The sequence below is a fragment of the Rhinatrema bivittatum genome, chromosome 1 (assembly GCF_901001135.1).
Source record: "Rhinatrema bivittatum chromosome 1, aRhiBiv1.1, whole genome shotgun sequence".
Taxonomy (NCBI): Eukaryota; Metazoa; Chordata; class Amphibia; order Gymnophiona; family Rhinatrematidae; genus Rhinatrema; species Rhinatrema bivittatum.
In genome coordinates, this window is record NC_042615.1 from 506,327,152 (window position 1) to 506,471,330 (window position 144,179).

Genomic DNA, 144,179 nt, shown 5'->3' on the forward strand with positions numbered 1-144,179 from the left:
CCTAGGAGGCCACGGGAATGAGCATGGCGGACTAGGATGCCCATGCTGAGCTAGAGATGCTGAGGCCCTCAGCACTCGGCACCAGAGGTAGCCATCTTGCCCAAGGAGGAGGAAAAGGGAAGAAAAGAGGTGAGGCAGAGCGGTCGCAGCCGTCTGCGACCGACGGATGCAACAGGCATGTTCTTATGTTCTTAGCCAGATAAGTACTCTTTCTCCCTCTCTTGGCCATACATGTCTCAAGGGACAACCCCTTTCTGGAGTGAGAATGTATGCTGGGCCTGTGCGGAATACACTTTTTCCGGTCTTGTTATTTTAAATTCCAAGGGGCTGATGCAATACAGTGAGCTTAGCTGAGCGTACTGTTTAACCTGCAGTTGGACGCGGGTTGTGTACATGCGTCCACATCCCCTTATGCAATAAGGGGATTAGTGCCTCCACAAGGCGCGTCCAACTTGCGGCATAACTAATAGCGCTTATTACATGCCAATGCATGTCGACAAGGCTATTACCCGAAATTAAAAAAAAATGTGCATCCAATAAGAAAATTGGTTCTTTTCTGATAATTTTCGTTCCTGTAGTACCATGGATCAGTCCAGACCGAGGGTTATGCCTCCCTTCCAGCAGGAGGTGACAGAGAAAAAACTTGAAAGGCACCCTCACTTAACCTGGTGTGCCTCCTGCATCCCTTCAGTATATAGAGTATGAAAGCAGAATTAAACTAGCAATGAATCAAGCAAGAACTTTAAGAACTAACATATGAACATGTAACCGTATCATTTTTTCTCAGTATGCTGCAATAACAGAACCTGAATATGCGCACGCAGACTTTACAGATCCCCCTGTTACCCACTCCTAGTCTTTGGGCGGGCGTCTGGACTGATCCGTGGTACTACAGGAACGAAAATTATCAGGTAAGAACCAATTTTCTTTTCCCTGTATGTACCTGGATCAGTCCTGACCATGGGATGTACCAAAGCTTCCCTAAACCGAGTGGGACCTCGCGAGTCCAGCACGCAGCACGCCAGTGCCAAAATCACCGGGCGCCTGAACGTCCAAGCAGTAGTGGCGAGCAAAAGTTTGGAGCGTCTTCCAAGTAGCAGCTCTGCAAATCTCCTGAGGCAATACCAATTGGCATTCGGCCCACAAAGATGCTTGCAAGCAAATAGAATGGGCCTTCAAGCCTCAGGAACATGTCTCCCTTTACAAATGTATGCAGACGAGATGGCTTCTCTCAACCATCGTGCAATCGTCATTTTAGACACTGGTTAACTGAGCATCCGTTTCCTGAACCTGACCACTGGATATCTGGGTGGTGTTGTGTCTGTTTTCTGAACCCGTGGCTATGCGCCGGTAAGGAAAACAGACGCTGATAAATTCAGCATCTGTTTTCTTAACCAGTGGATGGCCGCGGACAGCCGGCCTCTACCGGACACACGCTATCATAGCGGCACTAGGGGCGCGCAATTGTGCCTCCTTGACAGCACGGCCACTCATTAGAATATAGCATGGCACCCCCCAGGAGAGGTACCTGCGTTTTAACTGCATCGGCCCCCAGATGCATTATCTTACTGTATGGGGAGATTTTTTTTTTTTAATTTGTGCCTTAAAAGTAAGTGCTGAAATGCAGTACAAATCAGTCTGTGAATGTGCTCTATGCTGTATTAGCTCTTTTGTGTTTACTGTTGATTTTTTGCACGGGTCACTGACCTGAAACCTTTTGGAACGAAGAAAATTGCTTCCATTGCCCCCCACCCCCCACTAGATTGGAAGAAAAAGGTGGAGGCTGCTCCTACCCAGTACTTTTCTTGTCAGAAAATCACCACGACTCATCACACATAATGTTCTTACTCAGTTATGGCCGAGTAGCAATGAAAGGAGAAACACGCACCAAGCTTGCCATTCTATTTCCTCGTGCGGTAAAAGAAAGCAAATAAGAAAACAAAAATTGTATGAAGTGTAAGATGTGATTTGCAGACATTTCGCAAGCCACAGAGGGGTGGTAGTGAGCCCAGGTCCTCCAAACCATAGAGCTGCAAGCAGCTGGCTAAAGCGCTTTGCGTGTCTGCATCTCTATCCCTCAAGAACTCGATAAGGTGCGTATTATTGCATGCCTGGGGTCCGTTCCTAGAATGATCTTGGGGCGGAAGTAAAGGGACTGATGGGTTTAGTGCAACTGTTTATGGAGGGGATAGGAAATTAGCATAAAGAGCAACAGTCCGCTAATATGTGACATATTTTGCCACTTTCTTAAACTACTGCCCTGAATTGTGCATGGTAACATCTGTAAGAACCCGGTGTTATAAGGCATGAGTAAAAAATATGTATTGATTTTCAGCGCACGCTTTCCTTACTCCTGCTTAAAAAAAAAAAAGAGGTAACTTCAGATGCAGTAAACCAATTGTATGCTTTTGCAAGGCAACGGGAGTTCGAAAAAGCATGCTAACCTGAAAACGAACACGGAAAGACAAGCTTAGAACACATAAAACATAATTTATGCACAGAAAACATTCTCTACCCATTCTCTGCTTACCCAGCTAGAATTTAGCAGGGTAAGCATTTTTAAAATGCTGCTAAGCTATTTAGACGGATAACTTTCCTGTTATCCATCTAAATGGCTTTTGAATATGTACCCCTAACATCTACCTTGTTGAACCAAATACTTACTGGCTTCTGCTCTGTACAGCCTGCTCCACCTCCGCGCTAGAGAATGGGCCGCAGTTCCAAAGACAAGCGGGATATTTACTATCGCCTTGCTAAAGAGGAGGGCTGGAGGGCGAGGAGCGCCTTCAAACTTTTGCAGCTGGATGAAGAATTCCAGCTGTTTCAGGGTAAGTGGAGGGCTCTTGTCAGCATCAGGCAACAAAACATCTCTTTGCACTGTGTTTCTTTGAAGTCCAGAAAGTAAAAATGTATTTTCATCTTAGGCAAAGGGAGATAAAGTGACACACCCCAAGGTCACAGGCAGAGCCATTCAGTGTCAGAGCCAAGCTGAGGCACAGGCAGATAGTGACCCCTTTCCCCAAGGTTTTACATAGTCAGTGACAGAACTAGGGGTTAGAACAAAGGCATGGATATAAAATGATTCAGAGTCACACAGAGTTGGTGACAGTTTGGCACCTTTTCCCCTAAGATTCAAACTATTAGCTCAGGGATTCCCAAACTTTTAGCCAATATGACCACATTTTAGCACTTGAAAATTCACTTGATCCCAGAGGATGACCAAAACAAAATAGGAAAATTAGTTTCTTACCTGATAATTTTCGTTCCTGTAGTACCAAGGATCATCCAGACACCTGGGTTGTGACTCCGCACCAGCAGATGGAGACAGAGCAAAACTTGTCGGGCCCCCTACATATAGTAAGGCGCCACCCACAGCCCGTCAGTCTTACGTAATGTCAAAGCAAATGGAAAACTCCAACTAACTAGCTATACCGCCCGAAACCAGGGCCCATTCAACGAACCCCCAGCTGGATCAGAACTCCCAGAACCAGAGGCCCCAACAACATACAAGTAAACAAAAACATAGAGTGTCAACCGAGCGGACTCTCCTCTACGTAACTCAAAACAAACAGACTACGCGGGCGGGTTCCTGGACTGATCCTTGGTACTACAGGAATGAAAATTATCAGGTAAGAAACTAATTTTCCTTTCCCTGTACATACCAGGATCAGTCCAGACACCTGGGATGTACCAGAGCTGAATTACCGAGGGTGGGAGCCAGAGAGTCCCGCTCGCAGAACTCTCTCTCCGAAACCCCCTGAATCCAGGCCATGAACATCCAACCGGTAGTGTCTAGCAAAAGTATGCAGGGACTTCCAAGTCGCCGCTCTGCAAATCTCTTGAGGTGACACCTGCGACGACTCCGCCCAAGAGGCGGCTTGTGCTCGCGTCGAGTGAGCCCGAAGACCCGCAGGAACAGGCTTCCCCTTCAGGATATACGCGGAAGCAATGGCTTCCTTGAGCCAGCGCGCAATCGTGGTACGGGAAGCTGCCCCCCCTTGTTTGGGCCCCGAGCACAAAACAAAGAGATGGTCCGAAACCCGGAAAGGATTCGTAACCTCCAGATAACGGAGCAGGACTCTGCGGACATCAAGTTTCTTCAACATTCCAGTATCAGGATCAGAACGCTCCCCCTCCGGAAAAGCGGGCAGCTCAACCGACTGGTTCAAATGAAAAGCTGACACCACCTTCGGGAGGAAGGAGGGAACCGTCCGTAACGAGACCCCTGCGTCAGAGAAGCGTAAGAAGGGCTCCCTGCAAGATAACGCCTGCAATTCCGAAACACGTCTCGCCGACGCGATTGCCACAAGAAACACCGCCTTGAGAGGTCCTTGAGCGTTGCGTGCTTAAGAGGCTCAAAAGGGGACGTACACAGAGCGGAAAGAACCCAATTGAGATTCCAAGACGGACAAGGCTGACGTAACGGTGGCCGCAAATGCTTGGCTCCCCGAAGAAAACGTGCCACATCCGGATGCTGCGCTAACAACCTACCGTGCACCTTACCTCTGAGGCAACCAAGCGCCGCCACCTGGACTTTCAGAGTACTGCAAGACAGACCCTTCGCAAGGCCAGCCTGAAGAAAAGCAAGAACATCCGGTACGGAGGGCAGCACAGGATTTACCTCACGCATTCTACACCAATCCTCAAACACCGTCCAAACCCGAACGTAGGCGAAGGACGTAGAACACTTTCTAGAACTCAGCAATGTGGCTACCACCGCATCCGAATGTCCTTTATTCTTCAAGCGTTTCCTCTCAAAAGCCAGGCCGCGAGACAGAAGTGATCCGCGTCCTCCAAACAGACGGGTCCTTGACGTAGAAGCGCCGCCTCCCCTCGGAATCGGAGAGGAGGCTCCCGTGCCAATTGCAGAAGGTCCGCGAACCAAGGACGCCGGGGCCACTCGGGCGCCACCATGATCACCTCTGCGGGATGCATCTCTATGCGTCGAAGAACTTTGCCTATCAGGGGCCAAGGAGGAAACACATACAGCAGAACGTTTGTGGGCCAGGGGAGGACCAGGGCGTCCACCCCTTCGGCCCCCCGCTCTCTCCTCCGACTGAAGAACCTCGGGGCTTTGGCGTTCTGAGCGGTGGCCATTAGATCCATGTGTGGCGTTCCCCACTTCCCGCAGAGGAGGTGGAAAGCGCCCTCCGGCAGCTCCCATTCCCCCGGGTCCAAGCGATGTCGGCTGAGAAAATCCGCTTGGACATTGTGTACTCCGGCTATAGGGGACGCCGCGATGTTGCCAAGATTCTTTTCCGCCCAGGTCATTAATTGTCGCGTCTGCTCCGCGACGGCTCGGCTCCTTGTTCCTCCTTGGCGATTGATGTACGCCACTGTGGTCGCGTTGTCCGACAAGACCCTGACCGCCTTTCCGCGAATCAACGGGAGAAAAGCCTGCAGCGCCAGCAAGACCGCTCTGGTCTCCAGGCAATTGATGGACCACTGTGACTGAGCTTTGGACCACTGTCCTTGCACCGAGTGTCCCATGCACACCGCCCCCCATCCGGAGAGACTGGCATCCGTGGTGACCACCGTCCAGGTGGGCATAACCAGGGACACTCCGCGTGACAAGTTGTCGGAGCTGAGCCACCACTGTAGGCTGGACCTTGCCTGATCCGATAGTGGAAGTGGCATGTGAAAATCCTCCGACACTGGTCGCCATGGGGAGAGCAATGAGTATTGCAACGGCCGTAGATGAGCAAAAGCCCAGGGAACCAATGCCAGCGTTGACGCCATCGATCCCAACACCATGAGATGATCGCAGACCAGCGGACACCATAGGGACATCAACCTGCACACCTGGCCCTGCAGCTTGGACACCCGCTCCTGGGACAGAGACACTCTGCCCTGCTTCGTGTCGAACAGCGCTCCCAGGTAATGTAGCGTCTGGGTGGGGACGAGGCGACTTTTGGCGAGATTGACCACCCAGCCGAGGGAGCGCAAAAGTTGTAGTACTCTTTCGACTGCTTGTCGGCATCGGCTCTCCGTTTTGGCCCGGATGAGCCAGTCGTCCAAGTAGGGATGTACCAGGAATCCCTCCTTGCGAAGCTCGGCTGCAACCACCACCATTACTTTTGTAAACGTCCGTGGAGCGGTGGCGAGGCCGAAGGGGAGAGCCTTGAATTGATAATGCCTGCCCAGGATACAGAAGCGCAGAAACCGCTGATGTTCCGGCTGAATGCCTATATGAAGGTAAGCCTCCGTGAGGTCCAAGGACGCCAGGAACTCGCCTGGCCGTACCGAGGCGATCACTGACCGAATCGTCTCCATCTTGAAGCGTGGAACGCGAAGACATCTGTTGACCCCTTTCAGGTCTAAGATGGGTCTGAAGGTACCTTCCTTCCTCTGGGCATGTCGCGATCTGCCCGCGGTCCGGAGGGACGAAGCAAAAAAAACAAAAAACATTAAGCGAGTCGGCCGGTCGGACAACAACCCCCCCCCCCCCCCCCCCCGCGATGAACAAAAAAACCGGAGCGAGAGGAGAAGCCGCACAGCCGAAACAAAAACAATTTTTATTTTTTTTTCTTTACTTTACTTGCCGCTGGCCCAGGTCCTGATTGCTCCTTTCCAGCGGGGGTGAGTGAACCGGGCTCCCCGGTGTCACCCCCGACGCTGCTGCCTACCCAGGCCGGGTCCTCAACCCCAGCAGCGGCCTCAACCAGGGGGGGATAGTCCCCTCAGGACCTTACAACCCCCCTGGGAGGCTTACAGGACTCGGGCTTCCGCTGCTTTTCTTGTTTGAAGATCTCTTCTTCTTTTACCCTTTTTTTTTTTTTTCTTTTTTCAAATTCCCCTGACTAGCTAAAATCCCTAAGCCAGGATCAATCGAGACTGTGGGTGGACCTGCCCCATCAGCTGGAGACAGAGAAAGACTGACGGGCTGTGGGTGGCGCCTTACTATATGTAGGGGTGCCTGACAAGTTTTGCTCTGTCTCCATCTGCTGGTGCGGAGTCACAACCCAGGTGTCTGGACTGATCCTGGTACGTACAGGGAATATCAGTTCCTGAACATACCCAGATCAGTCCGGAAAAGTGGGTTGTGTATCCCTACCAACAGGTGGAGTCAGAGAACAATTAGAACTTTGGGCACTGCTACATAACGAGACTGCCACCTGCAGTCCATCAGTATTTCTCTGACTCCAGCAGGTGGTAGGGTGCATCTCCTGCAGTCTTAGTTTTTTTCAGGGTCGTTAGGAAATTTATTTTATTTTTCCTTCTCGTTTGCCTCCTGAGGTGTTAGGCACCTTCGTGAGCCATCCCTCAGTGGAAGTCGGGCGTCCGGGGGGTTAGACACCCCTGACTGTGTTTCACCCGCTCCGTCCCGGGGTGTACAGGCCGGGGGCTCCTGGTCTTCCTATCCCCGAAGCTGCTCCCTTGACCCCTGTTAGTGCAGACTTCAGTAGTTTAGTTGTTTAAAGTTAAAAAAAGAAAAAAAGTCTCTTCGGTCTGAGGTAAGGAATCGGCACCGGGGGAGCCTGCTGTGCAGCAGGCTGTGGGGACAGCTTTGAGCCGTCGCAGTTTCGTTTCCTTCCTCTCCCGGGGCTCCGGGTTGATAGTGAAGGTAGGCAGTGTGTGTACCGGGTCCAGGCTGCGTTTTCAGCACCCAGGTGGCTGAACAGCGCGGTTCCTCGCAGAGGCCTTGTTTTTCTATTTTTTTTCCCACGCTGCCAGTGGCGATCGCACGGCTGCAGGTCTGGGGCCTATTTTTTTTCCCCCTTAGCTGCTCTGACCGTCTGGCTACGCGGCCCGGCATGGCGCCGCGAAAATCAGTGGTCTGCCGCTCCTGTGGGGCTCGCGGGCAGAATTTGAACTCTGCGTCGTTGTGCCCAGACTGCTCTGGTTTGGAAGGCTCGTCGGGGGTGGCCCCTCCCCCCCCCCCCCGCGGGGGGAGTGACTCGTGACATTCTGAGCAAGAAGATGATTCCCTCCCTCCCGCTTTGGTCCCCATGGCAGTAGATCTGATGTTGGGGACTGGGGAATCGGCCCCGCAGGACCCCCCAGATGGGGAGGTAGACGCGGGAGATTTTTCCCCAGAGTTTATCTTGTTGATACATCAGGCCTTCTTGGCACAGAGACAGACTTCCTTAAAGAGACCCGGGCGCGCTGGGGATCCCGCTGAGCCCCCTCTGAAGCAGGGACGTCCTGCAGCCACCCAGCAGCGCCCGGTGGTCCACTCTCATCCTGGAGAGGATGGTCGCAGGAATCCGCATGACCCAGGTTTTGGGGCAGGGGCGGCGCCTGTTCCGAGTCTGGGGGTCGGATCTGCGCAGGTACTGGGTGCAGATCCGGTCCAGAATCCTGATCCGGTGGACATGGATACGGATGATCCTGATGGGGATGACCTCCCTCCGGTGGAGGGTGATGATCCTACTATTGTCCGCCTGTTTAAGCGAGATGAGCTTCGTCCGCTTATTCCCCAGGTACTGGATGTCCTCAGTCTTAAGATTACTCAAGAGGATTCCGATAATGAAGGGGTTAATCCGGTTCTGGATGGTATTCGGGGACCATCAACAGCTTTTCCACTGCCTAAGAAAGTCCGAAAGCTGGTGACCCGCGAGGGGATACTCCGGATGCGGGCTTAAAGGTGGGTAGGGCGATGGGAAAGTTCTACCCGCTGTCATCAGAGGTGCTGGACCTGCTGAAGATTCCAAAAGTGGACGCCGTCTCGGCAGTCACAAAGAAGACCATGATACCCATGGCGGAATCTGCCGCCTTAAAGGACATGCAGGACTGAAAGCTGGAGATCCAGTTGAAGCGGGTTTTTGAAGTGGCCGCTTTGAGCCTTTGAGGGGCAGTCTGCGCTAGGTCTTATGCAACGAGTGTGCCTATGCTGGGTCCAAGAGGTGAGTACTAATGCGGCGGATGCCGACGTTGGAGCGTTGCAGCTGGCCCGTTTGGAAGCCGGAATTGCGTATGGAGCAGATGCGCTTTACGACCTCGTTCGGACCTCGGCTCGGTCCATGGTGTCTGTGGTGGCAGCTCGTCGCCTTCTCTGGTTACGGAATTGGGCAGCGGACCTCTCCTCAAAATCCCAACTTAGTAACCTTCCCTTCAAGGGCAAGCTTCCCTTTGGGGAGGAGTTGGATCAGTTGGTCAAGCTCCTCGGGGAGTCCAAGGGCCATAGGTTGCCAGAGGATAGAAGAGCAACCAAGAAAGTTTTTCCCCCTCGGGCTCGTTTTCAGGACTCTCGCCGTTTTCGATCTGGCAGATATTCTGCTCCGGCGGGTCCTAAGTTGACACCAGGGTCGCCAACAGTCCTTTCGTGGTGGCTGCAGCTCCGGGAGGGACTCTGGACACCTCGGGGTGGGTAACAGTAAACCCGCCCAATGAAGCCACGAGCACCCATTCCGTCGTAGAAGCTGTCGGAGGCAGATTATCCGGCTTTTACGCAGAATGGGCAAGAATAACCTCGGATCGCTGGGTTTTGGAGGTGATCAGGGACGGTTACGCCCTGAGGTTTGCGCGTCCAGTCTGGGAAGTGTTCGTGGAGTCCCGTGTGCTCTCTTGCGCCAAACGCGAGGCAGTACAGGATACCCTGCAGCGGCTGCTCGACCTCAGAGCCATTGTCCTGGTGCCGGAAGCACAGCAGGGACGGGGACGGTACTCAATTTACTTCTTGGTCCAAAAAAAGAGGGCACTTTTCGTCCCATCCTCGATCTGCAGAAACTCAACCGGTGTCTCAGGGTCCCTCGTTTTCGTATGGAAACCCTACAGACTGTGATGGCAAGGTGGGACATACCGCAGTTGGATCTGATGGCAACGCGGGCGAATGCGAAGACAGAACGCTTCTTCAGCCGTCGCCGAGAGCTGGGCTCGGTGGGTCTCGACGCTCTCATGTGCCCCTGGCCCACGGGAATTCTCCTTTATGCCTTCCTTCCCTGGCCCCTCATCGGTCTGCTTCTCCGTCGCATAGAGCTCCATCCAGGAAGAGTGGTACTGGTGGCGCCGGAGTGGCCGCGTCGCCCGTGGTTTGTGGATCTGGTTCGCATGGCTCTAGAGCAGTGGTCCCCAACCCTGTCCTAGGGGCCCACCAGCCAGTCGGGTTTTCAGGATATCCACAATGAATATGCATGAGAGAAAATTTGCATGCACTGCCTCCATAATATGCAAATTTTCTCTCATGCATATTCATTGTGGATATCCTGAAAACCCGACTGGCTGGTGGGCCCCCAGGACAGGGTTGGGGACCACTGCTCTAGAGGGTCCATTCCAGCTTGCTAATCTGCTACATCTGCTTCGGCAGGGACCCATATTTTTGGATCGGGAGAATCACTTCTCTCGCGCGGCTTGGCTTTTGAGAGGCGATGTTTATGCTTGAAGGGTTATTCAGAACAGGTCATTTCCACTCTTTTGCAGGCGAGGCACCCAGCCACCTCTATGGCCTATGTAAGAGTCTGGAATCTTTTTGAGACGTGGTGTCACCAGCGTGACTGCGATCCTTTGGCAGTCTATGTTCCTCGGGTACTCGATTTTCTGCAGCAGGGGCTCGCTAAGGGTTTAGTGTTCAATTCCCTTCGTGTACAAGTTGCGGCTCTGGGTGCTTTGCGGGGAAAGTTTAACGGCTGTTCGCTTGCAGCGCACCCAGATATTGCTCGATTTCTCAAGAGGGTCAAACATTTGCGGCCTCCCATCCGTTCGGTGTGTCTGGATTTGAGTTTGAATCTAGTTCTGCGAGTGCTGTGTGGTGCTCCTTTCGAGCCTCTCCACAGGGCTCCGCTGAAAGATCTGACTTTGAAAACGGTGTGTTTGGTGGCCATTTGCTTGGCTCGTCGGATCTCCGAATTACAGGCGCTGTCGTGTTGCGACCCTTTTCTTCGGATTTACGACGATAGGGTGTCATTGCGCACGGTTCCTAAGGTTGATTCGGCCTTCCACATAAATCAGACTGTGGAGCAACCGGGGTTCCCACAGTGGTCTCGGGAGTCTTCTCAGGACAGAGACCTCCATCTTTTGGACGTGTGGCGCGTCTTGTTGCGTTATCTGGAGGTTACCAATGACGTCCGATGTTCCGATCATTTGTTCATTCCCTTTGGTGGCCCAAAGAAAGGGGACAAAGCATCTAAGGTGACCATTTCGCATTGGATTAAAGAAGTCATTTGTTCGTCATACATAGCCGAAGGTCGCTAAGTTCCTTTGGGCCTCAGAGCTCATTCCACCAGGGCCCAGGCTACTTCCTGGGCAGAGTGTCAACTACTGTCGCCTCAGGAAATCTGTAGGGCGGCTATATGGTACTCTATTCACACTTTAACTAAGCATTATCTGGACGTTAAGGCTACTGACAAATCGTCCTTCGGTGAGAGGGTTCTCCGTGCAGGTCTTTCAGGTTCCCGCCCAGTGTAGGGTGGCTTGGGTACATCCCACTGGTCTGGACTGATCAGGGTATGTTCAGGAAATGAAAATTGGTTCTTACCTGCTAATTTTCGTTCCTGTAATACCACAGATCAGTCCAGAGGCCCACCCCTTGCTTCAGATACCGAAAGACTGTCGTGGTTAGACTTTGCTAGGTTTTTCACGAAGCTGCTTTTTTGCAGAGATGTTTGAGGGAGCAGTTATTAGCAGTTGGTTCGGTTATGGGTTTTCTCAGGACGAAGAGATAGTCAGTTTTTTGTTGGTTGCTACCCTTCGTTCCTTAGTTCTGTTAGCATGGGCTTGGGTACAGGACAATACTGAGGGACTGCAGGTGGCACTCTTGTATATATGGCAGTGCCCAAAGTTTTTGCTCTCTGACTCCATCTGCTGGTAGGGATACACAACCCACTGGTCTGGACTAATCTGTGGTATTTCAGGAATGAAAATTAGCAGGTAAGAACCAATTTTCATTTTTGGTTCAGTGGTGGGTGAGGATAGAGGAGCCATGGCAATCTTCACTTGCACTTGCGAGCCAACACACAATCACAGGTCCTGCAGATCAGATATTTACAGTGTTCTCTCACCCTAGATGGACAGCGCCCAAGTAGAGACTGCATCAAGCTAGGGCAAGAGTTCATTGTAGAAATCTCACCTTTGTGTACCTTTCCTTATTTCAAATTGCATCAAATCTTCACTGATGTGTACTGTGCTGTTCATACGTCTCATTTTGAATGTAAAATTGGCCCCAAAACCCTAGACCACAACCAAAAACTCACCTCGGGTTACTAGTTCACCCTCCTTCAGTGATATAAATAGTTGACTTATTTGAGAGCCTTATAAAGTCTCTCTCTCTCGACTTAGGGTTTCTGAACTGCAGGCTCTTTCTTGCTGTGAGCATTTTCTGCTTGTAATTCCAGGAGCGGTACAGCTTCTGACTGTGCCTTCTTTTTGGCAGAACTTAGTTTCAGACTTTTTTCATTTGAATCAGTTAATTTCCCTGCTCAAGTTGGACAGGGACATAGATGACAATGAGTATCATCTTTTGCATACCTTGGATGTCAAGAGGCATCTGATGCGGTACTTGGAGGTTACTAAGTCTGTCTGGAAGTCTGGTTGGTTGTTTGTGCTGCATGGTGGAGGTAAGCAAGGTGAACATTGGGTTAAGGAAGTCATTCCTTTACTGAAGCAGATTAGACCGCATTCCACGAGGGCTCAGGCAGTATTGTGGGCAGAGATTTGGTTGTTGTCACCTGTTGCGATTTGCCGAATGTTGATGTGGTCATCGTTACACACCTTTTTCAAGCATTACCGCTCGGATGTTTGGGCTCAGGAGGATGCCGCCTCTGCCCGGGCGGTGTTGATTGGACTGCGGACAGCCTCCCGCCCTGTTGAGGGTAAGCTTTGGTACATCCCACTTGTGTGGATTGGCCTGCCTGAGTGCAGAGGAAGGAGAAGTTACTACTTAGCTGATAATTTCCTTTTCTCTAATGAGGGTAAGCCAATCCCCAACCTGCCCTCGGCTGCCGATTTTTGCCTTTGGTTCACTCTTTAGTTGCGGACATTGCAGGGTATTATTCCTGCTATTCATTGGAGGACTGATATGTGCTTAACCAGTCCCTTAGTTTAGTGAATGTTAATTCTTTGTCCTGCACTCAGTGTTCTCTATTGGTTGGAAGCATGAGTGATTGATTATTAATAATAATTTTCAGGTATAATCAGTTTTTCAAAAGTTTGGCTTTTTCAGAGAATAATTGCGAGCTGATGTCGGGGCAGGGCTACATATCCGTGATGTCAGCTTTACTCCATCTCCATCTGCTGGTAGAGGTGAAGAGTCCACTTGTGGGGATTGGCCTGCCTTCCTTAGAGGAAAGGAAATTATCAGGTAAGTAGTAATTTCTCCTTTTCCCCAGAGAAATAAAACAGGGGACTTTTCCACCCCACATCTCTGTGTAGGGTTCACTGGCGATCGCTGCTACTGCTGCCATCACTTTGTATCTTCTTACAGTGATTCAGTTTTATTTTGTTTTTTATTTCTCCACAAGATGTGCAACGGGCTGTGGATCTCTGTGCTGCCCCTGGGAGCTGGAGTCAGGTTCTCAGCCGAAAACTCAAGTGAGTGCACTTCTGGACAAATTGAACTCCTTATTTATGTAAGAGGACATAGTGTGGCAAGTATCTTGTAATGTAAGAAAACCTGTCATGCATCCTGTGGGGATGCCTTAAGGCTATAATTGTGCATTTGTGAATGATTTATCATGACAGATTTTCCACTTAAAAGAATGAGAATGTGTCTTAGAAAGCTAAGACAATCTTCTGTCAAGCCTTCAGTCCCATGCACAATGAAACCTCTCTAAATAAATTACCTCAGTAATCAAGTACTCAGAATCAATAGGCAGCATTTGATCTGCTAATTTCTCAAAAGACAAGCAGGATGGTAGTCCTCACATATGGATGACATCATCAGGATGGAGCCCAATCACGGAACACTTTTGTCAAAGTTTCTAGAACTTTGACTGGCACCTACTGGGCATGCCCAGCATAGCACCAACCCTGTATCCAGCAGGGGTCCCCCTTCAGTCTTCTTTTTTCCGCGCAGTAGTAGCCACGCGGGTTAAGGAGCTCTCTAGAGATTCCTGACAGGAATTTTCCTCATGGAACTTCTTTCAAAATTTTCAAAAAATTTTACCCCATAGGGGTCCCCCTATCGATATCTGTACTTCGTGGTTGAAAGGTAAGGCTTTACCCTAATTCCGGTCAATTCCCGTCGAGATTTTCCCTTCAGGGCCTACCGGCCATCGACCGCGCCGCGGCTAAATTTTTGTCGGAGACATGGCGTCGGGTTTTCGTCGGTGCCCCGACTGTACTCGAAAAATGTCCATCACTGACCCGCATGGGGTCTGTGTTATGTGTTTGGGGTCCGATCATGATGTCCTAACTTGCACCAAATGTGCCCAAATGACACCGAAGGGTTGTAAGGCTCGTTTTGGGAAAATGGAGTTTCTCTTTCAGCCAAAAACCCCGACTCCATCGATAGCTTCGACTTCGTCCGAGCCAGTTCCATCGACCTCTCGCCAGCACCGGGAAACCGCTGCTGCCCGACCGGCGTCGTTGATTCCAAAGGTGTCGATTCCCTCCTTGCCTCCTCAAGAAAAGGACCGAGGAGATCATCGTGAAAAGCGTCGGCACCGTCATCGAAAGGCCCAGTCCGCCGATCCAGGCAAGCCCTCGGCATCGGCGTCGACAGAGCCACCAACAAAGATGCCCCATCCAGAAAAGGTCCCATCCTCTTCTGTGACCGGGTCACCGAGGCGTTCCCCACCTTCAGTGGTGCCAGGATCCGCGATTCTACCTTCACCGGTGGATCCCTTCGGCTACACCAGTACTGCCTCCTACTCCAGGGCTGGGGTTCCATGCCCCAGGCTTCCACAAGGAATTGGATCAGATGATCCAAGAGGCCATCGGTAAAGCACTTCAGGGCTTCCAGCCTCCATCGACGCCGGTACCGGTCCCCAAGCCGGTCACCAGTCCGCTTCCCGTAGCCCTCGCACCGCTACTGGGAAGACTGGATGCGTTGATCGGTGCCCTGCCATTGATGGAACCGAGAGTACCAGTAGCTCCAGTGCCTTCTACACCGATTCCATTATCATCGGATGATGAGGAATCACTGATACTCATTCCACTGTCTGGGATTTTACCACCGATTCGTCCATCGATGTCACCGGTCCCGTTGATGCCTCCTTCGATGCCATCGGTGCCTCCATGGATGCTGACGATTCCACCGATGCTTAGGCCAGGTCCTTCAGGATTAGCACCACTTCTCCCTGCTGGAGACCCGCTAAGTGCTGGAGATCAACCCTATGATCCTTGGACCGATGACACATCCCAAGATACAGACGATCTACCATCAGAACTCTCTCCCCCAGATGAAAGACGACGTTCTCCACCAGAAGATCTGTCTTTTATTAATTTCATCAAGGAAATGTCTGAAAACATTCCTTTTCAACTTCAGACAGAAGAGGACTCTAGGCACAAGATTCTGGAGGTACTCCAGTTTCTTGATGCTCCTAAGGAAATCATGTCTATCCCTATTCATGAAATCCTACTTGATCTCCTGAAGAGAAACTGGGAACACCCATGTTCGGTCCCACCTGTCAACCGCAAGACAGATGCCACCTATCTTGTGCAGTCAGCTCCTGGGTTCCAAAAGTCACAGTTGGATCATCACTCTGTGGTTGTTGAATCAGCCCAGAAGAAGGCCCGACGTTCAAAACCTCATTCATCCATACCTCCAGGAAAGGAACAAAAATCCCTGGACGCTTTTGGAAGGCATGTCTTTCATGGCTCAATGTTCATATCTCGCATTGCCTCTTACCAGTTATACATGACCCAGTATAACAGAGACCTTTTTAAGAGGATCCAGGATTTCTCTATTCTTTACCAGAGCAACTCCAGATTCAGCTTCATGCTCTGGCTCAAAAAGGCCTGGATGCTGGAAAGCACGAAGTCCGTGCTGCGTATGATATCTTCGACACGGCCTTTAGAGTGTCTGCAGTGGGGATCAGTGCAAGAAGATGGGCCTGGCTAAAATCCTCAGACTGAAGACCAGAAGTCCAAGACAGGTTAGCAGATCTACCCTGTGTCGGGGATAATCTCTTCGGGGAAAAGATCCAAGAGACCGTGGCGCAGTTGAAGGACCACCATGAGACTCTGCGCCAGCTTTCCTCTATGCCGTCTGAGTTCCCTTCCGCCCCTAAGAGAACTTTTAGACTTGACTCTAAGCGGCCGGCCTACAAGCCAAGGAAAGTTTATCCTCCGGCCTCTAGAGGACGCCCTTCCAGACCTTACCGAAAAGGTCAATCCAGGCAGACCCGGCCTCAAAAGTCTCAGCCAGCTTCTCAGCCTGGACCAGTGTCAGGATTTTGACTTCTTCCTAGAGAGTGTAAGCCAACCTTCTCTTCCATCCATACCAGTCGGCGGTTGACTCTGCCACTTCAACAGCACTTGGAAGACAGTCACCACAGATCAGTGGGTACGCGCAGTAGTCACTCAGGGTTATCACCTAAATTTCCTGACTGTTCCAGCGGACTCTCCACCTCGGCTGACATGGAAGACATCCGACCACTCTCCCTTGCTCGAACAGGAGGTCTCATCCCTCCTCACATCACGAGCAATAGAGCCAGTGCCCTTGTCTCAGCAGGGGCAGGGGTTTTATTCCTGGTATTTTCTAATAACAAAAAAGTCAGGTGGCGTACACCCGATACTGGACCTCCATGCCCTAAACAAATTTTTGCAGAGGGAAAAATTCAAATTGGTAACCTTGGGCTCTCTACTTCCTCTTCTAAGAGGAGGAGACTGGCTATGCTCTCTAGACCTCCAAGAAGCTTACACACACATCTCAATTACTCCATCTCATCGCAAGTACCTGCGATTCCTGGTCAGCCCTCATCACTTCCAGTAACATGTACTACCATTCGGCCTAGTGTCCGCTCCACGAGTATTCACCAAGTGCCTGGTGGTGGTCGCAGCCTTCCTAAGGAATCAGGGTGTGCATGTCTACCCTTATCTCGACGATTGGTTGATAAGGGCTCCGACTCAGCAGGGCGCACTAACCTCCCTGTGGCTCACTATCCATACCCTGATCTCCCTAGGGTTTCTAATCAACTATCCCAAATCCCAGATAGTTCCATCTCAAACCCTATCCTTTATAGGGGCCGACCTAAACCCTATTCAGGCGAAAGCCTTCCTCCCACGGGATCGCACTTTTACCATAGCATCTCTGGCGCATCACCTACAGACTTGAGCATCTTCAACTGCTCGTCACTTCCTCATACTGCTCGGTCACATGCCTAGCTATGAGAGTGATGCAGTGGACCTTAAAAGGCCAGTGGATTCAAACTTGTCAGCCAATGTCCAGCATTATCCAGGTTACCAAACAGCTCCTTCTGTCACTAGCCTGGTGGATGCACCACTCCAATCTCATTCAAGGCCTTCCATTTCAGGCTCCAGATCCTCAAATTACTTTAACAGATGCATCCAACCTCGGGTGGGGTGCACATGTAGGCGATCTGCAGACTCCGGTAACCTGGTCTCCAGAGGAAGCCAAAGACTAGATAAATTTCCTGGAGCTATGGGCGATCAGATATGCCCTCAAGGCCTTTCAGGATTGCCTATCGAACAAAGTCATCCTGATTCAAACCGACAATCAGGTTGCGATGTAGTATGTCAACAAGCAAGGGGGAATGGGCTCCTACCTCCTGTGTCAGGAAGCTGCTCAGATATGGGCATGGGCCCTTTCCCACTCGATGTACCTCAAAGCAACCTACTTGCCGGGAGTGGACAATCTTTTGGCGGACAAGCTGAGTCGTACTTTCCATCCGCACGAGTGGTCTCTCAACCCCACGATAGCGGACACGATATTCCAACACTGGGATTACCCTTGCATAGACCTCTTTGCGTCGGTCCACAACCACAAAGTAGGCAACTTCTGCTCTCTCATTCGCACTCACCACTCACAACCAAAAGATGCCTTCGCCCTCTCCTGGGCCAGCGGTCTCCTTTATGCGTACCCTCCACTTCCTCTCATTTCAAAGACTCTTGTGAAGCTCCGGCAGGACAAGGGATTAATGATCCTGATAGCTGGTCATGCTAGCTGTGGTTTCCAATCCTCCAGGACCTTTCAGTACACCGGCACATTCCTCTGAGGAACGATCCCCTTCTAATGTTTTTTGTAACTTTCTCACATCCAAAATATTGTTATAATATTTGTTAAGTTTCATACTATATTTGTTCTTGTATTGGGAAATGTTCTTTACTTTGTTACTCTCTGCCTTTACTCACATTGTTAATTGTAAACCGGGTTGATGTGATTCCTATCATGAAACTCGGTATAATAAAAATAACAAATAAATAAATAAATAAATAAAAATAATAACTTAGAACGAAGGGTACCTGCGTCACCCCAACCTCCAGGTTCTGTCTCTGATGGCCTGGATGTTGAAAGGTTAATACTCTAAACTTGTAACCTTCCAGAATCGGTTTCCTGAGTCCTGGTGGCTTAACGAAAGCCTTCAACGAGAAGGTCTTATCGCTCTAAATGGAAGAGGTTTACGGTCTGGTGCACTTCCATGTCCATAGACCCTTTCACTTGTTCCAGTGCAAGGTTCCTAGACTATCTCTGGCACCTGTCAGAGTTAGGCCTAAAAACTTCCTCTATCAGGGTGCATGTTAGTGCAGTGTCTGTGTACCATAAGGGTATAGGAGATGTCTCCATCTCAGCACAACCCTTAGTATCACGTTTCATGAGAGGCTTGCTCCATTTAAAACCTCCACTGCGCCTTCCTGCCCCTGCTTGGGACTTTAATGTGGTTTTGGGACGGCTCAAGAAACCTCCGTCTGAGCCTCTCCACTCCTGTGATCTACGCTATCTTACCTGGAAGGTAGTTTTTCTTCTTGCGATCACGTCCGCTTGCAGAGTTAGTGAGTTACAGGCGTTAGTTACCTACCCACCTTACACTAAAATTCTGCATGACAGGGTAGTGCTCCACACTCACCCTAAATTTTTACCGAAGATAGTGTCGGAATTTCACATTAACCAATCTATTATCCTATCTACCTTTTTTCCCAGGCCCAATACAAACCCAGGAGAACAGGCTTTGCATTCCTTAGATTGTAAGCATGCCCTAGCTTTCTATCTAGAATGCACATCAACCCACAGGAAGTCCACTCAATTGTTCGTTTCTTTTGATGCCATTAAACTTGGAAATCCTGTGGGAAAGCAAACCCTCTCCTCCTGGTTGGTGGATTGCATTTCTTTTTGCTGCGAGCAAGCAGGCATTCCGTTACAAGACCGTGTAAAAGCACACTCTATCAGGGCCATGGTGATGTCAATAGCGCACCTCCGTTCAGTGCTGCTTGCTGACATATGTAAGGCTGCGACCTGGAGTTCTCTCCACATATTCGCAGCCCATTATTGCTTAGATAAGGCTGGCAGACAAGATTCCATCTTTGGCGGGTCTGTTCTACGCAACTTGTTTTCAGTTTAATTACCCAACAGCTTTCCACCAACCCATTCAGGGTTCAGGATGCCCTCCTAACCAGGATGCCACCCCTGTTGTTGTGCCTGTTGCACGTCTTTGGGTGCATTTGGTGCACCCCTCGGGCATCCTCAGCTCGGTACTCAACCATATGTGAGGACTGCCATCCTGCTTGTCCTGTGAGAAAGCAGAGTTGCTTACCTGTAACAGGTGTTCTCACAGGACAGCAGGATGTTAGTCCTCACGAAACCCACCCGCCACCCCGCGGTGTTGGGTTCGTTTACGTTTTCTTATTTTATTTTTCGCACGTACTGTTTGCTATAATACGAGACTGAAGGGAGATCGCTGCTGGATGCTGGGTTGGTGCTATGCTGGGCATGCCCAGTAGGTGCCAGTCAAAGTTCTAGAAACTTTGACAAAAGTGTTCTGTGATTGGGCTCCATCCTGATGATGTCACCCATATGTGAGGACTAACATCCTGCTGTCCTGTGAGAACACCTGTTACAGGTAAGAAACTCTACTTTCTGTCAGAAATTGGAGGAAAACAGGATAATTATGCATTAAAACGCATAATTTCTAGTAACTTCCTCATGACATGATTGTGGATGGCATTTTTACTTGAAATTAGATGGCAAAACGTGTAAAACCAATCTGTATATTAAAACAAGTGGGTTAGCCATTGTAGGAATAAAAAGGGTGTTTACCGTGTTATCCTACCAAAAAATAAAATGTTTAAAATTAAAAAAAAAAAATTGCAGGTCTGAAGAGTTGGTTCTTTGATAGGGCTATAGAATGTAAGATGTGGTCTTTGAGGACTGCTATGGTCTCTTCTTCAGGCAATCGCTGTAACAAGTGATTGCTTCGGTCTAAAAGAAGACTCGTTTCTCCTTTCTGTAAGTCAGAATGAAACAGGGCCTCGGGAATTCCAGGATCTAAGTGTATAGCCAAGTTTTTCTGTATCAGGAAATCCAGTGGCAAGGTCAGCACTCTTAATAATAAGACTGGTGCAGAGACCTGAATCCCTTTCTCAATGTTTCGTCAAATGTTTTTCTTCTGTTTAGAGGTTCAGCTGGGAAGACTGCCGAGGTGACAATCGTGGCAGTGGATTTGCAGGCCATGGCCCCGCTCCCAGGAGTCATCCAGATCCAGGGGGATATTACCAAGGTACTGAACCTGCTAGGTGGGGAATTCCCCAACTTCAAGCTATAGAAATTGGACCCCATGTGCTGCCATGTCCTACCTATACCAGCATAGCATAATCTTGCATTCCCTGTATGTACCCAGATCAGTCCGAACTCCTGGGTTTTGCCTCCTTTCCAGCAGATGGAGGTGGAGAAATTTTCACAGCCACTGGCGCATAACCTGGTGTAGCACCTGCAGTCCTTCAGTATTTCTCTGTCTCCAGCAGATGGAGGAGTTGCAAAACTTGCAGTTCTGAACCTTAAAGAAAAAAAAAAGCATAGATTCAGGCAGAAGATTTTTGTTCTTCGCTAGGAGTTCCTCTCCCAGGAGGTTGGCAGATCCTGGTGGGACCATCCCTCCCAGTTGTAGAACGGACGAGCAGGGATTGGGGACCCCAGCTTGCTCTTGGACCAGATTAGAGGTGAAAGCTGATGGTCCAGTTCCCTCACCTCTTGGAGCTCTGGGAGAAGCCTTGGCCATTCTGCAGATAAGACTTCTCTTTTTCTGTTTTTCTTGTACTTTGTAAAGTAAGTTTACAAAAAAAAAATAAAGGAAAGGAAAGCAACCAGGGCAGAGATTGGCCTTTCTCTGTTCTCCCTAGTGCTGGCGGTGCAGAGAGGCAGCTTTGGGAGGTAGATTTGTCTTTTTTTTCTCTCTAGCTCTCCCTGTGGTCATTTTTTCCCCCGTTCGGGTGTTTGCAATGTGGGCGACACAGCATTCTCTATGCTGAGAGAGGTCCGTTGCTCCGAGTGTGGAAAAAACTCCACTCGCCTCTCCCATGTCGGCCGCTGTTCCCAATGCCTCCCTGGAGGGGAGGGCACATCGGGAGGCTGATTTTCTCAGCCGTCAGCGGTTGAACCCCTGAGGATGGGAGCTGTCGGAAGAGGTGAGGCGTCTCATTACTTGCAGATGGGGTGTTCCTCTTAAGGATCTCATGGCGACTCAGCGAAATGCCAAAGCTCTTCGTTTCTTCAGTTGCAGAAGAGCGTGAACAGCAGAAGGAGTAGATGCCCTGGTTCTTCCTTGATCAAGCAACGTCCTTCTTTACGTGTTTTCGCTGTGGCCTCTAGTAGCCAAATTACTGAGGAGAATAGAGACTCATCTGGGACAGGTGATCCTGATGGCTTTGGAGTGGCCTCAGAGGCCTTGGTTTGCGGTTTTGGTCAATCTAGTGGTAGACAGACCGTTGAGGCTGGGGCATCTTCAAAATCTGCTTCGTCAGAGGCCCATATTTTCCAATCAGGTGGCTCACTTTTGTCTAGTGGCTTGGCTTTTGAGAGGCGGCGTTTAAGAAAGAAGGTATATCTGGAGGATGTTATTACTGCCCTGTTGCAGGCTCGAAAGACTTCCACTTCTTTGACGTATATCAGAGTGTGGAGGGTTTTTGAGTCTAGGTACACTGACCAAAGGATCGATCCTTGGAGGGCATCAGTGGCACAGATTCTAACCTTTCTGCAGAAAGGACTGTCAAAAGGTTTGTAATTTAGCTCCCTGAGAGTGCAGGTCTCGGCCCTGGGTGGTTTTTGAGGCAAGGTTCATGGAAAGCCCCTAGCATTGCATCTGGATGTCATGCATTTTCTCAAAGGGGTGAAGCATTTACGCCCTCCTGATCGTCCAGTGTGTCCATCTTGGAGCCTTAATTTGGTCCTCAAGGGCATGTGTGTAGCGCCATTTGAGCCTCTTAAGAGAGCTACCATAAAGGATCTCACTTTGAAGGTGGTATTCTTGGTGGCTATTTGTTCGGCCAGAAGGGTTTTGGAACTTCAAGCCTTGTCATGCAGGGAGCCGTTCTTATGCATCAGATTCGGGTGTATCGCTAAGGATGTGTCCGTCTTTTTTGCCGAAGGTGGTTTCACTGTTCCACTAAGTCAGTCAGTGGAGCTTCTGGCTTTTCCAAATCTGGAAGTTGGTTCGCCTCATGCAAAAAAATTAAGGTGTCTGGATGTCAGAAAGGCTTTATTGCAGTATTTAGAGGTCACAAACAGTTTCAGATTTTCAGATCAACTTTTTGTGCTATGGCGTGGTGCAAAAAAGGGTCAAAAGGCTTCAAAAGCCACAATTGTGAGTTGGTTGAAGGAGGCTATTGGTTCCGTATACATCTGTCAAGGTCGTCCTATCCCAGAGGGGTTAAGGGCTCATTCTACCCAGTCCCAGATGGCCTCCTGGGCAGAATGTCAGCTAGTGTTGCTGCAAGAGATTTGCAGGGCGGTTACTTAGAAGTCTTTACATACCTTTGCCAGACATTGCAGTTTGGACGTCCAGGCAGTTTCAGTGCAAGTGTACTTGGAGTGGGGCTCTCACAGTCCCACCCCAGTTAGGGAAGCTTTGGTACATCCCAGGAGTCTGGACTGATCTGGGTGCATACAGGGAAAGGAAACTTGGTTCTTACCTGTTAATTTTCGTTCCTGTAGTACCACAGATCAGTCCAGAGTCCCGCCCATTGGGATAGGGTGAATTAGAGAGTCTGCTCGATCTGTCCTTTTTTTTGTCTTTATTGTCTGCAGAATAGCACAGGTTTCTGATCGCTGCTTGACATTTTATTACTGTCTGTTGTTGTAAGTTGTTTTTCTCTTTCCCCTGCTCATTTGGGGGATATTATTTGCTTAAATTTGTTGAAGGTATTGCTTTTTTAGCTTGGGTACATAGTAATACTGAAGGACTGCAGTTGCTACGCCAGGTTATGTGCCAGTGGCTGTGAAAATTTCTCTGTCTGCATCTGCTGGAAGGGAGTCAAAACCCAGGAGTCCAGACTGATCTGTGGTATTACTGGAACAAAAATTAGCAGGTAAGAACCAGTTTTCCTTTACTATGTGAAGCAGCAGGGATAGTGCAGTCACATCAGGGGTGAAAATTAATAAGTGATTAATTACAGTTGAGCGTTCTGAGCTGCAGGGGGGCAGGAGGGTGCGAGTGGGCGCAGAGCAGAGAGGAGCAATGTGGGACCTGACAGCTGCAGATGAGATTTATCCTGGGTCTCTGACTGACCATAGGTTTCCACGGCGCAAGAGATCATCCGGCATTTCGAGGGGCAGCCAGCGGATTTGGTGGTGTGCGATGGAGCTCCCGACGGTAAGCAAGAAGGGTTTTTGGATGTGGAATATAACCTCAGCCCTTTCAGATCCACATCAGTAGATAGTAGCCTCTTTCAAAAAATCAAATATATTTTTTTTATACATGCAAAGCATGTCATTTTATTTTTTTCATAATTGCTAGATGTAATCATGCATAGCTGACAAGTGACCCAGATTCACTTGATACTGGTTGTCTAATTGATTGTTATAAAGACTTATCCCAGTATTTATGGACTATAGTCACATCACCTCTCATACTTCTCCTTTCTAAAGGAAAATCCTCTTATTGCCCTGGCCTTTCCTCCTACATCAGAATACCATTTGTTTAAGTTTCCTCTTTCTTTCCTTTCCTCCTAGTCACTGGCCTCCATGACATTGATGAATACATCCAGGCTCAGCTGCTTCTAGCGGTGAGTGCACAACGCATGTTCTTTTCCGACCAAACCATGACTCGTATTATATTTATGTATTTAGTGTAGACCTTCAGGCATGTTTTCCAGATTAAGCTCTTTTCACATCATCTCTGTAAATAGTGGGGCTTGCCGGTATTTTGGCCTGCTCTGTTGAAGTATGTGGCAGGTTAATCAGGACTAAATAAACGGTGGTAGGGGAGGAGAAACAGAGGCAAAGGTATAAGCCCCAACTCTGGGTGACTGACAGTACACTAAATGATCTGAAAAGAAATACAACATTGAGGTAATCAAATATGCAGATGATACAAAATTATTCAGAGTAGTTAAATCACAAGCAGATTGTGATAAATTGCAGGAAAACCTTGTGAGACTGGAAAATTGGGCATCGAAATGGCAGATGAAATTTAATGTGGGTAAGTGCAAGGTGATGCATATAGGGAAAAATAACCCATGCTATAGTTCCCTGTACGTACCCAGATCAGTCCAGACCATGGGTTGAGCCTCTTGTCCAGCAGATGGAGACAGAGAAGTTTTTCAAAACAACCCTGCCATATATACCAAGGTGACACCCACAGTCCCTCAGTCTTACTCTGTCTCCAGCAGATGGCGGAGATGCAAAACCCACAGTCTTCTGATTTAAAAAAAAAAATAAAAAAAATAGGGAGTCAGGAATAGTAAGTTCCCTGTATGTACCCGGATCAGTCCAGACCATGGGTTGAGCCTCCTGTCCAGCAGATGGAGACAGACTAAAACTGAAAGGGTATCCTGTATGAGGACAGAGCTTACCCTGTAGCCCTTCAGTATTTGTCTGTCTCCAGCAGATGGGTCAGCTCACCCTGTGGTTCCCTGTCTTTCTTCTTCTCCGTCCCTCTTGGGGACTTTTTTCCTTTTTATCTAACACTGATTGGATCAAGCAAGTATTTATTCTTTATTAATCTATACACGGTCGTGATGCCTTCAGGAGCCCGAGCAAGGCCTCCCAAACTCCCAAACCGTCAAATGGCGGACATTTTGGGTTTTTCGGCTGCTTCTTTTTCAGGGCAGCAGGACTCACAGGACCCTGACTTTTTAGAGTGCCCCCCCCCCCCCCCGATTTGAGGCCCGCGCAGTCTCCTGAGGCAGGTCTTGACCCCCCCACCTCTGTTTCCCCTCTCCCCCCCCGGAGGTGCCAGACCCTGTTTTTCATCAGAATTTGTGCTCTTAATGCACAAAACCTATTTGGCAAGTTTGCAAGAGGAGTCGGACCCCCTCCCTGGCCCCCACCTAGCTAAGCTTCCTCGAGTTACCGTTCCTCCCGCTCCAGCGGCTCTGGATGCGCAGGGGTCGTTTCGGGTTTGGGTGGTCCCGGGGGCCCCCCTCCAGATCCCCCGCCCCCCTGTCTGTCCTGGACCTGTATCAGGACCCGGATTTTGTTGACACCCTTCCCCCTCTTGAGGGGGATGACACCCGGGTTCTCCGTCTCTTCAGAAGGGAGGAATTGGAGCCCCTTATCCTCTTTATCACCCAGGAATTGGGGATCGAGTGTCCCCCAGTGGACGAATTCTCGGCCGCGATGCCAGCTTCTGCGGACCCGGTCCTGGCAGGGTTCAGGGCTCTGCTGTGCACCTTTCCCTTCCACCCTATGCACAAGCTAATGCTCCTCCGAGAATGGCAGGCCCCTGTGTCGGGTCTTTGCGTCGGGAGGGCCATGGACAAGCTTTATCCTCTCCCAGAGGGAGGAGAAGGAGCTAGACAGATTGCCGCATCTAAAAAAAGATATAGTTGCCATGGAGAAGGTACAGAGAAGGGCGACCAGAATGATAAAGGGGATAGAACAGCTCCCCTATGAGGAAAGGCTGAAGAGGTTAGGGCTGTTCAGCTTGGAGAAGAGATGGCTGAGGGGGGGATATGATAGAGGTGTTTAAAATCATGAGAGGTCTAGAACGGGTAAATGTGAATCGGTTATTTACTCTTTCGGATAATAGAAGAACTAGGGAGCACTCCATGAAGTTAGCATGTGGCACATTTAAAACTAATCGGAGAAAGTTCTTTTTCACTCAACGCACAATTAAACTTTGGAATTTGTTGCCAGAGGATGTGGTTAGTGCAGTTAGTGTAGCTGTGTTTAAAAAAAGGTTTGGATACGTTCTTGGAGGAGAAGTCCATTACCTGCTATTAATATTAAGTTGAATTAGAAAATAGCCACTGCTATTAATTGCATCAGTAGCATGGGTTCTTCTTAGTGTTTGGGTACTTGCCAGGTTCTTATGACCTGGTTTGGCCTCTGTTGGAAACAGGATGCTGGGCTTGATGGACCCTTGGTCTGACCCAGTATGGCAATTTCTTATGTTCATACTTGTTTTTAATTGTTCACCTGACAGTCAAGCTTCTCTGGTGAGGCCAGAGGAGCGCCCCAGTGTCCTCTGGGCTTAATTTCTCCTGCATTAAGTGTAACAGCACAGCACTCTGTAACTAATATAATGTTGTTATGAATCTGTGGACATTGTAGTTTGCTGAGGCAAAGTCATTTTCTCTTGGTTTTTCCTCAGGCCCTGAATATCACCACTCACGTGTTGAAAAAAGGAGGCACCTTCGTGGCCAAGGTGGGTATTACCCAGCCTCCTCTGCCTTTCAGATTTGTTATGTTGCTCCATTACCCTCATTTGCATTTGAATTATAAACCTTATTCAGTGAACTCTGCCTGCTAGTCGGTTTGCTGGTTGTTGGCCAGCGGAATGATCAGGGCCCACCCATTTGGCTTTTATTTTCTTAAAGGGGAGGAGAATTGGAAAGTTGTGTCTTTTGGGGTCTGAACTGCCAGGTAAAAGGACTTTTAAAGTGCAGTGTGGGAGTTTCCACTTGGGCGTCTCAGGTGAGGGAAGGAGGAGGACCCTGTGCAGCGACTCAGACGATATTCATCCCGAGGGCTGCGAAAACTGCTACCACAGCAAAAGGAGTCTCCAGACAGGAAGTAATGTCATGGCTGGCTCCAGTGGGGACAGTCTGGAGTGCAAGCACCAGTAAGATAGCTCCCACTTTCTGACAGATGACTGAGGGAATGAGGGAGGACCCAGGGAGTGCAAATAAAGCATTTGCTATATGAATTTCTCTCCAGCAGAGGTACTATATATAATGACATGATTATCAATTAGCATTCTGCATTTCTGCATCAGCCCTCTGGCATTTCGGCTTTCACCTTCCTCAGAGAGCAGATGGAAATGTTCACAACTGGCTTTCTTAAATAATGAAACTGGAAATTAATATCTAAAAAAAAAAAAGAGTATTTACCAGAGCAAATTCATATGTTTTAGGGACATGATATTATATAACAGCATGTAAAAATGTAAAAAGAGTGGTCGTCCCTTTTGCTCTCAATAAAATGGAAGTTGGCATTGCTTCTTTCAGTTCCTGCTTGTAACACCCCCCTCTTATTGGTAAAATGTGCCCCTGCATGGTAATGCTGAGTCTCAGATTTATTCTGCACCCTCTCTGCTTCCTCCCGCCTTCTCCTCGCCACGGATGCCTCTCTCAGATATTCCGAGGGAAGGATGTGACACTGCTGTACTCCCAGCTGAAGATCTTCTTCTCGGATGTGACCTGTGCGAAGCCCCGGAGCAGCCGCAACTCCAGTATTGGTGAGGACAGAGAGAACCTGTGGAGGAGGGGCTAGACAGATTTAGCTTGGGACAGTATGGGATGAATGGGCTGACTGATGTCTGGATCCCTGTATCTGTAGGGTATTTATTTATTTTCAAGCATTTGATATTCCGCCTTTTTTCCAAAAATGGCCCCATCATGAATTTCAATCAAATTAGAATAAACTAACAAATGTATTAGCAATAACATTAGTTTGAAGGGTTGTATGCAGTCATCATTAAATCAATATCTAGGCATAGCTGATCTTTCTTCTTTTCTAATGAACCATCTAGGGGAAGGCCTGACTGACATCCATGCCTTTGCTTTTTTCTGGAAAGTAAGGTAGCACAGTTCAAGGTGAAAAGATAGTGTTTCAGATTTTGAATGCATAGCAGCTGAAAGCCCGAAGTCTTGTGCAGGCCATTTTCACAGACGTCAGGGCGAGGGGGGGGGGAGGGAAGAGAGAAGGGTCTTTTGGGAGGATTGGAGTTCTCTGATGAGGGTGTAGGCTAGGGCATCCCAAACCTTTAACCAATGTGATCCTGTTTTAGCACTAGAAAATTCACATCACCCTAGAGAATTAGTAGGGATGTGGTCCCCCTCCAACAGTCACTCCACTTTCAACCTCCCCACACTCCAGCTGATCCCATTTCTCAACCTTCATCCTTTCCAGTCGATCCTCTCTCTCAGCCTCCATTCCTGTCAGGGGACCTCCTTTCTTAACCTCCTCCCCTCCAGTGGACTCACTCTGTCAACCTTTGTCCCTCTAGCTGATTCCATCTTACATCCCCCAATGCCTTTCATCTCCCCAACTCATCCCCCCTCTCTCACCCCTTCCAGCTCTTTTCATGTCCCCCAGCTGATCCTTTTTCACTCTCATGTCCTTCTTATAACCCTCACTGATCCTGTCAACCTCCTTTCAACCTATCAATTATTCCCTCTTCTGTCTGATCCCCATTCCCTCTCTTTCATCTTCCACTCTTCTTTCACATTCCCCCCGCTGATTCCCTTTCCTCCGCAGATCCTCTTTTACATCCCTGAGCCAATCTTCTGGAATTTCCCCTCTCTCATCCTCTGTAGCCAATCCCTCTCCAGCTGATCCTACCATCAAACCTCTACTGCATCTGATCCTTCCCTAACATCCCCATCTCCAAACATTCCATGGCCAGGGTCAGCAGCAACATTTTCCTTTGGACCCTGGGCCACAGTTGGATGACAACTGGTCGAAAGAGAGGACAGGCTGATGAGAAGGGCAACATTTTCTTTTGAATAGGTTCAGTGGTGGGTGAGGAGAGTGGAGCAGTGGCAACATCCACTGGCCTGTGCACTCTCAGCCTTCCCCTGCCCCATTGCTGGTCCCAAGCCTGACAGTGATCTGCAAGCAGCAGCAGTATTAGTAATGAAATTCAGCACTGGACCTGTGAGCCAGTGCAGACTTACAGGTCCTGCAGCAGCCCTGATCCCTCATCATGCAGGACTTCCGGTGACCACAGACACTCATGCAAAGGTGGGACCACTGCAGGGCCTATGAGTGCGTGCTAGCTCACAGGCCCCATGCTGACTTCCACTAGTAATGCTGCTGGCTCCTAAAGAGTGCTGCCAGTTGAGGCACTTGTGACCCCAGCTGAAGATTTTGGGATCCCCATATGGGATCCCAACCCACAGTTTGGGAGACTCTGGTGAGGAGGCAGAAAGAAGGGAGAGATCCTCTAGGGCCTCTTTATTCACACATTTGAAGATGAAGCAAAGGGTCTCGAATTTTATCCTGGTTTCTACTGGGAGCCAGTGCAGTTTATGTAAAATGGGCCTTATGTGGTCCATTGTTTTAGCTTCTACCAAAATTCTAGCCACAGTATTTTACAAGAGTTGGAGAAGTTTCATAGTGTACTGAGAAGTGCCATTTCAGTAGAGAATTACAATAATCAATTTGGCTGATGATGAGTGCATGAATTACGGTAGCTAGGCTATGTAAGCAAGGTAATTGAACAGTTGGCAAATCTGGCATAGATACTTAAAGGAGACTCTTACAACCTTTGAGATGTGGGATTCTATCATGGGATTTTGGTTGAGTTGAACCCTGAAGCTTTGTTCTGATTCCTTGGGATGAAGGTGGTTCCTGACAGGGAAGGTAGAGATAGCAGGGGTGACCTCCGTGGTTTAGCCAGAGGTTTCCAATTTGGAAGGATTTAGTTTGAGTTGGTGGTTACTGCTGCAGTAAGGCAGTTATTGATTAGCGAGGGAAGAGGCTTGGTTGAATTCTGTTTTGATGCAAAGCTGGATGCCATCCGCAAATAGGTGGCAATCAGTGTTGAAGGACTGAATAAGGTTGCAGACTGGATGCATGTAGAGAACAGAGGAGAGAGCCGAGCCCTGTGGCACTCCACAAGTAAGGTCCTTAGAAGTGAATGGTTTGTTGGCCTATGAGACAGACTGTGTTCTGTTGGATATAAAAGATTCAAACTGTTAAGAGCAGTGCCTTCAATGCCACTGTTTCCTAGGTGTTGGATCGATCATGTCAAAGGCAGTAAAAAGATCTAAATAGGAGTAGGATGGCGTCATCTCCTTGGTCTGCATTCTGGTGAATACAGTTGGTAATGACCAATAGAATGGATTCAGTTTTGTGGCCTTTCTTGAAGCCAGATTGGTGAGAGAGCAAGTTCCCTGTACGTACCCGGATCAGTCCAGGACAGCTGGGTTTTGCCTCCCCTCCAGCAGATGGAGACAGAAAAAGACTTTTCTGTCTCCATCTGCTGGAGGGGAGGCAAAACCCACCTAGTGCCACCTAGTGTCTGTCAGTATTTTTCTGTCTCCAGCAGATGGCGGAGGTGCAAAACCTAGTGTCTGAGAGAGGTGCTGAGTTTAGGGTTGGATTTGGTCTAACTTTAGTTTTCTTAGCGCTTGATTTTACAAGGGAAGCTTAGTTTAAGGGTCCCTTTAAATAAATTAAAAAAAAAAAAAAGTTTTGTTAGCATAGTGAACGGACAGTTGCGAGTAGCCTCCCAGGGGGTTGGCAGGTCCTGGTGGGACCATCCCCTCTGGTATTCAAGGCTGGAGAGCAGAGGGTTGGGAACCCTGAAACTGCCGCGGCGAGAGGTGATACCGGGGGTCCAGGCTCACCCACCCTCAGCCAGCCTGTCTTCAGCCAGGTAAAAAAAAAAAATATATATATATATATTTATATATTAAATTGTGTGTTTGGTGTTTGGGGCTCTCCGGCCATGCGTCCGCTCCGTTTTTGCCTCGTTTTCGTTGATTTTTGCTGCTTTCCCAGCCCGTTTTTTGACCGGGAAATCCATCCGTTTGTCGCGGTTCTTTTTTCAGGGAGAGCCAAAATCAAGGCCGGGGATATGCCTCGTGGTGTGGCCTGCTTGGCCTGTGGCAGTGCGCGTGTGCGTGCCGGGATTTCCTGCGCTGGGGTCTGTACAGCCTGTTTGTCAGGCGGAGAAGGTTCATCGCAGGAGAATCAGCACAAGGCTGATAAAGACAGGGCCAGACCGTGTCAGGAACCTGGGAGGCCCGATCGGAGGCGGCAGGACTCTGATCCATTTCTCCTCAGTGCAGGATCGGAGGCTTTATTAAAAACAATGAGGGATCAAGAGAGAGCAGCGCTGGCGGTGTTGGGAGAGGGGTCCTCTCCTCCACCGCTTTCCCCGAGGCCGGCTGCCCTTGGGAGGGGGCACAGTTCTGGATGCCCGGGATGATTTCTCGGAGGAGGAGCAGGAACATGATTTGGATGGGTCTTCTTCTTCATTCTCCTCTGACTTTGTCAGGATGCTGCACAAGTTCTTCAGGGCATGCAGGACGGATAAGAGATCTCGCTCCAAGGTGCCCCGGACGTCCCCTGCATCCACGGGAGCAGGGAAAGGATCCACTTCGCGAAAACGCTCCAGGACAGGAGGCAGAGATGATCCCAAGGTGAAGCGCCCTTTCCGGTCTCTGTCCCGGCCAGCGGAGTCTTTGCAAACGGACACGTCGGATGAGGATCAGTCGCCTCCATCAGCCCCGGGGGAGGGGCAGGATGAAGATCCGGATCAGAACCCGCAGCCCACCAAACCGGGTGGTGTCCCGGTGGTGGAGGGCGATGATCCAAAGGTGGTGCGGCTGTTCCGGAGGGATGAGCTGAGTCCACTGATACCAGTCATTCTGGAGGAGCTATCTATTGAAGTCCCGCCTGAGGATTCCAGATTCGGGACTATGGATCCGGTCATGGTGGGCCTCCGGGGTCCAGCCCGATCCTTTCCTTTTCATATGTCTGTAACGGACCTCTTGTTTAAGGAATGGGACAATCCAGATCTTGTCTTGAAGGTGGGCCGAGCTATGGACATATTGTACCCGCTTCTGGAGGATACCTTGGATTTCCCAAGGTGGATGCCGCGGTCTCGGCGGTCACTAAACGGACCACCATTTCTGTCACAGGGGGCACTGCGTTGAAGGACTTGCAGGATCGTAAACTGGAGCTGCAACTAAAGAAGATTTTCAAGGTTTTGGCCCTGGGAGTCAGGGCGGCTATATGCAGTAGTTTTGCGCAGAGGGCTTGCCTCCGTTGGATTCAGGATTGGCAGGAAGAGGCTTCCCTTTCCGGCGCTGCAGAGATGTAGGCTAGCCGTCTAGAAGTGGCAGTGGCGTACAGCGCTGATGCCCTGTATGATCTTCTGAGAATGTTGAGCAGTTCAATGGTCTTCGCAGTGTCCGCCCGCAGGCTCCTCTGGCTCAGGAACTAGTCTGCGGATACTTCCTCTAAAGTGCAGCTGAGTTCTTTACCATTCAAGGGGAAGCTCCTTTTTGGGCAACAGCTGGAGGACCTGATCATGTCTCTGGGAGAGACTAAGGTCCACAGGTTGCCGGAAGATAGGCCTCGATCCAGAGGTTCTTTTCATCAGAGGGCAAGATTCCGGGGGAATCGTCATTTCCGCGCTTCACGGTCCACCGGGTCATCTTTTCGCCAGGGCACCGGCCGTCAAGCTTCTTGGAACCAGTCCTTTCAAGACCGCCAACCTGCCAGAGATGGAGCTCTGCAGTCCCATGGGGGCTCCAAGACCGTGCAATGAAGTGAGGCGGGTCCACCCTTCTGTTCCAAGGATCGGGGGAAGGTTGTCCCTTTTCCGGTAGGCGTGAGCCACATTGACCTCCAACCAATGGGTCCTAAGCATCATAGAACACGGCTACGCATTAGATTTTGCTTGACCAATCAAGAGCATTACATAGTGTCCCCTTGCGCATACCTCCTAAAGCACAGGGCGGTGCGAGACACTCTGCAATGCCTGCAAGATCTAGGTGCCATAGTTCCAGTGCCCGAAGGGCAGCTAAGGCGTGGGTGCTATTCCATCTACTTCGGGGAACCAAAGAAGGAGGGTACCTTCCGTCCCATCCTCGATCTGAAGAGGGTGAATCGCGCCCTGAAGATTCCCCGGTTCCAAATGGAAACTCTTCTCTCCGTCATAGCGTCGGTGCACAAGGGGGAGTTTTTGGCATCGCTGGACCTGACGGAAGCGTACCTGCACATACCGATACACGCGGACCATCAGAAATATCTGCAGGTTGCGATCCTCGGACGCCATTATTAATTCTGTGCCCTCTCTTTTGGGCTGGTGACGGCACCCAGGGTCTTCACCAAGGTGATGGTTGTGGTCGCAGCCGCCTTACGATGGGAAGGGATACTGGTACATCCCTACCTGGACGATTGGCTGATTCCAGCAAAGTCAGAAAGCCTATGCAAAGCCGCAGTGGTGCAGGTGCTCTGGATGTTGGACTCATTGGGATGGGTGGTCAACCCCGAGAAGAGTCATCTGGTTCCCTCCCAGACTTTGGAGTTTCTGGGGGCTCGCTTCGACACGGTCTTGGGAAAGGTTTTTCTAACCAAAGAGAGAATTTCCAAGCTCACGTCACAAGTGGAGTCCTTGTGCTGTCTTCCTCGACCCAGGGTCTGGGATTACTTGCAGGACCTGGGTTCAATGGCTTCTACGATAAATCTCGTGCCATGGGCCTTTGCGCATATGAGGCCTCTTCAATTTGCCTTGCTTTCCTGATGGAACCCTCTTTCGCAGCGTTTCCATCTTGTTCTGCCCTTGATGGAGGTTGCATGTTCCAATCTGCTGTGGTGGCTTTCACGGCACAATTTTCGCCAGGGGGTAGATTTGGAGATTCCCTGTTGGGTCGTAGTGACCATGCATACCAGTCTCTCCAGGTGGGGAGCAGTTTGTCGAGATATGGCGGTCCAGGGTCAATGGACCAGGACGGAGACCTCTTGGTCGATCAATCGCTTGGAAACCAAGGCGGTTCGGTTGGTGCTTCAAGCCCTCCTTCCGCTGGTGGAGGGCAGGTCGGTGAGGGTGCTCTCCAATAATGCGACAACGGTGGCCTACATCAGTCGTCAGGGCGGAACCAGGAGCTGTCGTGTGGCATCGGAGGCTCAGCTCTTGTTCCATCTTTACCGGATAGCGGCCTCTCACATAGCCAGAGTGGATAATGTCCAGGTGGATTTTCTCAGCCGTCACCAGTTGGATCCGGGGCAGTGGGAACTCTCCGACGCCTTTCATCTCCTGTGCAACCGGTGGTCCAGGCCGGCCATGGATCTCATGGCGACATTCAACAGTGCCAAGGCTCTCCGGTTCGTCAGCAGGCGGCGGGAACCGGGGGCAGAAAGGGCATACACGCTGGTTCTTCCCTGGCCAAAGGACATCCTGTTGTATGTGTTCCCACCGTGGCCGTTGGTCAGAAAGGTTCTGCGCCGCATCGAGGGGCATGCAGGCAGGGTGATTCTCGTGGCTCCAGAGTGGCCGAGGCGCCCGTGGTTTGCGGACCTCTTGAATCTGGAAGTAGACGGGCCACTGAAGTTTCGTCCGTCTCCGACTCTATTGCGTCAGGGCCCCATTTATCTCGCAGAGGCAGATCGCTTTTGTCTAGCGGCATGGCTTATGAAAGGCATAGGTTGAGGAGTAAGGGTGACTCGAATGCGGTGGTGACCACACTCTTGCATTCCCGTAAAACCTCTACCTCTGTGGCGTACGTTAGAGTTTGGGGAGTGTTTGAATCCTGGTGCTTAGACCACCACTTTCAGCTGTCCGGGGCGTCAATTCCGGAGGTCCTAGATTTCTTACAAGCAGGCTTGGCCAAAGGATTGGCCTTCAATTCTCTGCGGGTGCAGGTGGCGGCCCTTGGCTGTTTTCGAGGAAAGGTGCAAGGGATTGCTTTAGCCTCTCATCCGGACGTGGCACGTTTTTTAAGAGGAGCTAAGCATTTATGTCCTCCGGTTAAGAGCCCTTGTCCCTCGTGGAAGTTGAATTTGATACTGAGGACACTTTGTACTACCCCTTTTGAGCCTTTGAAGCGAGTGACCCTGAAGGATCTGACCTTGAAGACAGTTTTTCTGGTGGCTATTTCATCCGCGAGGCGGGTGTTCGAGCTACAGGCCTTGTCCTGCAGGGAGCCTTTCTTGAGGATTTCTGAGGCAGGAGTTTCCTTGAGAACAGTTTCCTCCTTTCTTCCAAAGATCGTATCCTCTTTTCATTTGAACCAGTCCATAGAGCTCCCTTCCTTCGCAGGTTTAAATTCTTCCTCTGCAGAGTCTAAGGATTTGCGGAAGTTGGACGTGAAGAGAGTGTTGTGCGTTACTTGGAAGTGACCAAGTTTCCGGCTCTCGGATCATCTTTTCGTGCTGTGGAGTGGACCTAGAAAGGGGCAGAAGGCTTCCAGGGCCACAATCGCATGCTGGTTGAAGGAGACTATAGTGTCGGCTTACCTGGTTCAGGGTCACCTGATTCTGTCTGGTCTTAAGGCTCACTCTACTCGGTCACAGGCGGCTTCTTGGGCTGAATGTCAGCAGGTGTCGCCACAGGAAATTTGCAGGGCGGCTACCTGGAAGTCTCCGCATACCTTTGCCAGATATTATCGACTGGATGTGCGGGCCCCAGAGCCCGGTTCTTTTGGAGCCAGTGCACTCCGAGCGGAACTCTCTCAGTCCCAACCTGGTTAGGAAGGCTTTGGTACATCCCAGCTGTCCTGGACTGATCCGGGTACATACAGGGAAAGGAAAATTGGTTCTTACCTGCTAATTTTCGTTCCTATAGTACCACGGATCAGTCCAGATGCCCACCCGGGGGGAAAATGGAGAGTCCGCTCGGCCGGTAGCTGAACACTTTTTCTGCAAGTTTTACTAATTGTCCCCGTTTTTAGGGAAAGGATTTGGGTATGTTTTTCATTCATTCATGAAGTTTCAGGCGTTTTCATTTCCTATGCTCTTCAGGTGGAAGTGGTGTTATGGTTGTCGTTATGGTTTATCTAATTTGTGCTTGGGTACAGTATAATACTGGCAGACACTAGGTGGCACCTCAGGGATATAGGACAGAGTCCGCGAAGACTTTTTCTGTCTCCATCTGCTGGAGGGGAAGCAAAACCCAGCTGTCCTGGACCGATCTGTGGTACCACAAGAACGAAAATTAGCAGGTAAGAACCAATTTTCCTATATTACCCTTTTCAAGGAAGTCAAGGAGTTGGAAGTAAACCGTTTTCTCTACTAATTTGGATATAAAGGGGAGGCTGAAGACTGGACGTTAGTGATCATTATATTTTGATCAGAGCCTGGTTTCTTCGGGATAAGTTTGATAATCAACCTGCCCCTCTTAAGCATGCTTAGGGAGGGATAGGTTGATTATCAAACTTTTATTAGCATACAAAGTGAGCCTGATTTTGGGGAGCAAGCATATGAAATTCCTAATTGTCTTTCCCTCTTCTTAACAGAAGCGTTTGCCGTGTGCCGAGGTTACGCTCCTCCAGATGGCTACACCCCAAACATGTCCAACCCTCTCCTTGATCACTGCTACGGTAAGGTGTGGAATGCAGGCCTGTCCCAGGCAAAGCAAAGAGCTGGTGATTAATCTGCAGCAAAAGAAAAAACTAAATTATTGATGTGGAGGGGTGCTAGCAAGCCATTAACAATAACACTTGGCTTTCCAGAATGAAGAAACAACAGGAAGCTTGGGAAGAGCTATGCTTGCATGTTTTCATTCATTTCAGGATAAACAAGACCCTGTTCCTGTACGTATGGTTCCTGGCTGTAGTAACTGCCTGCTGCTTGGCTAAATAAGCCTCTTGTAGCAGCAGTACAAAGTCTGCTGAAAAAAGGCCTGAAAGAACTAGCGTTCTCAGGCAAAGGACCCGAAAGCAGCAGCCCGGTGGCCTCCATGTCACTTCAGTTCCCCCGATCATGGGCGGAGATGGATCAGGCCGATGCCAAGCGAAGAGGAGCTTCCCCTTCCCCCTCCAACAGCGCGGGAACGGCCGAATGCAAATCCAAGATGGCCACCGTTCCCGCACTGATCGGTTAGGGATCAGCACCCCGGTCAGCAACTACATGCGAGTCCGGGATGGGAGTGGAGGACCCCTGGTGCTGTTTCACAGTACTCGGGCGGTTGAAGGGCCCCCCCCCCTCGGAACATGCGGCACAAAGGCCGATGGGGCTGAGCCACGATCGAGTTGTGCCGCATGCACAGCATGCTGACCCCCGGTCCATCACTGCATGGTGCCGGTGAGCTCCAGGAACACAGCTGGCAGAAAAAGAAACAAAAAACAAACCCTACCGCCATGCAAGTAAAGGAGGAAGGGTCTGCCGCTAAGCCAGAATCAAACACTAACAGCCAGAAGCAAAAACTCAAGGGATCGATGCCCTGTTCCCTGTAGTACCACGGATCAATTCAGACCGTGGGTTGAGCCTCCTGTCCAGCAGATGGAGACAGACTAAAACTGAAAGGGTATCCTATATCAGGACAGAGCCTGCCCTGCAGCCCTTCAGTATTTGTCTGTCTCCAGCAGATGTGACAGCTCACCCTGCGGTTCCCTGATTTTGGCTAGTTAGCTCTTTCTTGGTGGGGTACTTTCTCCCCTCTTTCCAGGATCAAGCAAGTACTGTTCATTTGATCATAGTTTAAAAAAAATACAGAATTAACTGGTTTTTTTCTCTCAGGAGACAGCGCTGTCTCCTCGCTCTTGTGGGGCTTAGGGGGGCTTGCCCCTTGTATTCAATAGCCTAAGCCCCTTTCCCGGTGATACTATTGTGGGGTGAAACTGGTGGTCCAGTCACTCCCCCCTTACCTGGCTGCCTTTTGCTCCGGGACGCTTCTTCCCCAGCAGTGCCCTCAGGGATGTGACATTCCCCTGTGTGAAGTAAAAAAAAAATAATAAGAAAGGGAGGTCTGTTTTTTACTTCTAGGGCATTTTTTCTTTGTTTCCACTGACAGCCAAGGTCTTGTTCAGAGAGGAGCACACAGGGTTCGTTCTTCTGCCTCTGCTCCTCCCAGCAGCTCAATTAGTAGAATCAGTTGATTTTTTTCTGCAGCTCACGGCTCCTCTTCACTGAGTATGCCGCGCTCCCACTGCTGCCTCGCTTGTGGAGAGCCCTCGACGTGTCTCTCGCGTTAGGGACTCTGTTCCACATGTTTGCCGGGTGGGGAAGGTCCCTCCCCAGCAGCGATCACAAAGCAAGCCTGGGGTCGCTCCTCACAGTGCATGGCCAGGCTGTTCCCGGGTCGTCAAACCGCGGACATTTTGGGAGTTTCAGCAGCTCCTGATTCTGGGCTGCTGGGGGCAGAGGAGTCGCGTTTATTGGAGTCTCCCCCGATTTAAGCCCCGTGCGGCCCCAGGACATGGTCCCTGACCCCCCCTCCCCTCCAGCAAGTCCAGGCCACATTTTTCGTCGGAGCTTGTGCTTCTCATGTACAAATCCTATCTGGCCAGCTGGCAGGAGGAGGAGGACCACCACCCTCCACAGCAGCCGAAAACTACTTATGTTTGCCGCAGCCTCTCTCCCTGTCTTTGGCCCAAGTGGCTTCACTTGCAGAAGCAGCACTAATGCCAGCGATGCATAATACAACTAATCAATGGTGGCTTTGCACTGGCATGCCCTGCCCATGCTGCTCTGACAGGCTGCACTTCTGAGCTGCACCACAAATGCAGGCCAGGTCCAGCTCCTCCTGTCACTGCTGCTGTGGGCTGGATCATGCTCCTGCTCATACTGCCAGGAGCTGCATCTGGCCCTTGGGCCATGATTTGAGGATCCCTGCAGTAAACGTTGGTTAGAGGCAGCACTTTTGACCATTGACCGCAATGTTTTATTCACGAGACATTTGCTACAGTTGGCGATTTCCCTTTTTCTTTGAATATTTAGATCAGCTCAAGAAAGATACTCAAGTAAATTTTAAGAATATAAGAACATGCCATACTGGGTCAGACCAAAGGTCCATCAAGCCCAGCATCCTGTCTCCAACAGTGGCCAATCCAGGCCATAAGAACCTGGCAAGTACCCAAAAACTAAGTCTATCCCATGCTACTGATGCCAGTAATAGCAGTGGCTAGTTTCTAAGTCAACTTGATTAATAGCAGTTAATGGACTTCTCCTCCAAGAACTTATACAAACCTTTTTTGAACCCAGCTACACTAACTGCACTAACCACATCCTCTGGCAACAAATTCCAGAGTTTAATTGTGCATTGAGTGGAAAAGAACTTTCTCCGATTAGTTTTAAATGTGCTACATGCTAACTTCATGGAGTGCCCCCTAGTCTTTCTATTATCAGAAAGAATAAATAACCGATTCACATTTACCCATTCTAGACCTCTCATGATTTTAAACACCTCTATCATATCCCCCCTCAGCCATCTCTTCTCCAAGCTGAACAGTCCTAACCTCTTCAGCCTTTCCTCATAGGGGAGATGTTCCATCCCCTTTATCATTTTGGTTGCCCTTCTTTGTACCTTCTCCATCGCAACTATATCTTTTTTGAGATGCGGCGACCAGAATTGTACACAATATTCAAGGTGCGGTCTCAAAATGGAGCGATACAGAGGCATTATGACATTTTCCGTTTTATTCACTATTCCCTTTCTAATAATTCCCAACATTCTGTTAGATTTTTTTGACTGTGGCAGCACACTGAACCGACGATTTCAATGTGTTATCCACTATGACACCTAGATCTCTTTCTTGGGTGGTAGCACCTAATATGGAACCTAACATTGTGTAACTATAGCAAGGGTTATTTTTCCCTATATGCATCACCTTGCAGTTATCCACATTAAATTTCATATGCCATTTGGATGCCAAATTTTCCAGTCTCACAAGGTCCTCCTGCAATTTATCACAATCCACTTGTGATTTAACTACTCTGAATAATTTTGTATCATCTGCAAATCTGATTACCTCACTTGTCGTATTTCTTTCGAAATCTTTTATAAATATATTGAAAAGTACGGGTCCCAATACAGATCCCTGAGGCACTCCACTGCCCACACTGAGAAAATTGTCCATTTAATTCTACTCTTTTTCCTGTCTTTTAGCCAGTTTGTAATCCACGAAAGGACATCACCACCTATCCCATGACTTTTTACTTTTCCTAGAAGCCTCTCATGAGGAACTTTGTCAAACGCCTTCTGAAAATCCAAATACACTACATCTACCCGTTCACCTTTATCCAAGTTTATTAACTCCTTCAAAAAAGTGAAGCAGATTTGTGAGGCAAGACTTGCCTTGGGTAAAGCCATGCTGACTTTGTTCCATTAAACCATATCTTTCTATATGTTCTGTGATTTTGATATTTAGAACACTTTCCACTCTTTTTCCTGGCACTGAAGTCAGGCTAACTGGTCTGTAGTTTTCTGAATCGCCCCTGGGGCTACATTGGGGTTACATTAGCCACCCTCCAGTCTTCAGGTACAATGGATGATTTTAATGATAGGTTACAAATTTTTGCTAATAGGTCCGAAATTTCATTTTTTAGTTCCTTCCAAACTCTGGGGTGTATACCATCCGGTCCAGGTGATTTACTACTCTTCAGTTTGTCAGTCAGGCCTACCACATCTTCTATATTCACCATGATTTGGTTCAGTCCATCTGAATCATTACCCATGAAAACCTTCTCCGGTACTGGTATCTTCCCAGCATCCTCTTCATGGTGCAGCACGTAATTGTATTGTCGCAGCAGCTTTAGGAAAACTCACTGAAGGCTGTAGGTTTGGTCCTTAAGGACACAGCTTGGCTAAAGCAAGGGGTAGCCTGCTGTAAAATCTGCGTAATACCAAGCTAAGCAGATTTTACAGCAGAAGAAAAGAGAGAGGTTCTTCCAGAATCAATGCGTTAGTCCAGCCTTGGCACACATCTTTATGTCTTTCCCCCATGGCTGTTGGTAAGCAGAGTGGTTCAATGATTTCCAGGCATCGGTTGGGTGATCCTGGTGGTGCCCAACTGGCCAAGACATCCTTGGTATGTGGATCTAGTCAGAGTGTTGGATGAAGTTCCGCTATGGTTTTCCCAGGTCAAGGGATTATTATCCCAGGAACCGTTGGATCACAAAGATCTGGCTCAATTTTGTCCTTGAGAGAAATCATTTAGTGAAGAAAGGCTATTCTCAGGCAGTGGTTTGCACCTTCCTGAATTCCATAAAGTGTTCTACGTCCTTAGCTTCTGTGAGAGTATGGAAGGTTTTTGAAGGCTAATGCATAGACAGGAAGTTGTTGGCAAAAAAGATTTCAGTGCCGATAATCTTTTAAGGGTCAGATCATGAGTAGACCTACCTCCTCCCAAACGGATGTATTCCATTTCCTCAGAGGAGTGATGCACATCAGACCCCAAGTAAGGGATCCAGTTTCATCTTGGAGTTTGAATCTTGTTCTCAGCTACCTGGCGGATTTTCCCTTCGAGCCTCTGAAGTTTTCCAGTAAGCTTCTGTACAAGACTGCATTCTTGGTGGCTATATGTTCAGTGAGACAAATTTCAGAATTACAAGTGCTGTCATGTAGAGAGCCATTTCTGGCGTTTTCCAACGAGATGGTTAGGATTCAAATGGTATCTTTCCTTCCAAAAGTGGTTTAATGGTTTCATTTTAGTTTGGTGGTTACCCTTCCTACTTTCCATGGATAGTTGGGATGTAAAAAAATGCTTTTATGGTATTTAAAGGTCATGAATGATTTCAAAAGGTCGGATCATCTCTTTGTCCTTTAAGCAGGTTCAAGAAAAGAAGAGGTGGCTTCAAAGGCTACTTTGGCATCCTGGATTAAGGAAGTTATTACAGCAGCTTCGGTGAAACTCCAGGGGAGAAGATTCAGAACCAACATCAGGAAATATTTCTTCACAGAGAGGATGGTAGATGCATGGAATGCCCTCCCGGAAGAGGTGATGAAGACGAGAACAGTGATGGAATTTAATTTAAAAGGCCATGGGATTAACACTACGGATCCTTGGAGGCTAGAAGATGGAAATGAAAAAATGGGGTAACCTATGAGAGGCTTCTAGGAAAAGTAAAAAGTCATGGGATAGGTGGTGATGTTCTTTCATGGATTGCAAACTGGCTAAAAGACAGGAAACAGAGAGTAGGATTAAATGGACAATTTTCTCAGTGGAAGGGAGTGGACAGTGGAGTGCCTCAGGAATCTGTATTGGGACCCTTACTTTTCAATATATTTATAAATGGTCTGGAAAGAAATACGACGAGTGAGATAATCAAATTTGCAGATGACACAAAATTGTTCAGAGTAGTTAAATCACAAGCAGATTGTGATAAATTGCAGGAAGACCTTATGAGACTTGAAAATTGGGCATCCAAATGGCAGATGAAATTTAATGTGGATAAGTGCAAGGTGATGCATATAGGGAAAAATAACCCTTGCTATAATTACACAATGTTGGGTTCCATATTAGGTGCTACAACCCAAGAAAGAGATCTAGGTGTCATAGTGGATAACACATTGAAATCGTCGGTTCAGTGTGCTGCGGCAGTCAAAAAAGCAAACAGAATGTTGGGAATTATTAGAAAGGGAATGGTGAATAAAACGGAAAATGTCATAATGCCTCTGTATCGCTCCATGGTGAGACCACACCTTGAATACTGTGTACAATTCTGGTCGCCGCATCTCAAAAAAGATATAATTGTGATGGAGAAGGTACAGAGAAGGGCTACCAAAATAAGGGGAATGGAACAGCTCCCCTATGAGGAAAGACTAAAGAGGTTAGGACTTTTCAGCTTGGAGAAGAGACGACTGAGGGGGGATATGATAGAGGTGTTTAAAATCATGAGAGGTCTGGAACGGGTAGATGTGAATCGGTTATTTACTCTTTCGGATAGTAGAAAGACTAGGGGGCACTCCATGAAGTTAGCATGTGGCACATTTAAAACTAATCGGAGAAAGTTCTTTTTTACTCAACGCACAATTAAACTCTGGAATTTGTTGCCAGAGGATGTGGTTAGTGCAGTTAGTATAGCTGTGTTTAAAAAAGGATTGGATAAGTTCTTGGAGGAGAAGTCCATTACCTGCTATTAAGTTCACTTAGAGAATAGCCACTGCCATTAGCAATGGTAGCATGGAATAGACTTAGTTTTTGGGTACTTGCCAGGTTCTTATGGCCTGGATTGGCCACTGTTGGAAACAGGATGCTGGGCTTGATGGACCCTTGGTCTGACCCAGTAAGGCATTTTCTTATGTTCTTATGTTAACTTTAGGTGTAACACTTCATTAAAGGTGGTAGTGACTGCCACTCCGTGCAGGTTAGCCCTGAGTACTTGTTTAGGGATCTGAATAAAAGCATTAGTAGACTTATTTGGCGTGGCGAGAAACATTTTAATATATTTATTTATTTAGAATTCTTATATACCGACATTCTTGTATAATTTACAAATCATATCGGTTTACAATACAACAGAACAATCGCGGCAAAGGCGTTACATTAAAACATAGCATCTAATAGAATATATAATACAACATAACAATTGCAGCTAAGGCGTTACATTAAAACATAGCGTCTAATAGAAAGGAGGATGGATTGGCAAGCCCAGATTTAAAATTCTACTTCTGGGCTATACAGATGAGGAGCATCTTGAATGGGTGTGCTGAGGCAAAGATAAACACTGGGACAGTATAGAAAAGGCAGCAGAATCTGCTGGAGAGTTTATTGTAGAGTCTTATTGTGGATCCTTAAGAGTCTTATTGTGGATCCTGAATCACCCCTTGATTATATCAGTCCTATGGACTTGGAAAAGATTAGGGGCAAAACTCATCCTATTTTCCTTCCTATTTTTAATTCTGTTATACGAAAATCCAGATCTATCTGAGGTGTTCTCATCTCAGATCTTTGACATGTGGCTTAGAGCATGTATTCTACGGATGTGTCAGTTGTTTCACAATGGCTTATACCTACACTTTCAAGAAATTAATGTGAAAATGAGTTCTCTGATGTTCCAGTTTTCAAAAACTTTTAATTTAAAGGCTTAAAGACCAAAGGTGCTTACATGGAGAATTGTGGTGGAATACTGACTTGTCCTGAGCATCTCCTAATTTCTAATCCATAGAGCAAGGGTTTGCTTTCTGCACTATGTTCTTTCTTACAAGCAAATTTCCGATCTAAAAATCTGCCATTCCCTGTACGTACCAGGATCAGTCCAGTCCGCTGGGTTGTGTCTCCCTTCCAGCAGATGGAGTCAGAGAACAAACTGAAAGGCACCTCCTCTTATACTGGTGTGCCACCTGCGATCCTCCAGTATTTCTCTGACTCCAGTAGATGAGGGTGACAGAACCTGCGGTCCTGATCCTTTAAAAAAAAAAAAAAAGAGGGGGGTTGCTTTAAGTTTAAGAGAAAGCTTGTTCTTTCAGATGGTTTTGCCTGTGTCTTTGGCTACATCAAGCTAGTTTAAAAAAAAAAAAAATAATTTTTTTCTTTGGCTGGAGGTTGAGTAGTGCCTCCCAAGTCCCCTTGGTAGAGGCTCGGCTGGGGTAGGTAGCCCCGATAGCCGTATTCCCGGAGCCCAGTTGGCTGGTAAGTGGGGAGATTCACCGGTGGGCCTGTCCCTCTCCCTCACACCCCGATATGTGTGAATTCCTTGGGTGTCCTCTGCAGCGCTAGTGGTCCCAGGGACACGTTGTTTTCCCCTGGTTGACAGTATTTAAAAAAAATAAAATAAAGAATCTTTGCACGCAGGTTCCAGGGGCTCCAGAGGGGCGTTTTGTCGCCGGAATTTTATTCAATTGCATACTCTTACCTCGAGGCATGCCGCAGGGTGCCTCTTGCTGCACTTGCAGGGAGCCAGTCCTGTGGCTCTCCTGCGATGGCCTCTGCACCAGAAATCTCCCCAGTGGTGAAGGACCATCGGGGAATGCCCAAGGGAGTATGTCTGTGCAATCTCGGGGGGTGGACAAAGGTTTTCTCTCCTGCCCCGCTCGGGCCCTGCCGCCTCCATCTAGCGCGGGAACGGTGGCCATTTTGCCTTCCCCATGAGGGGAAGAAGAGGAGTTGTGTGCAGGGGGAGGGGAGATCCCTCCTCCGCTTTTGCCTCCTAATCTGAGCCCTGTGCGACCGGCCGACCTAGGGCCTGCCTCTCCTCCCAATGCGGCCGTCTTAAGAGACAGCAGTATTTTTCTTCTAAATTTGTGCTTTGGATGCACAAAGCCTTTTTAGAAGCGGAGGCTGAATTGCAGGAGGGGGTACCTCCACCAGCAAAGGTCCCCAGGCCATCAGGAGTGTCGGATCCCTCTAGGGGGCAGTCAGGCAAGACAACCGTTAACTCATCGAGGTCTTCAGCTCCTAATCCACCGGACCCTGGGTCGCAGGACCTTCTCCTTGGTGATGGCGACGGGGACGTTGATGGGTCCGTCCCAGTGGAGGGGGATGATCCGAGGGTCCTTAGGTTGTTTCGGAAGGAAGAGCTGGAGCATCTGATTCCCAAGGTTGTGGAGGAGTTGGATGTTGAGGTGCCGCAACCAAGCATCGAGGTGACCAAAGGGGACCCTCTTCTCTCGGGGCATAAGGTTCCCCCTAAGGCCTTTCCGTTTCACCCGATATTGCTGCAGCTGATGACACGGGAGTGGGAGACTCCCGGGGCCAGCCTCCCGGTGGGGCGTGCTATGGAAAAACTCTACCCTTTGCCGGACAAAGCCTTGGCCGTCCTTAGGGTGCCCAAAGTGGACGCGTCCTTCTCAGCTGTCACCAAATGGACGACCATCCCGGTGGCGGGGGCAACCGCCCTTAAGGATCTTCAGGATCGGAAACTGGAGGTCCTTCTCAAGCGCATCTTTGAGGTCTCGGCCTTATGCGTTCGGGCGGTGGTGTGCAGTAGCCTCATGCAATGGGCGAGCACAGAGCAAGGGTTTGCTTTCTGCACTATGTGCTTTCTTACAAGCAAATTTCCGATCTAAAAATCTGCCATTAGAGTGGGCAATTTTCAAATAAGCCCGCATAGGGAAGTCAGCAAAATCGCGTGTACTTAGATTTTCAAAACTCATTTGTGCACATAAGTCCACTTTGAAGATTATTCCAACAAAACTACCCCACACCTGCTATTGGGCGCACACAAAGTTTTCCTGAAAAGTTGGACTTGTATTGCTGGATTTGATAAAGTATATACATAAATCCAAATCACTTCCCCTAGGAATGCCTCTGCTCATTCCCGATAAAATTACCTGTGAACATGACAGATATGTAAGTTTACCCGCATATCGGGCAGCCAGTAGGTGTAAAATACGTGCAGAAGTCCTCTTGAAAATTCTCCCCTACCAAAGCCTGGGAGAGAAGCTGCGATTGGGAAATAAATGATCAGGAACGGATGGGAAATTTTGAAAAGGCTTTTGAAAGTGTTGGTGCACAGGAAAACAGCTATAACCTTGTCTATTTATTTATACAATTTATAGACCGCACTATCGACATCTCTAGGCGGTTATATAAAGCAACATCCATAAAATCAAATATAAATGCAAGGTCAAAATAAGATATACATATATGCATACGTAACTAAATAAATGCTGTACTTTTGTCAAGACTCGACACGATAGGAATCAGAGAATCCGACTCCTGGTGGCAAAATTTCAAGAGAAGGACTTTGCTTTCACATATGACAATGTCCAATAATCCAGAGTTTCTGGACAGAAGTTCATGAGACAGGTGCTACCAGCAGAGTCAGTATTATTATTGTGGGGTTCTTTAGCATTTTGATTTTAAAAAGATAGCCTATAATTAACCACATGGTAGCAGCAAGAAGGATAGTCCTGTTACATTATATCTTCCAGAGAGGCTTGGATACAATATAGATGGAATATGTATGCACTGGAACCCAAATCTTGAAAGAAAGCCAATGTAATGTGATGCCACCTCTGGACTGGTATAGGAGAATAGGAGCTTCTGGCCTGCTTGGCTGAACATGGCTCCTCTTTACCTGGATTATTGGAATGAAAATATTGCTGCAATTTTTCTTATTTATTTTTATTTTCTTTGTATTTTGTTATTTTAAATAATTTGTTGTTAAATGTGAACATTTCTTCCAGTGATGAAGAAGTTATTGAGAGGGGTTAGTGACACTTTTTTTTTTTTTTTATAACTCTTTATTTAGAAAACCTTTTTGACATACAACTAGAGCAGAAAATTATATAGCTTTTTTACATCAGTAAAAATGTGCTGAGTATACACAGGCTGAGACAGGCCGTGCAGGAGAAAAAGAAATACAACATACAAACTAGCAAAAACTGACATAAATTAAGTGTCTTAAGAGTAGCAGAAAAAGGCTAAGACAAACCAGAAAAAGTACAATAATTCCCCCAGCAATTATCATGTTTGAAGTTTTTGCATTTTAAGTTGCATCGCATCTTTTCTAAGTCCGCTCTATCCCATGTTTTGATGTAATGTTTTCATGATTTGCTGTAAGGTTTCATTGTTAATGTATTAATTGAAATCCAGTGAACTTTTTTTCAAAATTTAACTCCCTTCCCTCCCCTGCCAGAAAAAACTCACAAACAAACCTGAGTGCTGTTTGTTTTACCTCTTTCACAGATGTGGATTTCAACCAGCTGCAAGGTCCCAACCGTATCATTGTACCTTTCCTGGCCTGTGGAGACCTCAGCGCTTATGATTCGGACCGCACTTACCCACTGAAGGTGAGAATCCTAGGGCATTCAGCTGCCCTGTTGTGACCCTTTCCTTACTGCTAAGAGAGAACTTTGGTTTATCCTTTTTTTTTTTTGCAAATTTCTAACTTTTGTGGTTTTGGCATCCTCTCAGCCTAGTGCCTTATCTACCGGTGTCTCAATTATGGATTCCTTTTTGAGTGAATAATTAGCCATAGTAAAAGCATTATTGATCTCTCTGGAACCAGAAATTATAATAGCCTCAAGCAGGATGGAGAAATAATCCAGACTGTTTTGAAAGACACTTTACTTGTGGATTTTAGCAAAGTGTGCAATATGGAAATTTGTCTGGAATGACTAGATGCCTATGGAATCTGGAAAGATATACTTTGGGATGGGGCTGAAGTTATTATGGATATAGAGGGTAGGCCATATGGATTCAGAGTTCTCGCCCAGAAACAGACAAGTTTGAAGGCCACAGGCCAACCTCTAAGTGAACTCATATTTATTGTTTTGCACTGCGAAATGTTTATGAACAGGCAAGAGTCTGTTTATTTAGTTATTCTAGTAGGTCTATGATGAAAAAGCAAGCAATTAACTTATACTAAAGCCTGAGAGAGAATGAAGGCCACACAGCTGCGCCTGAAATTGATAAGAACTCTTAGGGAACATCGCTGCTTTCCCCAAACAGTTTAAGGGTAGGTTTTAAAACATATGCGCGTGCGTCCATGTGCGCACGTATTTTATAAAATCCGTTGACCAAATGCATCTGCAGGCGGTGGGTACAAGGGGGGGTGAATTTTTGCAAATTCCACGCAGTGACACAATCGGGCCTTCCCCAGTTCGCTCCAATTAAGGTGCGGACTGGGAGGGAACTTTACTCCCTGCCTAAGCTTCCTTCCCCTTCCCCTCTTCACCACCCCCTAAACTTAACCTACCTTGCCTCAATTTTTTTAATTTTATTACTTACTGCTCCTCAGGAGCAGAAGTGATTTATCAGTGCATGCTGTCCCAGCGGGCCTCTGTCCCGCCCCGCCCAGAACACTCCCCCCAGCCTGCCTCTTTCTCAGGGCCAGGCACTTGTGCGCGTATCGCCACTTTTGCGCATGGCCGGACCCTTTTGAAAATGCACGTGGCGCGCACAGAGTCCAGCCACGCATGTAAGTGGCAATTTTTATGTGTGTGGCCAATTTAAGATCCGTTCATTAGTGTATAAGGAGTAATAACAGCTAGAGAGAGGGAGAGCGCACTCCAGACGTGATAACATAGGCTGATCCTTTGGAAAGATGTAAGCTTTTTATATATATGTAGCAATTGTCATTATCTACCATTACTACTTCTGTATGATCTGATTTTATTTTTTCTATCCTTCTATTGCTCAAAGTACCTGGAACCATGATGTATTGAATCAAATGTTGTATGGGGAATAAGCTCCTGGGTTCAAGCCCCCAGGGATAATCCCAGGAATTGTGTGTATTTATATTGGGTGAGTCCCCGAGGTAGTCCCGTGTGCATGCAGGTGATAAGCTCCTCGGGTAGCCCCCCCCCCAGGTCAGAGCCCCTGGGCAGAATGCCATCACGTGTGCACAGTCTGAACCTGGAACAGACAGTAACTTTCAAGCTGATGTGCATGCGCAGATGTGCGCGCATTTGCCAACATGTGCACATGGACACGTCGATTTTATAACATGCCCGCATCTATTGCATACTAGAGTACTAACAGTTGATTTGAACCGTATAGCAGTTTTTCAACCAACATATAAGCTTTAATTAACACATAGTTCTCTTATCGAAAATATGTTACCGTTCAATGATGGCACATGTATAATTTGTTATCTATACCAATTAACTTTAATTTCTTTTTTGTGCCTTTTTGTAAACCGTTGTGATGGTGAACTAACTTAACCACGGTATAGAAGAGTTTTTAAATAAATAACTAAATGTCTTGCGCGTTAAGTGGGGGGATTTTAGTAGATGTGCACGGCGACGCATTAGGGGGCTATTTCCCAGTTCCCTCCCAGTTCGCTTCTGTAAAGGAGCGGACTTCCGAAACCCCCTACCTAATCTGCCTCCCTTTTAACCCTACTAACCCCGACCCCTAAAACCCCGCTACCTACCCTAAATTTTTTTATTTTACTACTTACCCACAGTCCATAGCAGCAGCAATTTATGCGGTTGTTGGATCCCGGTGCGTGGCTCTAATTTAATGGCGCGCTGTCCCGGCCTGCCCAGACCCTGCCCCCGACCCACCCTTTTTGCAAAATGTTTTCCTATGCACGTACCGGGAAATATGCGCGTGGCTGCGGGCCTCTTTAAATCTGCACACCCCGCGAACGTCCCAATCATGCGCGTATCTCCCAGATTTGCTCTGGTTGAGCTTTTAAAATTCGCCCTTAGGAATCTATTTAGAGTCAGACAGTTGAAGTTAGATGTGCAAAAATAAAAAACCAAGCAGACAAAAGGAGTGGCCATGCAAGTTTCCACATCACATTTTGGAATCTTGATTGAGCACCCCATGTGAATTTTAGGCATCTAAAGAAAATTGGACATCTGCCCTATGTTTTGTTTTGGTTTTTTTTTAATAAAAATGCAAAATTTTAATTAAGAAAAACACAATAACTACAGCCAACTCATCATATACAATAAACCCAATGCACTACGAGTCAGACAGAGAAACATAGGATGAACATTTTAGAAAGACATCAGTAAAATGAATCCCTTCATCCTCCCCATCCCCCACACACCCTAAATTCCAAATTAATGTACATCACTACAATAGTAATTGTCATAGTCTTTTTATAAGTGTGTTTCAAATTTGTTTTAAAATTTGTGTATTTTATTAATTATGCATGTTTTTATGTATATTGCTTATGGCCTTAGTACAATCGATTAATCCATTTTAATAACTACAAATACTATTACGGGAATTAATATCAGCAATACTCAAGATGCAGAGGGACTGATGGTTTTTAACCAATATACCATAAGAGTTCCAGACTTTATCAGATCGCTGCAAGGTATCATTTTTTGTGGGCTGTAAATTTCTCCAAATAATAAATTCTTTCCAGACAAGGACTGACCAAACTTATAGAAGGAACGGCAATCTACTCCACCGAAAGGTTATTTCACAGGGAGCCACTATAAATGTTTGCAGGATCAAAGTTTGGACAGAAATTGCCGCATTAGGCACAAGGAAACCCAATAAGAAAAATGTAAGATCTTTTTGACTGGTTACAGCAGTGATTTCTGTGCCTTTTCCCAAAATTTGAAAACCTCCAGGCACCCCTCTAAATATGAAAGAAGGTCCCTATATCTCCACACCCACGCCAACATCTATCGTCTGTGGTCGGGTATATTTTATGAAGGCCTTCGGGGGTAAGGTGTGAGTAAACATTCTCTATCAAAAGGGATGAAATAGAACATTTGCTCACAATTAGAAAACAATGGTCCCAAGATGTCTCATCTGTCATCTTCTCCAAGATCTTTTTCCCAGGCAAGAATATGATTTCATTTAATTCTTAGCTCTTCATTCAGCATAGAATACATTTTTGAAATAGATCCCTTAATACTGTCAGCCTTATCACAAAAGCTCTCAAACATAGTCTTTATGTTTTAATAGCTCGGACTTGACTCCCTTTTGATGGGTAAAATATTTGTCCTATGTTTCTGTGTGCACAAATATAAGTTGTCTAAAATCCCACTTAGATGCACAACTGCTTGTCTTTGAAACTTTACTCCCGTGGTGTAGCGTTCTAGTATCTGTATCTGCCCTAGAGAAAGCTGGAATCTTTGTAGGTTGTGCTATTTTATTAGATCAACAAAAAGGATAATGCAGTGAGTGAGTTTTTCAAGACCACAAAATTTTCTACCTTCAATTTGTAATTTATGCTGTGGCAAATGTGCTGCTGTTACAAAGTCTGCTCGTTGCTTATCACCTGCTACGCACATCCTGTCTTTTTGTCTCTTGTCTCACTGTGCAGCTAGAGCCTGGGAAAGAATATGCCTACCTACCCCCAACTCAGCCCCCGATCTTACCACCTTACCAGGAAGCTTGCTTCTTAAAGAAGAACAATCTACTGGCCAAGGAAAGAGGGCCTGCTCCTTTGCAAGAAGCCAGTTTCTCTGCCCCCGTGCCATCAGCCTGTCAGGAGCAAGGAAAGGTGGCGGGTGACCCAGCCTCTCACTGTGATGTCACTGAATCGCCCCAAACCGAGATGGAAGAGACCAGCCCCCTCGTTCCACCACCCAATCAGGAACAAGAGGGGGTGTCACGTGATGCGGCCGGTCTTGGTATCATCCCTGAATTGCCTCACGCCGTGGTAGAGGAGGCAGTAGGCAAACTGTCCATTTTGGAATAGAACTGATTTTTAACCCCCTGGACCTTTTTAATTTAATTTTTGTTTTTTTACCTGTGGATAAAGTACTGTGGTTGCTGTTAGTCCTCTTGAATACATATAAGTAAAAGTCAACAGATTGCTTGCTGACCTTTTATTTCTATTTTTACCTTTGAATTTGATCATGGATCAAAAGGCTCCGCTTTCTATTTTAGATTCTCAAAATATAAACAGAGATGGGTAATTTTCAAATATCTGCTGAGCAGCAAAGTGAACTGGTTAATTTTAACAAGTTAACTTTGTCCAGATATTCATCCTCATGCCAGTTGGCTAAAGTTGTGGCTTAACATCTGCTTAAATCTAACCACACAAATCGTGCAGCTGGATTTAAGGCCGCAATTTGTGAGGTCACACTTAGGGGAACAAATTTACCTGCTTCGCAATGAATATTGTGCTAACTGGCTAAATGTGAAAACCATGCCCCAGGCTCTCCTTGATCCGGCCCCTTTTTTAACCAGTTAGATTTATAGCTATAAAAGCCGATTTTAAATGCATAAATCATTTGATTGTTGATCCCAAATTCTTTTATTGCATTCCTTGTACATAATAACATAGTATAAATCAGTAGAGAAGAACTGACTGCTCTGCCTACACTACTATTGCTAAGAACATTTGCCAAGTGTCAGCCGTCCAAACTGGACAGCCTGCACTTCTCCGACTGTGGCCATTGATTGCCCTGCCTCACCCTTTCCCCACCCAGCTGACAGCCATCCAGGCGTGACCACTTAAGGGATATCATCACGCCCTTCTGCCTCAGTTCTTAGCTGAGAATTGGAGCCAAGTTCTCGTGCAGCCCATGTCAACACCCACCTCCACCAGATATACAGGTCGATCCAGTAAAGTGTGCTCCGTCGGAGCGCACTGTCACCCTGCTCTGGACGCGTGTTTTCCCTTACCCCTTATTCAGTAAGGGGAGGAAAACACGCGGCCCACCCGCGGCACCTAATAGCGCCCTCAACATGCAAATGCATGTTGATGGCCCTATTAGGTATTCCCGAGCGATCCAGTAAGTAAAATGTGCAGCCAAGCCGCACATTTTACTCTAAGAAATTAGCGCCGCCCAAAGGTCGGCGCTAATTTCTTCCGGCGCCAGGGAAGTGCACAGAAAAGCAGTAAAAACTGCTTTTCTGTGCACCCTCCGACTTAATATCATAGCGATATTAAGTCGGAGGTCCCCAAAAGTATAAAAAAGTAAAAAAAAAAAAAAAAAAAAATTTTGAATTCGGCCCGCGGCTGTCGGGCCGAAAACTGGACGCTCAATTTTGCCGGCGTCCGGTTTCCGAGCCCGTGGCTGTCAGCGGGCTCGAGAACCAACGCCGGCAAAATTGAGCGTCGGCTGTCAAACCCGCTGACAGCCGCCGCTCCAGGCCAAAAGGAGGCGCTAGGGACGCGCTAGTGTCCCTAGCGCCTCCTTTTCCTCGTTTGCACCGCGTCGCCTAATTTAAATACTGGATCGCGCGCACCGGTGCGCGCGCCGGGAGAGCGGGCGTTAGTCCGCTCTCCCACGGACTTTACTGGATCGGGCTGATAGCTGGGAATGGATCAAAGCCTTTCTGCTGCCTTCATGTTAGTTGACCTTGCCTGCTTATTGCATCCAAGCTTTTTCTGCTGCTTTATTAGGTTGACTTAAGCTCATCTAAGTTGATTACCCCTAAATCCTATTTCTATTAGGCAGTTGCTGTTTTTGTTTCTCTAGTTGATACCTGACTAATGAATTTTTGCATCCCAGATGCACGCCTTTCCACTTATTGCACAAAAGCACAGATTCAAAACCCTTGACCCTTGCTTTCCAAGGTTCCTTTTGGTTCTTTTCTACCTCTTCAGCTGTGTCTACCCTGGTGCAGATTTTTTTTTCATTTACAAATAAGCGTATTTTTTCCCTCAGGTTCCTCTCCAGTGGCATTAATAAAGACAATGAAAAGAACTGGTCCTACCACTGAGCCCAGGGAACCTCACTAACTACTTTGCCTTCCCCATCCTAGGGAGAAGCAGTAGATTTCCTGAGGTCCACCTTAATAATGGTTTATGGACTTTTCTTCCAAGAATGTGTCTAAACCTTTTTTAAACCCAGCTACACACATCCTCTGGCAATTAGTTCCAGAGTTTAATTATGCAGTGAGTAAAAAAAATATTTTCATCTATTTTTTTTTAATGAAATTATCTAGTAACTTCATTGCATGTCCTCCCCTAGTATTTGTACCTTTTAGCAAACAACTAATTTGTGTTTACCTGTTCCACTCCACTCATTATTTTATAGACCTCTGCCCTATCATATTTTTTTTTACTCAACGCATAATTAAACTCTGGAATTCATTGCCGGAGGATGTCATAAGAGCTATGGGGTAGATTTTAAAAGGTTGCGCGCGGGCATACATGTGCGTGCGCTACCCGGCGCGCGCACATGTACGCCCGATTTTATAACATGTGCGCGCAGGGGGTTCACAATAATGCGCCGAGCCGCGCTGCCTTCCCCCGTTCCCTATCCCCCCACCCCACCTTCCCTTCCCCTACCTCCCCCGCCCTTTCCCCCCTACCTTTTTCTTTTTTTCTTTCATGTTTCCAAACTTACTTCAGCCCTTACTTCAGCTCCAAACTTACTTCAGCCCTGGGGCTGATCCCAAGCACAGCGGAAAATGCCACTGTGCCCGGAGCCTCTGGCCCCGCCCCCGGACCACCCCGCCCCTTTTTTGCAAGCCCCGGGGCTTTACGCCCAGCGCGCGTAACCCGATTTACGTGCATAGATCTTTGAAAATCCAGCCCTTAGTGTAGTTGGGTTAAAAAGAGGTTTGGACAAGTTTCTGGAAGAAAAGTCTGTAAACCATTATTAAGTTGGACTTGGGAAAATCTATCGACCTTTTGGGATCTTGTATCTTTTCTAATTCTGCTATATCTTTTTTAGGATGCGGTGACCAGAATTGCATCATGGAGCGATATAGAAGCATTATGATATTCTCTATTCCTTTCCTAATAATTCCTAGCATTCTATTTGCTTTCTTTACCACCGTCATACACTGAGCAAAGGATTTCAACATGTTATCCATGATAATGCCTAGATCCTTTCCTTGTGGAACCTTGCATTGTGTAGCTATAATTTGTTGCTCTTCCCTATGTGCATCACTTTGCACTTGTCCACATTAGATATCATCTTCTATTGGTATGCCCAGTCTCCCAGTCTCACAAGGTCCTCTTGCAATTTCTCATAATCCTCTTGTGATTTAACAACTTTGAATAAACTCGTTCCCATCTCTAGATCATTTATAAATATGTTAAAAAGCAGTGGTATCAATACAGATCCCTGGGGCACTCCACTATTCACCTTTTTCCATTGAGAAAATTGACCATTTAAACCTATTCTCTGTTTTCTATCTTTTAACCAGTTCTCAATCCACATCAGAACACAATAGAACATTGCCACCTATCCTATGACTTTTTAATTTCCTCGAGAATCTCTAATGAGGCATTTTGTCAAATACTTTCTGAAAATCCAGATACGCTATATCAACTGGCTCACCTTTATCCAGAGGTATAGTCATGCCTTCATAAAAATGTAGTAGATTGGTGAGGCAAGATTTCCCTTGACTAAACCCATGTTAGCTTTGTCCCATTAAATTATGACTAGCTATATGTTCAGTAATTTTGTTCTTTGTAATAGTTTCAACCATTTTTCCCAGCACTGATGTCAGGCTCACCAGTCTGTAATTTCCTAAATCACCCCGGAACCCTTTTTAAAAACTGGTGTTACATTGGTCACCCTCCAATCTTCAGGTACTGTAGCTGATTTTAATGATAATTACAGATTATGAATAGTAGGTTTGTAATTTCATTTTTTAATTCTTTCAGCACTCTGGGATGTATACCATCTAATTTAGGTGATTTGCTACTTTAAATCTATTTGCCCTATTATATCTTCCAGGTTCACTGAGATTTGTTTTAATTCCTTTAAATACCATTTCTGGCATGGAAATCTGCCTTACATCTTCCACAGTAAAGACCAAACCAAACAATTAATTTAATCTCTCTGCTATAGCCTTTTTCTTCCTTAATGCCCCTTTTACCCCTTGATCATCTAATGGTCTAATTGACTCTCTCCCAGGCTTTTTGCTTTGAATGTACCTAATTGTCATAATTTTCTCTGCTTATCTCAACACCAACCACTTTATTGGTTCACCTGTAAATGATTTCATTTTGGCAAGCTAACACAGTATTCTGCTCTGTTTCATTTATTACGGGCCGATACAGTAAAAAGCGCGGGAGAGCAGGCGAACGCACAGGCCACTCTCCTGTGCGTGCGATACAGTAAATACATTTATTTAAATTAGGGCCGGCGGTAAAGAGAGGCGCTAGGGACACTACCGCGTCCCTAGCGCCTCTTTTCGGACAAGAGCAGCGGCTGTCAGCGGGTTTGACAGCCGACGCTCAATTTTGCCAGCATCTGTTCTCGAGCCCACTGACAGCCACGGGTTCGGAAACCGGACCCCGGCAAAATTGAGCATCCGGTTTTCAACCCGCGGGCCCATTTCAAAAAAATTTTTTTTTTTAACTTTTTTTTTTTTTACTTTCAGGACCTCTGACTTAATATCGCCATGATATTAAGTCAGAGGTCCCAGTGCCGGCAGAAATTAGCGCCTACCTTTGGGTAGGCGCTAATTTCTGAAAGCAAAATGTGCGGCTTGGCTGCACATTTTGCTTTCAGAATCGCGTGGGAATATCTAATAGGGCCATCAACATGCATTTGCATGTTGCGGGTGCTATTAGGTTCGGGGGGGGGGGGGGGGGGTTGGATGCGCGCTTTGGACGCACTATTACCCCTTACTGAATAAGGGGTAAAGCTAGCCGGAGCGCACTGTACTGTATCGGCCTTTAAGTTAGGCATTTGTCTATCACTATCATTCAAAGAATATTGAGATCAAAACGTGTTGAATATTTTCTGTATTGTAGTTTCTCCGAGGATAAGCAGGATGATAGTCCTCACACATGGGTGACATCATCAGATGGAGCCCAGATGCGGAAAACTTATGTCAAAGTTTCTAGAACTTTGACTAGGCATACTGAGCATGCCCAGCATGCCCTATACCACGCATCCACGTGGGGTCCCTCTCCAGTCTCTCCTTTTCCATGGAGCTGTAAGCTTCACAGTGTGAGTGAGTTCACTTTTGGCTGTTTTTGGCCCTGTGGAAAACTTTCCCTTTTTCTCGCGTTTTTTTGCAGTTTTTTCCGAGCTATTCCATCACTGGGTTCCTCTCGGTGCCATTCCCGTAGTACTCCTAGTCAAGGCTTTTGGCGATTCAGGTGTTTGCTTTCACGGTTGATTCCCTGTGGTGGCAGTACATCAATGCCCGCCGGCCATAGACACTCTGCCCCGCTGCCATCGTTTTCGCTTTGTGCCTTTTTTGTTTCATCCATCAAGGCCTCCAGTGCCCAAGGACCATATCCATCACAAATCCAATTAAGATATGTATCCTCTGCCTGGGGTCTGGGGTTGCCTCTTATGCACGGGGATGCACTGGCTTATGCCACGATGCCCCTGAAGCGACCCCGTGACGAGAAGTGCCAATCCTCCAGGTCCACGATGGTCTACACCAGTCCTGATGCCAGTCACCAATCCACCTCGAGGGTGCGAAGAAGATCTAGCCACCCTAACTTTCTTCCAGTCTGTGTTGGCATCAGCAAGGGTCGAGGAGGAGCTGGAGTGCCGAGTCCAGCTGGTGGTAGATCGGATGCTGTGGCACTGACGGCACCTGACCCATACTTCTGGAGAAGCTCAACGTGCTCATCGGTGCATTACAACCCAGCTGGCATCAGTTCCTGGGATAACATCAGTGCCTGGTAGAGCACCGTGGCTTACCCCTAGCGAAACGGTATTGCCGGTTCTGAGGAGGAAACTCCACCAAGGCCAGCAGAGATGCCGAGGACTGCCACCCCTGTCCAGTTTTACCGGTGCCTGCACCTCTGGACAAAGGCCGAGTATCTAGGTGGATCCCATCCCCTGTTGCTTACAGCGAGGATGAGGAACCCTATGACCCTTGGGGGGGGGATGATGCTTCAGAGTCCTCCTCCAAGAGCTCCAACAGTCTCCTCTAGAGAAGCGAAGGAAGTCTCCGCCTGAAGACTTGATCTTCACAGGATTTGTGAGGTTGATGGCAAAAGCCATCCCATTTTAATTATTAACAGAGGAGAATGCCAGGCACAAAATGCTAGAGATCCTCCAGTTCGTGGAGCCTAAGGAAATTGTGGCACTACCAGTGCACGAGATCCTTAAGTAGCTGCTGCTGAGGATATGGGAACATCCCCTCACAGTGTCTCCTGTTAATAAGAAGACAGATGGGGTCTAAGTCTAGAAGGCTGCCGGATTCAATAAGCGTCAGCTGCCCACCAGTCGGTGGTGGTCAAATTCGCCCTCAAGAGGACCAAGTGCTCTCAGACTCGTTCCTCGGCGCCCTCGGGGAAGGACCATAGAGCGATGGTCGCTCTTGGGAGGAAGGTGTTTCAAGGCACCATGCTCATTGCCTGCATCTCTGCCTTTCAGCTCTACATGAGCCAGTACTCGCGGGACATCTGGAAATAGGTGCAGGAGGAGGCCAAGCAGCTACCTCAACAGCAGCAGGATACCTTCATGTCGCTGATGTATAAGGGCCTGGAGTGCGGAAAACACAAGGTCTGCATGACTACAAAGTTTTTGAAATGGCATTGAGAGTCTCTGCAACAGGAATCAACACCCACAGAATGGCATGGCTATGGGCCTCAGATCTCTGACGACAGATACAGGAACAAATCACTGACATTCTGTGTGCTGGGGAGAATCTTTTTGGAGGTAGGATGAGGGATGCCGTGGCCCAACTTTGGGACCACCATTAAACTCTCCAGCAATTCTCCCCCAGCATTCCGGATTCATCGTCCTCTTCTAGGAGGCTAATGAGACGGGGGCCAAGGAAGTCTTTCTTTCACCAAAGGAAGTACTATCCTCTGCCTCCTCACTCCTGTCAATGCCATCAGGGCTCCCGTGACCGCCCCAGCTGGCACCTCATTCATCTCTAGGGACGGGGTTTTGACTAGGTCATAGGCGGCGCATAGGCCAGTTGCCCATACCCAGGACATTGGACCCTCCAGTCGGGGGCAGGCTGTAGTTCTTTGTAAACCAGTGGCCCAATAAAACCTTGGACCAGTGGGCTCTTTCATCATCCTTCAAGAGTACCAATTGAATCTGTTGGGTGTCCTGCCAAATTGCCCTCTGTTCCCTTTTAGGGGGCCGGTAGTGCATCAGGAGGTAATACTAGTGGAGCTGTCCTCCCTCTTAGCCAGGGTGGTTGAGCCCGTATTGCCAGGGCAAAAAGAGCAGGGATTCTATTCCAGGTACTTCCTGATTCCAAAGAGAACAGGAGGACTCCATCCCATCTAGACATAAGGGCCTTGAACCAGTTTCTAAAAAAAAGAAAAGTTCAAGATGGTTTCCCTGGGCACCTTGATCCCCCTTTTACAAAACGGGGACTGACTATGCTTCCTTGATCTAAAAGACTCATACACTCATATCGAGATCTTCCCTAGTCACAGGAAAGTATCTCTGATTCGTGGTGGGAAAACAGCACTTCCAGTAACGGGTATTGCCATTTGGGCTAGCATCAGCCCCATTAGTCTTCACAAAATGCCTGGCCATGGTGGCGGCACACATCCGCAGACTGGTAGTGCAAACTGGATGATTGACTGGTCAAGAGCACATCTCATGTAGGGGTCACCAGGTCCATGCGCTTGACCATCCAGGTGTTGGAGTCACTAGGGTTCGTTCTCAACTACCCAAAGTCCCATCTCAGCCCATCACTTCAGTTGGACTTCTAGAATCCCTGCTAGACACAGCTTAAGCTAAAGCCTTCCTGCTAGTCAAAGGGCCATCCTCTTGATGACTATCGCGGCAGAGATTCAGCAGGGGTCAGCCTGGCAAATGTTGAGGCTGTTGGGCCATATGGCCGCAACCATCCATGTCACTCCCTTGGCATGTCTATGCATGCACAAAGCCCAGTGGACACTAAGGTTGCAGTGGCACCAGGCTACTCAGAGCCTCCAGGATTGCATCTGTTTCTTCCCTTCTATCCGGGCTTCATTGTCCTGGTGGCAGGTACTTTCAAATCTGGAACGGGGATTTGTTTTCAAAGTCCCCCTATCCAAATTGTCCTAACCATGGATGCATCCACCCTGGGGTTGGGAGCTCCTGAAGCTTCGGCAATTAGGCAGATGCTATGGGCTTTCAGAGATCGGCTGTCCAACAAAATTGTACTGATCCAAACTGACAACCAGGTGACCATGTGGTATGTCAACAAGCAGTGAGGCATGGGATCATACTTCCTGTGTCAGGAAGCCATCCAGATCTGGTCATGGGCCCTGTCCCTCGGAATGGTGCTAAGGGCGATATACCTGGCCGGAATGGAGAACATGGTAGCGGACAGGCTGAGTCGAGCCTTCAGCCCCATGAGTGATCCCTGGACTCGGGGTAGCAAATTATATATTGCTTCTCTGGGGGAGCCCGGATGTAGATCTGTTCGCGTCTCCCTGCAACAGGAAGGTGCCTCAGTTTTGCTCCTTGTACAGGTCAGAGAGCAAACCAGCCTCGGCCGCCCTTGCCCGTCATTGGGGCAAGGGTCTCCTGTATCCATATCCTCTGATTCCCTTAATGGTGAAGATTCTTAAAGCTTCGTGAGGACAGGGGGACTATGATCTTCATAGCCCCTCATTGTCTGAGACAGGTCTGGTTTCCACTCCTACAGGAGTTGTCCATCTAGAGACCGATCAGTCTGGGGACTTCCCCAGATCTCATCACGCAAGATCAAGGCAGTCTTCGGCATCCCAGCCTCCAGACCCTGGCACTCACAGCCTGGATTTTGAGAGGTTAATCCTGCAGTCGCTTGATCTTTCAGAGGATGTGTCTCAGGTCCTGGTGGCTTCTAGAAAGCCTTCACTAGAAAGTCCTATGGACTGAAGTAGAGGAGATTTTCTGTGTGGTGTGAGCAGAAGGCCCTAGATCCGTTCTCCTGCCCCACATAAAGGCTGCTTGATTACCTTCTACGCCTATTGGAAGCTAGCTTAAAGACCACCTCCGTTAGAGTTCATCTCAGTGCAATTGCGCATACCACCAAGGTACAGATGGTATGCCCATCTCTGTATAGTCTATAATTGTATGTTTGATGTGGGGCCTGCTTCAATTGAAGCCTCTCCTAAGGCCTTCAGCTGTGTCTTGAGACTTCAACGTGGTGTTAGCTCAGCTAATGAAAGCTCCTTTTGAACCACTGCGCATCTGTGACCTAGAAGGTCATATTTTTAGTGGCAATCACCTCAACGTGCAGGGTCAGCGAGCTCCAGTGATTTATCCACCTTACATTTAAGTTTTTATCATGACAGGGTGGTCTTGTATATGCACCCTCATTTTTTGCTAAGGTAGTAATGGACTTCCATCTTAACCAGTCCTTCATCCTGCCAACATTTTTTCCCAGGCCCCATTTGCACCAAAGTGAATGAACACTGCACAGTTTGGACTGCAAGCGAACCTTAACCTTCTGTCTGGCATGGACAGAAGCCCATAGACAGTCCATTCAACTTTTTATTTCTTTTGATAAGAATAGAGTTGTACCCATTGGTCGCAGGCGGCTGCAACCTTTGCTGCTCACCTCCTTTTTCTATGCAGCTCCGAGTCTGGGGAGAATGGCGGCCTCCGCTTCCACACACCGACTCTCATGGCATGCCTGGGATGGCGTGGGCTTCCTGGAAGCCATCTTACATCCGGGATTACCTAAGGCTCACGTGCCTGCCCCCTTAAATGCATCATGGCGGGAACCTCGGGGGCGTCCCCATTGCATGATGTCATCTGTTTACCATACTTAAGCTCACCTGACTTCTTGCTATACGAGTTTGCAAGGATTCCTGTCCTGCTATTTCCGCCTCCGTGGGACTTCGCCTCGCTGTCCTTTCTGGGTGACCTAGGTACCCACTCCTCGGGGGCCTTGCCGCACTCAGGACTATCCACTCCTCGGAGAGCCATACTACCTGCCTCACTTCGTTACCAGTGAGTTCCTGCATCGTTCTCAGATGACCTTGCTGTTCCTGTTCCGGGCTTCCTCTGTGCCTGATCTTCCATCTACTTCCACAGTACCGGTGTGAGTATATAACCTGCTCTTCTACCTTTGTGGCACAGATTCTCGGGTTACCCCGCTTGCGGGCCACTACTGGATCCCTCCTGTCTTATGCAACTGTTCCATCAGCTTCCGGCCTACCCCGCAGTGCGGACCACTACCGGAGTTGCCAGCACAAGCTACGCCTAGAGAAGGTATTCATCGGACTACTCTGCACTGCAGATTACTATCGGACTGATCAGCTTGCAGGTCATACTCTCTGGACTAACTCTATTGATCCGCTCCTCAGATCACCATTGTCTGTATAATAAAGTTGTTTCCTCTGTTGTCCATCACTGCTGAGACCTTGCCTGTTGTGGTGAGTGCCCACAGGGCTCCTCCCTGTGAACGGAGTCTTCACTCGCCACGACCCAAGGCCCACTATTAGTTCAAGACACACAGAACGTAACAAATAGGTTGGGCATTTCCATTGCCAAACAGACGCTATCCATTTGGCTAGCAGATTGCATCTCCTGTTATGCCCAGGCGGGACTGCATTTTTGGAGTCATGTCAATGCTCATTCTGTCAGAGCCATGGCAGTGTCAGTGGCCCACTTGTGAGCAATTCCCTTGGAGGAGTTCTGCAGGACTGCAAAGTGGAGTTCTCGCTACACATTCATATCTCATTATTGTCTGTAAAGGAATGGCCAACGTGACAGTAGATTCGGCCAGTCTGTCCTTTGGAACCTGTTTGAGGTGTAGAACCCAACTCTTCCCACCCCAGAGCCCGTTATTTGGATTCAGGCTGTCTTCCCCTCTGTTACCAACAGTACTGGTGTTGTGCCCATTGGCACCTTGTTGGGTGTCTATTGGACCCCTTTTATGTTGGGGAGTAGCCTATAGCTTGGAATTCACCCATGTGTGAGGACTACCATCCTGCTTGTGCTCAGAAAAAGCAGAGCTGCTTACCTGTAACAGGTGTTCTCCGAGGACAGCAGGATATTAGTCATCACAAAACCCACCCGCCACCCTGCGGAATTGGGTTTCTCTTAATTTTTATTTTTATTATAATTTTATGTTACAAGACTGGAGAGGATCCCCGCGTGGATGCGTGGTATAGGGCATGCTGGGCGTGCTCAGTGTGCCTAGTGAAAGATATAGAAACTTTGACATAAGTTTTCCGCATCAGGGATCCATCTGATGATGTCATCCATGTGTGAGGACTATATCCTGCTGACCTCAGAGAACACCTGTTACAGATAAGCAACTCTGCTTTATTCATGACATTACCATTAGATGTCCCACTGCTTCCTGCAAAAACTGCATGGATTTTCCTTTGGGTTTTGCAGTACACAAGTCCCATGTGTAACAGATGGAGGAGAGAGTATCCTTTTTTTTTTTTTTTTTTTGTGAAATTTTGCTGACTTGAAAGGTAAGCACATCCAAGATAGTCCATGTAACAGAAAATTGTATTGGGTCTAAACTGGTACAGACAGGCACTGTACAGCAAGTCTTACTCTAGCATGGCTGTCTGTAACCAGCACCTCTTATATATATCATAAGTCCTTGGAGTTTAGAACCACCTGCGCCTCAGCTGGAGTCAATTGGGACTGACTATGCTCATATCTAAACTACTGTGGCTTCATTAGTGCTGATATAATTGATTTGAGCGTGAACTTGAATGCTGTTTGCTGCGGAAGTTGGTTGAGACTCAGCAAAATTCATTGTGTTGCTGACAGTCTGAGTTTCATCCAATGGTTTCATCTCAGGGTGCTTCCTTGCAGGGAAAAAGAAATTTGGCTTCAGCCCTGTCGTGGTTTGGAATTCTCTGGATATGTATTTGGTGTCTTTGTCAGTGGGAGGGGCACCTCTGCCCCCATAGACACCCATCTCTATTTTCTGTGCCATTTCAAAGTCAAATGTATCCAGAGGGGTGTGCTCGATGTGGCACAGACTGTCTTCACTGTCACTGAGATAGCCTGGGTTAACCCCCAGAGATAAATCGTCAGTGTCTGAGAGACCAGAACTGTGTAAGTACGCCGAGTCTGTCTGGGATGATTTATGGGTCTTTGGTTGCCTGACCCTACTGTCCAAGTGTCCACCCTCAATGCAGGGCTCTGCTTTACGAAAGCAGAATCGGGCAAAAATGCCAATGAAGAACATCTCTACAGTCAAGGAATAGTAAAAGATGACTGGAAAAGAGAGAGAAGACCAGTTAACCCAAACCATAAATTCACTGCTCCTCTACACTCAGGCAAGGCCAGTTCACACAAGTGGGTTATGCACCTCGACCAGGAGATGGAGAGGGAGTAAAACTGACTCGTTGACGTCATGGACATATAGCCCTGTCCCGACATCAACCCACCAGTATTCTCTATCTCCAGTGGATGGTAGATATGTATCTCCCTACTGGGGATTGCTTGTAGTAAAAAAAATTTAAAAAAAAAAAGGAAAAAAGAGTGCTCCTGTGGTGTCACCTCAGGAGCACTGCTTGAGCTCCTGAGGTGACACCACATTTGGTCCCTCCCTCAGTTGAGCATTTTAAGTCTGGGAGCCGGGCAAATGTAGACTTAAAAAAAAAAAAAAAAAAAAGCAGTTTGTGGACAAGAGAGTGCTTGGCGGTGAAGGCTTGTGCCCTCTCCTCCCATAGTTGGTGTACGCTCTCAGCCAGGGAAAGCTGAGCTCAGGTAAAAAAAAAAAAAAGAGTAGGAAAGTTTCAATTCCCCTCTTTTTCCTTACTGGGACTTCTTCTCTTGGCGTTTGTGGCTCTCATCTTTACTCCCTTTCTCTCTCACTTCTCTGGAGAGTTAGTGTAGAGCAGAGGTGGCTGAACCTTTGCTCTACACTGTGGCCTACCACAGTGTAGAGAGTTGCATGGAGACCATAAAAGAATCTGGATTGTACGCACACAAGTACTCCATACGCAAATAAGCGCACAAATACAGGCCATGGCCTTACGTGCACAAGTATAAACGCATGCGCACACTTATGTCAGAACACCGCCAGGCAGAGAGACTGTGCGCACAAGCCTGCACGCAGGAAAATCACCACTGTGGCCTACCACCCAGCTGACAGGGCTGAACCTGAGGAGTGGGGCACTCAGACAGAGTGCCCCACTCCTCAGGTTCAGCCACCCCTCAGGTTCAGCCACTCCTCAGGTTCAGCCACTCAGACAGAGTGCCCCACTCCTCAGGTTCAGCCCTGTCAGCTGGGTGGTAGGCCACAGTGGTGATTTTCCTGCGTGCAGGCTTGTGCGCACAGTCTCTCTGCCTGGCGGTGTTCTGACATAAGTGTGCGCATGCGTTTATACTTGTGCACGTAAGGCCATGGCCTGTATTTGTGCGCTTATTTGCGTATGGAGTACTTGTGTGCGTACAATCCAGATTCTTTTATGGTCTCCATGCAACTCTCTACAGAAGAGAGTGGCAGTGGAGATTACATTAAGGAAGCTGTTGGATTTGGAAGCCGTGATTCCTGTTCCCACATCACAGGGACACTATTCCATTTATTTTGTCATTCCTAAGAAAGAGGGTTCTTTTCAGCTCTTCCTGGATCTCAAAATATGAATCAGCATTTGCGTGTGACTCATTTCCGAATGGAAACTCTATGTTCCGTATTAATGGCGGTGCAAATGGGAATTTCTCATGTCTCTCGACCTGACAGAGGCATATCTCCAAATTCCCATTTGCCAGGAACATCAACTTTGCCTTTCTGGGATGTCATTATCAATTTCAGGCTTTGCCGGGATCTTCTCCAAGGTCATGGTGATGATAGTTGTGGATTTCTGGAAGGAGGGCAATCTAGTCCATCCGTATCTGGACAACTGGTTGATTTGGGCTAAAAGTGCAGAAGAGAGACACTTGACTCCTCACAAGTTGATTGCCTGCTTCAGGAACTAGGCTGGGAGACAATCTTGGCCAAGAGCAGTTTATAACCAGCTCAAATGCTAGAGTATCCTCAGCATGTGATTTAATATGGAGCAGGCCAGAGTTGTTTCTGCCAGACGGTTGATTCAGAAGTTAATTTCTAAGGTTCAGGCTCTGAGGAGGTCAATTCGCCTGAAGGTGTCATCTTATCTGCAAGTTCTGGGGTTGATGGCAGACATGTTGGATGTTGTCCCCTGGGCACGATGCTCTCCCGATGGAATCTGCAGTCACAGGAGTACATGGTGAGACTCCACTTGCACTGGAAGTAAGGGTCAAGTTGAAGTGGTGGTTACAAGCCGATCATCTCAGGAAGGGAGTTTCCTTGGAGACACTAGAATGGTTGGTACTTACGACATATGAGAGCCTTCTGGGATGGGGAGCTCACTGTCAAGAGTTGATGATGCAAGGCCGCTGGTGTGCAGAGAAGTGGCAGTGAATCATCAGTCGGTTAGAGGTACTTGCAGTTTGTTGGCATACTTGCGGTTCGCCAAGCAACTAGAAGCTCAAGCACTGAGGATAATGTCGGATAATGCCATGACAATGGCCTATATCAATAATCAAGGTGGACCCACCAAGATCGTAACTGTCTCAACAACGTGAAGTACTCATCTAACACAAATAAGAGACTGAATGTTTTCCATAGCAGGCTCCAGTTTATGGAATTCTCTTCCAGAGATGTTATATCTAATAACAGACAGAAAGAGCTTCAAACCTGAACTGAAAACCTGGCTCTTCAAAAATGCATGCATACGATCTAACATAAAATATCTATATGAGAAAACTACAAGATTATAAGCTCTGTAAATATTAGAAGAATGAACAAGTATTGAGTGATGTAAAGTGTAGTATGACAACTCTATGAAGTATATGAAGACTATTGAATTAGAAATTATGTATCACAAATGACTTTCCTAGCCCTTTAGCTAACATGTTTTAGATATTGTATTACCCTCTAATAAGAATGTTGCTTTTGTAAACCGTTGTGATCTTCTTTTGGAATGATGGTATATAAAATGCATAAATAAATAAATAAACCAGAAGGCAACAAGTGTCGGTGGAGATAGATGCACTCATGGTATGGGCAAAACGACATCTCCAGGACAAATCCGCCTCCCACATTGCCGGGAAGGACAATGTTTGTCCCGCTTCCCCAAGAAGCAAGACATGGACCCAGGAGACAAAGCAGGGAGTTAGCAGACAAAGCTTTTCAACTCATAGTGGCATGCTGGGGTCACCCATATCTGGATTTGCTGACGACCTTCAGCGAATCAAAGGTACCATAGTTTTGTCAATTGCAGAAGGGATCCAAGGGCTCTAGGCCTCAATGCTCTCATTCACGTCTGGCCATGGAGTGGACTGTTGTATGCTTTCCTGCCTTGGCCCATGATAGGCAGGCTCATTCAAAAGATTGCGAGTCAGAGCGAAACTGTACTTCTGTTGGCTCTAGATTGACCCGGTGGCTGTGGTATGCAGATCTTCAGAGACTTCTGGTGGACAGTCCTCCCAGACTGCCACTCAGAAAGGATCTATTGCATCAGAGGCCCATTCTGCACGATGATTCGGGTTAGGTTTGTCATACGGTTTGGCCCTTGAGAGGGCTCAGTTGCTGAAGCATGGTTGTTCTTCTGCAGTGATTTCCACTTTGCTTCGGGCCAGGAAATTTTCTACATCTCTAGCTTATGTCAGAGTTTGGAGAGTGTTCATGAGTTGATGTGATGAGCAAGTTTCTCATCCTCTCAAAGTTGAAATTCCTGTGATACTGGAATTTTTACAGGAAGGCTTGCTTAAAGGCTTGGCCCTTAACACTCTAAAAGTACCAGAAGCAGCTCTCGAATCAATGGGGGAGCATTGTCTTCCAATCCAGATGTGTAGAAGGTTTTTGAAAGGCGTTAAGCATCTGCATCCTCCCTTATGACTATCTGTGTCTCTTTGGGGACCTCAATCTGGTCTTGAGTTTTTTGGTCAGTCCCACTTTTCAGCCACTATGTGATTTCTCTTTATGGCTGCTGTCTTTGAAAATAGTTTTTGTCGTAGCAATCTGTTCAGCATGATGGGTGTCTGAGCTACAAGCTCTTTCGTGCCATGAGTTGTTTCTATGAATGACCTTCCTTTTTGCCGAAAAATGGTTTCAGAGTTGCACTTGAATCAGACTATTTCCATGCCCACACTGGACAGGAATAGAGATGAGTGTTATCATCTGTTGCATGCCTTTGATGTCAGGTGGCTTCTGAATCGGTGCTTGAAGATTACTAAATCTTTCAGGAATTCTGATCATCTGTTTGTGCTCCATGGTGGAGGTAAACATGGTGAACCAGCGACGCAGGCAAATATCACCCATTGAGTAAAATAAGTCATCACAGTTGCCTATGTGGATACTGATGCCCCATTACCTAGACAGGTTAGGGCACTTTCCACTAGGGCTCAGGTAATATTGTGGGTGGAGCTTCAGTTGTTGTCTTCAGTTGAGATTTGCCGAACAGCGATATGGTCCTCTTTACACATTTTCTCCAAGCATAACTGCTTGGACGTGCAGGCCTAAGAGGAGGTGGCCTTCGCACATGCTGTGTTGACGGAACCGCAGGTAGCCTCCCGACCTGTTCAGGAGTAGTTTTTGGTCCATCCCACTTGTGTGGCTTGGCCGCCTGAGTGCAGAGACAGGAGAAATGACTACTTACCTGATAATTTCCTTTCCTTTAATGAAGGCAAACAAATCCACAACCCACCCTAGGCTGCCTACGTGCTTTTAGTTCGTCCCTTAGTTCAGACAATGAAGAGTGTTGTTTCTGTAACTTCATTTGCTGTAAGTGCCATAACAAGCCCCTACAGTTAGTGCTTATTAATTATTTTATCTGAGCTCAGTGTTCCCATTTGGTTGGAATCATGAGTGGTTGCCTGTTAATAGTCATGTTCAAGCATAATCAGTTTGTCCACAGTTTGGCTTTTCCAGAGAATACTGGCGGGCTGAGATCAGGGCAGGGCTATATGTCCGTGACATCAGCAAGTCAGTTTTACTCCATCTCCATCTGCTGGTAGAGGTTCATAACACACTTATATGAATTGGCCTGCCTTCCTTAAAAGAAAGGAAATTATCAGATAAGTAGTAATTTCTCCTTGCCAACTGTATGAGACAAAGTCTAAGTAATTATACACAAATACAATTTGGCTTTCACATTCAGAACATAATGATAATACAATGCAGGCTGTAGACTACACTCTTGTAAAGGCAGAGTAACTTACACTGGGACCAGGCTTACAGAGAAAACTGGAGTAACTTACTCTGAGATCTGGTTTGCACAGAGAAAGGTGGGATGCAGGGAATGGCTCCCACAGCTCCCATGGTTTCCAGTATGCCACTCTGCAAGCCACAGAGGACTAGCACAAGAATGATGCATATGAATTTGGAGCGCAGGCTGAACCCTTGGAGGGCATTCTTAGTTGCGTTGTAGAAGAGAAGGTAGCCGTAGAATGAGAGGAAGGTGGAGAGACCGATGAGGATGTTAATGTAGGAATTTGGGTTGGTGTAATCCACCTGTAAAGAAAATAATAGGTTAAGTCTTTTGTACATGAAATAGGGTTGCCAACTGACTTCATTTTTTCAGGACTGACTTCCCCTAGTTCTTACATGATGTTGTAGTTCTTGCCTTTCTTAGGGAAATCAGAAAACCTCCATGCATGAAAGAGGATGAAGTTGGGGCGGGGAGGGAAGAGGATAAAATCAGCATTGGGTCAACATGTTCCTAAAAGCAATGGCTAATTGGCAACCTTGCTGTAGAAAGAAGGGTCTGCACAGGATCCCTTCTAAACTCTGAACACAGATTAACATGGCTCAAAGTCTAATGGCAGAAAATTGGCCCTTCTGGCTTTTGTTCCACTGCATCTGTGGGACATACAGTTATAATTTTCATTGAAGAAAAAAAAAAAAGGACTACAAGTCCATAAATGCAGTAGGGTAAAACAGACTGGTTTAGATGATAATTCTAGAATAAATGGGGTTTTGCATCTCCACAGTCAAGGTTGGGCTTTATGTTCTAGTATGAGAGGGACTTACGTCTCCATAGTCGTACTTCTCATCTGTCCACAGGATAAGGCATAGGAAGAAGAGAATGGTTCTGACTGCTGAAAGTTGGAACACAGCAATGGTCATCCACCTCAGGCTCACTCTAGATCAAAAATAATCACAGCGGTGGTCAACCTCTGGCCTCAGTCTGACAGTGGTAATGCCAAGGGAGGAGGCAAAGCCTGTCTGGCCCTACCTGTTTACAGAGATGTTGGGGAGACAGCAGCAGCAGCAACAAGGGATCGGGTTGGGGGTCACCTTATCCCCTTCCAGCTCCTGCAGCATCCGGGTCTTACCCCCAAAGAAATCTGTGATTAGTGCCAGAAACTTCCACAGGGTGATGGAGTGGTATCTGTAGAGGGAACAGGGAGAAATGGCAAGGTGAATAGCCAACACTGAGTGCTATGGACCATATTTCTCTTTGGGATGACATGAAAAAGATCACCAGGATCAATGGAGACAACCTATGGCTCCTGCATGGAAGGGGTGAGGGGAACGTAAGATCCTGTGCTGGAAACTCACATGGAAGCCACAAAATTGCAGACAGTGGAGGACCGAGGGACGTACATGCCGATTATGGAGGTCACGCAGTAAACCTGTGGAGAGAAAGAGCATGCCTCAGTGTGTCTTACAGTGGGGAAAAACCCCCCCAAACCCTTCACCCTCTCCTTTTGGCCAATTTTGGTGTTGGCTACCAAGTTTATGCAGGGTATATTCAGCCATTTTTCCCTAATGAAACCTCTTAGTTTAACACACTAAAATTGATTTCACAATGCCTGGTTGAGATTGAAAAATGGATGTATCAGAATTGACTAACTATAAATATCAATAAAACAAGTTGTATTGCTGATGAGACAGAGAAATAGTGGCAGACTCTAGGTGGCACCTCAGGGTATAGGGCAGAGTCCGTTAAAACTTCTCTGTCTCCATCTGCTGGAGCGGAGGCAAAACCCAGGAATCTGGACTGATCCAGGTACGTACAGGGAACAAGCTGTATTGCTGAGTAGATTCCCTGCTACGGGGACTCCTCTAGAAATTCATTACAATGGCCATATGATTTCAATTGTTCACATACTCTGAAATCTTGACATCCTCTTTGAATCAAGTTTATCTTTCCATGCCCATGTTAAGTGTCATCGGGTCATCTTTTTATCAACTACTCCTTCTATGCAGATTGAAATCATTTCTGCTCCCCTTGGACTTTCATACCATTCTACAGACCCTTGGGTGATCTGGATTAGATTATTGCAATTCCGTTTACACTGGGCTCCCAGCAAGTACAATTAGAGCTCTACAAATTGTACAGAATACAACTGCTCGAATCCTTACTGATATTTGTCTCTGGGACCATATTACCCCCCATTCTACACTCATTACACTGGCTCCCTGTTGCCTGATGCATAAAGTTTAAGATCACCACCATTGTCCACAAGGCAATAAATAATGAGGCCTCATCAAGTATTAGTACTTATTGGCCTTCCCGTACCCTCCGCTCTAGCAGTCAAGGTCTTCTGGATGCTCAATCTCCCAAATTGGTCCACTTGATTGAAGCCTGTGAGAGAGCCTTCTCAGCTGCAGGTCATACACTTTTTGGAATTTCCTCCCTGCCCAGTTGTGTTCTATTGATTGTTACAAGTCATTTAAAAAAAAAACAAAAAAAAACTGAAAGCCAATGTTTTACGTAGCATTTGAATTGTTAGGATAGTTGATATTCAACTTAGTTCAGCTCTACTAAATGACCTCTTATGGTGACGTGAGGTTGGATTGATCATTGTAATTGTCTTTATTTTTATGTTTCTTTTAATTATGAATATGTTCTATGTAACTCGCTGCGACAGTCGAATGAGTGGGAAATTATTTTTTAATAGTAATAAGGCCAATATGCAGCTGCTATCCAGTAAAAAAACGTATCCAGCTAACTTGGCTGAAATATTCAGCGGCATGAACACACCACTGAATATGCTTGGCTCTCTTATAGTTAGCCATATAAGTTTATTCAGCTAACTATAGGACAACTAAATAGATGTCCTAGACTTATCCAGCTAACTAAGCTGGACAAGGCTGAATATCAACACTTATCCAGCTAAGTTAGCCAGATAAGTAGTTCCACCCCAGAACGCCTCATCCTGCCCCCTACTTATCCAGCTGTTTAGTCAGAAAAAACAGCCAGCTAAGTGGTGGCTGCTGAGCGTGGCCGAATATTCAAACAGTGCTACTTAGCTGGCTGTCAGTACGTAATTGGCTAAGTGGCACTGAATATCGATCTCATAATAACAGTAGCCAGTGTCTTTCTCAGTGATCCTGAAATGCTTGCAAGTGGTTCAAAACTTGGCTGCCATGTTGATCCCTGGGACAAATTTTTTTGATGACATAACGCCAGTGTTGCGGTCCTTACATTGGCTCCCCATTTATTGGAGGAATTGGTTTAAACGCGTAACCCTGATTCACCACGTTTTAAGCAATGACACCTCAGTGGTAGGTAAGTTTGTCATTAAAAATATATAAACCAGGTAGAGCTTTAAGATCTGTGGGCTGCAATTTGCTGGATGGACCATCGGTCAAACAAGTGCTTTTGGATGACACAAGAGAGAGAATTTTCTTTGTTGCAGGTCCTATCATTTGAAATAGCTTACCTGATGATATTATATCAATCCATTGCTACCTTAAGTTTAGAAAACAGGTGAAGGATTTATTTTTCTGGCATGCAAATAGACCCAGTGTGGCCTGAGTGCTATTTGTACTTTTCAGATTGAGTGGTGGAATTTATTGTTGTTGGTTTTCTTTGTTCATTTTTTATCAGATTTTAATTTGTCTATGGATTGTCATTTTATTTTATTGTGTCTTTTATGTTATATATGTTTTTATTATATCCTGCCAAGTACTTTGGATTGTGGGGCTAAAATAAATAGGAAGGCCTGAGCAGACAAATTGTCATGTTCCTACCCTCTTGATACAGACATGGAGCAGGGCTGAGGGGCACTCAAACCTAGCCTAGGCCAGGCTGGAGACAGAAGTCCAGCAGGTTATACTCAGGAACAGTAGTGGGCTTGAGTAGCAAGCTGCAGTGCAGGCCAAGAACTAGGGTCAGGAAGAGTTCACACAGAAACAGGTTTAACTCAGAAGCTGGGGTCAGAAACAGATTCACAATGAAACAGATTTGAACAAGAAGCTGGACTTACAGATCAGGAACTGGAGTCAGTAACAAGTTCACAATGAAGCAGGTTTGGATAAGAAGCTTGACTTGCAGGCCAAGAACTGGAATCAAGAGTAAGCTGCATCTTCAAAAAATAACATGTTCTGTAGCAAGAGGCAGGTTAGCCTTTGGGTTGCTGCAAACAGTTTCCTTCTTCCCAGTTACCTTGTTTTAGCTGAGCCCCAGCCAGTCCCCGTTACCCAGGGGTGTGGTCAGCAGGGCTGTCTGAGCTAGACTTCTCTTCTACCACTTCTGCTTGCTTCAGGTGCCTGGCTGGTCTAAAGGCTAAGATTTCAGGTCTGAACTTCAGAGCTGACACCAGTTCAAGCCCCCGCTGTGGTCCAAAAGGTCTAGCTTGTGAGGATATTTCCTGTGGAACTCGCATAACTTTGCTGGGGTGTTGATGTTCTCTGCTGGATCCCAGGAGCATTCTCCTGGGACCTAGCCTTCCCAATCTATCAGGTACATCAACATGTTCCAAATTCTTTTGTAATCCAAGATAGAATTCACTGTGTACTCCTCATGCCCTAGGACTTGGATTGGAGGAGGAGATATCAGAGTCCGGTCTAGAAAAGGATTTTCTTTGAAGGGATTTGAGAGAGACACATGGAAAACCAGATGTATTTGGAGGGCCCAGGGGAGCCCTAATTCAAAGATAACTGGGTTTATCTGACATGTAATAATGTAGAGTCCAAGATATTAATGGGCTAGTTTGCAACATGGGTATAGGGACTTCAGACTCTTCATCGCTAACCACACTTTCTGACTCACCATATACGATGGACCTTCTTGTCTTTTACAGTCAGCTTGAGCTTTTAGCTTCCAGTTGTCCTTTCAATTCCTCCTGGATCTGCTGTAGCATCTGCATGATGATGGTGGCTGAAACTAGAGAATCTGGAGGCATGGAATGGAATGGAATGGAAGCATGGATAAAACTCACGATTGCCAAAGAAAGGGAAATGGTGGGTGAAAGCATGCTCAGCATTATTATAAGCAAATTCGGCACAAGGTAACAACTGGACCCAGTCATCTTGGTGGTAATTCAAGAAGCATCTAAGATATTGTTCAAGTGTTTGGTTGTCCTTTTCGTTCTGTCCATCTGTCTGTGGATGGTAGGCTGTAGAAATACATGCTTGATGTTTAGCAGTTTACACATGGTTTTCCAGAAATGAGAGATAAACTGGTTCTCTTAGTTTGTCTCAATATAATCGTGGAGTCCATGGAGTCGAAAGATGTGCAGAAAGAGGGCACGAGTAGTTTCTTCAGCTGTAAGAAGCCCTGTACAGATAATAAAGAGACCCATTTTTGTAAGCTGGTTCACCACTACAAGAATCACTGTGTTATTCTCTGATGGTAGCAAGTCGGTGATATAGTCGAGGTTTATTGCTTCCCATGGTCCCATGGCTTTGCTTGGGGAACTTTTATCTTATGATTTAACAGATCTTGTCACATCTAGATTCAAATTGGACCACCATAAGTGTCTAGAAACCAATTGCGAGGTCTAGGCTCATCTAAGGTTCCCAGCCAACCAGGAGACATGGCAGAACCGAAGCGCCTCTAACCTGGCAGATTCGAGGGGTACATACAGCAATCCATCATGTTCTTAGTGTCACAGGTAGCATTTCAGTACTTGGTATTTCCACAGTTCTTCCTGAATGTTGGGATCTTGGCTTCTTTTGCATGGATCAGGGCCAGAAAATTCAGGGAAAAGGTAGCTCCAACAATCCACTGTGGATTAATAATACCCAGTGGGGTAGTCTAATTATTCCGGTAGGTCATAGTAGTGTTCATCTTTTCAAAATAAGGCATCAGCTTTTCCGTTCTGAGTTCCTGGATGGTACATAATTTAGAAGTCAAAATGGGTAAAGAACAATGCCCATTGTAACACTCAAGGGTTCAAGGCCTTGGCAGCCCAAAAATATTCCAAGTTCTGATGATTAGTAAGGACCTGGATTGGGTGGGCAGCTCCCTCAAGGTAATGCCTCCACTCTTCAAAAGCAACCTTTATAGCCAGAAATTCTCAGTCTAGGGTGGCATAGTTATACTCTGCAGGGAATAGCTTACAGGAAAGAAATGCACAATGATGCAAATCTTGGTGAGGAGCATATTGTTCCAACAGGACTCCCAAAGCCACATCAAACTCATCCGTTTCCACCAGAAAAGGCAACACGGGGTCAGGGTGGACCAGTAGGGGAGCAGATGTGAAGGTGTTCTTTAACTGACCAAGGACCTATTGCACTTCTGGGGGCCAATGTAATTTAGCTGTTTTTTTAAGCAAAGAAGTCAAGAGTGCCACCTTCTAAGAACAATTCTGTGTAAATCTATGTGTGAGGGAGTGTACAGGAAACTCCCTCAAACCATCTTAAGAAACTGGCCACAGCTATCTGGTCTGGTCCTCCTTAAGGATCAGCCCCGCAAGAGATTCTGGGAGAAGGGAGGCTCTCCTCACCATACTATAAAAAATCAGGGCCCAGAAGGGTTAGGGAGGTTCTGGGGAACAGGCAGGAAGCCAGAGTACTACCAGATGACTTATATTTGATGCTTTTGGAACTGCAAGACAGGACTGCTGAGGTAAGCAGCCTTTGGAAGCTGTTTATTTTTTTCTGTTTTTGTAAATAAAATTGTATATAAGGAAACAGCCAGTCTGCTTCCTTTATCCCACTAGCTATTTCCCAAGCCATGACCGCTGAAGTTACCACATATGGTGGCAGCAGTGTGATCTTCTTGTGTAAGCAAGAAGCACAGACAGAAGCCTGCAGCCGCAGCAGAAAAATCAAAACAAAATACCCTACAGAATCTTTTTTTCTTCTTTTTTTCCTGAAGCCTCACAGTTCCACTCACCAAGCCTAAGTTACAGCAGGCTAAGGGGACTAGCTCTGCGTGTGTAGTCAGGGTTCAAGCAGTAAGTAAGGGCTGGACAGGCCAGCAGGTTTTTTTTGTTTGTTTGTTTTCTTCCCCTTTCCTTTCCCTGGAGAGATACACAGTTTGAAGGCAGCTTGGAAAGCAGGGAAGATGGAGCAAGTGATACAGATCCTTGCTACATGGCAGCAGCAACTGCAGAACGCCCTACAAACTCAAATTAACCAGCAGCAGGCTCTGCAAGAACAAATTATACAGCAAAACACAGTGTTTTCTCAATTGTCTCTTCTCAATACTGGTGTCCCTCAGGGTTCTGTTTTATCATCCACGCTCTTCAACATTTACCTTGCACCCATCTGTAAATTCTTATCTACCTTATGCGATGGTTATAAGATTTATACAGATGACATTCAGTTTTTCATTTGTCTTCATCCCACCTGGCACGATACTGTTGAACATATCCAAATTTGTATTAACACCATAAAATTATGGCTTCATCAGAACAACGTAGCGCTTAATACAAACAAAACTGAATTTCTTCAAAGAGTTTATTCCATGTTTGATTATTCTTCCATCACACTTGATGGTTCTTCCTTCATCATTAATCATAATATCAAAAGTCTTGGTGTTTTTCTTGATCTGCATTTTACAATTCAAACTCACATTAAGTCATTGATTAGGGCCGGCTTCTACAAGCTGAGAGTCCTTTCTGGTTTAAAACAACTATTATATGCCTCTGAGTTTTGCACTGTTGTGGAGGCCTCCATCTTTCCTCTTGTTGATTATTGCAATGGACTTTATTTAGGTCTCCCTGATTCTACTATTCAGCCACTTCAATTACTTTTGAATGCAGCCGCATGCCTTATCGCTGGTAATAAATGTTCTGAACATATCTCTCCAATCCTTACACAGTTACACTGGCTACTTCTGCAACAATGCATCAAATACAAAATCGGGCTATTTTCAAACTCCTTAATTTGAGATCCTGTCCATAGCTCAATGTTTTGTTGAAACTGTATCGATCCTCACATCAGTTAGGATTGTCTCAACATGGCCTCCTTGATGTTCCATCTTTAAAAAGTGCTCACCTGTCCCTCTCAAGGGATTCTGTTTTTCTATTGCAGGCCCAGTTCCTTGGAATTCCTTCCCTATGGAACTTAGATTGTGCAATTGCTTAAAAACATTCAGAAGCTTCCTAAAAACCTTCTTGTTTAGGAAAGCTTATTTCTCATTGGGGTTAGCTTTTAGCTTCCTTATCATCACAGGTTCATGCAGTAAGCTATTTTTATTTTGTTATTATCTAGGTGTTTTATTTGATTTTATGAATGGTTTTTCTATGGTCATCTAGGCCTTTCCTGTGTTAGGCGACTAATAAATGGTTAATAAATGTAAATGTAAACTCAGGTAGAACAGGTTATACAGACTGCTGTGTCCAGCCCACCTCCCTTGTCATTGGTACTACTTAAGATGACCCCAGGAGAAGATCTTGACTGTTTCCTGAAAAACTTTGAACATACAGCCCAACTTACAAGCTGGCCAGAAGTTAGGTGGACTACCTATCTGGGTAATCTATTCACCAGGAGTACTCAAGATGCCTTCTAAACAGCCAATCTGGAAGGGAGGGCCACCTATCAGGAAGTCAGGGCCACCATTCTAGAGAGAGCAGGACTCACCCCAGAAGCCTACCAAAGCAATTTCAGAGTTCTTTAAGCTGGGGAAAACCCAAGGAATCTAGTACACAGACACAAAAATGTAATTTAGAAGTGTCTGTGCCTGAAAGGGAAGACTGGGGTGGAAGTAGCCAAAGTGGTTCTGCTGGAATAGTTCCTAGACAGCCTAGAACGGCCTAGGCAGCAGTGAGTCTGCTAACCCCCAAATCTTTCGCTTGAAAAGGCGCTGGAAGTAGCGAAGGCCTATTACCAGGCCCAGATCATGCCTGAGTCGCCACGGTCCCCTAGGAAGGCACTTAACTCAGGTAGAGGTTGATGGAGTCCTAAGAGTCAGAGGCCCCGACTACCAGTAGTGCAGATCTGTCAGGTTTTTCTACATCAACTGCAAACCTCAGCTGGAGCACCATGTTTCAGCTGTGGAGAAAGGAGCCATTTTGCCAGAGACTATCCCCGCAGGGACGATGAGCCAGTGGATGTTAATTTCAAGGCCCCACATTATTGTAATTTTGTAGATGTACCCATCTAGGAAGTCTCTATGGTTGTGATTCCAGTGAAGTTAGAGAGCTCTGCAACCCAGGCATTAGTGGACTCTGGGAGTGTGAAAATGTTCATTCAAAGAGACTTAGTGAAGCAGATCCAGATCGACTACGAGAAAGCCATGACTCTGGTGTGTATCCATGGGGACCAACAGCAGTATCCTACAAGCCAAGTACAGCTAAAGACCCCGGTTGACGAAGACCAAATAAAAATGGGAGCTCTTTCTTGGTTTGAGACTGTCTGAATTTCAAAATCTTGTGGAACCAGCTCACACCAGGTTTACCTCAGGCAAACAACGAAGAACTGACATTTCCAGAGCTCTTCCTCTTAGAAGATCCAGACCTGTATCATAAAAACTCGTAAGACTCCTAAATCCCAGAAGCAATGCCAACAGGAAGAATACAGTTATGCAACTAATTTAGAGGCAACCGGGGAAGATGGGTCGGAGTCAGGAGAAGAGCAGCAACCCAACCATAATGTCATACTAACCCCTTTGAGTGGGAAAAGAAGGGTAACCTGGGAAGTTTCAGATGGGCCCAGAGGGAGAATGAGTGTTTTAAGTGGGCCTGGGAGCATATAGAGAGGGTGGACAGAAATCTAGTCCCTAGAGCACAGATTACAGACCCTATTCCTCCTTATTTTATAATGACAGGGGACCTACTTTACTGAGTAACAAAGGGAAGTATTGGAGGGGGAATTAATAGAACAACTGCTAGTTTCCAAACCATATCACCACAAGGTCATTCAATTAGCACACAGTCAACTTCTAGGGGGTCACCTGGGGGAGGAAAAGACCCGAGAGAAAATATTGGCACAGTTCTATTAGCTATTATTGTAAAGCTTGTTGCTAAGTTATTATTATTATTATTATTATTGTAAAGCTTGTTGCTAAGTTATGTTACATTGTGAACCGAGGTGATGTTTTGCAAACGTGCCTCGGTATATAAGAAACCCATAAATAAATAAATAAATAAATAAATAAATAGCTGGGCCTACATAAACAGGTCCAGTTGTATTGCCAGTTTTGCCCTACCTACCAACTCACAAAGCCTGCCAACATACAGATGGCATCTCTTATACCAATGCCCATCATCGAGACTCTTTTTGAAAGGGTGGGCATAGACCTAGTGGGGTCACTAGAAAAATCTACTCGAGGAAATAAGTACATCCTTGTCATTCTTGACTATGCACAAGAAATCCAGAGGCAGTACAGCTACAAATATGAGAACCCCAACAGTGGCGACCTCGCTAATGGAGGTTTTTTCACAACTTGGGCTGCCCAAGGAGATCCTGATTACTGTTTGTGTCCAAAGTAATGAAACAACTCTGCTCAAGGTAAAAACTCTGCGTACCTCGGTGATCACCTGCAGACCAATAGCCTCATTAAGTGCTTCAGTCAGATACTCAAGCAAATGAGGAAGTTTGAGGATGAAGACAACAAGAGCTGGGACTCCTTGCTACCCTATGTCCTGTTTGCAATCTGCGAAATACTCCAGAGCTTGATGGGTTTTTTCTCTTTTTGAGTTACTGTTTGGGAGGAGGCTGAGAGGAATCTTGAACATAGCTTGCGAAACTTGGGAAGATGAAGGGAACCCCGGGCAGAACCTATGTTCTCTGAATGCAGGATTGTCTAAAAGAACTGGGGAGGCGGCCACCTATGCCTAGAGAAGACTCAGGTAACCCAAGCCTGAGGTTATAATCAGCCCCATGGTCCAAAGAGTATTCCAGCCAAGGGACTGCATCCTCGTCTTCCTCCCATCTCTGGAAAGCAAGTTGTTAGCCTGTTGGCAAGGACTTTATGACGTTTTGGAGAAAACAGGGCCTGTGGATTACAAAATAGACCAACTAGATAAACAAAAGAAAACTCAAATCTACTAAGTAAATCTTCTGAAGTGAGTTGCACAGATGTGCAGAATTGTGCAAGAAGAGTTTGGTCCAGAAGTCAGACCTAAAGTGGACCGAACCCAGATTCCTTTTGGAAAGCAGATGTCCACCCACAAACAGCTGACTTAAATCAGCCGGTGGATCAAAACAAGGAGATCTTCTTGAACCTACCAGATCATACCCACCTGGTGCAGCATGACATCATTACGCCTCCTGGAGGAGTTGTGCGGCAATGACCCTATAGGATTCCCGAGGTCAGGTGCCATGGGAATCTAATAGGATCACTACCACACAACTCCAGGAGGCATAATGATGTCATGCCAGGTGCCATGTCATTGAGAGTGAAAAAAAGGAGATGTTCTGGCTCAGAGTTATAGAGGAGTCTAACAGTGATTGCTTCTCACCCATAGTACTGGTGCCAAAGTCAGATGAGAGCATAAGGTTCTGCATTGACTTTAAAAAGATCAACGAGCTCTCAAAATTTGAAGCAATCACAATGCCTTGAGTGGATGAATTGATTGAGGTCTGGGATCAGCCCAGTTCATTTCTATCCTGGACCTTACAAAAAGCTATTGGTAGGTGCCTCTCATGCCAGTGGTGAAGGAGAAAACTGCATTCTTGATGCCAGGGGGACTGTCCTCTCTTTTGGACTTTATGGCACTTGGTTGACTTCCATCTCTGCTGCCATCAAGGGTATGCAGCTGCCTACTTGGATAACATTGTGGTGTAGAAGACACATCTAAGCAAACTTCAGGCTGTGCTAACTAGTGTGAAGAAAGTACGACTGATGGCCAACTCTAAGAAGTGCTTGCTGAGAGGGCAAGAAGTCCAGTATCTTGGTTACACTTTGGGGAAGGGCAAGGTCCATTCGCAGACCCAGAAGATTGAGGCAATCACCTGGGTGCCAGTCCTACAAACAAAAGCAAAAGTGAGAATGTTCTAAGCCTCATAGAAGATTTATCCCCAGTTGCTCCGAAAAGGTAGAGCCTCTCACAAGGCTGTTGTTTAAGAAAGCACCAGAGAAGGTCCAGTGGTCAGTGGAACAGAGGAGGCCTTCTGGGCTGTGAGAGGTATTATGGTCTGAACTGGTCCTAAGTCCGGACTTCACTGAATCCTTCACGGTACAGACCGATGCCTTAGAAATAGGCTTGAGAGCAGTCTTAGTCCAAGAGAAGGATGGCCAAGAACATCCTGTGGCATATATTAACTGGAAGCTGATGCCACGGGAGAGACATTATTCAACAGTGGAGAAGGAGGCCTTGGCAGTCAAGTTGGCCTTAGAGGCCTTGAAGTACTACCTGCTGGGATGGCAGTTCGCGCTCATAATGCACCACCAACTGCTCTTATGGATAAATAAAAATAAGGAGTCCAATGAGAAGGTAATGAAATGGATCCTGGCCCTAAAGCCTTTAATCTACAAAATATGACATAGGGCAAGAAAGGAAATCAGCAGTGCAGATTTCCTGTCTAGAGAAGTGTCCCTGGCACAGGCAGGTGCTCATCTGAATAAGGTATTGAAATTCAGGTCCAGGACAAACATAGAGGATCTTTGGTGGTGTGGGAATGAGTAGTACAGTTTGGAAGAGGCACAGTGGATCCTCTGTGATTGGGGAGCAAGAGGTAAAGCCTGGGATAGGCACAAAAGATCCTCAGCACTGGTGGGAGTTAAGAGATAAAGCCTGGGGCAGCCAGAGGATCCTCAGTGGCAGGGGAATGAGAAGCAAATCCTTTGGACAGGCACAGAGAATACTCAGCAGTGAGGGAGCGAGGGGTAAAGCCTAGGAGAGAGCAGAGCATCAGCTCTTTGAAAACATGGTGGCGGCGAGGAGAGGTGGCGGCGGCGAGGGGCGGCGGCGGCGAGGAGTGGTAGCGGCGGCACACACGAGGGAGGGAGGGACCTCCCCCGGAGATCTTCTGTTTGTGCCATCCGAAGGGGTTGTGAATGAGCTGAGAGAGGGGGAGTGACTGAGGGAAGGGGGAGAGAGGAGGGGGGAGGGAGTGACAGAGGGGGGAGAGGGGAGGGAGAGGGGAGGGAGGGAGGGAGTGACTGGGGAGAGGAGAGAGGGAGGGGAGGGGGAGGGGAGAGGGAGGGAGGGAGACGGGAGGGGGAGGGGGAAGGAAATGGACCGAAAATATTTTTTTAATGTAGCCTGTTGTTATGGGCTTAACGGCTAGTATATATATATATATACACTCCATTTTTCACTTATTGCTTGGCAGGGCTGTACCTTTATCTCCCCGGGCCTGACTTTATTTATTTATTCTTATATGCCACAATTTCCAAATAATGTTCAAAATTAATTGTAATCTACGTTCATAAAAATAAAATACAAACTTGGATGAGAGATTAATAGTATTTTTACTCTCAGAACTAGGCAACCTGGCAGTGGACCTCAGAGGTGTTTACTCATCTCATTTGGAAATGTTATGACTGTAATGAGGATGGGTGAGGTAGCCCCTATAATTGTTCCACCAGGAGGAGCAAAACCTGCAAGGCGGTGCTGGAGGCTTGGCAGGCCATGGCACAGCCTATACCGCTGTGGCCCAAGAAGACCTCAAGCCTGGTGGGGGCCAAGATGAAACTCATCCTAGAAGACAGCAGGGCTACCACAGATCCAATCCTGCTGCGGCCTGAGAACCCGAGACCCACAAGGTCTGTCTGTCTATTCCGCTGCAGCCCAAGAAAAGAGAGGAGGCCCTGAGAGTATGTGTGTGTGAGAGAGAGCACCTGCGGGAGTGAGTGAGGATGTGTGCCTAAAAGATGTGTGTGAGGAAGTGTTTGTTAAGGATAACAGAGTCATTGTTGGTGTGTGAGCATAAATGTGTGAGAAAAAGGATGTATGTGAGTCTGGGTGTGTGAGAGAGAGTGTGTGTGAGTGTATGTGTAAGGAGAAGAGAGCATGTTCCTGTAATTGTGTGTATGAGAGAAAGACATGTAACAGTAATTGAAAGTGTGTGTGTGTGAAAGATAGCATGTTCCTGTGATTGTGTCTGTATGTGCTGCAACTGATTATTTGTGCAGGTCCAGTGCTAGCAGGTGTGCATACCATGCAATTTTACAGAGCGGCATACCTGTGGGGGCAGCAGCAATGGATTGCAGAATCTGCATTGGACAGGAATAAACCAAATTCTTGCCTGATCCGATCAGAGGTGATAAACCTCCCTACCCTAAACCCTGCCCACCTCCAGCCAGCAGCAGGAGTCACATTTAAGAAAATGTCATCTGCTGCAGTTGTTACTGAGAGATTGGGGCCCACAGCAGCAGGATTAAATACAACGCCTGCTGCCAGTCATGTTATGACCTGGCAGACAGCCGTGGAGCCTCTCCTGTAGCGGTTGAAAAGAGAGAAAGGACCTGGTGGCCGCCAGCAGACTGCATCCTACTGGCAGCTGAAGATTAAGAGAGACCTGACAGGCTGCCACAGAGCCCATCCCAAGGTGGCGGAAGAGGGAAGGAGGACCTGGTGGCTGCCAGCAGACCGCCATCTCGGTGGCTGAAAATCAGGAGGTCCAGCAGAAGAGGACCAAGCCCTCAGAACCTGTATTTACGTGCAAGAGAGCTACTATGCGAGAAAGAGGGTGGTGAGAGCCTGTATGTGTGTGTTGCGGGTGTTCCTGGATTTTTTTGCTTGTATGAATCCTGTGGTGCTCAGCAGGACGTATTTCCAGGACCACAGGAGCCACACATTAAGTGGGTCAGATGAGTGAGGGAGTGTGTGTGAGAGAGAGAGAGCATTTGTGAGTGAGAGTGTGTATTATGAGGGAGAGGGAGAGAATGGGTGTGAGGCAGCAAATCAAATTTTATTAAAATTATCACACTTTATTAAAATTAGAGAGGGAGATAGCATGTGTGAGGGAGAGTGCATACGAATGGGAGAGAGAGTGTGTGTATGAGAGAGTTTATTTATTTATTTATTTATTTAACATTTTTCTATACCGAACTTCATGACAAGATTCATATCAGACCGGTTTACATGGAACTTAGGGACTAACTAAACATAACCAAATAACAGGAAGGCCGAAGCGCAGTTACATATAACAGGGAGATAGAACTTGGGGGCTAGAGTAGCCTGGGAATAAAAGGATAGCAAAAAACTAGAGGATGAGAACTTATGTCTATACTGTGGCTGGAGTATATGAGAGAGGGAAAAAGTATATGAGTATATGAGAGAGGGAAAAAAAAGTATATGAGTATATGAGAGAGGGAAAAAGCGTGGGTTAGTGAGAGAGGGAAAAAAAAGTATATGAGTATACAAGAGAGGGAAAAAGCGTGGGTTAGTGAGAGAGGGATATGTTTGTGAGCATGAGTGTGTATATGAGAGAGGGAGTGTGAGTGAACAAATGAACATGTTTATGAGAGAAGAGGAAGTTTGTGGCCTTCCCACCTACTAATACAAGACTGGAAATCAAAAGTTTCCAGGTATGGGGGCGGAAGAATATTTTTTATCCTTATTAGTTTTAATTTTGGGGTGTTATGTGATGTGTCTGCTGTTTTGAAATATTTTATTGGTGTTTGGGAACTGTTTAAAAATTTGTATATTGGTTTTTAATTATTGAATGTTATTCTATTTGTCAGCTGTTTTGAAATATTTATTCTTTTTATTAGTATGGTTTTACTATTTTGATTGATGTTTTATATTTCTTCATTTTATTGTTTTATGAGGAATGGTGCAGGGTCTTGCGTGTTGCAATTTCCAGTTCAGTTATTGTTTGTACATTTCTATTTATACTTATATATTTATACTTATTTATTCTGTATTTGGAGAGAGTATATCCGTGTTCTGCATGTGTAACGGAGGTAAAATATGCTGCTAGCTTATAGTTTCTGTGTAAGGATCTATAGCAGCCAGACTTATGTTTTCCTAATAAGAGATGAATTGGTGTTTTAGGGCCTGCTATTATATTTGCAGTGTTGCCTTTTCATAGGTAGGATTGTAACCGTTTGCATGCTGGCACGTAATTCTGTTTTGGTATGAGACGCTTACTATATTGTAATGATAATTCTGTTTACTCATGGCTTTCTGAGGGCCAAGCCCACATCCAATGCGCTTAACAATACGTCTAATACCATATGGGTTCCAAGTGTCTTTTGGCAGGATTTCCTGGTTGACACCACAACACTGCATGTAAACATACATGTTATTGTGATATTTTTACCTCAGAAGACTATACTTTGAATATCCTTTTTCATTTAAAATCTCCATTTTTGATTAAGGGAAGTGGTTAAGAAGAAATTTTTAAATGCATAATTTTTAATTGTGCATGGGGGCCGGCGGCCGGGGGGGGGAAGGGGATGGTGCAATGTTGTAAGATTCACCTAATACGTTTTGTACTGGCCCTGAGACAGTGCGCCACACACAGACCCCCACCATTTACCCATTTCCCTAGGGGGCAGAAGGATGGGAAGCAGGTGGGAGAGTTCCCGGGAGTGTGGCAGGATTGCCAGCTTCCTAGAAATATTATCACCGTCGCTCATCTGTCACTCATTTGGGAGCCCAGAGTCCTGCCTCCCCCCCCACTTCCCTGGCATTTCAAATAACCGCAACAGCCAGACTCCATGAGGACCCCACCTCAACTTGCCTCTCTTGCTAATTTGACCTATGCCATGCCTTGGGGAGGAAGAAACGCAATTTCAGGCAGCAGATTGCCTTGGGCCATCCCTGACTGTAGAGTTCAGGGCAGATCCAGTTTGAAGAACACAAACTTATATAAATCCACATCATCGTTATCTCTGCTCGTTTCAAAGGGAAGTTGGAACTGGTGACAGAAGCTTAATGACAACATATTGGACTGCTTGGGGGGGGGGGGATCACAACCCTGTTACTGACTCTGCCTGAGGTGTGCCCAGAGCAGCAGTGTTTTGCCTATGAAGGAGGCCAGAGAATTTTCAGCAGTCCTTGGCTAGGAGAGTCACTTTGTCCTGCAGTGAGAACCAATGACAACGGAAGACTTCCCCCACCCATCTGATTGGTCTCAATAATATAAACCTGTTCCATCCCATAACAAGTGGATCGTTCAGCACAGCAAGTGGTGCCAGGCGAACCATCTTCCCACCGCCCCAGTAACGGAGTACGTCGGTCCTCACCGGGTAGACTCCCAGGATCCAGAGGTAGAGGCATGTGCGATGGGCGGAGGTCACGTTGCGGAAGAAGAAGCCCATCTCCTCCAGGAAGAGGGCCACCTGGACGAGGGCCACCACTGCCGGGATGACGAAGATCCACAGCTCGTTTTTTATCACTGCAGACAAACCACAATGGCAGCACTGAGCCTATGAGGGAGAATGGGGGGGCTTAGCTGGGGTGGGGTAGAAGGCACAGAAAAGGAGGGAATGGAGTCCTTTCATTTAAAAACAGGAAATGAGAGTAGGGATATTCGTATTTTGCAGCCTCCAATGTTTTAATGAGGATTCCTTCCACTACAACAGAGAAAATACATTTTATTTTACCATGGCATGAAGATTCTTCATTAAAAGTGGAAACAAAGCTCTTACCTTGGAAGACGTGAAGAGAAAATTCAAAGATGAGCCCTTACCTTGGGAGAACCGAGAAATGAAGAGTGCAGGCAAGTTCTTACCTCAGAATTGAGGGGAGGCATGGAGGCGAGTCCTTACATTGGACGATAATAGGAGAAAGTGCTGAGGCAAGTCCTACTGAAAGAGCTCAGGAGGAAGAGCGGAGGCAAGTTCCTTACCTTGGAAGAACTCTGAAGAGAGAGGGAACTTTCCGCCAGGGAGGGAACAGTTGCCTTTTGCCATGGCCGCTCCACCACTCACGCAACTCCTTTGTGCTGTATGCAGAATATATCAAACTTTCCCCTCCCTGCTGTCCTCTGGCTTCTCTTTTGTAACGCGTGTTCGGCTTTGGCTGTGTATTCTCCTCCAGAACTCTTCCCTTCCCACCCTGCTTTTGTATTACCCTAACCCGTTCTCCCTTCTGCTTTCTTCATGTCCCTCCCTACCTTTTTCTCCCTTCTTTCACTTCCCTTTTTCTGTAATCATTTGACTGTTTCTCTCTCTTACTCTCATCTACCTCACTAGACCCCTTCCTCCTTTTTATTTCGCTTCTTGTCCGTCTCTCCTCCCATCCCCTGAATCCCACTGTGTCCTCTTTCTCTTCTTAAGCAAACATCCAGCCCAGGCTTCTCCCTCCCCCTTCCTCCAGGTGCCATTGATCGTCTGGGGCTTTCAATGGTCTTCCTATAGGTGGCATTAATCATTGACTCGGCCCGGGTGGGGCTGGCAAGGTAACGGGTCCAAGTCCACTGTCTCAGGTAACGGCACCTGAACAGGATGAGACGAGAGACGGCAGCGCTGGGAGCAGGAGCAGGGCGGAGAACCTTGCCATGGGGGGGAGAAGGAATTTCCCTCAACCACGGCAAAGGAATCCCATGGAGCGAACCTCCCCCACCCCCAAAATGGATTGAGCAGTGAGGATGTGTGTAATCTTACGAAACGGATGCTTCACAATAACTGAGCGAGTGTGCACGCCGGCTTATGCAATGGTGAATGAGTCCATATGTACACAAAGTACAGATGGGAGAGAGAGAGTGTGTGTGTGCCCATCTGTATGCTGTCTCATGGTGACTGCAGGGATTGCACATATATTGAACATACAGTAGCACATAAAATGGTTGAACGAGCACAAGCTACTGCTCAAAAGGTTCAAGCTTGTGCTAACAATTGAGTGTACAGTAAATTCCATTTTGTCCCAGTCTTAAGAGGAGAGAGAGCAGCTGAAGAATGTTTTAATCTTCTGCCCAAGAATTCTTAAAACACTTGCCACGCTGGATAGGGGGAAGGGGAGGAAGAGGGGGGGGGGGGGGGGGAAAGCACAAAGTAGAAAGATGTTCTTTTTTTATGTATTTATTTAAGAAAGGTGCTGTCTTCTGGAGTTCTGCATGAAAACCAGGAGCTGGTGACCTGACAGCACAGATGGTTGGGTGTCTCTAGTTTGTTTACGACATGAGTGTAAAGGCTGCAGCCTGTGCGGTGGAAGAGGCAGAGGAGAGGGGGGCGGTGGCCCCTGTTAGCTGCTCCTGTATCAGCAGCGGGCAGCATTCCTCTCTCCCCAGCTCCTTAGGACTGCACAATATTCTTCTTTTCCTATTGTCCTAAGGAAGGTGGGGTGGCTGCAGCAGGAGACCTTCATTGCTCATCTACTTCTGTATACACCCCTCCCCCACGTCTTCCACTCAGCCAGTCCTGGCTTGTGGTTCTCCCTGGCGCAGATTTTCCCATTTAGCTTTGCATTTGCACTTCACCATAGTCTGTTATTTCTGCTTTGGGTACCACACAAATAAAATTGTCCCTTTGTCCAGGCCTGTCCATGTTCAGAGCATTGCAATCTCTTCATGTTCTCTCTCTCTCTTTTTTTTTTTTTTTGCTTTCCATCTCTCACATCAGGCCAGTCACTGGTATGCAGGTGTGTCACTCTCTTTATGATACTCCTAAGGCTTCTCCATACTGAAGCCTTGCAATACAAAAAAATGAAATATAAAATTGCACCCACCACACGATGATTTAACATGAGTCTTCCTAAAAGGAAAAGGTCAGTAAAGAGGGAAGCTCGCTGGTTTCGACTGTTCAGGTAGGCCCCAGCTGTAAGGCAAGCACGGAAGACGCTTGCCACACACTAGGAAACATTTACAAAGTCAGAGCAGAAACACCAATCCCAAGAGGGGGATGAGGGAAGGGCGTGATCCACCTTAGAAAACAGAGGGCGTAGGAATAGGGAAACTGCTGCAGAAGGAAGCCTTTTCCATTAGCCGTCTATCTTATTGCCTGCTGTCCTCCCTCTCACATGGTTGAGGCTGGCGGCTTTTCTTGTGTGGCAACCCCCTCCTCCTCCAGCTCCAGAATCAGCTGATCAGACGGTAGAAGACCCAGCAGCCGAAGGTGACCCAGTGGCTGGCCCAGCTCAGCTCAGACCACTTATGGATAGTGTGGGACATCCCATAGCCCTAAGAGGGGTGAGAAAAGGAAAACATCAGAGGAAGGAAGGATCACTCTCACTACCAGCACCCCTCTCCTGAAAGCCACACACAGTATTAACACATATACGTTCACTCCAGAACTCTGCCAGGCACCCAACTCTATTTAATTAGAAAATTATCACAGAATGTGCTACAGCCTATCAAAACACTGGGTTTGTGTGTTCCCTCCCTCATATCATATATGCCTATATGGTTGGGTGCGACTCTGCCCATTTACCTCCCAATTTGCAGGGATCAGTGCCGTAGCTAGTCTATGGCCAATATGGCTATGGCCCTAGGCTCCCCTGAGGGAAGGGCGCTGGCTACAATGCAGGAGCTGGCAGTGCTGCAAGCCCTTTCCCCTCCCTGTTCCCTCTCCCCTGCTGGCAGACCTTTACTTTGAATACTTGCAAGCGGCTCCAAGTCTCTGCACTGCAAGAATGGCACCACAATGAAGTGGTGAAGGCGCAGAAAGATGGGAGAAAACAGAGTTGCTTACCTGTAGCAGGTGTTCTCCCAGGACAGCAGGATGTTAGTCCTCACAGATGGGCGACACCATCAGATGGAGCCCGGCCCGGGAAACTTTGACTGGCACGCTGAGCATGCCCAGCATGCCACTATTCCATCGGCCATACGGGGTCCCCCTTCAATCTCGTCTCAAAAGTGAAAAAAGACGAGCAAAAAATAAAAACAACAAACCGCAGACATGGCGGGTGGGTTTCCTGAGGACTAACATCCTGCTGGGGGCCAACAGACACCCAATAACGTGCAACAGGCACAACAAACAGGGTGCTGTTGGCAACAACGGGAGGCAGCATGAGCCACAGATTGGGCCCTAGGAGGGGAGAGTTGGGTTCTCACACTTGGAACAGGTTACGAAGGACAGATTGGCTGAAGGTGCTATCCTGTCGACCATCCTTAAGAACATGCCATACTGGGTCAGACCAAAGGTCCATCAAGCCCAGCATCCTGGTTCCAGCAGTGGCCAATCCAGGCCATAAGAACCTGGCAGGTTCCCAAAAACTAAGTCTATTCCATGTTATCATTGCTAGTAATAGCAGTGGCTATTCTCTAAGTCAACTTCATTAATAGCAGGTAATGGACTTCTCCTCCAAGAACTTATCCAATCCTTTTTTAAACTCAGCTATAATAACTGCACTAACCACATCCTCTGGCAACAAATTCCAGAGTTTAATTGTGCATTGAGTAAAAAAGAACTTTCTCCGATTAGTTTTAAATGTGCCACATGCTAACTTCATGGAATGCCCCCTAGTCCTTCTATTATCTGAAAGAGTAAATAACTGATTCACATTTACCCGTTCTAGACCTCTCATGATTTTAAACACCTCTATCATATCCCCCCCCCTCAGCCATCTCTTCTCCAAGCTGAAAAGTCCTAACCTTTTTAGTCTTTCCTCAAAGGGGAGCTGTTCCATTCCCTTTATCATTTTGGTCGCCCTTCTCTGTACCTTCTCCATCGCAACTATATCTTTTTCGAGATGCGACAACAGAATTGTACACAGTATTAAAGGTGCAGTCTCATCATGGAGCGATACAGAGGCATTATGACATTTTCCGTTTTATTCACCATTCCCTTTCTACTAATTCCCAACATTCTGTTTGCTTTTTTGACTGCTGCAGCACACTGAACCGACGATTTCAATGTGTTATCCACTATGACGCCTAGATCTCTTTCTAATATGGAACCTAACATTGTGTAACTATAGCATGGGTTATTTTTCCCTATATGCATCACCTTGCACTTATCCACATTAAATTTCATCTGCCATTTCGATGCCCAATTTTCCAGTCTCACAAGGTCTTCCTGTAATTTATCACAATCTGCTTGTGATTTAACTATTCTGAACAATTTTGTATCATCTGCAAATTTGATTACCTCACTTGACGTATTCCTTTCAAAATCATTTATAAATATATTGAAAAGTAAGGGTCCCAATACAGATCCCTGAGGCACTCCATTGCCCACTCCCTTCCACTGAGAAAATTATCCATTTAATCCTACTGTCTGTTTCCTGTCTCTTAGCCAGTTTGTAATTCACGAAAGGACATCACCACCTATCCCACGACTTTTTATTTTTCCTAGAAGCCTCTCATGAGAAACTTTGTCAAACACCTTCTGAAAATCCAAATACACTACATCTACCGGTTCATCTTTATCTACATGTTTATTAGCTTCTTCAAAAAAGTGAAGCCTTGGGTAAAGCTATGCTGACTTTGTTCCATTAAACCAGGTCTTTCTATATGGTCTGTGATTTTGATATTTACAACACTTTCCTTGTCCAGACAGTAGTGGGCTGCGAAGGTGTGGAGGGAACTCCAGGTCGCGGCCTTGCAGATCTCAGCAATAGGGACCGCACGGAAGTGGGCCACCGATGCTGCCATGGCTCTCACTGAGTGCGCCTTTACTCTGCTTCCGAGCGGAAGGCCCGCTTGCTCATAGCAAAAAGTGATACAGTCCACCAACCATTTGGACAGGGTCTGCTTGCCCACCGCAACCCCAAGTCTATTTTTGTTAAAGGAGATGAAGAGTTGCGTGGACTGCCTGTGGGCTGCAGGGCGCTCCAGGAAAAAACACCAGAGCACACGCAGTCCAAGGTGTGCAGAGCTCGCTCACCCTGGTGGAAGTGTGGCCTTGGAAAGAAGGGGGTAGCACAATAGACTGATTCAGATGGAAGTCAGGGTGAGTGTGTAACACCACCCTGTCGTGGAAGAACCTCATATAAGGCAGATAGGTCACCAGGACCTGCAGCTCACTGACCCTGCGAGTGGAAATAATCACCACCAGGAAGATAACCTTCCAGGTGAGGTGTTTAAGCTTGCAGGAGTGCATAGGCTCAAACGAGACTGCATGAGACGCGCTAACACCACGTTGAGGTCTCAGGCCACAACAGGACGATGCAGCAGAGGCTTCAACTGTAGCAAGCCTTGCATGAAGCACCCTACTAACAGCTGCACCGTGACTGGAGTGTCACCCACCCCTCGGTGGTAGGTGCTGATGGCACTCAGATGAACTCTGATCGAAGTAGTCTGCAACCCCAACTCAGAGACACCATAGATAGTCCAGGACTCGTGGTGTGGGACAGGTGAAAGGGTCACGACCTTGCTCCACACACCAGCCAGAGAATCTCCTCCACTTCAATTGGTAGGATTTCCATGTGGAAGGCTTCCGAGAAGCTACCAGGACCTGCAACATGTTCAACATCTAGAGAGTGAGGGCCAACGACCGAAGGTTCGAGTGGTGCAGCCTGCCCCGATCCTGCGTAATGAGGTCAGGAGAGGTGCTCAAGCATATGGGCTCCTGGACCGACAAGTCGCGCAGGATCGGGAACCAGACCTGTCGTGGCCAATGCAGGGCTATCATGATGTACCACAAAGAAACCTGAGATCTGCAAATAAAGCTCTACTAACTGTCCCCTCTGTCAAATCAGCACATCTCACACAAGTAAGGGAAAGAGCACTGTCACTGGCTGGTCCTGTACTCTGGAATACCATGCCACTCGAAATAAGACTACAGACAAATCTGAAATTATTCAAAACTAATCTGAAAACCTGGCTTTTTAAACAAGCATTTTATAAAGATAAAGAAAAGGAGAAAAATAGTTGAGCAATAAGGATGCACCAAGATAGAAGTTTTTAATAACCTACATAAGCATATTAATGTTAAAATCAAACCGCCTAACTTGTTCCTAACAATCAGGTTTAACTTACACACCTAGTTTATTATTTTACATTGTTACCGTACTATGATGGCACACAAGTAATTTGTAATCTATACCACCCATATTTCTCTTTATCGTGCCCTTCTGTAAACCGTTGTGATGGTATTTAACTTAACGACGGTATAGAAAAATTTTTAAATAAATAAATCAATAAATCATGGAGTCCCCATCCTGCTGGAGCTTCACGAGGGTCTTGCCTATCAGCAGAAGTGGAGGGTACGCATACAGGAGACCTGCGCTCCACGATTGGGTGAAGGCATCCAAGGCTGGTACTCTGTCCTCCCTGTACAAGGAGTAGAAGCAACTCACCTTGTGATTCTGAGGGGAGGCGAAGAGATCCACATCAGGAAGAACCCACCTGTGGAAGATCTCATCTGCCACGGAGGGGTTGAAGGACTACTTGTGGGGATGGAACGTAAGACTCAGGTGGTCCGCCATCACAATCTCCGTCCCTGCCAGGTATACTGGACAGGGCCCAGGCCCAGATCTACATGGCCTCCTGGCAGAGCAGATAGGAGCCTGTGCCCCCCTGCTTGTTGACGTACCACATGACCACTTGGTTGTCAGTCTGTTTCAGGACAACCTTGTGGGACAGGCGGTCCTGGAAAGCATACAGAGCATACTTTATTGCCCGTAGCTCCAGGAAGTTTATCTGGCATCTCGCCTCGGGCACCGTCCACACACCCTGCGTGCGGAGGCCGTCCACATGTGCACCCCAGCCAATACTGGAGGCATCGGTGGTAAGGATCACCTGAGCAGGAGGGGCCTGAAAGGGAAGGCTCCTCCCTAGGTTGGATTCTTGTTCCCATCATACGAGGGAGTCCTTGAGCTGCCTGGTTATCCGGACCAGTGCGGAGAGCTCCTGAGAGGCCTGGTGCTACTGGGAGCGCAGAGTCCACTGCGTCACCCTCATGGCCAGGCAGCCGTAAAAGCAGGCAGGCAGAGACCATTCGCTGATGGCGAATGGACCAAGCTAGCCCTGACAGAGTTGTCAGACGATCACTTGGGAGGAATGCCCTGGCCACCATGGTGTCCAGGTACACCCCAATAATGCTGAGCTGCTGGGACGGAGTCAACTGGGATTTTGGATAATTGATAAGAAAACCCAGCAGCTGGAGCACCTTGATGGTCGAATATAGGGCCCAAAGGGCTCCCTCTTTCAAGGTACTCCTGCCGAGCCCATCGTCCAAGTATGGGAACACATGCACCCCCTTTCGGCACAGATGTGCCCCCACCACTGCCAAGCACTTGGTGAAGACACAGGGTGTAGAGGCAAGGTTGAAGGGCAGAACCCTGTACTGGAAGTACTGCTGGCCCACCAAGAAGCGCAGGAATTTCCGATGAGGCGGAAATATAGCGATGTGGGTGTAGGCATCCTTCAAATCGAGAGAGCACAGCCAATCCCCCTGATGAAGAAGGGGAATCAAGGTGCCTAATGAGCATCTTGAACCGTTCTCGCCTCAGGAACCTGTTTAAGGCTCAGAGGTCGAGAAGGGTCGGAGGCCACCTGTTCTCTATGGCATGAGAAAGTACCTGGAGTAGAACCCCTGGCCCGCTGGGCCCAGGAAACCGGCTCTACAGCCTTGGCCTATAACAGGGCAGAGAGTTCCAACTTGAGCTGCATGTTCCACGAGACCCCACCCCAGTGAGAGAGGGAAGTCTAGTGAAATGCTGAGAAAATTCAGGCGGTAGCCCCATTTCACAATGATTAACAACCAGCGGTCTGTGATGGGAGCCCAGCAGTCTGCAACCAGACATAGCGGGCCCCCAACAGGTGGCTCGGGATCCCTGGCCACCGGAATCAGGCTGCTGCTCTCTCTGCGTCAGTCAAAACCCCGCCGCAGGGCTGGGCCCGAGGCACCCGCTGCTGGAGTGGTCGGCAGCCCTTAGCCAGAGATGCCCTAGCCCAAGGGGCCAGAGAATAGTATTTCCATTGCCTATAGAGGGTCTTCCTCAGGTCCCCACATGGCGCCCCATGGGTAGCTGAAGAAGGGTCTGAGGTGCTGGCAGATAGTTGTTGCAGGGTTTCCTGGTGGTCCTTTAGTTGGGCCCCGCATCCCGGACCTTGTCTCCGAACAGGTTTTCACCTGTGCAAGGTAGGACAGCCAGCTTCTCCTGGGCTTCAGGGTGGAGGTCGGAGGCCTTAAGCCAGGCCCAGCGCCGGGCACTAATACAGGCTGCTGACACCCTTGCCACCGTCTCAAAGACATCATAGGCCGCCCGAACTTCACGCTTGCCAGCCTCAAAGCTCTTCTGCACTATGGATTCCAACCCTTCCTGGAGCTGTTGCAGGAGACCTTCAGCAGCTCCTGGACCTGCTTCTAGAGTTTGTGGTTGTACTGATTCATGTAGAATTGATACGCTGCTATAAGGGCAATGAGCATCGCCCCCTGGAAGACTCTGCAGCCCAGGGCATCCAGGGCCCTGTGGTCTTTTCCCGGGGGGGGGGGGGGGGGCAGAAGAGTGAGTTGGGGACCGCTTCGCTTTTTTCAAAGCCAACTCCACTATGACAGACTGGTGCGAGAGCTGGCTCTTTTGGAATCCTGGGGCTTGCTGCACTCAATAAATGGCATTCGTCTTCCAGTTGACCGGGATGACAGAACCTGGGTGCTCCCATAGCTGGTAGAGGAGCTCAAGGAGGACCTCATGCACCAGGACAGCCACCACCTCCTTCGGGACTTCGAATTGGAGGATTTCCAACATTTTATGGCGGACATTCTCTTTAGTAAGCAACTTAAAAGGTATAGCCTCCACCATTGCCCGAACAAAGCTGGTGAAGGACAAATCCTCCAGGGGCGAACGGTGCCTCTCGTCCGGAGGTGAAGGCTCAGACGGGAGGTCACCCAAGGAAAACTCAGAGGAATCATCGTTCCAAGGGTTTTAAGGATCCTCATCCTCCTCAGTAGCGACCCCACGGGGCCAGGGAGGGAGGCTAATTCCTGGGCTCAGAGGCACAGGCACAGATGGTCTGTCGGGAAGCCTCGCTGCTGGAGGCCGTGCAGGCATCGAGGGCCTCGGTGGGCCCAGCCGCTCCGGAGCACCCAATGGCCCGGGAAGAGGCTCAGGGAGAAACGGCACTGCCCTCCGTGGCAGGTGTGGAGTCGCATCCTCCTCCTCTAAGGATCCCGGAATTGGGATGGCATCGGAGGGGGGAACTGAAGGGCCTCCGGGCACTGGCTGTATCGGCAGGACTCCAAGCCAGACATCCAGCCACTCCAGCAGGGGGCGCTAGCATAGAGGATGCTGGCTCCGGCCCTCCAGGGCCTCGAACAACCACCGGTGCCGGTGGTTGTTCGAGGCCCTGGAGGGCACAGAGCACCGCCTGCTGCACCTCTCGGTCCAACTCCTCCTGAAATTCAGGTGTAGTGAGCGCAGATGAGGGAACGCCCTGGGCTCCCGGGTCTGAAGGAGTATGGGGCCTCCTTGCCTTGGGGCTGCTTCGAAAGGGGTTCGGCCAAGGCCCCTCCGGTATCAGTGCCGGCACTGTGCGGTGACAACCGTCGGTGCTGTTTTCCTCAGTGCTTGGTCCAGTCCTTCTCTGGCGCCAAGGTAGGCGACCCTGAGGTCTTGGACTGGCTGGGCGAGGGGCGATCCCCCGCACCCTTTTCTTCGCAGCGGGACACCGAAGGCGACGGCCCGGGTTCACCACGATCACCCTGGTCCAACGTCCCAGGAACTGGAGTCGATGGAGCAGACTGTCGAGGACCGAACAGGTGCTCCATCTTATCCAGATGGGAGCGCCGGCCCTTGGGTGTCATCTGGGCACAACTGGGGCACCGAACATCATGGGAAGGCCCCAGGCAGAGGACGCAAAAGTCATGCAGGTCCATGATGGACATAGTTCGCAGACACTGGGGGAACTTCGAGAAACCGATCGCCATCAAAAAAAGCTGGCGCGCAGTTGGTGGCTGCTGGTCACTGAAGGGAAAACGCTCGGGAACAGACTGCAACAACGTGAAAAATTGACTTACCAACGCCGGAGGAACAGACTCACGAACAGGGACCCCGGAGCAGGCAAGAACTGGTGAAAAATAACACTTTCTTCCTTTTAAGAAAGAAGCTCTAAAGCCCACGAGGCTACTGCACCGCAGATAAAAAGACTGAAGGGGGACCCCGCGTGGCTGCAGGGACAGTGGCGTGCTGGGCATGCTCAGTGTGTCAGCCAAAGTTTCTAGAAACTTTGACAAAAGCTTTCCGTGCCGGGCCCCATCTGATGATGTCACCCATCTGTGAGGACTACCATCCTGCTTGTCCTGGGAGAAAGTCTGCACATGCTCTCCTTCCAGGTCCCACCTCTCACCATGAAGTGGTGGGGTCACCACAGAGCCTGAAAGGAGAGCATGTGCAGATTTTCTCCCATCCTTCTGCGCCTTCACTTCATTCTGGTGCAGTCCCTGCCACGGTAAGACTCAGAGCAGTTTCCAATTGTTTAAATAATAGGATTGCTGGCAGGAGAGAGAATGTGGGTAAGTGCCCTGGACCAAGGGAAAGAAGAAAATCAGAAAGCCAATCCGGCTATCCCCCCCCTCCCCTCCCCGCGGAGTGCTGGATCAGCCAGGTGATAGAGGAGGACCTAGGCCTTGACAGGATGGCAAGTAGAGGGATGTGGAGGAGTGCAGAGAAGGGAAATGGTGGTGATAAATGCCAGGGGAGGGAGTAGAGATAAAGGATCCTACAAAGAGAAAGGCTGGAGAGGAGAGATGCAAAGGGGGGGGGGGGGGGAGAAAGGAGCAAGATGCTTGGAAGTATGGAGGAGAGAGATGCTGGAAATGGGGAAAGAGGGGAGATATTTAGTGAGGAGAGGCTGGGAGGAGAAAGATTTTGAGAGGGAGTGATGCAGGGGGAGAGATGCTGGGAGAGAGAGAAAGAGGAGAAAGATGCTGGAAGGAGAGGAGGGAGTGAGAGAAAGGAGATGCGGGGGAGGGATTGGTGGTTACGCAATGAGGGTGAAGTGGAGAGGGGGGGGGAATGAGGGGAGAACTGAAGGATGAGAGAGGGAGGAGGGGTGAAATCTATCAGTGGATAGCAAGGAAGAGATAAAAAGGCAGAGCAGAGAGAAATGAAGCAAAATGAGATGAAAAGGAAGAGATCAAATGTCAGACAAATGTAGGGGGAGGAAGTGAAGATGACCAGGAGTGAGAAGAAATATAAAATGGACCCTGGAAAGGGAATTAAGAGTAGGATAACAAGAGGAAAGCAGAAAAAGAGAGTCTGGGACCAACACGTTTAGAAAAATAAAATGACCAGACAACTAAGGTAAAATAAAACATTTCATTTTCACTTTCGTGACTGGAATAAGTCAGTTTTGAGAATGTGCAGCTCAATATTTGTGCTTTGCTCGATGCAAGAGAAAATGCATTTCTAATGGTATTTCTCCAGCATTGCACTGCATGCTTCTCGGGGTTCCCATTTCAGTTTTTATCTGAACATTTAGCATTTGTGATCTCTTATCATCTATTTGGTTAGAGTGGATGCGACCATGGTGAGGGATACTCTTAGAGTGTAGTTTCTGTAAAAGTATCTATTGCAGTACGGTTTGTGTTTTCACTTTAGGAGGCATATTGGTGTAATATTTGTGGAGCTACCTTTTTCATAGATAGGGTTGTTGCAGAGTTCTGGAAGTTAGTTCTATTTTTGGGATGACAGGTTTGCTAAATACATGCTGGACACAATATTCTAGGAGAGATCTCCCCAGGGATCTGCAGAGTGGCATTGATTACTTCCTTGTTATGCCTTGCCCTATGCATCCCATCATCTCTCTGGCCCTAGCCATTGCCTTGTTGCAGCTGCTGCTATCCTTAACAGAGGGTCTGGGGCTGATATGCACGGAGCAGCAGCTGCTATTACCCCTAACAGAAGGATTGGGGATGATCTGCACGGAGCGACAGCTGTAGTACCCTTAACAGAGGGTTTGGCGATAGCCTGCATGGAGCGGCAGCTGCTATTATCCCTAACAGAAGGATTGGGGATCATCTGCATGGAGCGGCAGCTGCTATTACCCCTAACAGAAGGATTGGGGATGATCTGCACAGAGCGACAGCTGTAGTACCCTTAACAGAGGGCTTGGGGGTAGCCTGCACGGAGCAGCAGCTGCTACTAAAAAAAATAAAAATAAAAAATAAAAAGCTTGCTGGGCAGACAGGATGGACCATTTTGGTCTTTATCTGCCGACATCCACTTTGTTACTATGTTTTGCTGTGTGTGTGTGGGGAGGGGGGGGGGAAGCTCTGGAAGGAAATGATTATTTGTTTGAGGGGGAGCAGTTATTGGTTGTAGAGGGAAGAGCACAGGGTGGGGTGGGCTAGAGGGAGGAGAGGGAGTTGTTGGTTTTGGCTGGGGGGGTGGGGTGATGGTAGTGGTGGCAGTAGCCTGGGGAATTGGTGGCAGAGGAGGTGCAATTTTTTCATCTGGCCATAGGTGCCAAATTCCCTTGCTATGGCTCTGGCAGGGGAAAGCTGTGCCTCCATATGATTCAATAATGCATTTTCGTGAAATTTTTTTTTTTGACGTCTGGCCCTGTTGCCCTCTCTCTCCACATCCAATCGGCAGAAATTTAAAATGCAATAATAGGACGTGTTAAAACAAACACGTTATTCATGCCATGATCATTCTCTCTCTGTTCTGTGGCTTTGCCGGCGCTCTTACCTGCTCCTCTGTGGCATCCTCCGTGTCCACATCAAATAGGGAACCAAGGTAGGTCAAATGGAAGACTGCTAGGACCCCAAACAGGATATTAACAGCCCGGACCCAGAGATTCTAGACAGAGGGAGAAAAGTAAGAAAGATGCCCAACAGGACAGCAGAGGGCGATAGCTGGTGTAAAACATTTCCTTGACGCCGCGTGCCAGAATTGATGACGAGATATAACACGGAGCCACAGATCTGCCTCCGTACTGTGGTATGTAAGATTTCATAGTAACCCCCCCATCACTCCTACCCATGATTATTAGGTAGGAAGTAAGAGTAGTCTGTTATGCTATAAAATACAACTACATACACAAAAGGAGTATTCTGATTTTACAAATTTATGTGCAAAAAAAATTCTTTTTATTAGTATTCTCAATCTATCTAGACAATAAAATACTCACTAACTCACTCAACACACTCATTCACACCTAAAATCACATTAAAAACATTTTCCATACATCGTGATTGCGAAGAAAATATTTAACAATTTGTATAACTCTCAATTACAGCAACATCATTTATTATTTCAAAATTATTTACTGTTCGCCATTAACAATGTTTATTTCAACTGAAGTTTTTCCTTCATATTAATTCCACCCGAAATATGTCCAATATGTCCGACAAAAGATCTTTGTTTCTCCCCTCTTGGGGCTTCCTCAGGGACTCATGTATCGCTTAACGGTAATCCACTCCTCCGTTATCGATTACCAATATTCACTTCTAGAATTAAACACATATATCCTTCAGCTCTTCACAAATCACATCTATTCCCATCCCCCATTGCTCTAGATAGATACCTACCCCAAATTTTCCACATTACTTATTTAACAGTCTTCTCCTTAATTTCATCAATGTTACGATTCCCAAACAACAGCTTCAATTCATAATTTCTGATAGAGTATGCCACCGCATACATCCCTACAAGATAACAAGTCAACAAGCCACATAAAGACCATTTTTTTCTCTTACAATTTACCTTTTCTTAAAGCCGTTCCAACCCCCACCAGCGTCACTACTCACACTCATCAAAAATGGCGCATACGCAACGTGACGTCAATCACATGTTCAAACGTGGTGACGGACCGCTCTACCTTCGTAAATTTTATAGCCATCCAAAGCCAATTAATATATTCAACCACCCAATTACCTCCAAATTATTTGTAAAAGGCTTGCCATTCAATAGGTCCATTCAAACCATAAGGACTCATAGTCTTCCACTGAAAAATTAAACGTTGTTCCAATCTCCGTAATTTTGCCGATATATCACCACCATTAGAAGCCATTAGAATCGAGTATTCTTAGACACTGGCACATTTTGTCATCGATTTCGGGTTTGGTGGATAAACCTGTGTTTGCAATAAAAAAGTGTCAGAATTTAAAAGAAAAATTAAAATATCGCCCTCTACAACGGAGTAAGGACGTATTACTTGGACAAACTAGTTGTGGAACTTGCTCTGTATGCTGTCATGTGATTGAATGTGTGGAATTTTGTCATCCATCATTGAAGAAACCATTTCGTTTGTTGGGGTCATTTTCATGTAATTCAAAAGGAGCTGTTTATGCGATCCTGTGCCCTTGTAATTTAATTTATATTGGCCAGACTGCCAGGATGATTCGTGTTCGTATCATTGAGCACAGGAGCAGAATTAATGGTTGTGTGGAAAATGCCCCACTTGTAAATCATTGGATTGAACAGAAACATTCTGTAAGTGATTTGAAATTTGTGGTGATTAAGGAAGTACAGGCTTCTAATGGTGGTGATATATCGGCAAAATTACGGAGATTGGAACAACGTTTAATTTTTCAGTGGAAGACTATGAGTCCTTATGGTTTGAATGGACCTATTGAATGGCAAGCCTTTTACAAATAATTTGGAGGTAATTGGGTGGTTGAATATATTAATTGGCTTTGGATGGCTATAAAATTTACGAAGGTAGAGCGGTCCGTCACCACGTTTGAACATGTGATTGACATCACGTTGCGTATGCGCCATTTTTGATGAGTGTGAGTAGTGACGCTGGTGGGGGTTGGAATGGCTTTAAGAAAAGGTAAATTGTAAGAGAAAAAAATGGTCTTTATGTGGCTTGTTGACTTGTTATCTTGTAGGGATGTATGCGGTGGCATACTCTATCAGAAATTATGAATTGAAGCTGTTGTTTGGGAATCGTAACATTGATGAAATTAAGGAGAAGACTGTTAAATAAGTAATGTGGAAAATTTGGGGTAGGTATCTATCTAGAGCAATGGGGGATGGGAATAGATGTGATTTGTGAAGAGCTGAAGGATATATGTGTTTAATTCTAGAAGTGAATATTGGTAATCGATAACGGAGGAGTGGATTACCGTTAAGCGATACATGAGTCCCTGAGGAAGCCCCAAGAGGGGAGAAACAAAGATCTTTTGTCGGACATATTGGACATATTTCGGGTGGAATTAATATGAAGGAAAAACTTCAGTTGAAATAAACATTGTTAATGGCGAACAGTAAATAATTTTGAAATAATAAATGATGTTGCTGTAATTGAGAGTTATACAAATTGTTAAATATTTTCTTCGCAATCACGATGTATGGAAAATGTTTTTAATGTGATTTTAGGTGTGAATGAGTGTGTTGAGTGAGTTAGTGAGTATTTTATTGTCTAGATAGATTGAGAATACTAATAAAAAGAATTTTTTTTGCACATAAATTTGTAAAATCAGAATACTCCTTTTGTGTATGTAGTTGTATAAATGATAGGAGATATCTTGTGAGTATTTACCCAGTGTATAATTTACCTTGATGCTATAAAATACATCATCTTGTGTTTGGTCGGTTCACGGGCATTTTATGAGTTAACAGGTACTGTGGGCGATATCTCATATCATATGAGCAGGGGTGTCAAAGCTATCCAGCCACAAGGGCAATTTAAATCAAAACCTTTCCACCCGGCAGGCTAAACATCTCTACGCCCAGATGCAGTGGTGGTGGCTAAACTCTACGCCGGGCCCAGCCACAGCAGCTTCTCCATATCCAGATGTAGAGCTGTCAACCCAACAGGGGCTGATGCAATAAAGCGTGCCCAGCCAAGGGCATAGGTTTAAGCGCATTTTGGATGCGCTAAACTAGCAAGTGACATAATAAAGAGATCAGCGCGTCCAAAAAAAATGCGTGAGCGATAGTTCCCATCACATGTATATTCCATGCAGATGAAGCTATTACCCCCCCCCCCCCCCCGGGGCAGAAAAATCACCGGGTGCCCAACGCACACTTTTTATCATGGCAAATTAAACTCCAGCCTCAGAGGACATATTCAGTCAGTCAATCCATGAGTCAAGGGCTCATGAGAAATTTAAAAAATAAGGTCCTCTGTGGTTCCTCCTACTTTAGTAACATTGCGACACTTAAATCTACTGCTTGGTGTTTAAAAATAAAAAAGGTAAAATGTAATGACAATGTAAAAAAAAAAAAAAAAAAATTCTGGATGCACACGTTAATACACACAATAAAATAGCAAGGGGCGAAATCGTCCTGAAGCAGGATAAAATGCACGCGTGCCTGTTGCAAGTCTGGGCGCCCAATGCATTTGAGCGCTAGGGACACACAGTTTTTCCCTAGCGCGTTCTTTGTAATGCATCAGTCGCCTAGGGGTTGCGGCTGTGCGTGCATTAGGAAAACGGGCACTCAATAGAAGTGCCTTTTTAACATGCGTCTTATTGCATCGGCCTCAGTACTGGGCCGGCCTGGTTCGTTTGAATTATGGGAGCACCTTTCAGCTAGAAAAGTCATTGCTGGTATTCAGCTGATCACCACCCTCCTCCCCAGCTACAGAAAATAAAAAAAAAACAACTCTCCCACTCCCTCTCCTCAGACTATCCCACTAGCCCTTATCCTCCAGAGCTCTTCATCCCACCTCAGCTTCCAGTCCCCCTCTCCTGTGGAGTTTTATCTTTCATCTCCTTCCCCCATGAAACTTCTCCTCCATGAACCGGGCCAATCCTGGTCTGAACTCAGTGGCAGGCTGCAAAAGGGCATGGGCTGGGGACTCGGGGAACACAACCTTTCTAAACTCAGAAGTGACCTGGCCCTCACACCTGGATGCCATATGGGAGGCAGGACAAATGAAAGCAGCATGTGTTTGCTCAGCCCCCAGCCTGCCTTTCTTCACAACCTGCTGCTGGCATCGTCACAGCTGGGATTAGCTGACAGGCCGGAGATGCAGCAAAAACAGGAGGAGGCAAATCTCAGACATTGCACAACAGCAACAGCCTGTGGTCAAACTCAAGGTGCATGTGTAGCAGGTTACAGAGGAAACCCCGGTTCGGGGTCCCTCCTCAAGCACAGTCGCTACAATGGCTGGGCTAAATGGAAGAAGAGAGGGTTATAAACAGGGAAAACCCTTGAGGAGCTGCAAGTGAAGGCTCATGGTACCATAGCCCTGTGGAGGCCAGTTCCGAGTGAGCTGGAAGCTGCTGGGCCTTGCTCCCCCCCAAAATCAAAACGGTGCCAGTCATGGACCAGGCAGGCAAAGGATTCTCTTAGGACGGAAGGTAGAGGCTTCTCACCGTCTTGTGCTGATGGGCACAGCCCGGCAGGCAGCGCTTCGACAGGATGCAGGCGCTGAAGATGAAGGAGAGTCGTTTTCGGAGAACTGAGAGAAACCAAGAAAAACAAAGGTTTAGGTCTCTACCCCCAGATTCCTTCCCTTCTTTCAACCACGAGCTCGCCAATAGGATGTACATCAAAGACTTAGAGTCAATGCGTTATAGGAAAGTACATCCAAATCCTAAAATGCACACTTGGAAATTTAGACTGGTGGTGGTGAATACCTTATCTGTTTCACACTGACTTTGGTGATTACAGTCCACCACACGATCAAGACGCTCTCAGCAGGATACTGCAGAGGTTTGCAGCTGCATTCTGCAGCCCACAGCACCCCTGACAGTCTCCCATTCAGGTTCTAGCCAAGTCCAACCCTGATGAGTTTCTAAGGTCCGACAGGTTTGGGCTCACCCAGGGGGGTTGTGGCTGGCAGTTATTAGAGTAGTGGTTCATAATATTGGAAGACTATGTGTGTTTGGTGTAATTTTTCTAGGAAGCTGAACTTTTCCAGCACATGCTGTAGTGTCACCAGAACATTTAAAGCTGTAGCACCTCTCCCATCATCCCCTCAGTCTTCAGCATGTGAAGATATGCTGAAGCTTCTCTCTCTCTTAAAAAGGGACAAGAAGTAAATATCTTAAAAGCTGTAGGCTTCTCTCCTTCCTGGTTGTGCTGAGTTGGCAGTCAGTTCTAGAGGTCCAGTCCAGTGGAACTGGCCTTCAGGAGAGCTGCAGTTGGGCCTCCCGCTCCAGTGCAGCAGAAGCTGAAACAAGAACAGCAATTTTTTGATGCAGTCGGAGGTAGCAATTTTCTAGGCCATGGTGCTGCTAATTTGAAAATGTCTCTTTTTTTTTGTCATTAAAGAATGTTTTAAATTGGAGAGAAGCCAAGGCTTTTATTTTTTTTTTTCGTTTAAAAATATTTTCCTCTGGGACTCTTTTTCCATGAGAATCACTTTTTGGAATCCTGACTGTTCGGCTGACATAATGCCTTTCTGTGTCCAGCTAGTCACAGAATGTATGGAGCGACCCTATCTTCTAGGAGAGATTGTCTCTTTCACACACAGGTTGCATTTGCAGCCACTAGGACTGACCTGGACTGCTCTGTGATAGCTGTGATTGCTGGAGGGGCCATCAGACTGTGCCAATCCTTGTCATCTCTTATACAAATACCATCTTGGTTATTTGGTGGTGGTGGTGAAGAATTTCAATCCAGAATGAGATGTTATTTGAGCTGTCAGTCTCATGTACACCTTGTGGTGGCTGGATCAGCCCGCCTGACTTCATTGTGCTCACATCAACACTTACACTGGTGGCCTCCTGCCCACCAAAACCTATCCCTTAGAGCTCCTCTTCTGTCTCACAATATTCCTAACAGGTCTGGCTGACTTGTCTCTGGCTTTGGGCTGAGCTGCCTCTGCTATGGGCAGCTAGTTTAATAAGACCTTTGCAACTTCTCGATTTCTTCTTCAGGGTCCACATTGAGAACTGTCTCTAATAGGCAAAAAGGATTAGTCTCCTTCCCTTTTTGTCCCTACCTTCTACAGGTTGCCTCACTTGGAACCTTCATTTCCAGGAGTTTTGGTTAAAGGGGGAGTGGAAACCTTTTTACTTTTGTATGTAAGAGAAAATAAAGATGATGCTAACTTATCTATTTCCAAGGATCTTTATTATCTGGGTTGCCCATCAGTCTGCGAGGGACTGTCTGGTCTTATTAGCCTTACCCTCTATCTTGCAAAAAATCTAGCTGCTAAAATTCAGGGAAATAATTAAAATATACTTATTTAAGCAGGCATACAAGATGAAAAAAATACTTATGAGCATAGTAGGAATTCCAGAAGATATTTTATAGATTATAATATAATACTTTAGCAAGTAGAGGGGTAAATTGATTTATACCAATTTTAGTATTTTCATGTATTTATTTAAAAATGTATATCTTGCACTAAATCCACAGCTCAAAATGTAATATTTTAAAATTTGTCTTGATTTGTATTATGTTTTTATTTTTATGCTGAATTTTCATGTATTTATGTTTATTAGTAAAAGATTGTACTTTATTTTATGTAAAATTCTTCTTTATTAAGAGAATTCCACAAACAACTTATATGCAAACACATTTTAATTGTAAACTGCTTTGATTTTGTGTTGGGAAGGTAGTTTGAGAAGAAACTAAACACTGTTTGGGTGAAGCTGGGTTCCTTCTTTTGCAGGGGGGTCTTCCAAGGCATAATTTCTCTGGGTTCCAAGTTTGTAATATGCATGGAAGGTCCTGGCAAATCATTCTGTTAAAGAGAACACCTAGATTTGTTGGCAGCGTGTGAAAAGGACCGGTAAAAGCAAAAATTAATTTTTGTGCAAAGTTCTTACTGGCAGTGCAATGGCTGTGCTTAAGGTCAAGAGTTGTTAACTACGGCGTCAATTTTCAGAAAAACGCTTGATTCCTCCCTAAATTTAGGTGGATTTTCAGTTGAAAATATTCCAAAATTTAGAAACCTAAAACTGAGGAGCATATATTTAGGACTCTACTTTAGGGCTGCTGAGCAGAGATGGGGTCCACCTGTTAGAAGGCACAGAGCGTCTTCCAGCACAGACTGGCAAACCTACTGAGAAAGGCTTTAAATTAGGATTATCAGGGGATGGGTGAACAAAACCCAATTAGACGAGCCAAATCTTGTAAAACCTTTTGAATTGTTCTGGAGATTGGTAGCAGGAGAAAAGCGTACATGAAATCAGAATTCCAGCTTAGCAGGAAAGCTTCCTGGGCTAGTTTTAGGGAGCCAGATAGAATTGAGCAAAAGCTGTCTAGCTTTCTGTTTTGTTCCAACCCCAGAAATCGAACAGTGCATCGACTGGTGAGTGTTGTAAAGACCACGTGTGTGGTCAGAAAACTCTGCAGAGATAATCCACTATCATGTTGGAGATAAATGACTTGTAAGAGAGTTTGATTCTTGTAGGCCCACTACCAGCTCTTCAGCGCCTTCTGGCAGAGAGGCCATGACCTTGTTCCACTGTGTTTGTTAAGGTAGTACATGGCGACCTGGTTGTTGGTCTGGATATGAACCTTTTTCTCTCTGAAAAAAATGCATGGAAATTACAAGAGCATGTCTAATTGTTCTTAGTTCCTTGATTTGAAGGAAACTTTCTGTGAGAGACCAAGTGCCTTGGGTTCAAAAAGGACCTGTATGCGCTCCCCCCCCCCCCCCATATCCCTTCTTGAAGGAGAGTGCGCCAAGGTTATTAGATGTGGGAAAGCTCAGAGCCAAACTCCCCATTGAAGTATGTCAGGTGTGAACCATCAGCGTAATTCCTGTCTCATTTTTCCAGATAACCTTACTGTTGTCAACAAGGGTTGAGTCAGTTGATCCCATTGAGAGTACAGACCCCATTGCAGGTGGCGGATGTGGAGGCAGGTTAAAGCTACATGAACAGCCGGCGCCATATGACCTACAACATCTACTCTGGCTGTCAGCTGTCTTGAGGACAGCAGTTTATGAATGAGCGATCTCATAGTGCTCACACGTTCTGACAGCAGAAAGGCTCTCTCTTGTAGAAAATCTGTACATCCTCCAATGAACTTTATTCATTGAGTTGGTACTAGGTTCAGCTTCTCAAAATTCACTAGGAAACCCAATTTTTTAAAAAGTTGAACTGCCTTTTGTAGTGAGATTAGTACCTACTTTCTGGGAGCAGGCTGTGATCAGCAACTCATCCAGATAGGGGGGACTCCCTGACATCGCAAGTGTTTTGCTGCTATTGCAAAGCATTTGATGAAGACTAAGAACTGCCAAGAGGCCAAAGGGAAGTACCCTGTATTGGTAAAGGGAAAAATCCATCTGGAAGTAAAGATACGTGGGCATCTGCATCTTTTGTGCTGAAAGCACACATCCATTCCCCTTCCTGAATGTAGGGGAGTATGGAATCAAGGGAATTCATTCTGAATCTCTCTTGAAGAATTTTGTTCAGTTTTCTCAAATCCAGAATGGGTCTCAATTGCCCCCCCCCGGATTGTTTGGAGATGAGAAAATACTGGGAGTAAAAACCGTATCCATGCTGGAGTACAGGGACTGAATCTGTTATTCTCTGCTGAAGCAAGTTTACTTCCAGACAGAGTTGATTTGTGTGCCTGATCTGGATTGGAGGTTGAAAATGGGGAAGAGATGATAGCTGGGAGAAATGCAAACGGTACCCAAACTCCATGATTTTGAGAACCCAGAAATCCTTGGTTGTCTGGCACCTCTCCTGTAGGAATGATTGAATTCTGCCTCCCATTGGATCAGGCAGATGTTGACTCTTCTCATGGATCAAAAAAAAGTCCAGGCTTTGGTTGGGCCTGTTGTACATTCTTAGGCTGATGGAACTTGCATGGTCAGACTCTCATCAGAAGTTCTTGTTGCTCAGCCAGAAGAAGCAGGAGCCAGTACCTTTGAAAAGATTGGAAAGGATGCTTTTGAAAATATGGTCTTTTGTACCAGTAGTAGGTGCATCTCAAAAAAGATGGCTGCTCAGGTCCCATCAACAGAGACTGGACCACATTTTGTTCCTTTCTTTGGGCCACTGTTCCTTGGAGCTTTTCTCTGAATAGGTTTTCCCAGAGACATGATAGGTCTGCTATTTGCTCATGGATATCATCATGAATACTATTGGCTCTGAACCAGGCCATACAGTATGTCAAGCCCCAGTAGAGGCTAATGAGGTAAGTGACACACTATGGAAGGACTTATAGATTTATTTATAATTGTTTGTATAATGCCTTTACAATAAAGAATTGATCAAAACAGTTTACAGTAAAAAAAGTTCATAAAATTAGACAAACGTTTAGCAATGGCATACACAAACAGATAGAACAGAAATAAATTAAAATAAACTGACATAAAAAATGAAAGACTGACTGTGGTTGTGATAGAGTTAAGTAAGTTGTGAAATATGATTATTGAAAGCTTTGGAAAATAAATAGGTTTTTAAATTTTTCTTGAAGTCTTTGGAGCTAGTTATTTGATGCATTGAATCAGGCAAGGAGCTCCAGAATAAAGGACCAGCAATGGAAAAGGCTCATTTCCTGGTAATGCCTAGTCTGCCTAGACGAACAGACAGAATGTCAAGAAGATTTTTATTTAAACATCGAAGGTGTCTAGTGGATTTGTAGATTCGGAGGGCAGAACCTAACCAGATAAAGGATGAGTTGTGAATAAGTGAATGAATAATAGATATAATTTTATATTGAATTCTGAAACTAATCGGAAGCCAGTGTAAAGAATATAATATTGGGGTTATGTGGTGTTTTAAAGGAGAACCAGTTAAAATGAGGATGGACGAATTTTGCAAAGGTTGGAGGGAAGAGTCTGGAAGACCAAGGTAGACAGAGCAAAGGAGGTGACTATGATCTTTTCCTGAGGTGAATTTGAATAAATTGTTTTCTTTGTCTTCTTCAGGGCCGATTCTACAATCTTGGATTGATGAGTTAACTGAACTTTTTTAAATCCAGGAGAGACTTTTGAACATTCTCATCTGCAACTGATTCGGAATGTCATGAACTGATAGAGCCTCTGGTTCCGATGGCTTTTCCAGAATTTGAAGGAGCCAAAGATTTCCATCTAGGGGTCTTTATCATTATGAACATTCACTCAGAGTGCTTTTCTCATCTTTTCAATAAACTTTGAATAAGCTAGGTCTCTCGGAGGAGAGGTATGTTCCAGAAGCAGGTCAGAAGGAATTCCTGTTGGAACCCAATGGAATGGGGACTCTGATCCAGCACCCCAATGATGAACACGGCGAAGTGGGGAAGTCCCCTGGTTGTCTCTGAGAGGATAATCCTTGGTCTACAGCCTCTGACCAACTTGACACCACTGCAATTGACTAGGATGAAGAATATCTTGGTAAGGGTTCTGATGTTGTGCTCACTGTTGTGCTGGTGGCGAACCCTTGGCCTCAGGTGGGGTTGACGCTACCCGTAAGGCAAGCCCTATGGGTCCCCACTGTCGGGAAGCCGAGCTGACTAGGAGATGGAGGCCAACTGGAGCTTCGCCAATACCAGCCCTCGTTCCCCGCAGGTTGAGTCCTTGGGTGCCGAGGCCGGCTGGTCTTAGGCAGGCCTCCGTGTGACGACTCCCAGTAGACAAGAAGCAAGGGTTTGCCAGGGACCAGCAGAGGTATCAGAGAACCGAGGTCGGCCCGGGCGAGGCAGGGATCCAGAGACCCGGACGCCAGCAGGAACAGGGCAAGACAGGAGGCGCCCAGGTAGCGAGAGGCCGAAGCCTGAATGGCCAAGTCCAGGAAGATACCGCAGACGAGATCAAAGCAAGCTGGTGTCAGGGCAGGCGGCTGAGCAGAGCAAGGTACTAGGATACAGAGCAAAGGTCAAAGACAGAGGATCAGTCCATGCGTAGTCCAACGAAGCAGGGGGTCAAAGCCAGAAGATCAGTCCAAAGGAACAAGGAAGGGACCATGGAGCAATCTGGAACAGGAACCAAGAACGGAGTCAGGATCAGGAACCAGGAACGATGGGCAACGAGCACATGAACAACGTGGAGACCTGTTGCCAAGGCAGGGAACTAGTGGACTTCAGATTCAGTTTCTTGCTACTCCAGCTCCCCCTGAATTGCAGGCTACTTTATCTCATGAGCTCATCCCAGTTTGAGGCTTGGGCGGTGTCTTGGTCTAACAATTACCAAGGTCTGCAGAACAATTTCTTCTCCACATTTTGGCAGCTTGTGTCTCCGGAAAAGAATACCTTGGGCAGAGTGGTTGGGCAGATGGTCTTCTAACTCAAAAGAATGAAAGATCAAATATTTCTCTGGTTGTGTTCATGAGGGAGAATTTCCACCATAGAGTTAATGGCTTCCAACAAGAATGTAAAATTGCTCTCTTTCAATAAGATCTGCATGCATAATATGAAAGAAAGTTAAAGAGCCAAAATCAGATCTGGAACAAAATTTTCAAACTAAATTGCAGAGGTATGTTGCTAAAAATAGAAATAAAAAATAGAATAAAGATCAGAAGACCAATGTGACATTTATTTATTTAGAGGCTTTTCTATACCGATATTAGTGGGTACATCATATCGGTTTACATCAAACTGAAGGTAGAAATTACATAAAACAGGGAAGGGGGATGGGATTGCAGTGACTAAAAACTAGAGAGCTAACTAAAGGAAGGCGAGAAATAGAAGCTGCAGAGAAATAACATAACATCATAACATGAATATTAGTAGTTTAGAGGCAAACGACCGAGGGGATGGGTTTATGGAGGGGATCCTAATCTGGTCCTAAGAATATGATCAAAAATGTATTTTGATCCTAAGAATATGTTCCTATTTTGACTTTCAAAACAGCTCAGCCTCCAACTTGAACAACTTTTTTTTTTTTTTTTTTTTAATTTATAATTTTTATTGCCATGACAAAACTACAAAACAATGTGGAAACAGGAAGTACAAGAACAAGAAGTACATGGCATGGTTTACAATGATACAATGATCACCCTCCCCCCCCCCCATCATGCTACTCAAACTTATGTGAGAAAATTATAGGTGTCCAAGAAGTCAGGCTTGCATTGAAGATGAAAAGGCTGTCGGCAGGTGCCCGGTATTACTGCGTGCATCCGTGCAGTCAGGACTTTTCTTCCATTGTAACCCCTCTCAACTTCCAGGTAGTGAATTTTAAATAGAACAGGTCCAGGAGAAGAATGCAATCCTGAATTTAGAATAACTTCCATTTCTGGTCATTGCTGAAGCTTCTGCACAGCCAGATCTATATGACTTGGAAACCATGGCCAACTTAAGTCACTCGATGACATCCTTTCATGAAAGATCTGAGATGTACCTTAACCAGGACTCACAGTATCTTGAGGAAGATGGAAATACATACCACAGATCATTTTCCTACTATAAAGCTACAGCATCCACTCCCTGGCTGCTACTTCTATGTCCATTGTATAGATGGGAAACTGTAATACTGCCAGATACCAGATTTTGTTGAAATTTTTAAAAAAGTGGCACAATTATTTTGTTTTTTTAAATTAGGGATTGACCAACAAAAGCTCCATGTTTATTCAGCAAGAAGGGCTAGCAAAATTAAGGCTGTGCTTGATGCCTTTTTATTACAATTTAAACATTATTAAATTTTTGTTGGTAAATTTGAGTTTTTGCATTATTCTAGTAATTATGTCCTAAAAATTCCAAAAGATGATCACTGCACTCTAAGAATGCTGAGAGAACAGTTACCGGCAAACTACTTGAACAGCATCAAGGTCTTCTATAATTCTTATCCATTTGTGCATGTCATTGTGGGTACAAAGGGATTACCAGCTGCCGGCCTTCCAACTCTAGAGGGATTAGAGATTGTATTTGTGAATTATATAAGGCTATAACTTTAAGTAGTAACAGAAATCCTTAGGGATCATTTATGATATGTAGCCTTTACCTCTTTTGCAAAGAAGTCCTAAGTTCACTAATTTGGATAATTAGAGCGGCAGCCTGGAGTTCTCTTTATACCGTTTTGAAGCACTTCAGGATTGTCAAATGATCTTCAACTGATATGGTATTCCAATGCTAGGAGATTCAAGTCGTTCTGTTTCCCGCCCAATAAGATACTGCTTTGTTAAGTCCTGAGGACTCCAGGCGGTAGGGAGAATGCTACAGAAAGGAAAATTTGTTCTTACCTGCTAATTTTCGTTCCTGTAGTACCACGGATCAGTCCAGACTCCTGGGTTGTACCTCCCTTCCAGCAGATGGAGACAGAGAAAGGTTTACTGACACTGCTACTTAACCACGTGCTACCAGCAGTTCCTCAGTATTTATATATACCTAAGCCAAAAACTACAAAACTGGAAAACATCTCAACTGCTAAAAAGATTACAAAACATGAAAAATATTTTCTGCTTTATATTAAAAAAAAAAACCCGAATGAGCGGACGACTCTCTCTCTCAACAGACTGGGCGGGTTCTGGACTGATCCGTGGTACTATAGGAACGAAAATTAGCAGGCTTCCTCCCACGAGGCTGCCTGAGAACGTGTGGAATGAGCACGTAACCCCTCTGGAACCAGTCGACCTCGAAGAATGTAGGTGGAACCAATAGCCTCCTTAAGCCAACGAGCAATGGGAGCCTTTGAAGCTTGAAGTCCCTTCTTCGGGCCACTCCACAGAAAAAAAGGTGATCTGACCTCCTAAAGTCATTCGTTACCTTGAGGTAAATCAACAAAGCTCTTCTGACATCTAGCAACCTGAGTTCCCTTGCATAAGGAGTAGAGGGATCCAGCCCAGGAAAGGCCGGAAGCTCTACAGTCTGATTCACATGAAAGGTGGAACCCACTTTTGTCAAAAAGGAAGGGACGGTTCGCAAAGAAACTCCTGACTGCGAAATCTGAAGGAAAGGATCTCGACATGACAGTGCCTGTAATTCAGAAATCCTTTTAGCAAAACATATGGCCACCGGAAAAACCACCTTCAGAGTTAAGTCCTTCAAAGTTGCTCTTCGGAGCGGTTCTCAAGGAGCCTCACATAAGCCCCTGAGAACCAGATTAAGATTTCAGAAGGTCACACCCGAAGTGGAGGTCGCAAATTCTTCGCCCCTGAAGAAAACGAGGAATACCCGGGTGTGCCGAAATAGATACACCATCAATCTGGCCCCGAAGACAACCTAAAGCCACTACTTGCACTTGAGAGCTAAGAGACAATCCTTTGGAGAAACCCTCTTGCAGGAATGCTAAAATATCAACGACTGATGACCTGAGAGGGGCGAACTTCATTAGCACTACACCAGGACTCGAAAAACTTCCAGATCCGTACCTATGAAAGATTAGTAGATTTTCTTCTGGCCTGTAATAACGTAGTAATAACCAGCTCTGGATAACCCCTATGTCTTAACAGTCGCCTCTCAAAAGCCAGGTCACTAGACAAAAGCGAGCAGCCTGCTCAGAAAATGTGTGTCCCTGCCGGAGAAGGCCTACCAAATGACCCAAGTGAATTGGTCCATCTACAGCCAAATTGATCAAATCCGCAAACCACAGATGGCATGGCCATTCCGGTGCCACCAAGATCACTTCTCCCTGATGTTTAACTGCGATGCAACACCTTTCCCACGAGTGGCCAGTCCCTCAGCTGAGGAACTACTAGGGCATCGACCCCCTTCTGCTCCGTGCTCTCGTCTCAGACTGAAGAACTGAGGCACTTTGGCATTCTGACAAGACGCCATTAGGTCTACATGGGGGAAGCCCCAACACTCGCAAATGAGATGCATCGCCAACTCTGACAACTCCCACTCGCCTGGATCTAGCACCATCCGACTCAAGAAGTCTGCTTGAACGTTGTCAACCCCGGCGATGTGGGATGCCTCTATATGCTCCAGGTATTGTTCTGCCCAAAGAATCAATTTCTGTACTTCCTTGGTTACTCCTTGACTCTTGGTTCCGCCCTGACAATTAATATAAGCCATCGTCGTTACATTTTCGGAGAGAGCTCTCACCGACTGGCATCTCACCAATGGAAGAAATTCCTGCAAGGCCAAGCAGACCGCTCTGGTCTCTAGGCAATTAATAGACCAAACAGACTCTTTCCTGGACCAGCAATCCTGAGCTGACTGATGCTGACATACTGCTCCCCAACCAGGAAGACTGGCATCGGTAGTAACTACCACCCAATCCAGGACTTCCAGATCCACCCCCCGAACCAGATTGGAAGGCAGAAGCCACCAGGAAAAGACTCTCCCGTGCGACGCCCTAGAGAGGCAACAGAAGCTGAAAATCCTTGGATACCGGGCGCCATCGCAACAAAAGCATTGTCTGCAATGATCTCCTGTGAGCAAAAGCCCACTGCACTAATTCTAGGGTCGAGGCCATAGAGCCCAGCACTTGCAAAAATTCCCATACCTTGGGCACCTGTAACTGCAACAACTGCCGAATCTGCCTCTGCAGCTTCAAAATGCGTTCCTCTGAGAGGTACACCTTGCCAACTAGAGTGTCGAATTGATTCCCCAGATGCTCCAGGGACTGCGTCAGTGTCAGATGAAATCTTTGCTACATTCACCACCCAACCGAGCGACTGTAGTAGACAGAGGACTCTTTGAACCAGCTGTTGACAAAGGACTTCCGACTTGGCCCTGATAAGCCAGTTGTCCAGATAAGGATGCACCAGAACTCCCTCCTTCTGGAGTGCCGCTGCCACCGCCACCACCACCATCACCTTGGTGAAGGTGCATGGCGCCGTGGCTAAATCAAAAAGGAGGGGGTGAAACTGAAAATGTTGCCAGAGAATCATGAAAAGCAGAAAACACTGCGAGGCTTGATGAATGGGAATGTGCAGATAGGCCTCCGTCAAATCCAGGGAGGCCAGGAATTCCCCTTTGCGAACTGCCGCCAGCACTGACCTCAGGGCTTCCATTTTGAAATGCAGGACTTTGAGAGCAGCATTCACCTTCTTCAGATCGAAAATCGGACGAAAAATCGCATCCTTCTTTGGGACCAGAAAGTAAAATGGAATACCTTCCCCTGCACATCTCCTCACGGAGCACCGGAACCACCGCCCCCAGGAGACGTAGACGGTTCAAACGTATCTTGGATTGCTAGACGTTTCTCTAAAGAGCCACACGGGGACGGGCGAGCAAATTCTAAAATGTAACCATTCCTTACCACACAGAGAACCCACTAATCCTGAGTGATACTGGCTCACTCCTTGTAAAACATCGCTAGGTGACCCCCTATAGTGGGAACGATGGAGTGAACCAGCCTAGCCTCATTGCAGGGATTTAATACCAGAAGTACCCCCGTGGTGGCTCCGTGGAAAGGCCTTTGAGCCCCTCAAAAGAGCTGGCCTCCAAATTGGCCCCAAAAGGAAGACTGCCTTTGGAGGCCAGACACAGGTCTGGAAGGCAGAGACCATCTATCCAGCTGAAACTTCAAATGTGACTGAAAAAATAGTTTGCCCATAGGCTTGTCCTCCAGTAACCTGAGGATTTTATTGTCCCCCAGAAACTGCATCAAATGTTCCAAATCTTCGCCAAATAAGAGAACCTTTAAAAAGGTAGCAAACCCAACTGTGCCTTGGAGGAAACATCTACCGCCCAATTTCTCAGTCAGAGCAACCTTCTGGCAGAAACCACAGACACCATGATGCAAGATGAGGTACAAACCAAATCATAAACAGTGTCCGCTCCATAAGCCACTGCTGCCTCAATTCTCTCAGCCCTGTCTGCCTCCTCGCCGGAGGTGGGGAGGTTCTCTTGGGACTGCTGAACCCATCGGAGACATGCCCTTTGCATAAAACTAGTACAGATAGCTGCGCGCAAGCCCAGTGCTGAGACCTCAAAAATCCTTTTGAGATGGACCTATAATTTATGATCTTTAACATCTTTCAACGAGGCAGAACCTATCACGGGGATAGTCATTTTTTTTGTAACATCCGACAGAGCAGCATTGACTTTAGGAAGAACAAACAGTTCCAACGCCTGTTCTGGTAAAAGATAAAGTCGCGCCATGTCTCTGCCCACCTTTAAACTAGAATCCGCTTCTACCAGTTTCTGTATCGACTTGTGAATTGGAAAGGCCGTGGGAGGACCCTGTAGCCCATCCAGGACCGGATCTGCTCCATCCAAATCAGACTCCACCTGCAGGAGTTTAACCCCAAGCACCTGAAAAGCCAGCGACAGTAAAGCGTCAAGCTCTTCTTTCTGAAAAAGATGGACCACCTTTGGGTCATTCACCCTCGGGCAGCAGGACCATTATAGCATTCCCTGGAATCTGGGCCTCCTCAGACACTATAGGAGCCTCGACAGAATCATCTGAGTCAACCCCACCAGGGCCCAATGCGCCCTGTAGAAGAGGGCCCCTATGCCAGCTAGATCGCATCCGTTTTGGGTTAGGAATAGGGCCCCCCCGCCCCCTGCCGGCTGTGCCAGTAAAAAAAATGTGACTGCCTGGCTACAGAAGCTGCATGCTGCCTAACTAGATAAGCTTCATGCAGCAGCAGCACAAAATTGGCAAGGAACTAGACGAAGGCAAGACAGCCTCTGCCTCTTCGGAGCATCCACAGTCACCCCGATCGAGAGCAGAGACGGATCAAGTTGGTGACAGGTTGGGGGGGGGGGGCGCTTCCCCCTCCCCCTCCAATCGTGCGGGAGCAACCAAATGTAAATCCAAGATGGCCACCGTTCTCATGCTGATCGGGCAGAGATCAGCACCCCGGCCAATGACGTGAAAGGAAGCCGGGGCGGTAGGGGAGGAGCCCCAATGCTGTTTCGTGGCAGGCAGACGGTCGGAGGGACCCTCCCCCGAATACGCAGCACATAGGCCGAGACAGTCCATCAGTGAGCCCAGAAGGAGACCGGCACAAAAAATAAAATAGTAACCTACCGCACTGCTAAAAGGAGAGTTGCCACTCAGCAGGACACACTTTTTTTTTTTTTCCAAACTTTAATAAAAAGTATCCTAAACTAAGACAGAGCCTACCACACAAAAAAATTATATAGGCTGTCTCAGACAAAAAAAAAAAAGGGGTACCTAGAGCCTGCAGCTGCTAAGCAGCCTTGTAAAGGGGAGGTATCTGGACCACCAGATTTACACCCCACGGGCGCACAGGTCAGGCACACACAAGTGTCACTAAACCCCCACCCGCCCGCCTCAACCGGACAGGGAGAATCCCACAGGACTCAGAAAAATAACAAAAAACCCCTGAGGGAAGGCAGGAGAATGAGCCCTGCACTGCTCTTTTCTCTTATTCTCAGAGCAGCTAAATGTGGGTGAGACAGAAGTGCTCTGTCTGGCTTCCTTGACTTTATATAATTCAATTTTTTTTTTTGTAATAAGCAAATTGTCAGTGCAATGGGGCCCGAGGCAAAAGCCTCCCGTGCCCAAGAAGTCAAGAGGGGGGAGCGACTGGACCACCAGTATCGCCCCAAGCCAGGAAGGGTCTCCGGGCAAGGAATCCTAGGCTGAATCTTCAAGGGGCAAGCCCCCGTAGGACCCTATAAGAGCCAGGGGACAGAGTTGTCTCCCTGAAAGATCACAAATTTTGCCCTGAAAAAAATTATAACTTTTTTTTTTTGATATATAAGAATTTAGCTGGCAATACTTGCTTGATCCTGAAGAAAAAGTGAGGAGAAAGAACCCCATGGAAGAAGAAAAACAGCTAAAGAAAGGGAGCCGCAGGTTCAACTGTCTGGGTCTGCTGGAGACAGAGAAATACTGAAGGGACGCAGGGGGGTGCTCTGTCCTGATATAGGATACCCTTTCAGTTTATCTCTGGCTCCATCTGCTGGACAGGAGGCTCAACCCACTGTCTGGACTGATCCGGGTACGTACAGGGAACTGCAGGTTTGCACCCATCTACCATCTGCTGGAGACCGAGAAATACTGTGGAACTGCAGGTAGCACGTGGTTAAGTAGCAGTGTCAGTAAAACTTTCTCTGTCTCCATCTGCTGGAAGGGAGGCACAACTCAGGAGTCTGGACTGATCCGGGTATGTACAGGGAATGGGCATTATGGTTTGTCTCTCAATTCCTATTCTGTTCATCCTTCTCACCAGTCTGGAACAACCCTCCCTGTATATTTTTCCCCTCTGTCCAATAGTGTTTTTATGTTCATTTTTTATAACATGATGCTTTGGAAGTATCTCATCTGCAGGTGCACGGGAGAGAGAACACCAGGTCATGTGATGCTGTTGCTGGAAATCTCATGACGTGATATTTCATTGGTCTGTCATTCGCTTTGGGATGGAAAATAGCCAAGAGTTCCAGACTGATAGGGAGAACTTACAAAACAGAATAGAGAGAAGCCGAAATTTCCATTCTCAGTGGTGAACAAAAAAGTGTACAATTATTTTAAGAAGCCAATTTAAATAAATCCACAAGTATATTTCTTTGATTTTTTTTTTTATTATTTCAAATTTGTGGCCATACACATCTGTCTTCCTGTATGGCAAGATCTGAGCGATTAGATTAAGGGGAAAAATGCGAGGATATCACAGATGCCCTGAGGCATGAACGAGAGAAAAGCAGCATAGCAGTCTCAAATCTCAGCAGGAATAACTAAAGAATGAAAAACATCTTGAAAAAAATGCAAAAGGAAGAAATGCAGAATATTCTGGGGGGTGAAGAAAGCCAGTTTAACAGCTTCTTTGGCTGTGACTCTGAGAGGGTTTGACAATGTCTCCTCATAACTTACCGTGCTCCACGTAGGTGATAAACCCTAGCGACAGGAGGACTGCTGCAAGATGGAAACTGAGACCCTGAAAGAAAGAGGAGAAAGCAGAGAAGTTTCAGGCTCCTGTCTCCTCCCCTTTTCATCTTAATTTTTTTTTTTTTTAAATAAGAGGCACATCACATAATTACTATTCATTTGGAGTAATATCCTATGTTACAAAAAAAATTCAAGAAGAAAAGAATTGAGTACTATATGGCTTACTAATCTTCATAGGATATAAGGAACCATACAAGTAGGAAACTTCATACATTAGCTGAAAAAAAAAAAATTCAGCCACAAAACAGCAACCAGCCTTCTTACCCTAACTACAATTGTTGCCTCTCCCCTGACGTTCTGGACGGTTTAGCATTCTTCAATTGGTTAACAGGGATGGAGAGAGGAGAGCATAATTTCCCAAGTTCTAATTAAAACGGACTGATTTGTACCTTTGCAATAGTTTTAATAATTTTAAATAGATCAAACTTAATGGAGGGGGGAGCCAAATTTTCCCCATCTCACCTTCACCCTACTGCAAAGCGAGCAGGAAAGAACGGCTTTGAGAAAGAAAGACCGTTCTAAACATGGCTTCTCCTCCCACGGAACTCCCCTCCCATCTCATGCCTGCGACGCGCACTATTGCCACACTCACGTGAAGAAGAGCGCTGGCGGTATAGGTCACTATGATGGCAGAGAAGGTCCCTAGATTCAGCGCATTCTTGAACACATCTAAAAAAAAAAAAAAATGAGTGTACAGGGAAAGAGAGGGAGAGACAGAGATTGAAAGTGGAAGTGAAAAAAAATTACCAGACATCTAAACATTATTTTTTCCTCACACTACACATAGTTCTGTCCTGTCGACTAGGAACAAAGATAGACAATTATTTAAGAATAACTAGAAGTTTTCTGTAGTGTCCCTCATCCTATCCTCTCCCATGTGCAGTGGGAAGGGAGTGAAAGAGGGTATCATCACGCTTACCCAGGGGGCTGTAGCAGAAGCTTAAACAGAAGATCAGTGCATGGCCTGCGGGCCAACATGCATTCACAGGCCCTGCAGCAGCCTCACTGCTCACATGAGTTTCCTTAGTAACAGAAAGTACATGCAGGAGGAGCGGACAGGGCGGCTGCAGGACTTGGGAATGCATGCCGGCTCACAGGCCCTACACTGATATTTTCCTGCAACTGTCGCCACAGCCAGAAGATCTTAGGTCCTGGATCAGTCAAGTCAGATGGAGAAAGAGGTTGAGTGTGTGTGTGTGTGTGTGTGTGTGTGTGGGGTGGAGGGAGGGGGGGTAGTGGGTAGGTGGAGAGCAAGAAGATATCTGGCAGAGAGAGGCAGATGGATACAGCCCAATGGGAAGAGAAAGAGAATATGCTGGTGGGCAGGAAGGAAGATGAATGAATGACAGCCAGGAAGGATGGGACGCTATGCTGGAGCTGCCACATTGATGGGGGGGAGGGGGGGGGGGGAGATGTAATTCTGAAAATCTGTCCTGGATGCAGAAACAACTAATTTCCCAGTTGTAAATATTTAAGAAATCCAGTATGCAGCCACCCATGTTTTCATGCCTGAGCCGAGTTTCGACAAATGAGGGGAAATAATGTAATTATTCCCATGACCCAACTGCAGTCAGATGAATGGAAGCACAATTCTTCCCCCCCCCTCCCCCCCACATCTGCCCCTGCTCCTAGAAATTAGGTGGCAAGTAGGAGAAGGGGGGGTATAAGAGAGAGAAATGAGCCCTTACAGGAGTGTAGCCACTGGGACATGGGCAGATTCCAGCTGGTGACCACTTCCACCATCGACCGGGGGAATTCCACACTCAGGGGCCGGGAGACCCTGAGATCCCTGCCAAGGAGGGAAGAAATGAATAATTAAAAAAAAAAAAAAAAAAAAAGGTTAAATCTAGAATCTTCAGCATTAAGACATTTAAGAGTTATTTGGTGTGTGTGTGTGTGTGACCATTAGTGCAAAGTTGAAGATTCCCCTTTTATTGCATGCTGCCCCCCCCCACCCCGGGGAATGCTCCACAGCCTGTACGTACCATTTCACATGGTCCTTCTCCCTGCTAAAGCCAGCGCCTGCCAGGGTGGCTGTCCCCTCCGACAGGAAGCCCACAAAATAGTTACTGAAGTGGAAGGAGACTGCACTCTCATAGGCCTGCAGCCACCTGTGGAGGAAGAGCGTGACACACACACAAAGAAGGAGAAAAGAGAGAAAGTAAAAAAAAAAAGAGAGAGAGGGAAAAAAAAGAGAGAGGTATACACAGAGGAGAAGGTAGAGGGATAAAAATAAGAAAATGCAGAAGCAGCACAATAGTACATCAAAACCCCATTCCTACATTTCTATTTTCAGTATACCAAATCAAACAAACAACCTTAACTTTTTTTTTCCTAGCATTATTATTAAAATTGCAGAGCCACCACTGTGTGAGGCCGGAATGGAGCTGGTCAGCAGCCCTGCAGGCAGGGTTACCAATAGGCCAAACCAATTCTAATGTTACCCCAGCACATCTAGGAACCTATGGATCCAATCTGTCAAGAAAAGCAGAGGCTACAAGTCATATGAATCCAAGAATTGTCATACTGAAATCTTGAACAGGATATAGTGGGGCGTATGCCATTGCGGGCCATGCTTTGGCAGCCTAGGGACACCTGGCTGAGAGATGGTGAAATTGCCCCTACCACAACGACGACTTTAAATACATGGGAGAAATGGAGGGTGCATTTTGTTGGCACTCGCCGTTATTTCTATAGTACCGGCCTTAACTATAATATAAAATTTGCAGCGTGATAAGCACTTTCACACTATCACTCATTGCTCAGTAGGGGAATTGCTCAATTTGAGCATGTCTGGGGCTCTCAGGGATTTCTCACTTTTCCAGAGCTTCGGGAGAAGTGGCAGTTACGTGAGCAAGATATATTCTTGTATTTGCAACTCCGACATTTTCTACTGTCAGAGAATGTGGGGGTTGAGCTTCGGAAGGGGAAAACAATACTGGAACATTGGTGTAATAAAGCAGACAGTCAGTCTGGCATTATTTCTAATCTTTATGGCTTCCTGGGTAATGCTGTGAGGCTCCTGGCCCCGTATGAGAAGGCTTGGGAACGGGACTTGGGCAAACATATCTCTCCAGAGACCTGGGAATTAATCTTTCAAAACACAAAACGCAGCTCGATTTCTGCCACATTAACAGAAAATGGGTATAAAGTATTAATGCGATGGTACTTGACGCCTGTTCGGATACAGAAGATTGTACCAACGTTTAGTGCCGATTGTTGGAAAAAGTGTGGGGGGACTGGTACTTCCATATGTGGTGGACTTGTCGAAAGGTGAAAATGTTTTGGGAAGACACCCAAAAATTGGTTGCAGGTATTCTAGGCTGAGAGGTTCCCCTTGCTCCTGAGCGTGTTTTACTGAATGTGTCTCCACCAGTCCCTCACTATCAATGGTTACTCACACACCAAATCATTCTTGCAGGCAGGTGTGAGCTAGCTCTGTTTTGGAAGCGACCAGACCTCCCTACTAGGGAAGCAGTGGTAGCCCGACTTGACCATAACTGCTATCTTTATAAGCTAACTGCGATTAAAAATCATACTTTGCCTAAATATTATAGAATATGGGATCCTTATCTGACATGGAGGAATCAACTGTCATAGAGTCTATGTGCATGTATTTTATATGAGAGACAACTTGTTAATGTATAACCTGCTCGCTACAGTGGTCTAAGAATAAGACTGTATTATATGTATTCCAGTCTATATATTCTTGATTGCAGTACTCTCAGTCGGGGGGGGGGGGGGGGGGGGGTTAATATTGCATTGATAACTTGTTGGTTGTCTAGTGTCTCACTGTTTTATATTTTACATGTGAAGACCAATAAAAATTGTCAATTAAAAAAAAAAAAAAGAATTGTCATACTGGGTCAGACCAAGGGTCCATCAAGCCCAGTATCCTGTTTCCAACAGTGGCTAATCCAAGTCACAAATATCTGGCAAGGGCCCAAACATTAAATAGATCTCAAGCTACTATTGCTTAATAATTAATAGCAGTTTATGGATTTTTCCTCTAGGAACTTATCCAAACCTTTTTTAAACCCAGTTACACTAACTGCTGTAACCGCATCCTCTGGCATTGAATTCCAGAGCTTAACTGCGCTGAGTGAAAAATAATTTTCTTCTATTTGTTCTAAATGAGCTACGTGCTAACTTCATGGAGTGCCCCCTATTCTTTCTATTATCTCAGAGTAAATAACAGATTTACATTAACTTGTCAAGTCCTTTCATGATTTTGTAGACATCTATCATATCTCCCCTCAGTCATCTCTTCTCTAAACTGAACAGCCCTAACTTCCCTAGCCTTACCTCATAGGGCAGCCGTTCCATGCCACTTATTTTGGGTGCCCTTCTCTGCACTTTCTCCAGTGCAACTATATCTTTTTTGAAATGTGGAGACCAGAATTGCACACAGTATTCAAGACGCGGTTTCACCATGGAGCGATACAGAGGCATTATGACATCTATCATTTTATTTGCCATTCCCTTCTTAATAATTCATAACATTGTTGCTTTTTTTGATTGCCACAGTACAGTGGGCCGATGATTTAAATGTATTATCCACTATGACGCCTAGATCTCTTTCCTGGGTGGTAACTCCTAAGATAGAACCTAACCAATCCCATGACGTTTTAGTTCTTAGAAGCCTCTCATGCGGGACTTTGTTGAACGCCTTCTGAAAATCCAAATACACCACATCTACGAGTTCACCTTTGTGCACGTTTGTTTTCTCCTTCAAAAAAAGTAAATTTGTGAGGCAACACTTCCCTTGGGTTAATCCATGCTGACCATTAGAGAAATTACTTAACTGATAATTTCGTTTTCCTTAGTGTAGACAGATGGACTCAGAACCAGTGGTTATTGTGCTCTTCTGCTAGCAGATGGGAGACTGAGTCAGATTTCAAAGCTGACGTCACTCTAGATATACCCCTTGCAGTAACCTCAGCTCTTCAGTATTCTCTTTGAAAAGGCATTGTGGATATATCTTTGCTTAAATAACTAACTTGATTAAAACTTGATTGAACTAGTTCAACTAATTACCAAACTGGAGACCGCCAGTGCACTCAACCAATCAATGCAGACACTGGACAACTGTGGATGTCTTGAACTAGGGGTAGGCCGTAGCTTACCCGTATTTGCTTAGTCGCAAGATTCGCTATCAGAGGTTCTCAGCTTCCCGCCCAAGGCTGCCCCAGAAAAATGAGTCCATCTGTCTACACTAAGAAAAACGAAATTATCAGGTAAGCAATTTCTCTATTTCCTAGCGTGTAGCCAGATGGACTCGGGACCAGTGGGATGTACAAAAGCTTCTCCCAGACAGGGTGGGAGGCTGCCCGTGGCCCACTTAGTACTGCCCTTGCGAAGGCTGCGTCTTCTCGGGCTTGAACATCCAGGCGGTAGAACCTGGAGAAGGTGTGTATGGAGGACCATGTTGCCACCAGACAGATCTCGGCGGGCATCAGCAGCTTGGTTTCTGCCCAAGAAACTGCCTGTGCCTTCATACAATGAGCCTTAACCTGTAGTGGTAAGGGCTTTCCTGCCTCTATGTAGGCTGCCTTGATTACTTCCTTGATCCAGCGAGCTATGGTCGCCTATGAGGCCGCTTCTCCTTGTTTCTTCCCACTGTGAAGAACGAACAAGCAATCCGTTTTGCGCACCGGTTCTGATCTTTCGAGGTACCGCACTAGGAGTCTGCCGACATTTAGATGGCAAAGAAGGCGTGAGTCTTCCGAATTCTTATGTTCATCCGGAGATGGTAGCGAGATGGTTTGGTTCAAGTGAAACTCGGAAACCACTTTTGGTAGGAAGGAGGGGAAGGTACGCAGCTGTATGGTTCCAGGCATGAACCTAAGGAACGGTTCCCGACAGGATAGTGCCTGTAGTTCGGAGATGCGACGAGCTGAACATATTGCCACCAGGAATAAGGTCTTCAATTTTAAGAGGCATAGAGACAGACTACGTGTTGGTCTGAAGGAAGCCCCAGCTAGGAAGTCTAATACTAGATTGAGATTCCATAGGAGCACTGGCCACTTTAAGGATGGTCGGAGTTGTTTAACCCCTTTCAGGAAGCGGGACAAATCTGGATGGGTTGATAGCCGGATGCTGTCCACTTCGGCTCTGAAGCAGGACAGTGCGACTACTTGGACCTTGAGGGCGTTGAGTGCCAACCCCTTCTTCATACCATCCTATAGGAACTTCAGAATTATGGGAATCTTGGCTGTCCATGGGAGTATCCTGCGGTCCTCGCACCAGGCTTCAAATACTCCCTTTCAGATCTGGAGATGTGGAGAACTTGCACACTCGGAGCAGGATGTCAATCATGGCCTTTGAGTAACCGTGTTTCTTCAGGTGAGTTCTCTCAAGGGCCAGACCGTAAGAGAAAATCGAGACAGATCTTCGTGGAGAATCGGGCCCTGCCAGAGAAAGTCCCTGTGTGGAGGTAGGCACAGATGGTTCCCCGCAAGGAATCTTCGCACGTCTACATACCATGGTCGTTTTGGCCAGTCCGGGGCCACCAGCAGAACTAGTCCCCTGTGATGCTCTATCTTGTGGATGACTTTGCCCAATAGTGGCCATGGAGGGAAGGCGTACAGAAGGTCTTCCTCTGGCCAGGTCTGGACGAGGGCGTCGATTCCTAGGGATTGTGGTTCTCGTCTGTGGCTGAAGAACCTGGGAAATTGGGCACAGATGGGTGGCCAGTAGATCCATGGCTGGGAGGCCCCAGCGATTTACTATCAGTTAGAAGGCTGTGGTTGACAGTGTCCATTCCCCTGGGTCTAGGCTCTCTCTGCTGAGTTAGTCTGCTGAGACGTTGTCTTTTCCTGCGATGTGGGAGGCCGAGATCCCTCGAAAGTTTATCTCCACCCATGCCATGAGGGGGTCTATTTCCAGAGTCACCTGCTGGCTCTTGGTTCCTCCCTGGCGGTTGATGTAAGCAACTGTTGTCGCATTGTCCGACATTACCCTGATTGACTCACCACGGAGTCTGTGGCTGAATCGCAGGCATGCTAGTCTGGATGCTCGTGCTTCCAGGTGGTTTATGTTCCATTCTGTCTCTTTCTTGTTCCATTGTCCCTGGGCCCCCCACCCTCGCAGGCTCACATCCATGGTGAGCAATATCCAGTTCGGTGAGGATAGGCTTATTCCTCTGCTTAGGTGGTCTTCCTGTAGCCACCATTGGAGCTGGGTTCGAACCTCTGCTGGTAGTTGGAGGTGAATTGAGTAGTCCTGGGACAGTGGGTTCCATCATGACAGTAGGGAGCACTGGAGTGGTCGCATATGGGCCTTTGCCCACGGAACGACCTCCAGGGTAGATGCCATGAGGCCGAGGACTTGAAGGTAGCCCCATACCTTGGGGCATACATTGGTCATCAATCGTTGCAATTGTGCTATCAGTTTCCTTCTCCTCGGAGGGGGGAGGAAGACTCTGTTCTGTTTGGTGTCGAACTAGGCCCCCAGGTTCTCTAGTGACTGAGAGGGCTGTAGACTGCTCTTGCTCGTGTTCACAACCCACCCGAACTCCTGCAGTAGGCTCTTGACTCTGCTTGTCATCTGCCGGCTCTCCTCCGGAGATTGCGCCCTGATCAGCCAGTCATCCAGGTAAGGATGTACCAGGATTCCTTCCTTCCTCAGTGCTGCTGCCACGACCACAATTTTGGTGAAGGTCCTGGGGGCGGTTGCTAGGCCAAAGTGAAGCGCCCAGAACTAAGAACATAAGAAATTGCCATGCTGGGTCAGACCAAGGGTCCATCAAGCCCAGCATCCTGTTTCCAACAGAGGCCAAACCAGGCCACAAGAACCTGGCAATTATCCAAACACTAAGAAGATCCCATGGTGACCCAGTATCGCAAATCGCAGGAAGTGCTGGTGATCCTGATGGACTGGGATGTGAAGATAGGCTTCGGAGAGGTCCAGGGAGGTTAGGAACTCTCCCGGTTGTGCTGTCATTATAATGGAGCATAGAGTTTCCATGCGGAAGTGTAGTACCCACAGAAAACGGTTGATGTTCTTGAGAACCAGGATGGGCCAGAATGACCCTTCCTTCTTGGGAACGATAAAATAGATGGAATAGCGCTCAGTATTTTGCTGGGCGGGCACCGGAGTTATTACCTTCAGACTGAGTAGTCTTGTTCGTGTGGTTTCTACTGCCAGTCTCTTGGAGTGGGAGTGGCAGGGGGATCTCATAAATTTGTCTCGAGGGATGCTGCAGACTTCCAGAGAGTACCCTTCTCGAATGATGTTTAGGACCCATTTGTCCGACGTTATCTCGACCCATCTTTGGTAGAAGAGGACTAGATGACCCCCTATGTTTTCTTCCTGTGGATGGGTCAGCCTCTTCTCATCGTGGGGCATGGCTGGAACCTGCCCCTGGTCCTGCTCCCCTCTGTCTGTCTGCTCCGAAAGGACTGGGACCTTCTGGAGGGGCAAGGTGCCTGGAACTGCGCATTCCTGTAGGGTCTAAAGCGCTGCAATCCTCTGCCCTTGGCTCTTCTGGGGAGGGACGCCGAGATCTTTTATTCCTATCTTCATGTAATCTAGGCACTGGAGATTCACCCCATTTGTTGGCTAACTTCCCCAATTCGCTTCCGAATAAAAGGTATTCTCGTGAGATTTGCATTAGATGTCACGTCTGCAGACCAATTTCATAGCCATAGTTGTCTTCTGGCTGCCATTACTGAGGCAACGCCCCTGGCTGAGATGCGCACTAGATCTGAGCTTGCGTCAGTGAGGAAGGAAGCTGCAGGTTCCATCGACTCTCCGGTATGAGTCCCGGAGGTATCAGTCTCTCTCTCGAGAGGAGCAAACAATAACATGCCACCAGTGCGCAGCAGGAAGCAATCTACAGCATCATTGCTGTTGCGTCAAAGGCCTGCTTAAGGATAGATTCCAATCATTTATCCTGCATGTCCTTCAGTGCCGCTCCTCCCTCAACGGGAATCGTTGTTCGCTTTGAGACGGCACAGACCATAGCGGCCACTTTCTGGAAACATAGGCGTTCCTTGACTGGAGGTTCCAGAGGGTATAGAGCTTCCAATGCCCGCCCCCCTTTGAAGCTGGCCACCGGAGCATTCCATTCCAGGTCAATCAGTTCCTGGATGGCTTCCATCACTGGAAAGTAGTATGAGGCCTTACGAAGGGACACCAAAATGGAGTTCTTCTTTGGTTCCGCCATAGGGTCTGTCCCCGGAATACCCAGCGTCTTTAGGGTCTGGGAAACAAGGGCAAGTAATTCGCCCTTGTGGAAAAAGCGAAGCATGGTTCGGTTCGGTATGGTTCCATCCCTGGAGGTCTCGAGGCATTTGAGCCGGACCGGGAGGATCTAGAGCTCCCGGTAGGGGTTGAGCCTGGTGCACAGCTGGGGCTGGTTGCGCCTGAACGAAGGTTTGCAGCCTTTTGAAAAATTCCACCCAGGAGAAGGTCCCCGGGTCCATGTTGATCCCAGGGAAAGGTGGAGTAGGGGCACCTCTGGGTCCAAGGAGAAATTGTCAGTAGTTCTGGACCCCTCTCCCGAGAGTAGCGGTCCAGGTTTTGGTTCCCCCTGGGCTTCTTCGCAGTGCTGGCATAGGCAGGACTCCAGTTCAGGCTGCGCAGCTCTTATGTGGCAGGCTGAGAAAAGGGAGTGTCCCTTAGCCTTCTTGGGCGGAGGTGCCATTGTTTTCCATGAGTTTGTGCGCGTGGCTATCCTCAAAAACGTGTCTGTGCGTGTAGTTATGTGCACGGGTGCACTTAGTTGTGCATGCTGGTTGCGCTCGGCTGCATGAGGTGCGCTCAGTTGTGCACGCCGCTGTGCACACAGCTGGGCGCGCGCAAGTTAGGCGCATCGACCACCCGACCTCCCCGCACGTACCGCCGGTTGAGGAGGGAATATGGCGCCGACGACCCCACTCGCAAGATGGCGCCCCCGGAGGGTCTCCATGTGTGTGGACCCTTGCACAAGCAGGGCTGCTCAACCTGATCGGTGCCCCTTTTAACCTTGCCAAAAGAAAACTTTTGGTACGGCAATCCGAGCTCTGGAGACCGGAGACCTGAATTTAAAGATTTCTACCTTTCCTGGTCTCAGCACTTACCGGCCGCGTGCCGGGCGGTCTCCAGCTGCGGGGAGAGAGGGGAATACCTTCACCGCCACGCTCGATTCTGCACCCGCTGCCTTTCAGCCACCCTGGGGGCTAAGTCCACGCCGGGAACCGGCTACCGGACCAAGGCTCGCCTCCGAGGGATATTGGAAATCACCTCAGGAATTCTCAGCTGGGGGAGGGACCCTTAGGTTTCACCGCAGGAGAGCAGGGCTCGATCTTCTTAAAGGTAATTTTCTTTCTTCTTGCTGTATAACACTATTCTAGTTGGTGATATAGTGTCCGCATCTGCTAGGAGACTGAGAGATGCTGAGGAACTGAGGTCAGTGCAGGGGTATATGTACCCAGGATGACGTCAGCTCGAAATCTGACCCCGTCTCCCATCTGCTAGCAGAAGAGCACAATACCCATTGGTCCTGAATCCATCTGGCTACACGCTAGGAAAACTCTTGATAAGGTGTGGGGAATTTCTGAATTTAAGTTAAAAGGCTGATTAATATATATATTTATTTATTTTTAGTGCGAAAGTGTCACCTGCCTATAAATTAAAGGATGAACTAGGGGTGGGTAATACAAAACACACAAAATTTTGTTTTATGCCTGCCCGACTACCTATTTAATACAAAACATACAACTTTCCTGGTTTTTGCCTACCCTCTGACTAGCTATTCAATACAGACATACAAACATGCTAAATAAATATACCCCAATAGTTTTACTTCTCCTCAATACTTTTAAGTTTTAAAATTTTCCCCAAGCAGTACTTACTGATTCTTTTTAGCCACCAGCAAGGTGATCCTCTCCTCTCGGTGCTACCACATACTCCCGACATGCAGTGGAGAGGGGGAGGCAGAAACCAGTACTAAGTCAGCCTAGTGACCCCATCATCCATCTCCACATTGGGCAGAAACTCTCTGCATTAATGCCGGGATAAAGGACTGTTCTATAAAGTTTTGTTGCATTCACTACTAAGTACCTTCCTCTATCCCTGCCAGCCCACCCTTAAAGTCTCCAAAGTCCTCTGGAGGAGACATCTTCTGATTCAAATGGCATCCCACATACAGAAAAGACACAGACTCACCTCACAGCGGGACCCCTGAAGGAAGAGGAAGAAGGAGGACAACAGAAGTGGTAAAAAAAAAAAAAAAAAGATTAGCCGAGAACCGACAAAGAGAGAAAGAAACACGCAGTGACATTCGTGCATCCTGACCTGCCTAACCCTCATAGGCAGAGGCACACACACTATCCATCCCCATATGGTGACGCCTCCACCTTGACCTGCCCATCCCCATATGCGCACACACACACACACAAACACACACGCCACCCCCTTCTCCGATCTACTCACCTGCACCTTGACCTGCCCATCCCCATATGCACCCCCATACACTGCCCATCCTGACCTGCCCACCTCCATATGCGCACACACACGCCACCCCCTTCTCGATCTACTCACCTGCACCTTGACCTGCCCATCCCCATATGCACCCCCTATATACTGCCCATCCTGACCTGCCCACCTCCATATGCACACCCTGACTCCCCCCGCCCCCCCTACACAGGCACACAGAGCTGAGGCAGTACCTGGCTTTGTGTTTCTTGCTGACGGTGTCAGAATCCATGAACCGAAAGCATGAAAGAGAAACAAAAAAAAAAAATACCCACCAAACTGTGAAAGGAAAGCCAGCCACAAAGGGAGCCTCAGAAATAAGACAGAGGGAATAAATTACAAATAAACAGAAAGGAAGAAAAAATGTAGAAAGACAGCCCCATGCCTCACTTCTAATCGCTGGCTCTGTTATTAATAAGGCAGAGTATAGTGAGTATGATCTCAGTCTCTCAAATTTACTGTTAGTGCCCTTAATTCTTGCATTGTACTACAGAGAGCTTCCTTCTGAAACTCATAGGGTATAATATTATATACAGTACAGGCAACATATCAAGGGGCACTCTGAAGTGCTGTAGCACCTAACACAATTGGGATTATTTCTCTTTCTGACACATTTTCTTAGTCTCAGATTATCATTTGGGGTTTTTTGTTTTTGGAGGATGTTCTCGCGCTCCATGTGTTGTACACAGTAGTTGCTTGGTACGGATACTTCTATCAGCAGTGCTGTTCTTAGGTTTCTGTCCTTTACCACAATGTCTGGTTTTCTTGCATCTTGGAATGGGAATGTCCCAGGTGATCACAAGGTCTTCATTCTCTACAATTCTTTCAGGGTTGTCAGCCCAGTGCTTTTCTGGTACAGTGATGTTATAGCATTTATCAGTTTCCAGTGGATGGGCCGTGCCACCTTATTATGTCTTTTTAGATACAGAGCTTCTGGCATCAGCAAGTCACACCCAGCAACAAGATGTGTTAACAGTTCTTTTTTTTACATAATCTGCTGTAGTCTGTTTTAGGGGGGGTTTTTTCTATGCAGTCTGTGAGCCATCTTGTGATGATTCTCATCGATAGAGGGATCCCAAGAGGGTGAGTGGGCCAAAGTCCAGAGGGTAAGGAAAGCCGCAGAATGCTATAGCCTTGATCCCAGAGCAAGCAGTGTGTTAATCTTATGCCTGTAATGACAGCCTGTCCCTCAGGTGCGGATAGCCACCAGGCCTTTGGCCACACAAGGCCGATACCAGAGGATGGGGGTACCAGACACAATGAATGTAGCCACCAAAATAAACGCAGAACACCACACTCACAAGTAAGATCTATTTTAAAACACGAGCTGGAAGGAGAATCCTCAACAAGTTGAGATTTGGGGAATGGCAGGATCAACGCAGAAAAACTGGTAGCACACAGGCACATGCAAGGTACAGAACCAAACCCTGGCAAAGACAGCAGGCAAAGTCTCAGTAAATATACATACAGCACAGAAAATGCCCTTAAGCCCCTGAGAGGAAGTAGGCACCATAAAGCAGAAGAGTGACCACCACATCCAAGGAAAACATACTGACACCTGTTGGTGGGAGGATAGAAGTTCCCGCTATATCAAGATCTTGGAAAGATGAGCCACCCACAGGCTGGCAGCAGAACCTCATACAGGATATCTCGTCTGTAGTCCACTGTTCTGTGCTGCAATTATCAATTTCTCATCTTTAGGTTTAATTTCACCTCGCAGGTTTTAATCTACTCCTGGCTGCAGAAGGAACTCTATTTCCCCACTGTATCTGCGCTTTAGCCAACTGTATTTCCTTGTTTGCTGGTCCAACTATTTAAAGAGGTTTTCTTGTTTTGGAAATTCTTTTGCCTCTTTCTGCATATTCTCACTCATTCTTTCTGCTTGCTGGAACAATTGTCCAAGTTCTAGGATGAAGACAGATTTTTTTCCATTTCAATTTCATACTTCAGCACTTTTTGGCTCTTAAGATGCTATTAGTGTGCTTGGAGGCCTATAATAACAGTTCCATATGGGTAATCTATTTCTATAAGACCTACACCACCTTCAGGTCTTAGAATGTATGATGTTCGCATACACCAATTCTTATAGATTACTTGGTGGGCCTGGAGTTTTCTTCTTCTTACGTCCAACTGTTCAAGATCTAAATGGGACCAGTTTACAATTCCAAAAAGTTGATTAAATAGCTTGTATCTTATTAAATGCTTTTAAAGCCATTTTATATCAATTTCAGTCTCCTGTAGTATTCTTTGCTGATCTTTTCTCTCAGTAACTTGTGCTGGATTATTGTATCTTTTTCTACTCTTAAATATTTATATATGTATTCCTGGTTGATTTGTTTTATGTTATAATCTTCACAGAGATGGATTTAGGTTTTTGCTGTATTTAAGCGCTATTAGTGCTGTTGCCCTCACCTCCACCCCATAAAGGTAGAACAGGGAGTAAAAGGTCTAAGGTATAGCCCCATAGATTCTGCAGCAGGAATTAAAAAAATTCTGAAACACAGTAACATATTTCCATCTTTTATTTTATATTTAAAATAGTTTTCCAAACATACTTGCATATCTATAATTTATCTTCTTTCCATTGGGTGAGGAAAAGGCATCTCAAGTATCACTACAGGGAGAAGGTCTCAGGGATGGGGAAGATAAGAGGAAGAGGATCTGGCATCTGGGACAATGAGTGAGAAGAAGGATCTGTGATCAGGAGCTGGGGGGAGGCTGTTCTAGGATCTGAGAAGAGAGAGGTAGGAAGGGAGGTTCCGGAATCCGTAAGATAGAATCCAAGATCAAAAGGAGAAAGGATCTAAATTGCAATGGGGGAGGGGAGAAAGGAGGCATCCCCTCTCTAGCCTCCCACCCAATCATCTAACCTGGCATGCACACGTACACACACCTTGCCATCAATTACTTTTTTCTCTCGTATACAAAAAGGAAAATTGGTTCTTGTGTGCTAATTTTAAATTCCTGTAGGACCACGGCTCAGTCCAGACTCCTGGGTTTCGCCTCCCTTCCAGCAGATGGAGACAGAGAAAGTTTTACTGACACTGGCGTATAACCTAAGTGTGCAACCTGCAGTCCCCTCAGTATTAACCTGTACCAAAGCCGAGATAGTAGAAAAAATACGAACACTAACCACCCACAAGTAACTCCTGAACGATCAGTGGGAAGTGGAAACGTAGAACAGATAAATCCGTCCCCTTTAAAAAAAAAAAAAAACCAAAACAAAAACAACATGAAGGCCCAAACAAAACCTGTGCCATGCTTCAGATTAATTACCATAACAGATTGAGCGGACTCCCCAAATATCCCCCACTGGGCGGGACTCTAGACTGATCTGTGGTACTAGAGGAACGAAAATTAGCAGGTAAGAACCAATTTTCCCTTCCCTTTACGTACCCAGATCAGTCCAGACTCCTGGGATGTACCAAAGCTTCCCTAAAAGGAAGGGTGGGACCGCACGAGCCCTGCTCAAAGTACATTCTCACCAAAGCCCATGGCCTCTGGGGTCTGGATTTCCAAACAATAATGCCTGGTGAAAGTGTGCAAAGACTTCCAAGATCTGTACTTGGACCGGTGCTTTTCAATATATATATCAATGATCTGGAAAGGAATACGATGAGTGACGTTATCAAATTTGCAGATGATACAAAATTATTCAGAGTAGTTAAATCACAAGCAGACTGTGATACATTACAGGAGGACCTTGCAAGACTGGAAGATTGGGCATCCAAATGGCAGATGAAATTTAATGTGGACAAGTGCAAGGTGTTGCATATAGGGAAAAATAACCCTAGCTGTAGTTACACGATGTTAGGTTCCATATTAGGAGCTACCACCCAAGAAAGAGATCTAGGCGTCATAGTAGATAATACATTGAAATCGTCAGCTCAGTGTGCTCAGTGTGCTGCAGCAGTCAAAAAAGCAAATAAAATGTTAGGAATTATTAGGAAGGGAATGGTTAATAAAACGGAAAATGTCATAATGCCTCTATATCGCTCCATGGTGAGACCACACCTTGAATACTGTGTACAATTCTGGTCGCCGTATCTCAAAAAAGATATAGTTGCAATGGAGAAGGTACAGAGAAGGGCAACCAAAATGATAAAGGGGATGGAACAGCTCCCCTATGAGGAAAGGCTGAAGAGGTTAGGGCTGTTCAGCTTGGAGAAGAGACGGCTGAGGGGGGATATCATAGAGGTCTTTAAGATCATGAGAGGTCTTGAACGAGTAGATGTGACTCGGTTATTTACACTTTCGAATAATAGAAGGACTAGGGGGCATTCCATGAAGTTAGCAAGTAGCACATTTAAGACTAATCGGAGAAAATTCTTTTTCACTCAATGCACAATAAATCTCTGGAATTTGTTGCCAGAGGATGTGGTTAGTGCAGTTAGTGTAGCTGGGTTCAAAAAAGGTTTGGATAAGTTCTTGGAAGAGAAGTCCATTAACTGCTATTAATCAAGTTTACTTAGGGAATAGTCACTGCTATTAATTGCATCAGTAGCATGGGATCTTCTAGGTGTTTGGGTAATTGCCAGGTTCTTGTGGCCTGGTTTGGCCTCTGTTGGAAACAGGATGCTGGGCTTGATGGACCCTTGGTCTGACCCAGCATGGCAATTTCTTATGTTCTTATGTTCTTAAGCCACCCTGCAAATCTCTTGTGCCGAAAATTGCTGACACTCTGTCAGAGGCCTCCTGAGAACGGGTAGAATGAGCCCTTAATCCCTCCGGACAGGGCGATCTGACCCTGGCTTCCTTCAACCACCACACAATTGTGGCTTTTGACACCTTATGCACTTCGTCAAGGAGACCCCCCATATCCGAAATTCGCAAGAAAGGATCTCTACACGAGAACGCCTAGCGGAACGAATAGCCACCAAGAAAACCACCTTCAAATGTGAGATCTTTTATAGTAGTCCTTCTAAGAGACTCAAAAGGCGCCACAAACATACCTTTGAGGACTAAGTTAAGGCTCCAGAAGGGACACAGCATATGGAGCGGAGGACGCAAATGTTTTGCACCCCCCCCCCCTCCCAAAGGAAACGCACCACATCCGGATGGGCAGCTAGAGCCGTTCCGTGTACCTTGGCTCAAAGACAACCTAACGCCACTACTCGAACTCTGAGGGAGCTAAAAGGACAAACCCTTCACCAAATCTCTTTGCAAGATGGTAAGGGTATGTGCTACATAAGCTCGCATAGGGACCACCCCCTGCTCCATGCAACCTTCAAAAACTCTCCAGACTCTCACATGGGACAAGCAGGTGGAAAGTTTTCTAGCCTACAGAAAAGTAGAAATAACATCCTCAGAATAACCTTTTTCTCTAAAGCGTTTCCTCTCAAAAACCAAGCCAAGAGACAGAAGCGAGCCACATGATCTGAAAGCCTGATCTGAAAATATGGGACCTTGATGCAGAAGATTTGATAGATGAGCGAGTCTCTACAGGCCGACTACAGATAGATTAAAAAGATCTGCAAACCAAGGTCTCTGAGGCCATTCCCCTATGAAGAAAGACTAAAGAGGTTAGGGCTGTTCAGCTTGGAGAAGCGATAGCTGAGGGGGGATATGATAGAGGTCTTTAAGATCATGAGAGGTCTAGAACAGGTAAATGTTTACTCTTTCGGATAATAGAAGGACTAGGGGGCACTCCATGAAGTTAGCATGTAGCACATTTAAAACTAATTGGAGAAAATTCTTTCACTCAATGCACAATTAAACTCTGGAATTTGTTGCCAGGGAATGTGGTTAGTGCAGTTAGTGTAGATGGGTTTAAAAAAGGATTGGATAAGAAGTCCATTAACAATTAATCAAGATGAATTAGGGAATAAGAAAATGCCATACTGGGTCAGACCAAGGGTCCATCAAGCCCAGCATCCTGTTTCCAACAGTGACCAATCCAGGCCATAAGAACCTGGCAAGTACCCAAAAACTAAGTCTATTCCATGTAACCATTGCTAATGGCAGTGGCTATTCTCTAAGTGAACTTGATAGCAGGTAATGGACTTCTCCTCCAAGAACTTATCCAATCCTTTTTTAAACACAGCTATACTAACTGCACGAACCACATTCTCTGGCAACAAATTCCAGAGTTTAATTGTGCGTTGAGTAAAAAAGAACTTTCTCCGATTAGTTTTAAATGTGCCCCATGCTAACTTCATGGAGTGTCCCCTAGTCTTTCTACTATCCGAAAGAGTAAATAACCGATTCACATCTACCCGTTCTAGACCTCTCATGATTTTAAACACCTCTATCATATCCCCCCTCAGTCGTCTCTTCTCCAAGCTGAAAAGTCCTAACCTCTTTAGTCTTTCCTCATAGGGAAGTTGTTCCATTCCCCTTATCATTTTGGTAGCCCTTCTCTGTACCTTCTCCATCGCAATTATATCTTTTTTGAGATGCGGCGACCAGAATTGTACACAGTATTCAAGGTGCGGTCTCACCATGGAGCGATACAGAGGCATTATGACAGTTTCTGTTTTATTCACCATTCCTTTTCTAATAATTCCCAACATTCTGTTTGCTTTTTTGACTGCCGCAGCACACTGAACCGACGATTTCAATGTGTTATCCACTATGACACCTAGATCTCTTTCTTGGGTTGTAGCACCTAATATGGAACCCAACATCGTGTAATTATAGCATGGGTTATTTTCCCTATATGCATCACCTTGCACTTATCCACATTAAATTTCATCTGCCATTTGGATGCCCAATTTTCCAGTCTCACAAGGTCTTCCTGCAATTTATCACAATCTGCTTGCCACTGCTATTACTAGCATCAGTAGCATGGGATATACTTAAGTTTTTGGATATGTGCCAGGATTGGCCACTGTTGGAAACAGGATGCTAAGCTTAATGGTGTTATGGTTATTGATTTTGGGTGGATCCTTGGACACTGTGGCAGCTGACCACACCCAAGGGGGGCAGTCCCGTGAGGGACCATGGTGTCAGGCTAGCTCTGGACACACAAACACAGATTGAATCTTTATTTAAAACAGTTTTGAAAACCACTAGAGGTGGTAGTAGTGAGTAGTAGATGTTGAGCCTGGCTGGGCGAGTATCCCACAGGACGCTGGAACAGCGAATCCTCTGCTTGGCTGTGCTATAGTGGAAAGAGACAGAGTTATGAGTACACAATAAGAAGCATTCAGAGTCCCAGGTAGAATAGGAGAAGCTCCGAGACAGGGAGAGCAGGCCCTCGAGGAGCGGGTACCTGGTTCCAGTGAAGCAGTACTGTGGAATAGATGGTAGTTGTACTCACAGATGGAAACTGTTAGTGAAATCTTCCAGGTAGAAAGGTTTGAAGATGCAGGCAGCGACTCAGGGAACATGGACCCTCGAGGAGCGAGTACCGGTTTCCTGATAGCACCTGAAAGAAGCAGAAGAGGCCCCCGAGGAGCGGGTACCCCTTTAGCAACTCCGAAGGGTGTAAGAGTTCCAGATAGCGCTGGAGTGGCAGAGCAGCTTTGGTACAGAGAGCGAATCCCAGCCGTAGTATTCCAAGAAGTTGCTAACTCGATTAGCTAGCAAAAGTGGTAGGCTTAAATATCCGGGCAACGTGACGTCATCTCAGGACGCCGCCCCTGAGGTTTGTGCCAAGGAGGAAATAAAGATGAGGACAGCGTGCGCATGCGCCCTATGGTTCCTTGGAGGAGCATGGTGGGAAGCAGCACCAAAGCTGGTCTGGGGACGCCGGAGAGATCGGCAGACAGACGCCGCGTCAGCCAGTAGTCCGAGGTGAGCGGGAGGAGCCGCAAGAAGAGTAAGGTAGGCGGGGCGAAGCCATTGTAGACCGACTGTCGTAACAGATGGACCCAATATGGCAATTTCTTATGTTTCTTATACCACCCAGCTGACTCTCCACACGCCGCAAAATCTTGCCCAGCAGCAGCCATGGTGGAAACACATATAGCTGAATGTATGTGTTTCCACATACATTCAGCTGCCAAGGACTAAGGCATCGAGTATCGTTGTTCAGTGTTCTCTTCTGCGACTGACGCAGTAGGCTGGCTGCCTTCGTGTTCTGCTAAGCTGCCATTAAAAGCCTGCGAGGCTTACCCCACCTGTAATAGATGAGAGCCATTGTTTCCTCCGACAGCTCCCACTCTCCAGTAGCCAGCTGATGATGACTTAGGCAACCCGCCTACACAGTCGTTCCCTGCTATGTGAGAAGCTGTTATCAGCGCCAGATGCTGCTCTGCCTAGTGGATTAGCTCCCAAGCTACCGCACGACTCTGGGCATCACACTGCCAGTTGATATACGCCACCACTGTTGCATTGTCGGACAAGACCCTGACTGGGCAGCCGCCCAAGAGAGGAAGAAAAGCATTCATCACCAACCGCACCACTCTCGTCTGTAAATGACTGATAAGACAGCTCCCCAACCGGAGAGGTTGGTGTTGGTGCTAACCACTGTCCACTCTGGAACTTCCAAGTCCATACCTCGATACAAGTGGTCCCGACCAAGCCACCCCAAGAGACTGGATCAGGCTAACTCTATAAGTGGTAGCGGAAGCTAAAAACTGCTCAGACAACGGACTCCAGCAGGAACATAACGCTGCCTGCAGAGGCCTCATAAGAGCAAATGCCCAAGGCACGAGTTCCAACGTGGATGCCATGAAGCCGAGAACCTGTAGGTAATCCCAGACCCTGGGCATTTGGCTCTCCAACAATCTGCGACTGCTACTTGACAATGCGCTCCTCGGTAAGGAAACTTTCCCCAGCTTGGCATCGAAGTGTGCTCCCAGAAATTCCAACACTTGAGATGGGATGGGCTGATCTTGGACCAATACACAATCCAATTGAGTGACCACAAGGGCTGCAGCACTAAATCGACCACTTGTCTGCAGTGGGCCTCTGACTTTGCCCGAATGAGCCAGTCGTCTAGATATGGGTGCCCTAGCACTCCCTCCTTCCCGAGGGCTGCTGCCACCGCCACCAACTTGATGAAAATCCTTGGGGCCGTCACCAGCTCGAATGGCAGGGCACAAAGCTGAAAATGCCTGCAGAGGATCTTGAACCGCAGAAAGCTCTGATGGTCGGGCCGCATGCTTATATGCAAGCAGGGCTTAGTCAGATCCAGGGACACCAAGAGCTCCCCCTCGCATACCACTGAAATGACTGAGAAGAGAGTCTCCATGCGAAAAACAAAGGACCTTGAAAGCCATGTTCACTTTCTTCAAATCCACGAAGTAACTGGAGTAACGTCCCTTCCCGTAGTCCTTCGCGGGAACCAGACAATGGCTCCCAGCATTCATAGTCAGTCCAGAGTCTGCTGTAGCACCCGACTCTTATCCGCAGAAGTGCAAGGGGAGATCATGAACAGATCTTAAAGCGGACGAGCAAATTCTAAAGCATAACCTTGTCTTATTATGCTTAAGACCCACTGGTCTGTAGTGATCCTGGTCCACTCCTTGTAAAGAGTGAACCAACCCCCTATAAGTGGGATGGAGGAATGAACCGGCCTCGCATCATTGTGCTGATTTGGCTCCAGAGCCATCTCTGTCCGGCTTTTGGCCACGAAAAGGCTGGTTCCAGGACTGCTGCCTCCCCGAGGTCTGTCTGTGAACACCTGCCGACGACCTTCCTTGACAAAAACGTCTGTTCCCTCAGAAATGAGCACGCCCAGGAGAGGAATTCCTCACCCCCTAGGCCTATCTTGAGACAACTTGGGCACATTATTACATCAGAGATGCTTTTTTATCAGCTCCTCCAAATCTTCTCCAAAAAGCAGCTTCCCCTTGAAAGGTAGCGCTCCTAATTGAGACTTGGACGCCACAACTGCCGACCAGGTCTTTAACCACAGTAGTCTCCTTGCCGAGACTGCTGACATTATGGTCCCAGAGGATGTCCTAATAAGGTCATACAGCGCATCCGTTCCATAGGCTACTACAGCTTCCAGCTGCTCTGCCTGCTTCGCTTCCGGAAAGGACACGGACTTGTCGGACTGCAACCGCTGAACCCAATGCAGCCCCGCTTGAAGCATGAAACTGCTGCACACCACTGGCTGAATGCCGAGTGCTGACACCTCAAAGATCTTGTTTCAGATGGACCTCAAGCTTCCTGTCCTGTAGATCCTTCAAGGCTGTCGCACCAACTACCAGAATAGTCATTTCCTTCGTTACCGCTAACATGAAGGCATCCACCTTCGGAACTCGGAAAAGCTCCAGAGTGTCCTCGGGTAAAGGATATAACTGATCCATCGCCCGGCCCACCTTCAGGCCAGTCTCTAGAGTACCCCACTCCCTGACCAGCAACTTCTTGACAGACTTGTGAACAGGAAAAGCCTTTGCTGGGCCCCATAAGCCAGCCTTGACCAGGTCCACATCTTCCTGATCAGACTCTTCTTCCGGAAGCTTTATTCCTAGTTCCCCCAAAACATGGAGGATCAGGGGCCCCAACTCTTCTCTGTGGAACAGGCGCACCACTTTCGGATCATCGCTGTCCATAGGCGGGTCTTCCCACTGCTCCTCTTCGGAATCCTGACACCCCCCCCCCCCCCGGAGGAGGACGAGGACCAGCCAAAACACTGACCCCAGAATCCTCTGAAAGATCGTCCACCGTGGCATGCTGCGAGGGCTCCCCAAGGGTTAGCCGAACCCGGGTAGCCCCCGGCCTCCCTGTGGTTCTGGATTTCTTCCTGGGCCGAGACCCAGAAGAAGTTTCATGCTTGGGCCCCTGCTGTCTAACGGCTTTGCAGTGCAGATAAGCCATGTGCATTAACAGTACAAAATCTGTCGAAAAAAAGAGGCAGAACTATCCGAATCCTCGCCCAGGAGGTCATCTGCCACCCCTACCTGACCCCCACCGGGTCTGCATGGGGTTCAAATCAGCTGGGGACAACGAAGGAGGGAAATCCCCCTCCCCCTCCGCGGCTTCAAAAGCAGCAGCCTGCCGTCCCGCAAATGTGGCCAAGATGGCCGCCATTCCCACACTGACGGGGAACGCGTCTGAGGCTTCCCGTGACGCCTGCAAAGTCCTCCTGACTTGCACTGCCGCTCAAACACCACCACCGCCCCCCTCCCCATGAACGAGCCCGAACTGCTTTCTCCCTCCAGCAGGCAGCGCCTGTTTCGTGCAAGTCTCACACACGAATCACCACAGCCTGCACACTTAGTGCTGTGCGGCATGCTCTTAAAGCGGCCGCCCACAGGGGATGGACGCCAGAGGAAAAAAGAGCACAAGGGACAGAGTCTGTTAATACAGAGTCCTGTTCAGTGCAAGCTGCACACTGCCGCCGAAAGGGAGAGCCTCTCTCTCCTGAAATGTTTTGTTTTTTTTAACTTTAATCTTTTGTATCTGCCAGAAAAGATACAAAATGACAAAAGGCGTACTTCCCTGTGCTGAAGACTGGTAGCAGGCTCCTTTGATCCTCCTGGGGAAGAGGGAGGTGGAACCACTAGCTATCACGCCCCCAGTGACTAAGGACCGAGCAAACTAAGGGTCCCCAACCCCCCCTGCTCGTCCACCTCAAGACCAGGAGGGATATCCCCACCAGGGCCTGCCAACCTCCTAGGAGGAATCACCAACTCTTCTACTTTTTTTTTTGTAAACCAAGTCCAGACAGAAGGTTTTGCAATATCCACCATCTGCTGGAGATAAATGCTGAGGAACTGCAGGTGGCACACTAGGTTATATGCCAGTGTCAGTAAAACTTTCTCTGTCTTCATCTGCTGGAAGGGAGGCAAAACCCCAGAAGTCTGGACTGATCTGGGTATGTACAGGGAACACTGCTCCTCTTCCCAAATTCCCCTCTCTCTCTCGACACAGACACATTGCCCCCAGCCAGTCCCTACCCATCCCCTCCTAACCTCCCTAAAATTATTCCCCTTTGTGCCATCTACTCCAGGCTCACCACCTGTCCTCCTGTCCCTGAAGGGCAGGAGGAGAGGAGCTGGATTAGGGAGCAGAGGAGCTGTTCTTTGCTATGCTATGTCTGCTCCAGCCTTACTCCATCCCCTCCTGTCTGCTGCCTGGAAAAGGAGTGGCTGGATCAGGAAGCAGAGGGACATTTTCTGCTGAGTGAGATTCAGAAGAACTAGAAGGTTACTAATCTTTAGCCAACTTGCTGCCCCTACATTTTTCCTTCCTAGGCACATGCCTGGTATGCCTATCGACACGTCCAGGCCTGAATCTTCAAGAGATGTTTTCAATTTTGCTTAATTTTTCTGGGCCTTAGCAGGTTTGTCCAGGCTAAGTGTCATCCCCGTGCCATCTGAGAAACTCTACCTTTCAGAGTTGTTCCACTAAATGTTGATCACAGGAGCTGTAAAAGTGTCGAGTCATCTACAAATAGTAGGTACAACGTTATCTGTGGATCAAGGCTAATTCCATAGCCCAAGGAGTTAACAACAACTCAGTAGATTCAGTGACAGACAAAACAGGAATGGCGAGAGGAAATCTCTCTGAAACATTTCTCACTGGATCCACATAATTCAGATGGAGTGTAGTCTGACACATTTTCATGGTGAACTTGATCACTCGGGTACATTTCAAGGCAATTTATCCTGTAGAATTGCTTTGGGTTCTGTCTAAATGCTTTAAATGTCTTTTTTTTCTGTTTCTTTCATATCTCCGCAGCTTTTGTGCGTCTGCTGTGTTTTTTTCAGTTTGTTATATGAATCTCAGATCTTCCTCTGATAGTACAGCATGCTGCAGCTTGAGGTTTTGCATTTTTCTAATTATTTTTGGCGTCCTTAATCCCTTTGATGTACTCGTCTCCAGTGACACCTCTGTATGCATTGATTTTATTTCCCCCCCACCCCCAAGGAAGACTTGTTATCTTTTTCCTTTGTTGGTAGGACTCTCTCTGCACAATATTATATCGGATTTATTTCTGGGGATACCAACAGATGATTCCTTTATGGAGATTATGACCTTGTTGATCTTACTGATCATGCCTTTTACTTGGATGTCAGGTTTAACTTGGGTAGCATCTTTTACTCCTGGACCCAGAAAACATAACCCATCATCTTAACATAAACCAAGAGCCCCTCCATCTCCTGGTCTCTCTCTCCTGCCTTTCTTCTTCACTCTGCTTCCTGCCCTGTTTTAAATTGCTCTTGTCCTCTTGTGTTACACTCTCATCTTTCACTGGTACCTCATCCCTTATCTCTTCCAATTGCTTTGGCTGGTTTGGACCCTCTCTCCTAAACTCCTATTTATAAGATCAATAGTAAATGACAGCAGATAAAGCCCCAACGGTCCATCGAGTCTGCCCAGCAAGGCGTTTAGGGTTCTAACTGCTGCTCCTTATTTCTCTTTCCGCATCAGCTCTTAATTGTTTTAAAAATGTTATCAGTTGCTTACTACTTTGCTTTTCTTTTTCCCAATTGAAGATCTTAAACTTGCATCTCTTGCTTCTTGCAGCTTTTCCTCTT

At 47.0% G+C, this 144,179-nt stretch overlaps 2 protein-coding genes across 3 annotated transcripts in view; one reads left to right on the forward strand and one right to left on the reverse strand.

The window, feature by feature from the left end:
* The first annotated feature begins 1,978 nt into the window (after positions 1 to 1,978).
* FTSJ1 (FtsJ RNA 2'-O-methyltransferase 1) lies at positions 1,979 to 74,099 on the forward strand. 2 transcript variants are annotated; one of them, XM_029610809.1, is made up of 11 exons: positions 1,979 to 2,093; positions 2,684 to 2,828; positions 13,395 to 13,464; positions 20,447 to 20,549; positions 23,558 to 23,636; positions 23,996 to 24,048; positions 26,580 to 26,633; positions 27,563 to 27,665; positions 36,403 to 36,486; positions 47,458 to 47,561; positions 73,995 to 74,099. In XM_029610809.1, exons 2-11 carry the CDS (start codon positions 2,708 to 2,710, stop codon positions 74,001 to 74,003), a joined length of 780 nt encoding a protein of 259 aa, XP_029466669.1. In that variant the 5' UTR covers positions 1,979 to 2,093; positions 2,684 to 2,707; the 3' UTR covers positions 74,004 to 74,099. The 2 variants fall into 2 exon arrangements, with proteins under 2 accessions (XP_029466669.1, XP_029466663.1); XM_029610803.1 differs by lacking the exon at positions 73,995 to 74,099 and adding an exon at positions 51,512 to 52,000.
* A 14,355-nt stretch (positions 74,100 to 88,454) lies between these two features.
* The window catches only part of PORCN (porcupine O-acyltransferase), a 59,315-nt gene continuing 3,590 nt past the window's right edge, over positions 88,455 to 144,179 (reverse strand). The window contains 8 exon segments of the mRNA XM_029610823.1: positions 88,455 to 89,100; positions 99,498 to 99,608; positions 104,081 to 104,166; positions 119,266 to 119,329; positions 119,933 to 120,009; positions 121,029 to 121,129; positions 121,326 to 121,451; positions 130,492 to 130,506. Coding sequence (XP_029466683.1) covers positions 88,999 to 89,100; positions 99,498 to 99,608; positions 104,081 to 104,166; positions 119,266 to 119,329; positions 119,933 to 120,009; positions 121,029 to 121,129; positions 121,326 to 121,451; positions 130,492 to 130,506 — 682 coding nt within the window. The 3' untranslated portion in view covers positions 88,455 to 88,998.

What these genes read in the sequence shown, in the direction of transcription:
- FTSJ1 (XM_029610803.1), top strand. Translation starts at nt 2,708, where the DNA reads ATGGGCCGCAGTTCCAAAGACAAGCGGGATATTTACTATCGCCTTGCT. An exon ending in TCCAGGGGGATATTACCAAG is followed by an intron (nt 20,550 to 23,557) that starts GTACTGAACCTG and finishes GACTGACCATAG; the next exon opens with GTTTCCACGGCGCAAGAGAT. An exon ending in GAGGCACCTTCGTGGCCAAG is followed by an intron (nt 26,634 to 27,562) that starts GTGGGTATTACC and finishes TGCCTCTCTCAG; the next exon opens with ATATTCCGAGGGAAGGATGT.